The sequence below is a fragment of the Ctenocephalides felis genome, unplaced genomic scaffold (assembly GCF_003426905.1).
Source record: "Ctenocephalides felis isolate EL2017-DRISC unplaced genomic scaffold, ASM342690v1 CF-g0.4_SCAFFOLD_01886, whole genome shotgun sequence".
Taxonomy (NCBI): domain Eukaryota; kingdom Metazoa; phylum Arthropoda; class Insecta; order Siphonaptera; family Pulicidae; genus Ctenocephalides; species Ctenocephalides felis.
The window spans coordinates 127,603,422-127,728,593 of NW_020538040.1; the positions used below are offsets into that span (position 1 = coordinate 127,603,422).

The window sequence follows — 125,172 nt, forward strand, 5'->3', positions numbered from 1 at the left end:
AGGGGGTATTCTACTGTAGAGTCAAGAATTTCGCCCGGTTTTTGAAGCGCTGTATAAAGGAAACAAATAATATTTTTACTATCGATTTTTTCATCATTTGTTAATTGATATTTTATCATTACATCAAAAAATTATTAGAAAAAAAAAATTAAAATTCACAAAGTTATGAGCAGTCAAAGTGAAAGTTCCCAAAAAAAGAGGGTGTCCTGGCGTACATGATTCCAACCCTCCTGGTGATTTGAAACATAAAAAATAGATGGATTCTTAATTATAATAGATGCCGCTATCGTATGAACCTTGGATAAGTTAAAAAAATTGTTTTTGTTTGAATGGCGGCAGTTTGAAAAAAAAAAAAATTTTTTTCATGTTTTTTTACCAATTCCGTATTTTTTAAAACTACTAAATGAGAAGTTATAGTTTTGGGCAAGGTCCATACGATAAAGCGATGTATAGAGAAGATCCTCTCCAAATTTGAAGTAAATCAGTTCATTAGAACTCGCGATATCCTTACCGCCAGCTCGAAAAAAGTAGTTCCGAGAAAAACGTGTTCAAAGTTTTGAGACAAGTCGGACCCGAACCGAGGCCACGTCTCTAAAACGGCTATAACTCAGGAAATAATAGTAATTTTGAAAAATCCTTTCAATGACATATTTTTGAATAACTAAACTTTAAAAATATAAAAAAAAAAATTTTCGATTTTTTCAAAATTCTACAGTAGAATACCCCCTTAAGGCACGATGTCATATACCACTAGTTTATTAGATTGAGTTATTTTTCTTAAATCTGTAACGTTTTGCGTTAAAATGTTGTATTATTTAGAAGTTTTAACCATTGAAGCATCGTGCCTTAAGGCAAATTGCTGGAACTCCCCGTACCGTAATGAAATATTCAAGGAAACTTAAATGTATATATGCTTACAGAAAACTCAATCAATCAAATTTAAAATAAAAAACATTGTTTAATATTTATAAGAATTACATAAACTGAATAGCAAAGTTAAAATTATTCATTTGACGTATAAGTGATTTTTACAACTTTAGCCAGAGTTAAAATTAAAATCCAATTATTTTCGGTAAATAAAAAATATTTTTTGAAAAATTAAAAAAAAAAATTTTTTTAAAGCAATCGTTTCGTTAACACAAGCAGGAAGTTTTTTGAATCATTCTTGCTTAGTTCTCTCGAAAACTGCCATTTTTTGCACATTTCGCTCAGTATCTTCAAAACGAATGAACCTGCTTTTGTCAAAAACGAATCACCACTTATCCTCGTCATTATAAATTGAATGTTTTTTGGATCATTCAAATCAGATGTTTCGTTCTCTCAAAAACTTAATTTCTATTTTTTGCACTCTTTGCTCCGTATCTCCGCAACCGCTGGACCTGCCTCTTCCAAAAACTAATCAGCACATCTCCCTATCAATAGGAATCGAATTTTTTTTTTAACCATTCAAATCGGTTGATCCGTGCGCCCGAAAACGTGAACGAAAAAATGCGAACATACAACACACACATCCATTTTTTCTGAAGTATGCCAAAATGTTCAGAAACCTTCAAAACATGGATAAATGCAAAAATTTTCATTTTCGATTTTCGGCCCATTACTATAACTACCCTACGGGAAGTTAATAACGCAATTTTCAGCGTTTTCAAACTTTAACAAAGTAAAAGACGTAAAAAATGTGTATAGTTTGAAATAAAAAACAATTCATAATATTCTATTATATAAATTCTGAAGTTTTATACATTAAATTAAAATTGTTTGTTTAGATTTAGTTTAATTAAATATAAAGTAAAATATAAATCCTTGTATACAGATGTAAAACCAAAAACAACATGTTTAACATTAAAATAATTAAAAAAGTTTCGTAACTTGACTATATCTTTTAACTAAACTTTTATATCAGGTAAAGAAAAATTGCTTATTCTGTTAAGCTAAATTCTGATAAGTCTATTCTTATTTGTAACATTTTATATGTATATTAATGACCATAAATACAAATATTGACATTTATTTGAGCAACTAATAAATAATAAAATTTTAATGAAAAAAATATAAAATGTCTCTTCCTATTAATCAACTTTCAGAATTTTTAAATACTTTTGTTGAACACTAATTAATTTTAACGCTTACCAATATTCTCCTAAGCAAAGCCATCGCCACAGGATGTCCGGTTATCCACAACATGATGAGATGTCTAGAGAGTTGTCTCAATGTGAGCAGACGTCCATCCGTCGGTCTGGTGTACAATGCGGACAGCAAGTGACGTGGCAAAGCACCTTCTGCCAATGCTAGATTCTGCATTCGCATAGCCACTTCCATAGTTCCTTCTTCAATTAGAGCACGCATTACTAAACCAGCACCTTTAATCACAGCCATTGAAGGATGCTAGGAAATCAATAATAATTAAAAACAATATACAAGATACAAATAAGATATAAATAAGAAACAATGTAAATACCTGAAATAGTTTAAATAATGATCGACCTCTGCTAGCCACCATTTCGAGTAAAATATCAAAGTGTTTTCCATCAGTTGTTTCACAATAAGGTACACAAAGAGCAAAAGTCAATAAATCCAACATAGCAGTCACAACTAGAGCACCAGTACCTAAAGTCTGCCATATAAAATCATAACTAAACAAATTGATAAAAATAATACTTAAGTAGGCAGTAAATGTTTAAGCTAGTTTAATGAATAGAATAGAATTACATACAACATGATTTGTCCACATATCTAACAGACTTTCCAAAAACTGTTTAGTTTGTAACAATGATGATTTGTTGAGTTGTTCCTGTCTAAGGTCATAATTATCATGCATGGGATGCATTAAAGCGCAAATCATATCGATTGCAGCATGGGTCACTCCTGCATCGTTCCGTCTCAGAGCACCCACAACACACGAGCCAATAGCTTCACGGAAACTAAAAAAAATCGGTGAAAGAAATCTTCATAGAAAAGAATAATATATATATATATATATATATATATATATATATGTATATATAAAATAATAATAATAATAATAATTATTATTATTATTATGAAACAACTGAGTTAAACTCCAGCTGAGTTAAGAGATTTCAGTTGCTAATTAATACTTCTTAATATGTGTCTACATTTAATTATGACACACAATAAAACACACACACACACACACACACACACACATACACATACTGGAACAAGTAATCTTGCTAAAATATAACTAAAAAAATGCAATAATGTGCTACATGACACTACAAACTGATTTAGAAAAGATCAGTAATTAATTTTAATTTATTTTTACTGCTTATTACAGAAATTTCTACTATTCTCATTATTATAACACATGTAATAATTAATAATAAGGTCGTTAATAATAGTTTTTACTAGAAATTTAAACTCAAAGTAATCATAAATAGGTCTTGAGAATATACGTAAATTAATAAATTTTCCTTATATATATAATATAGTTTTATAAATTTTATGAATGTTAATAAAACTTTATACCATCCATATATAAAACACATTCATAAAACACAACATTCATATTACAAGACAGTTACAAGATTTTTACATCAATATCAAAGACAAAACAGACAACAAAAAAAACATTGTTTACAAAATCAATAGCTCAGACTGTGACTTCTTGCGTGTTGGATAGACTTGTCAAAAACTATAAAAAAAAATTTCAACAATCTTTTGCGTTTCTATCAAACATGTAAGTATGTTTGTAAACCAAGCCATCTCAAATAATTAGTTTTTGATTTCAAAAACAGGGCATAGGTAAAACGATACTAGTTCTTATAGTAATTACAGTAAATTTAAGCACAAACACAAATACTAAATTTTGTGTGACTCATACTTAAAACTCATAAATACGTTATAGTCAAATAAAATCTGGCTGTTAAAACTAAATAAGTTTTCAATTTTTATACATGTGCTAAAAATTATTTAAAGTTTTGACTTACTAAAAACATAAATTTCTACTTTCATAATAGTGAAATCTTGTTCTTTCAAGACAATCAACAATTGAAAAACAAATTTTCTCTACTAGTATGTGCCACATATTAGGGTTATATAATCTAAACAAAACAATGCTTAAAGAATTCATGACCATACGTAATTAATTTTATTTATATATATTTCCATTATGATCGGATAAATCATAGTCTCATAACATTTAATTCCTCAGTATTCATATTTTCGAAGAAGATTTCAAGAAAGTTTACTGAAGATATGATAGCTCAGAAGTGAATTTAAGGCTAGCAAAGTTTACAATAAACTTTTCTCCCCATATATTTTATATATCCACTTACAAGAAAATGAGGTTTACTCGTCTGAAAACTTGATAAAACTTTGCATGGGTCGAAACAAACCCCTCAACATTGTACAAGTTGTACCATTGTAACAGAAATATAATAAAATATATAATTAAAAAAGCATATATAAATATTAATATAAAGGAATATTTAAGTAGTATTACCTTGCAATTGAAGTAAATGCAGCAAATCCAACTTTACTTGCCACTAAGCGTCGCAAAGCGTGAAATAGAGCTTCTAATTCATAAGAACTAATAGAGTTTATCTCAGAATCATTCAGCACTAGTGACTGAAGAGCTGTTGTAATTAAATGTTCCTTATTTTCAGAAAACATGCCCTAAAAATCAAATTAAATAAAATTCAAAAGTCAGATGTGACGAGAATAAGAAAATATACTTACAGCTTGATTAACAGAATACACTAAACCACTGTAGGGTACATTAGCATTCAACCTTTCCAATGCTTCAGCTTTTTTATTACTATTTGCTGCTATGAGAAAACGTAAATGAATAGCTTCGACGTCTTCTTCTAAATGCACATGCAAAGGACCTAATCGTTTACCCCTTGGTGTATTTGTCATACGAACATGAACATCACGATTTCCTGAACCACGAACCCCATCCAATATCGATGCTAACAAAGCATCTCTAAAATATAATTAATAATCGTGATAACCCAAAATATACAAATTTTCTTTCCTACTTACCTATCAGTTGCCGTGTAAGTCCTTATAGCCCCATTGACATATTCAATAGAAAATAATTGTAAGTTGGTCTGATCTCTCACAAGAGCAAAAACATCAGACAATGGACGTAAAGTGACAACGTTATACGTTTGAGGATCTCGTTCCAATAAACATGTTTCTGTTAAGCATAGGTGTCGCCTTGGTTTTTCAATGTGCCTGGGACTGTGTTTTTGCACATTAAATTCAGACACGGAAGTTTGATGGTCATCACCACTAAAAAATAATAGAGAAAAAAGTACAAATTATGTAAAATTATAAAAATTGGAATGAATAAATAAATGGTACAGCATTATCAAACAGCAGTGAGTAGCATTCTGCCTTAAAGCAATTTGCATGAATTACCTGATATGTGTTAATAACCAACTTAATAAGAATTCCGATTCTGTTATTTAATAAAATGAAAATAAAATGTTCATTTTCAACAAAAACATTCCAAACATGCTCATAATATCTGTAATTGTATAAATAAAAATAATTTAACTTATTTAATTTCATTCTACTTCGTATTGCAAAATGTTTTTTAAGAGTGGACGTGAGCGGAATAAGTTCGGCTTAGATTCTAATTAGAATCTATTGCTTGCGGAAATATTCCAATCTTGGATGAATTTTTAAAATTCAACCATTTACCATAGGCTTATTAATATTTTAGCATGTTGGTTTTGTGTCTAAACTTTAGACCATGACTTCTATCTTCGAACAAACTTTTACCAAAATCGTCAAACAAATCTTTAACAATTAATTAATGAAAAAAAGAAATGGCCCAGCCAATATTTATCAAAATCTAATCAGCATCTTTCGATTGCTTTTAAAATTTTTAAAACAAGTAGAAGACTTTTTTGCAAAAACGTTGACGAAATTTTTTTCACTTCTGCAAATTTTAAAGAAACGGCTTGGCCGATCGTCTTACAAAACTAATCAATTTTTTTAAATTTTGAAATCGGTTCGGCCTTTGCTGAGAAAAAGTCGGCGAAAGGTCACATACGCACACACACATATCCTTTTTTTTTAAATTTGGGGTCAAACAATTCAGAATCACTTGAAACGCCGAGAAAATAAATTGAAAAAATCAAATTTTCTGCCAAAAACATAAATCTTTGGCTCCATACACATGTACACATATTTGATACGCAATGTTTGTGTCAAAGAATCGAGCATGACGTAAAACGTAATTTTTCCGATGCAGGAAAAATTGTTTCTTAAATACACAATAACAATACAAGCATAGCTGGGCATTAACTCGTTAATCCGTTAATCGTTAATTAACGAAGTTAACATTTTGATTAACGGATTAACTTTTAAGTTAACTTTTAAAAATGTTAACGGACACGTTAACTTCCGTTAAAATGCGAGAAGTCCGTTAATCGTTAATCCAATGCCTACTATTTACCGCACGGCACAGCTTTAGCCAATACCTTATTAAACGGCATAGAGAAAAGATTTGGACTACTCCTGAATGATGAACAGTGCCAACTTGCCGCGGAATCTCACCCAAAGTTTCGGTTAATGTGGCTGGAAACGTATGACAGCAGTAGAGAGGAATGCAGTAAGAAAATGCACGGAAAAAAGGTAGAAGATGCCTTATGGCAAGAAGCAGCGAAAAATTCGAAGGACAGAGATAGTTTAAGTGGCGGAGGGAGCAATGCGAGTAACAACGATGATGACGAGAAGGAAGACTTTTTCCATTCTGTCACTCAGTCTATAGAAAAACCAAAGAGCTTCAAACTCTTTAAAGAATAAAGCGCAAATTCTCGTTAAAATGTGGCTGGATATGAAATCAAAAGACTCGTTCAACGATGCTGCATTCCTCGGGATATTCATAAATCTATTTATTAAATACAATACTGCTATACCCTCAAGCGCTGCAGTTGAACGTTTGTTTTCCACGGGTAAAGACATTTTGACACCAAAACGAGCCTCGCTTTCAGACGAGAACTTCAACATGTTAATGTTCATGAAGGGGAATATGCACCTTATGCCCGACGCTTAACCCGTCGCGCGTTTCCTATTTTTCGCAAAAACTAGCTGTAAATGGAATTCTGTCTTAAGGCAATTAAGGCATCGTTCCTTAAGGCAAATTGCTGTTACTTTCCGTACCTAAAATTATTATTTTTTTAAAAACGATTAACATTTTTGAAAAAAATTTACTTCGAAAAAATAAGATTTTTGAGAAACTATAAACAAAAAAAATGTTTTCTTTATTTTGACATATTTTGACATATTTTGGAAGATCTGAATTTTTTTTCAAAGCAATTTTACTGCTTTAGGACTGCATAGAGACAAAATATAAAGCGCGTAAGCGCCGCGTCGCTGTCTAAAGGATAAACATTGGTACGGAACCCATAGGAATGTAAATAAAATTTATACTTATTGTTAAAATCTCTATAAAATATCTGATAATTTGATGTGCATATGTCTAATGATCATTTTGACCGCCAAATGGCATTTTTTTTTTACTTTTTTCATTAGATCTCCGAAACCGCTAGACCTGCCTTCATGAAAAATTGATCAGTTCTTAATAATTGTCAATACAAGTAAAATGTTTTTTGAATTATTAAAATCGGACGCTCCGTTCTCTTAAAAACTGAGTTACCGTTTTTGGCTCAATTTTGCCCCATATCTTCGGAACGGCTAGACTTGCCTTTGCCAAAAACTAATCAGCACATGTTATTATCAATACGAATCGAATGTTTTTTGAATTATTCAAATCGGTTGATCCGTGTTCCCGAAATCGTCGACAAAAATTTGTATCCGAATACACTACATACACACACACACACACATACATCCATTTTTTCTAAGGTATGCCAAAATATTCAGAAACCTTTGAAACGTCGAGAAATGCAAAAATTTTCATTTTCGATTTTTTTGCGATTACTATAACTTGCCCTACGGGAAGTTAAAAAAACTCTTTCTCTTTATTTAGAAAAAAATTCTTGTAAAAACAATATGCAATCATAAAAACGGAAAGTTGACCAATAGCGTTATCACGGTATGTGATAATTGTGCCATTTTCCTTATACACACGGAAGTGTGCATAAAACGCGCGAGGGGTTAAATTACACATTTGAATTATACAAGTATTTTGTTTTATTCATAACCTGTTAACTTCCAGAACCTAAACTAATAAGTTTTTCAAGTTCACTAACGCAACGATATAAAAATGTAATTTTACACATATTAACGGATTAACGATTAACGTTAACTTGCGTTAATTCTTCCGAAATGTAACGCTTTAACGTTTAACGAAGTTAACTTTTTTGTAGCGGATTAACGATTAACGAAGTTAACTATTTGATTAACGGTGCCCAGCTATGAATACAAGCAATAAGAGCAAATTTGGTGACCAGTTTATCCAAATATTCAAAATCTAAAAATTTCAGTATTTTATTAGCAAACCTTATATACATATTTTCTTTGTTAATATATTCAGTCAATTAAATTTTATTCTATTCAAATGAGATTTAAATATAAAACATAGTATTAATTTAAATAAAAAAAATGAATACCTATAATTTAAAATTATTTTATTCTCACCTAAATTTTCCAAATCTTTGTGCCTGCACTGTTTCCAATGTAATTGTATCTGATAAAACTTTAATGTTGATACCTACAAATTGTGCAGCATAATCCACTATTTTTTGTTTAATTTCATTAAAATTTGGTGCAGCAAATAAATGTAACCGACTAAAACCACCACAGGCAATAACAAAACCACCAGGATAATCACGGACACCTAAAAATGAAGAGTGGTAATTTTTCTTCTGTATCTAAGAAATATGCCTGCATTTGATATTTATAGAAATAAAAGCTAAATGTGTTACCTATTATTCCTTCTATTTCACGATAGTTGTAGCTAGCTAATATAATATTTGTTGCAGGGTCCAATTGATCCAGTGAACTATATGTAACTTCTAGTACGACAGGAAGTCTTGTATCAGACCAGTGATGTTTGTAAGCTTGATGTCTCTAAAATTACAAAAATATTAATTTAGTGAAATGAAAACAGAAAGTTACAGCTCCTTTGTTCAATTAAATAGAAATTGCTTATATATTTTCGTGAATGACCAACTAACTTAAAATTTTATTTGAAGTTTACATAAATAGTAAAATCAAATGTAATTATTCACTGGATTCTCATTTAGATATCTTTTTCTAACTTAATTAATAATTACACTCCTGTTGGCTCTCACTGTGTTCGTAGTCTCAAAACTATGAAAAAGGTATATCTATGAGATTCATACAAGCATTTATTAAAAATTTCTATACAAAGCGGCTCAAAAGTAATCTTCAAATAGCTATTTGCATGTATTATGATGTGAAAAATGTTCAAGTTATATACATGTTGTAATTGATTATAAAAATGCCACTGAGAATTCCTATCACATTTAAAACATTTTGAACAAGAATAAACTCACAAGTATCATAAAATACTCACTATAATTTCTTGGGGTTTTTCAGCAAATTGTGATCTAAACTTTAAAGCATCTGTCAGAATGTGTGCTCGATATTCCGATGAAAATCTCATAGTATCTACTTTTTTTTCCTTCCTAATAGTAAGAGTAAATTCCATACCAATATCCATGTGTTTGGTAGTTGGCTGTATGCATATGACATCGCTGTACAGCCATCTATTTGTTATCTCTAATTTATCAGGATTATATGTGGTGATTCCAGATGTACCCACTGCAAATATCCTTTTGTATTTTCCTTTCCACGAAGAATGCTTTGTTACTAAATAACTAGCAACATCAATATTATCTTTGATTGGCATCATATTAACATTTCCTGCAAAAATCAAAATTAAACTATTTAATAGATATAATTGAATAATGACACATAAACACAATAGATGCAATTGAATGCTATCATAATCAACAAGAATTGAATTTCAGCTAAATAGGTAAATGTTTCAACTGATATTTTAAAAATTAAATTTTCGTTTTCACTAATGAATCATCAATACGATTTCCAATTGTTGTCTTTCAAACATACTTATAATATCTGTAATTGCGTAAATTAAATTAATTTGTTTAACACATTATTCTATCACATCACAGGATTCTAAAAACGTTCTGATTAGAATCGCTTAAGCGAGCAATGAAATCCTGAACTTTGATGAATTTTTATAATTCATCAACATCAACTATTTTTTTTCTTTATAATTAATAGTCGGATAATTAGTATTAAAAGTGCGACTGAAGAAAGAAATATGTTCATAGAACATGGTTTTAAATTGTTTACGGTTGTTGCAATTATAAATACATATGTTGATTTATTCACATAGAGATATATTGAGAACTTTCCCCAATATAGCAACAATCACACTTTAATTCTCTAAAATTGTATCATTTGGCTTTGACTATTAATGAGATTATAACCAAAATTTTAATAGAACGAGAGTGGAACAAATGAAAATTGATATATCAATAATTGATGTATGAATAATTTTCATTCTACATAATAAAAACTAGTAATAATTCATGTCATCAATTTTTTGTCAAAAGCATTTATAATTCAATTAATATACCACCACTTAAACTGTTGTTCTGATGTGTTTGTTGCACAGGTGTAGACAATATATAGCAAGGATAAAACCAAATTGTTTTGTAACATAGAAATATAAGAAAAGAGGCATGTTTTAGCTTTGACAAAATTAGACATCATACAAAAAAAAAAAGATATAAATATATACATGGAGTGGGTGAGTTTGAGGAGATATCCGCTTTCTGAGAGAGTTTAGGTTACTAATTGGTTAAGGGTTTGAAGGTGGATATAGGAAATTAATTGGTTAATGTGTTTGAAGGTGAATATAGAAAATTAATTGGTTAATGTGTTTGAAGGTAGATGTAGAAAAGTCAGTATAGTAACAAATTGTAGGCCAGCGTTTTTAATAGGATTGACAATTTTCACTTTGGATCTTCCTTTATATTGGTCTATGTCTGCTCGACAAACATTTAGATATGAATATGATAAAAACAATTACTAAGTAAAATAAAGTCCAATTATAAAATATTCTTAAATATTTCTTTTTATAAGTGCTTTTGAAAAAAAAACATAGTGGTATACATTCATAAATTAATATTGCAGGTAAATATTTTTTTAGAAAAAAAAGATTAATGTTCTTTTTTAAAAATTCCATTCTTATGTAATCTTCTGTAAATTCTGTAATCATCAAATTATAAAATGATTTTATATTATATTTTTTTAAATTTGTTTGACAGAAAAACTGATAATTTAGTTCAGAAATGCAGTAATTACAGATCTACAAATTAAAGTTAAAGTGAGAGTATTGTTTTTTATTTATTACATTTTTTGCTCTCAAAAGAAACAAATCGATTTATTGATATATATATATATATATATATATATATATATATATATATATATATATATATGGTTAGTTTATCTGTATACTATAACTATTATTCAACTGATATGATATTCCGGACAAAAATATAGACGCGGCTCAAAAACTCAATTTTACACATATGCCGCTTTGATTTAACAGTGATGAAATATATATATATATATATAAAGTTTTTTAAAAATATTATTTATTACTTCTTTATTGTCAACATTTTAGAACAAGTATTCATATAGTAATTAATAGGATTCATACACACATGCTTTCCAAGTCAAGTGCTTTTCGGTTTATATTCAACTAGTTAGATTGGTTTCTAATCTTATCTCGCTAACATCCAAGAGAAAAAAATACTACTTCATAAAACAAACTTAAAAACAAATATTTCCAATAACATTCAGTAACAAGATTGTTTTATAAAAGTTAAAAGTTTTTTTTCAGTAATTTACGAAGTGTTAATGCATAATTAATCATGCTGGTAAATAATTTTATTTTCTCAATTCACACCCTTTCGACCAACTTTAGTTTAAAAAAATGTTTTTTCATTTTTACTGTAATATTTCTTTATAATTCTTTCATTTATAACTTTTATCATATATCATACTATACTCCTTTCATTTAACTGTTATAATATTTTTATTATTTATATTATGACCAGTTATTTACATATTTGCAACATATAAGTATTGTTTATTTATCTTCTAATCAAGATTATGTTTTCACAGATGTTCTGAAGATAGAATGTATATGATTCTGAAACGTTGACAAGAAATAATTTGTTAATAAACTTTTTAGTTTGTTATTACTATTAGGTTCCTTGTTCGAAGCTCAACACAACATACACAAATCCAAGACTTATGTTATATATATATATATATATATATATATATATATATATAATTGTTAATCGTAATAATTATCACAATCTATTATTACCATTTAGTAAATATTGTCAAATCTTTGAAGTTACACAAATTGTGTGAATGAAGGTTAGGTTAAAGTGGGAGTATTGAAACACCCATTTTAGTTTTAAAGAAATTTAATTATGGGTGGACTTACGTGTGAACTATCTTCTCAAAATTATCAAGTAGAATATTCAAATATTTATTTATCAATCTGATATTTTATATTATCGCACACAAGAATAAAACATTTATTCATTTTTATTTGCAAACACATTTGACCGTCAATTGACAGCTCTGCTTATTATCATCAAGCATTCCTTGGGCAAGATAAGATAGGATTAAAACCTTACTTAAACAAAGATGGCTCTACTAGTAGATAGGTTGTAGCGTACGCTTGACAGCGGACAGCTGACTGTTCAAGATGGAGAATAAATAGCGCATAGCGCAACACACAGGCAAAGCAGCACTGGCAACACTTATAATACGCAAGTGAAGTTAGGATATAACGGTCGCGATTAACATTGCACGAGGTCCTTGTATCTTGTTTGCTAATTTAAAACATATTGAATATAAATCTTATTAATATAAAATATATCCAATAAATTTAATCACGCATAATGTATTGGTATTTTTTTGAATAGCATATTGAATAGCTTATAGATCAGCCGTATCAAAATCAGACACATTCAAACTTATTTAGTCACCAATTACCGTTAAGAGTCACCACTTTTTTGAAAATTAACTAGATTGTAATATTTTATTAAATCAATAAATAATTATAAATATATAAATACATAACCAAACTAGTGGTGTATGGCAGTGTGCCTTAAGGCAAATTGCTGGAACTTCCCGTACCGTAACGAAATGATCGAGGAATATTAAATGTTTTCAAATAGATTATTCTAAATATTGTACATAGATAAACAAGTATAAAGCTTGATATTGTAACATTGTCTAATATTTATAAGTATTATATAAAATTGCAAAGTTGAAATTATTTGTTTAAAGTATATTAGAATTTTAGTCAGAATTAAAATTAAAATCCGAATTATTTTCGACATACAAAAAAAAATCTTTTTTTGAAATAAAAAGTTTTTGAAAAAAAATTGATACTTTTTTTTTTCTAAAAGTAATTATTTTGTTAAAACAATCAGAAAGTTCTTTGAATCATTCAAATCGGACGCTTAGTTTTCTCAAAAACTGCCATTTTTTGCACATTTAGCTATGTATCTTTGAAACGGCTGGACCTGCCTTTGCCAAAACTAATCACCTCATCTCCCAATCATTACAAATCGAATGTTTTTTAGATCATTCAAATCGGATACTCCGTTCTCTCAAAAATTTAATTTGTATTTTCCGCACTGTTTGTTCCGTATCTCCGTAAACGGCTGGACCTGCCCTTGCCAAATACTAATTAGCACATCTCCCTATCAATAGGAATCGAATGTTTTTTGAACCATTCGAATCAGTTGAATCGTGCGCTCGAAAACGTGGACGAAAAAATGCGGACATACAAAATACACACACACACACATCCATTTTTTCAGAGGTATGCCAAAATGTTCAGAAACCTTCAAAACGTAAAGATATGCAGAAACTTTTAAATTTTATAAACAAATATTGATTTTTGTAGATTCTCAACACAAGTCTGAAATCAAACAATCATCAATTGTAAATGTTCATATACAATGTAATTATTGAATAAATATATTTACTATTAATTTATACAGATGATACTTACAAACTATTTTCAAATAATATATTTTAACATTAGGTTTTAATATGCCCAATACAATTGTATTAATAATTGTATAATATAGTATACAGTTATTATTCCCATTTGTTTTTGTATACATATTTTTAACTTGATATTCTATACACTGAGTTTTATAATCAATGCATTCACAGTATTTTTCACAATATACATTTTAATATTACGCATTATTACCTATATTTAACATTACATACTATTAACTATATTTGGACCAGATTTTTTTTATTTTCATAAATATCTAGGTAATTGATATAATATGAACAATTGAATTTGCACAAGGTACATTGAGACATTTAAATTATCTACAAACATGGTTTTGAAAAATTTTTGCAAATTCGCATTGTATATAAGGGTGAGCAAAAATCTTTGGCACAGACATTTATATATTTGAAATATTTTTCGACACCATCTTTAAACATTGTATTTAGTATTAACAATAAAAATAATGAGGTAACATAGGATACGATCTTTAGATTCTTTAAGAACATCACTTGACGAACAACAATTTCTCGCAACGTATAAAAAAACATTTTAATTGATAAATTAAATTTTAATTAAAATACTTAAGTAAAATATTATAAAATTATTATATAATTAGAGAACAAAAAATTTAGCGTGTTAGTACATGTATAATATAACTTTCTTTTATACTATAGAAAAATCCATCCATATGATAAATATTGTCTCACGACACGTCGTATGTTTAAAATTATTATTTAACACATAGATTTTCATGTCTGTGTATATGTGTTTGATTGTTGTGATTTAGAAAATTCAATAAACATATTTAAATAAATTAAAGACCAAAACTATTAAAATAAACCTAAATGTATTAACAAATATAAAATTGGCCAATTACGAGGTGTGTTCAAAAAGTACCCGGAATTACTAATAATTAAATTTCGCGGGTCTGGAGTGTCTGATTGTCAAAATTTTTTTTTATAGTGTTGGTATACATGCCCCTAAAGTATGATGAAATTTTCAGCTATATTCACTGTTTACTTTGTCTGTGGTAGTCGCTAAGGTTCGACGTGTTTTTCTGAGCTCGGCGATTTTTACAATGGAAGAATTGAAAAGTCAAAGAATTTGTATTAAATTTTGCGTAAAAAATGAAATAAAGTGTTGCAAAGTGCAAAAATTCACCAGATATGGCTCCGTGTGACTTTTTCCTATTCCCAAAGTTGAAGAGACCCATGAAAAGACGGCGGTTTTCCTCGATTGAAGAAATAAAGGCCGAATCGCTGAGAGTGCTCAAGGACATATCAAAAAGTGAATATCAAGGGTGCTTCGAAAATTGGAAAAAACGCTGGCATAAGTGTATTATATCTGGGGGGGACTACTTTGAAGGGGACCACATTAATGTAGACGAATAAATAAATATTTTTTTGAAAAAACGAAAATTCCGGGTACTTTTTGAACAGACCTCGTATGTAAGAAAGGTTCCAATTTAAATCTTAATGTATATTCCGTGAATAATATTTATGCTATTCGATATAATAATAAATATATTTTGAGCATAAGATTTCAAAAATCATGCTCAGGTAACGCATTCACCAATGCCATCATTAGATTTTTAAACTATGTACTTAATAACATCTTTTAAATAAGCTCAAAAAGTTTTTAATGAAACATATGTATGTTTTGTATATATCCATATCTATAGGTACTACTCCAAAAATACTTATATACAGTGTTGAATTAAATTCTTTTTAAATTCTAATAAATAAACTGTATTTACTAAGTTTTTTTAGTGATATTTTGCCATGATTTTTTATGCTTCATAACATTAATTTTTATTTCAAATTAAAAACATTAACTTTTATTTTAAATCAAACATTAAGCATGATATCTTCAAGATGATACAAAACAGTTTTTTTTTTCAGATAATTTCTAACAGAAGCGTATAAATAACAAACTTAATAAGTATACATTTATATATTATTTCTTATATATCTTTATATATCTTTTACATTCATTTATCTGATAGATATCTAATGTAGTCATCCTAATAACTTTTATATTATATATAGAAAGTTTTTTTTATAAATTTTTAGAGAGGAGTGCATTACGCAATATTTTTGGACCTCTCATCTTACAAGCATCTTATTTCTAATAAATATTTATAATATTTTAACATATTTATATGCATCTGCCCTGCCTCAACGTGATTTTAATTTCTGTTTTAATTTTATTACTAAATAATCATGCCAGAGCAAAAAAATATTATAAGAATTAAATCATTTCTTGATTTTCGTGGCACGTTAAATACTACCCTAATATTTTAATAGTTGCACTTTTTATTTATGGCAACATACCTACTAGAAATTTTATTCAAATATATTTTAGCTTGGCACGTAAAATATTTATTCTGAACTATAAACATAAATATATATTTAATTTGCTTCAAATCTTCGATTTTTAAACAATTTCCAACACAAAGGCAAACTTTCGGAATCATTGTATGACCCAAAGCAACAAATTAAAAATTTGCTATTTTTTATCATTATGCTCTATAGTAATTTTATTTAATTCGTCCAGTTTTTCTATCTAATGAAAAATAATCTAATTACCTTCATAAGATATTATTAACAATTTTTATAAATCTTTTAAATACAATTAATAACGTTTTTGCTTGAAATTATTTTTCTCAGTTTCATTTTAGTAAAGAAGCAATTTAGCACTATGCTGATTATTCAAGGAAACAAAACCTATATTAAAAAATCAAAACCTGATATCGTATTTTTTATTATTTGGCAATTACGTCGAGTTATCTCGCTTTATGAAATATATTCATGGCGGTAACCTACGAGTAAAGTTCTTAGCTAGTTTTGAAAACACAATAAAGTAAACTAAAATCCTTTTTTGACAAAAAAAAATAAATTTGCTATATGACATATTTTCATAATAAAAATATTTCCTGTTAGAAAATAAATTATATGCTCTTGTACGCAATCATAATCATATGCTCTTAGTACGCAATCAAACAAAATTTTTCCTCTTGATCAACTTGGCAAGTTAACAAAGATAAAACATTAAGAACAATAATTAAATACAAGAGATAATCTAAAAAAACAGCACACCACAGCATTAATTATTAAATTACAAATAGTAACGATTTAGAACGATACGATTGTTTCGTCGTTCTGGCATAGTAGTCGACATAGTAGATAGTACATCAACTACATATGAAATAGAAGCTCAATTTTAATTAGAATATTTTAAAAAATCTAATAATTTCTATTGCTACTCATTTATTGCAGTACCGCGAATAACGCAAATATCAATTTCTTCGAACTTCAAAATAATCACTTATTTCAAGAACATCTCAAATTATTTTAAATATAAAGCAGAAATGAAATTGATATTTGCATTTAACTTTCTAAACCTTATTTACTGATATATCACAATTATGTAAAACAATTAATTTACAATTTGGTCCCCGCTTGCATGAAATGGCGTCTTTCAAAAACAAATTTTACGTGTACAAAATTTCACATTTCCCAACGAAAGTGCATGTAAAATAAATTACCAATCAAGAATTATCAACTCGATCACAATATTTTTCAGAGCTGCGTTCGCTAGTTCAATTTATAAATCGATTGAAAAAGCATGCTTGTAAAGTAAAATTATATTCGAAACGTTCAAAATTTATACTGTTTTCGTTATTTTCTGAAAATAATTTGCGTATCTTGCAAAATTAACGTAAAATTTAAAAATGGTCAGTATATTAAAACATAATATGTTCTATTTATCTCTATAAGTAAAAGAAAATGTATAATATTTGAAATAACGATTCCAACTTTTTTTCGTTTTCAGTTAAGTAGATATTTACGAAGCCAAGTAACCTATATGTTACGACACCTACAACACACAAGTTAAGTATTGCTTTCATACAATACGATCAATTTAATTTTAAACAGTCGTTCAGAATGAAATTATTACTAAAATATCGCAATGATGTTATTTTATTTTACGGATTGATCTTAGAAGATTGATTGTATTGTATAAAACTTTCCTTCTACTTCATAGATTTTACTAGAAATTCAAGTCATTTTCTAAAACTAGAAATATATAGTTTACTAATTATTTAAGAGTAAAATACAGCTTGAGTCTGTATGTTTATTTTTCGAATTTTTGAAAGCGATTTTGTACAAAAAAGCACAATGATCTCTTGTGTGTCAAAAAATTACAGAGCTATTTTGAAATAGGTTATGAATTGAAAAGTTTTGGAACAAGTTAACAATTATTTAAAAGGTTGTAGATAAACGTAATGCCAAAATGAATTTTTACAATCTTGAGGTAGCGTGTATGTCGCTAAAAGCGATTGGTCATTCTAAACTGAATCTAAATGTATTATATGTACATATATAATTTTTAATTCTTATTGACGATGAAAAGTTTTTAACATATATTAAATCTGCCGAAAATTGTTGATCGATAACTGAATGCTAGGTTATATATATATATATATATATATATATATATATACAATATATATATATATATATATATATACTTATACATATATATGTATATATATATATATATATATATATATATATATATTAGAGATGGGATTATCATATCCGACCGGATCGGTTAGAATTTGGCTCCGCTTCAGGGAGGAGTTATGTCAGCCTAACAACTCCACGACGACAACTTTGAATTATCAATAAAATAATTTTTCTAAAAAATTCACAAATAAATAATGGGTTGTAAAATTTTTCGGTGACTCGTAATATTATCAGTATTGACCAAAGTAAAAAAGCAAAACTTGAGAATCAAATTCAATTTAATTATGTTCTTTTGATAAGAAAATAATTGATTTTTTGGATTCATTTTATATAAAAAATAATGTAGTAAACTTTGTAATAAAAGCAAAACCTTTATCATAAACTATTTTCACCAAATAATAATATTTCTGCTTTTTAAATTTTTCTTCTGCTAATTATACATTTGAGCTATTCACACTTGAACACAATTTCATTGTTCTGTATCTTTAAAGTAATATTTTTGTATTTTCTGGAAAATACACTATGGCATTATTTTGACTCGTATACCTAAAAGGTCATAAAACTGCCTGTGAGACAAGAAAGCGACCGCTTCCTTCCCAAAGCAAAAACGCAGTAACAGATTTAATACCAGTTTAGGAAAGTCGAATATGACAACATCTCCGACAGAACTCCGCTCAGATTCACTTGTTTCGGAGTGATAACTCCGGAGTGAGAGACCCATCTCTAATATATATATATATATATATATATATATATATATATATATATATATATTATTGATACACATATTTGGGGTATGTAAGTAGGTATGTATGTATGTATGTACATATATATATATATATATATATATATATATATATATATATATATATACATACATACATACATTCTTTTGCAAAGATTTACAATTTCGACTTTCGATATTCGATTTAAGTAGTTCAGAATTAACAGCAAAATAACCAGAATAGGTATTCGACCTGAAAAAGGTCGAAAATTGCACGAAAAAAATTACGCAACTTATCTAAGCTTCGGCAATTTCTTTAATAATTATAAAATTAATGTTTTCAAATGAATTAATAATAATTAGGTTCTTGTATTTAATTTTGTAAAATTTGAATTGAATGAAACTATTAGGTATTTATATTGTAAATGAGAGTTTGACAGGAAATTTAATTTGAAATTTTTGAGTTATATGCAAGAACCTAAATATAAAAAAACTGAAAAGTAATTTCACATCCTCACACCAATTATATTATTGATACACTATATAATATAATTCTGTATAAATCCTTTTTTATCATACCCTACCTGTTAAAAGTACTATTAAGCAAATATCACAGAGGAAAACATTTGCTTTTCTTAGGAGCATTCAAAATATCATCAGATTTTCCCTTTTGCAGCCGGAAAAATGATTTTTTTACATCTTTTGATTTTGGTTTTGGATTTTGATCTGATATTTCAGCATCTACCTTATCCATTGAATTGATTGGACAATTTTGATCCGTGATAGAAATTTTGCTGTTTTCGTTTGTCATTGCTATACTTTCTATATTTATTAATCGCAATTTCTGCATTGAATGTCGTAGAGGAATTTTGGTAATCACCGGAGATAGTTCTGATTCTATACCTTCAGATTTGGTTTTGATATCTCGTGTATTTGATTCCATACTTTCAGATTTGGCTTCCATATTTTGAGTATCTGATTCCGCACTAAATTTATTTTCATTTTCATTCTGTTCTTGTGACGAACAAAGTGAATTATTAGGGTCTTTCATCTGTTCTCTTAACTGTTGAGCTCTTGCTGCACATTTCTCAATTTTCTCAAAAGCATTTATCGCCATCCATATACTACGCGATGCTTCGCACTCCTTTTTGTCCATGCTTTCTTCATTGATATCACAAAATCCGGAAATTTCTTCAGTTTCAGAAGAATAATCAATGAGTGACTGCATGTCTTGCTCTGTTGCATCTTTAATGCAATTTTTATCACTTTCAAAAAGCATTTCATTTATGAGTGTTGAATGGGATCCTGAATAACTTTGCTTACCACTTATATCAGAAGCTAGAATTTTATCTGTGTTATCTTCATCCTCAGGGTCAAAATTATGCATAACCTCAACATTTACATCAAGTAAATTATTTCTTTCTGTAATTTTCGTTAACGTATTATTTTCCACAAATTCGTCTTCTTGTTTTACGAATTGATAGATATTTGACGGTTTATTAGTCCCATCAACAAAATTATGAGAAACTTTCTCGCCATCTGGTAGCCGCTTAGGATTTTCATCATACAGCTCTATTCTCTCAGTAACACTATAGGTATCTGCTGGAGATCTATCCGATGACAAACTTTCCTCTTCGATTGTTGTAGAATTACTTTTTAACGAAGAAGTCATTTCTTCTTTATCAATCCCTCTTTGATGCACTAAACGGCCTCTACTGATTTTATTACTGTTACCATTATCTTGATGCAAAGAAACATCTTCATTTGAAGCAAAAACATCTGATAAAAAACTTGTGCTGTCATCTTGCGGGATTTCTTCAAGAGCAGCATCAGCTATCAATTTCCCGACAGTGGGACTGTCTTCATCATCTATTGGACGAAATTCTGAATTGCACCATTCAAATAAAGGTCGATCTTTAAGGCTTGGAATAATATCTCTTTTGAACGAATGCTTCTTTTTCTGTGTCGCCCCAACACATAATTCATACTGATCAGTGACATTGTAGTTCTGTATGGACAATGACAATTGAGTTGGTTTACGCATAATATCATGAGCTGATAATGAAAGAGTATTTGGTGTACCAAAATTATTGAACTCTTCTATTATTTCTATTGCTGAATTATTGTCAGCCGTTGATTTCGATCGTTCAATATTTTTGTCAGATTTATGAAGAGGCTTTGTGCGAATATGCGGTGAACTTCTGCTTTCTCGTCTGTAATCTTTTGTTGGAACGTCTTCTTTGAATACATCATCGTAATGAGAACCTGGTCCATACAATGAAGAAAAGTCTTCAGAACAAAACTTTTCGAATAGTTCCGTGGCACTCAATCGCATTGAGCCAGTTTTGTTATAAAATGCCTCCGTAGGTGATCTATCATACAAAGCACTAGTACTTAACCGTTTTGATTTTTCTAATTTATGTTGTTTTTTATTACGGCCAAAATGTTTTTCAAACAAACCGCCCCCACTGCTATGCATAGAATTCGAGTCTTGCAACGAGGACGCACTTTCACAGTCCGTTCTTGATTTTTTCCGCTCGGCAAAAGTGTGGACGGATCTTTTAGAGGGTACCGGAGAACTTTCTTCTGCGGAGAGATTTTTAGAACGCAGCTTAGAATCGGACAAGCGCGACGAGATTCCATCGCACTTTGCTTTGTTTTCTTCATCAAAAGTGTGGCCACAATGTCTGTTGTACATTTCTCGACGCCTGATTGGGTCGCGATCCAAAGACATGCCCGATTCAAATCTGGACATATCTTTCAAACTGTCACGACTGCGATCCAGAGAGGCGCCGTCCGATTTGTATCCACGCTGAACAATCTCCACGTCATCCGGTGATCCTATAGCGATGCCCATAAGCCCCGCACAGAGTTGTGGCGGACGTCGAGATATTTCGTTCGGCGCAATTTCTTTCGAGTCAACGGACAAGCCGTGATTTAAAGTCAGTTGCGAAGGCCGGTCTAATGACATTACTGCGCGGCTGCGACGCATTTTTTCTGCCACGCTGGGTTTTGTGTCTTGAGATACGACGCGTCCGCCACAACGAGGCAAAGTTACATCGGTCGCCAATGAACCAGCGACGGCGCCAGCAGCACCATCTTCGGGTGTACGAGGCAGTGCGGCGCCGCGGCCGCTCTCAATAAACCATAGGCCGTCCTGTAACTCGCACTCTCACTTCTTTTCATTCATGTCCTTGTTTAAATAGTGCAACACGTAATGCAACACCAAGTCATAGCAGTACTTATATTCTGTCATGTTTTCTACCAACTGTGGTCGATGTCGTCGGACTGTCTTCACTGCCTGGAAAATGTCCACCTCGCCGTGCTGAATCACTTGCTCGATACAAGCATTCGCGGCACAATAAACACCGACCCGAGATCTCCCGTCCCTGCAAAATAGAAAAACGATTGTTTAGCATTGTTTTAAAGTTAATTAAAACCATATTATAGCTAAATATAAATAAATTGTTATATCAATTATAATATTATATTTACGGTGAGACTACACAAACGGGTCCATAGTCCGTACGCTGTCTCCAACGCTCCACCATGTTCATTAGTTCCACTAGACTATTCGTAGACGTCGGTACTTTGTGTCCCATAGGCCAACACGTCAATTGGAATAATTGTACAGTCCTTGGTGGTGCTTTCACACCTGCCATAAGTTCAGTCAGAGACACGATCTAAAATAAATAAATTAATAAATAATATATTTTGAAGTACAAAATATATTTTGAACATTTACCTTTTTGTTGATGCGAAATACCCAAGATTTTATGTTACTGTAGTGGTTATGAGAAATATGATCTATAGTGAACACAGGACCGTATTTCTTTGAATGTCGTCCATCTGGCCAAAACGATGGATATTGTTGCTAAAAATAAATAAATTTATATATCTATTATCAAATGTATAGATATAGACATTAAAATTTACCGAATTTTTGGGGGGTAGGCAAAGTATTACAACGGCAGCGCATTCATAGTCGTAAACAAGGGACCAGAATTCTCCGCAAGTTCCTTTCAAAGGCCATTCCGTAACTATATATTCCCGAGGCTTAGTATAGCCCTATAATTATTTTTTCATTATTATATGCAATAATCACTATTACAAAATGCACTTACGTCAACAAACACAGCATTTATGTAATCCGTAAAGGCGTTTCCTTGAAACGATGTTAAATACGGTCTAAAGTTATCAGCTGCAAAAATAAAAATATATAAATAAAATGATACATATCGTGTTTTTTTAAATCGAATCAATACATTGTTTTATATTTAAAAAAGTATTAAGCAGTATTATATAGATTTTTATTAATTGTCCTGAACATGAAAAAGTCTATAGACAATCAGTAATTTTTATTTTAAATTAAAATTATAGTATTTTGTAGTTTAGCAAAAAATCAGCTTTCAGCTTTTACAAAAAATCAGTCATATTTTATTTTAAATTAGTAAAATTTAAACTAATCTACTTATTATTTTTTATAATATTCTCTCTATAAACTTACGAGGAACAACCAAAACATCTCGATTTTTTTCCCTGTTATCTCCACGATGTCCACCGGCGCAGTCACCAATGGTAAATCGTGGAGTCTGTTTGCAAATTTGCGCATATTCACGTTGATATTCGTTCATCTTCGTAGTTGGATGTCGCAAAGATTTTTGCTTAAGACGTGCGGACAAATCGCGAACCGGAAACCAAGAGTTTCCACATACAATGTACTCTTCCAGAGTATCGTACACAAATTTATATTGTTCCTGAAAAAATAAGTTAAAGACTGAAAAAAATCATTTACATAAATTTGAAAAGCATAAATTCTTATCAAGATATTTATTGTCATAAAGATGGTTATTTTCACTTTATTATAATAATATTTTAACATCAATAGAGATTGCAAGCAATCAATGTGCAACAGGCAGCAAACAAATTTTTGATTTTAAAAAATATGATGACAAAATTAATAAAAATTAAGTACTCACAAGATTTTCTATAAGTCCTTTTCTACTTTGGCGTAATTTTTTAAGATAACCAAAAACATCAAAGGCGTCTTCCTCTTCTCCTAATTCCATATTTGCATCAATTGCTAGATAAACACCAGATCGACCACCTCCATCACTGTATATAATACGAAAGTCGTATAGTAAAACGCTTAACCATATGAAATTCATATTAATTTTAATTTTTAGTCTGGGAGTCATTACAAATAATTAAATCTAAGTAATTTTGGAGAACATAATCAATTCTAAAGTCATGTCTGACTATGGGCCATTTGTTCATGATTCAATCATGCCCTATTGCTAATTTTGTTGACAATCTCAGATTTTTTAAATTTTTTATTTAAAAAGTTACGAAATAAAAACAATGAGTAAAACGCGTAGCATTATTTTCTATAACTTTTGATTATCAAATTTAATTTAGGGGAAAAAGGAATTTATTCGATTTTCTGTTTTTGCTATATAATAATAAGTTATTTTAAATATCAGCGAAATATTAATTTTTGTTTACCTAACAGTAATAAAATTAGATTAGTTTTTTATAAAGCCGTCAAGAATACTTTCACTTTTATCGTTGTTTCTTTACAAATGATATAATTTGAGTGTTTATTAATTACAATTGCTAAAGCTTGCCAAAAACATGTTCGAGTTTATGATTTGTATTAGATCGGTAATAAAATAAAAATAGCTTTTAATCTTGCTATTTGTTACATAATTTATTAGATTGATTATTTTAACTAATAAATGCTACAAATGCAAGGCTATAAGGTTCTTACTTGCAGTGGACAACCATGGGACCGCTGTCCGTACTGGAAACAATTCGGTGACCAACAACTGCCCGAACTCTCCTCCTGAACTCCAAAATAGCGTTGCCAAAGGGGCAACTGTGAGAATGCCATTCTGTATAATGAAACTGAAGAAGCGTTCTCTCTTCCGTCACTTCCTATAAAAAAGTACAAAAATATAATCAAAATGTGTCCCTAAAACTCAATATGAGTTAAAGACATTTGAATAGCTACATAGATTGCTAATTGTATGTTAATCTATAAAAAAATAATTGTGATAATTACAAATTTACTTATTATTGGCACTTTATATATCTAACTGTTTTCCTTTAATTACTGTTATTCTATAAATAATGAATATTAAATCCAACGATTATAATCTATTTAATATTTAACAAAAAATATAAATAATTTTTTATTAATTGTTAATTAATTAATTTACAAATATAATAAATTCAATAATCAAAAATACGAAAAAGTAAAATAAATTGTATTATTTGCTAATTTTTTAAATTTGATTTAAATTCCACAAAAGTTTTCGAAATGTAATAATATATTTTTGTAGATCATACAAATAAATATTATAAGTACTATAGTCATATATATATATATATATATATATATATATATATATATATATATATATATATATATATATATATATATGAGTAAGTTCTTCAAGGGCATACATCAAATAAAAGGCAAAGATTTAGAAGTTAATATTTAATTTTTCCAAACGTTTCGACATAGTATTTTATGTCATCATCAGTTTATATTCACATAAATTTATATTTATATTTTATTCACATTACATTTATATTTTATTCACATAAAATACTATGTCGAAACGTTTGGAAAAATTGAAGATTAACTTCTAAATTTTTGCCTTTTATTTGATGTATGCCCTTACTCATTTTCTCAACATCAAAACTAACTTCTTTAACACACACACACATATATATATATATATATATATATATATATATATAGCAGTAATAAAAAAAAATATCATTAATTAGTATTTATTATTATTCTGAATATCTAAAAAATGTACAATAAAAAGTATTTTAAATACCCACGCTAGTATTAAAATATAAACTTTTTTCTATAAAAGTGTAATCAATGATACTGTATTAATTGAGTTCTACATCGCTCGTTGAAGTTTAGTACGTCTTTTTCGAATTTAGCCATTTTTCTTGACTGCAAGTCTTCCACATAAACACTCAATCCAGTATGTGGACACAGACAACCTCGCATTGCTTCCAAATAGTAATTGGAAAAATCTTTGAACTCTACGACCCACATTAGACGTAACTGTAACCTTTTGGATAAAACTGAGTAAAGGGAATTCGTGCAATCGACTCTTCCGTAGCGATGACCTCGTTCCTTGCCCATGACAAAAGTCTGCTTCATCAGCATCTGTGCGATCCCGTGGCCTCTGGCCGTGGTATCCGTCGAAAGCATATTCAACTCCCAAACACGATGATCAGGGTTCTGGGAAATCTCGTGCAGATACTTAAAATGCGCAAGATACTCTAAGTACCGTTGCAGAGAACTGTCCGTAGTCGCTTTGGCTAGTTTTGTCAAAACATCTTTTTCTATTGTGGTGGCACTCGATCCAATGGCAATCCCCAGAACAGTTTGTTCCGGGCATGCTGACACTGCCATCACGCACATGCTGTTGTGCAACTTTTCAATTAATATTCGTTCTATGCTTTGGTGGAAACCTGATAAACTGTAGGTACGAATCAAAGGATCACTCTGGAAATAGTTGTTTCGGAAGTATTGCAACACCACATTGTAATATTCTGGTCCGATTACCCTGAGCTGGTAGTACGGGTAAGTTACCTGCATCAGTAAATAGAATACAAAAAAAAGTAAATATGCATTATGTGTAGAATTAAATCTAATAATTTAATTACAGAAATAAAAAAATACTTTGGGACAGTTAGAGTAAGCTTGTGTATTGAAGGTTTAAAAATTTGCTGGGTTGACAACGGATTCAAATATCTCATCGAAATATTTTTCAAAAAAATAGATAAATTTAATATAAATTATACGTTGAATTTAGAAAAATTGAATGTAATTACATACATATTATAAAAACAATATCTTTATTATCAAATAGACATTTCAAAAATTTTTTGTAATACTTACCCCATTGACAAGGTTTTCAGCGATCGGATAATTGGACACGGCACTTTCTTTTTTAATCGAGTCATGTGTATACCTCGCAAATAATTGCAATGTGTTTCGGGTTGCTCCTTTGAATTTGTACATTTTAAAGAATTTAGATGTTCGTTACAAAGAATTTTGATATTTTTCTTGATTTTTTTGTTTTGAAATATTACAAGATATCAAATGTTTTACGGTTACATGCTAGTCAGATTAACAAAATTAAGTGTCAAAGTCGGTATTCATTTGTTGTTCTGTCAACAAAAATTATCAAAATTTAATTGTTGAAATACATAATTAAACTAGTTGGTATTGGTATTTTGCCTTGAGGCAAATTACATGAACTTCCCGAAATGTATAAATAATCGACTAAATCAATAAAAAATAAATTAACTTATGAGTGATTAAAAGTATTCCGAGTGGATTTATTACACATAATTGAAAACCTTGAACAAAAACGTTAACTCGGAGTATTTTTTAAAAGCAAATTTTCAAAAATCAACAATTTTTAAACTTGAACCAGTTGCCGTAGGACTTTAATGATTTAGTGTGTGCATTGAGACCAAGTAAATCGTGTAATTTTAATTTTAACAAACGTCAAAAAAAACTACTTCTTTTCTCAAACTTTGATAAATTTTAAAAATTAAACTGCTTGTCGTAAGGCCGTATTATTTCCGTAAGATTTATAAGACCATGATATATATCGCCAAAAAAAGTTTCATAAAAATCGGTTTAAATTTTTTTTCAACAGTTAATTTTCACCTAAAACTAATCAGTATTATTCCCAACTAATATCATTAAAATAGTTTTTGATTTTTTAAAATCGATTCGGTAGAATGAGCTTTAATGTGAACGAAAAGTTTAACACTTTTTTTTTCAAATTACAAAGAAACGGCTTGGCAGATTGTCTCACAAAACTGACAAACTATAGTGCTCATTGAGATATATCGAATGGCTTTTAAATTTCTGAAATCGGTTCAGTCGTTTTTGAGCAAACGTCGATGAAATATACATCAAATCGCTTTTAAATTTTTGAAATCGATCCAGCCGTTTTTGAGAAAACGGCGATTTACGGCAAAAAATCTGTTGATGCACACGCACACACACACACACACATTCTTTTTCCAAATTTCATCTCATTCAGAATCGCTTGAAACGTCGAGAAAACATAAAATTAGCGAATCGGATTTTTTGATGAAAACAAACTTCTCCTTCGGGAAGTTAAAAATATCCTTTCATTTTTTGCTACTTTATAGATTTATAATCCGAATATTGAAATAATAACATCATGAGTATATATATATATATATATATATATATATATATATATATATTGTTATTTGGCTATATGATTTATTTGATAAAGAAGTTGACAGGGCCACGTGATCTAGAATATCAAATAGTGCTAGAATGTTCTAGAATGTTCCAAAAATTATAGGCAGAACCAAGAGCTCTAGAATGTTTTAGAATATTCAATAGTATAGTATAGTGCTAAAATGTTCTAGAATGTTCGAAAACAAAATGTATATATTGTGAACTTTTCGGACTTCTTTTACTCCTCGACCGAAAGCCTTCACCAAGTGTAGCCATAAAACAAATTAAAATGAATCAAGATCCATTTTGATCACCAAGAACCAAAAAAATATGAATTTTTACGACGTTTCTGTATTTAATGAAACTAGTAAATTCAGCAGTGATAATTAATTTTCCAATAAAATAAGTATTTTAAAATTATAGAATTATAGAATTTGTCTGATGAAACATACATACAAATAGATAATGGCTTAAGAAATAGGAGAGCTAGGGGCTTATTGTAGCAGGGAACTGTTACAACAATCCCTAAACTTTCCTACTAATAGAAAACATAAATACGTGAAATCACGTTAAGACAACTCCACTTGTCATTTTCTCGTGATAATCGCCATCACGATTATTTGACCGATTTATTATTGCTTATTATTATTATAGCTTGTTACTAAGCTCTCGCCCTCTACCTTAAGAGAGTATAAAAATATTTTATTTGTTTTTAAGATAAAGGAAGTTATTATGTTTTTACCCGGAAAACTTTAAGCCCCGTTCTATCCTACTTAATATTTTGAATAGTCTATTATCAATGAAAACTTACGTCAAAGTTTTTTTTATACAGTCGAAATGTCCTTATGTGAAAATTGGCTAGTTCTTCTTCTTGTAAAACTCCTATATGTATACCACCATAACATTCATCTTTTTCTTTTGAAGCTGGCCAGTATTGTACACACATGACCTGTAATAAAATTAATGAAAAACGATATAAAAATATAGAACCGTTACTGGTAACTGATTAAATTGAATAAAAATAACATTTCATTATCCATACTGACTAAAGATGAGATAAGATTTCTATCCAACATACTCTGTGTAAGAATAGTTATATATCTAAATAATTTGAATCAGCTATATAAAACTAGATAATTTATGTTTCAGGATTTTCAGGAGAGTATAACAATTAACCTACTCTAGCTAGATAAACTAAATACCGTACTTCAATAGAAAAAATAAGAATGAACCAAGAATCAAGTTGTAGTATTGCATCAAGACAGCGCGCGACTTCACATATAAGGTTTGGTCAATCGCGAAAAGCTTTTACAGCTTGAATGGGACACAATGCCATACCCAACCCACCCGCCAAATTCTCCATAGTATCATCGGATTACTAGTATTAGCGGCGTTAAAAAATGAGAAGTTTACTGGCGAGTTAGTTAGTCTCAACTTGTGCATAGTCCTTTACGGATCAGAGACATGGGCTCTAGGATACGCCGACAAGAACAAACAGAAGTTTTGTAATGTGGTGTAGGGGAAGAATAGAGAGAATAAAGTAAACATATAAAATAACAAATAACAAATGACTAAACATGATCCTGAAAAGGAAAGAAAAGTGAATTGAAACCAGTCTGCAAAAAGAGTGCATCTTACATGATGCCATTGAATGTAAAATATAAAAGCTAAAAGGATTGGGAAGAAAAAGAATGTAGATGGTTGATAAATTACGCGAGAAAAAAATACAGAAAACTGAAAGCCTAGGACAGGACTAGAAAACATGGAAACAGAAGTTTGAAAACGAGAATACTTAAAAGCGAATAAAAAGACATTAATGGTATTAAATTAGTAATGGAAATAATAAACAACCGATTGAAAAGAAATTATGAATTTGTGTTGCTCTCACATCATGGACCTGCCTCCGGGCTTACTACAATTCATTATTATTGTATATTTGTATATATATATATATATATATATATATATATATAAGCAATAATTACCTTGATAAAATCGAATGTTTTGGTCAACATAACGATGGCGCTGGCTCGTTCCTGCCACACCATCCGCCAGAATTGTGTAACGGTTTCTTCTGTCGGCCCTTGGGTTACTATGTACGCATTTGGTTTTAACAAACTCTAGAATTTAAAATTATTTATTCATGAATAGAGTCTTGAAAATAGTTGAAACAATTCATCTAGTGTTAAATTAGGGTAAGAAAACACTGATTTCATATTTATGATAATTAATAAGTTTAAAATAACAAATGCTATTTAAAGATACACTAAAACATCAGTATGAATAAATTTTTTTAATCGCAAATTGCGTAATACAAAATTTATCCATGTTTTTCTGGCTTTTGAACCTTGTATAAAATTCTATTCAATTTTATTCATGATTATCATAATTTTTGTAAATTTACCTATTAGTTTTCGAAAAACCGGGACAATCCGGGACAAAAGATTTAAATTCGGGACGAATATTGCTTTTAGAAGAACCCGGGACAAAAGGTGAAAATCCGGGACTGTCCCGACCAAACCAGGACGTCATCTTACCATTTTTATCCGTCAAATAACTTTTTTCTTCTTTTTTATTGGATCTTCGAAACCGCTAAATCTGCCTTCCCAAAAATTTCACGAGTTCCTCATTATAAATAAAATGTTTTTTGAATCATTCAAGTCGGACGCTCGGTTCTCTCAGAAATTGAATTACCATTTTTGACACTTTTTGCCCCGTAGCTTCAAAACTGCTAAACCTGCCTTTGCCAAAAACTAATCAGCACGCCTCCTTATTAAAAGGTATCGAGAATGTTTTTTGAATCATGCAAATTGCTTGATTCCTGTTCTCAAAATCGTCTACAAGAAATTGTATCCGTACCTTGATACACACACATCCATTTTTTCTAAAGTATACCAAAATATTCAGAAACGTTTGAAACGTAACGATATATAATTTATTAAAGTTTTTTTGCGATTACTATAACTTACCAAACGAAAAGTAATAAATGCATCTGAAATATTATCAAAACGACTTTGATCAACTAATTTTTATTTTCAAATAATTACAAAAATTTCTTTCAGATTAAATCATATATCTTATATATAAAAATGAAGCTCTCGATCAAATGATCTGCTAAAACTCGAAAATGGCTAAACCGATTTGGCCTGCCTTAGTCTTTAAAAAATCGTGCTAATCAGTAGGTTGTCGGAAAGGTGTAGAAACTTTACATTTTTAATTTAAAAATTTTTGTAGAAGCGTCATTTGAATAAAACAATGGATGGTGGCTAATACGTCAAATGTCAAACGTTTTTGACAGATGATGTTCAATTACATTGAATAGAATGTTTTGCATGAATATTATTTAATTATGATTAAATTGTAGTAAGTAGTTTTGTTTGTAGTTTTATTTATACACAAAAACGTTATTAAACGCGTCGCAAGTGTTACTAGAAACTCAAAATATCAACTTTTTTGAAATGTTAATATGAAAATGCATTTTTTGGCGTTGTAGCAATCTTTTTTTGCAAATCATATTTTTCTCAAACACGGTGCTCTGAAAAATCTCATTTGTATAATTATATACTCATTGGTATTTATAAAACATTTTCAAGGTTATATTATTCTTTATTTATGTTATTTAAATTCAGAACCTAAATTTGGTATCGATCAAAGAGACATTTTGTCTAATAACATTTTCCCAGTTATAATTGCTCAGAATTTATCTAAAAATAGATAGTAATATATGAAGGTCCGGAGTTAAAAAGGTCCACGACCAATGTGTCAAAAAACGGTAAAGTTAAGCATTGTTTAACAAAGATATTTGAATTCTGTCTTAAGGCAATTACGGCATCGTGCCTTAAGGCAAATTGCTGGAACTTCCCGTGCCAAAAATTATTATTTTTTTAAAAACGATTAACATTTTTGAAAAAATTTTACTTCGAAAAAATAAGATTTTTTAGAAATTTTAAATTGGACAAAAAATTACTTTTTTTGAAAAAAAAAATTTTTAAACAATTTTTTTTATAAAATTTTTTTTTGGAAAAAATGTTATCTTCATTTTGACATATTTTGCAAGATCTGAACTTTTTTTCAAAGCAATCGTACTTCTTTAACTGCATAGAGACAAAATATAAAGCGCGTAAGCGCCGCGTCGCTGTCTAACGGAAAAACATTGGTACGGAACCCATAGGAATGTAAACAAAACTTATACTTATTGTTAAAATCTCAATAAAATATCTGATAATTTGATATGCATATGTCTAATGTCTAATGATTATTGTTGACCGCCAAATGTTATTTTTTTTTGTTTTTTTTTACTAGATCTCCGAAACCGCTAGACCTATCTTCATGAAAATTTGATCAAATCTTCATCTTGTTAATACAAGTAAAATGTTTTTTGAACTATACAAATCGGACGCTCCGTTCTCTTAAAAACTGAGTTACCGTTTTTGGCCCTTTTTGCCCCATATCTTCGGAACGGCTAGACCTGCCTTTGACAAAAACTAATCAGCACGTCTCCTTATCAATACGAATCGAATGTTTTTTGAATTATTCAAATTGCTTCATCCGTGTTCCCGAAATCGTCGACGAAAATTTGTATCCGAACACACACACATGCACGCACACACACACATACATCAATTTTCTCCAAAGTATGCCAACATATTCAGAAACCTCTGAAACGTGAAGATATATAAAAATTTTCATTTTCGATTTTTTTGCGATTACTTACCCTATGGAAAGTTAATTATAAATAAATTAATTTATCATCTCCAGAACATTAACAATCGTCATTTCATTTCGAATCAAATTCCAAAAAAAAATAGTTGCCAAATTTACACAAAATTGAAAAAGTGCTCCCGCATAGTCACAGTCTAAACGCATTTGCAAATAATTCTTTGCGACATTTTCACTTATACTGTGCTCAGCTTGGCGGCATTTTCACATTTTTCAATAATTTTCACAAAATTGGAAAAGTGCTCCAGTACACAAACAGTCTAAACGCACTTGGGTGAACATTTGTACCAGAGTGGCGCTTAGACTGTGCTTAGCTTGGGTGATTTTTTGAATTTTTAATCCAAAATTACAAAAAAAATTTTTTGAAAAAAAAATTATAAACAAAAATTTTTTTTTCCAAAATCAAAAACTCGATTTCTATTTTCTACATTTTTTGCTCCGTATTTCCGTAACGACTAGACGTACCTTTAACAAAAACTAATCAGCACATCTCCCTATCAATAGGAATCGAACCATTCAAATCGGTTGATCCGTGCGCCCGAAAACGTGAACAAAAAAATGTGGACACACAAAACACTCACAAAATATGTATGTGGATTGGAAGATTTATACACTTTCTATAGGAAACATAGTATAATCCATCCAAGTCTTTTTTGGTCTTTCGACTTATTGATTACGTTTCAAGTTTTTCACATTCTTTTTGGATTCTGGATTTTGTGTATAATTGTAAATAATACTACTGAGCTTATACAAAATTTTCAAATTTTTGCGAGGAGAGATAGAAAATAAATTAAGTATTTTTTTTGACCTGCTTTTTGAAAAGTTTCAAGTAACATTTGATGAATTAAAGTAAATTTAATAAACAGTATATATGTAATGCAGGGCGAGGCACGAAGGTTCAATTTGACTTTGAGCAAATATAAATTATATTGTGAAAACCATTGCAATTATATCACTACAAATAACACATATCAAACGAACAATTATCTGAGTTCAGTAAACTGCCTTCTACTTCATCATTGTAGAAATGTGCTTTTTTGATGTCTTTCAAAAATTTGTTATCTAGACCTTTTCACCCTATTGGCAGGGGCAGGTGGCAAAAAGGTTTAAAGCCTTATTATAGTTTTAAAGATATTTTACAAAATAATTACATTTTTAACTAATGCTAAAAAACTACCAAGGGAAGAAAATACTTTTATTATGGATTTTCAAAGATTATCGTTTATCTCACTCATTTCAAAAATTACCATTTTCAAATCAAGGTTGTAGCTGGTTATACATCTTTTTTTCTCTACTTTCAAATATTGTTGTTAAACAATGCTTAACTTTACTGATTTTTGACACATCGGTGGTGGACCTTATTAACCCCGGACCTTCATATATTACTATCTATTCTTCGATAAATTGTGGGGAATTATTACTGGGAAAATGTTATTTGACAAAATGTCCATTTGATCGATACCAAATTTAGGTTCTGAATTTAAATAACATAATAAAAAATAATATAACCTAGAAAATGAGTATATAATTATACAAATGAGATCTTTCAGAGCACCGTGTTTGAGAAAAATATGCCAAAAAGTGCATTTTCATATTAACATTTCAAAAAAGTTGATACTTTGAGTCTTAAGTAACACTTGTTGCCCGTTTACTAACGTTTTTGTATATAAATAAAACTACAAGCAAAACTACTCACTACAATTTAATCATAATTAAATAATATTTACGTAAAACATCTCATTAAACGTAATTGAACATCATCTGTCAAAAACGTTTGAAATTTCACGTAATAGCCATCGTCCATTGTTTTATTTAAATTACGCTTCTACAAAAATTTTCAAATGTGTAAAGTTTCTACGCGATTTTGAAATAATATCTCACCTTTCCGACCATCTCTGGATTGACATGAATTTTTCAAGACTAAGACTGGCCAAATCGGTTTAGCCGTTTTCGAATTTTACCGAATCATTTGATCGAGAGCTCCATTTTTATATATAAGATTAGCTCACCCGGCAAACGTTGTTTTGCTAAATAAGGTATATTCTAAACAATTTCTAGAGAATCAAAAATATTAATACTTCAAGTGTTTAAGGATGAGTTGTTTGAATGCTATATACATACAATGAGGTATTATAAAAACAATAAACCCCATTAGTTTGTCTATATTTTGTCAATACAATCAAATCAAAAATATAAACTATATTGTGAAAACCAAACCAATTATATCACAACAAATAACACATTTCAAACGAACAATTATCTGACTACGTTCAGTAAAACTGCCAGCTACTTCATCATTGTAGAAATGTGCTTTTTTGCTGTCTTTCAATTTTTTTTTACCTAGACCTTTATACCCTATAGGCGGAGTAACTTGGATTGGCCAGGTGGCAAACAGGTCTTGTCAATGTCTTATTTTAATTTCAAAGGTATTTTACAAAATAATTACATTTTTAACTAATGCTAAAAAACTACTAACAGAAGAATATACTTTTATTATGAATTTTCAAATATTACCGTTTATCTCCCGATAGCAAGGTCATGAGAATCTTTTTCCCTCTAATTTCAAATATTGTTGTTAAACAATGCTTAACTTCACTGGTTTTTGACACATCGGTGGTGGACCTTTTTAACCCCGAACCTTCATATATTACTAAATAAATAAATAAATTCTGGGAAATTATAACTGGGAAAATGTTATTCGACAAATTGTCCCTTTACCGATCGATACCAAATATAGGTTTTGTATTGAAATAACATAAATAAAAAATAATATAACCTAGAAAATGTTTTATAAATACCAATAATTATATTATTATACAAATGACATCTTTCAAAACATCGTATTTGAGAAAAATATGATTTGCAAAAAAAAGTGCTACAACGCCAAAAAGTGCATTTTCATATTAAATTTTAAAAAAGTTGATATTTTGAGTTTCTAGTAACACTTGCTATCCGTTTAATAACGTTTTTGTGTAAAACGCGAACGAAAAAATGCAGACACACAAAACACACACACAACCATTTATCCTAGTCTTGCTTTGCCAGCTTATAACTGGGGTTATAAACTCAAAAGAATCTCAGGAAGAAGGAAGAGTAATGCGTGAAGAGTAGTTTTACTAATAAGCCAACCTTTGTCAAGGGCAATGCAAGCTCAATAATAGACCTTACTTTTGTTAGCAATAGCCCCGTCAGAGAAAATTGCAATTGGAAGGTATTAGATATCTATACCACTAGCGACCACAATGCAATCATCTGGGAAATAACAACGAATAGAAACATTAGGAGACATGTAAATATATCTAAAGCCATTGGGTGAAAAATAATTTTTTTCGATGAAAGCGCCATAAGAGTAGCCCTAAATTGCAAACCTATTACTTCAGAATACGCTGAGGAGCATACTAAAGAGCTGATGTCAGTATATTTTGTAAACATGGCAAAGATCAAAGACAGTCTGTGCACTGGTAGAATAAACAAATCAGCTCTCATCGTAAAGAATGTGAAAAGGAAGATCTCTTAGCGGGGTTATATTCTCACAAATTCTGCAGAACTGGTAGTGGAATACAAACAGGCACGTCGGCAACTAAATAAAACTATCAAAGATAGTAAAGTTAGGTGTTGGAAAGAACTTCTGGATGAAGCCGAGAAAAACCCACAATGAAGGCCTTATAAGATTATAATGTCTAGCTTAAAAAGCCAGCCAATGCCTTCGCCAACTTGCCCACCACTATTGAATAAAACAGTAACTACCTTTTTTTAGATGCAGTAGTTGATGCTCCTAGCAGACATTCAGTACAGTTTTCGCAAAGAGCGATCAACTATCGATGCTATAAACTTGAAAGTTAATACCGCCAAGGAAGCAATTGCTGGAATCAGATAGAAAGGTGATGCGAAGAAGTACTGTCTAGTAGCCACATTAGGTATCAAAAATGCATTCAATTCTGCAAACTGGGATTGCATTATGAATGCACTCCGCGACAAGGACGTGCCAGTATACCTCTGCAATATAGTCGCAAGCTACTTTACAGACATAATTCTAATGTACAAGTTACGCGATGGTACAGAAAAATATAATATAACATAGGGTGTGCCGCAAGGCTCTGCTCTAGCTGTGGAATATTATGCAATCCAGCATGTGTGAAACTGGTAGCATATGCAGACGATGTAGCCATAGTAGTTGTTTCCAAACAAATTGATGAGATCGTAAGTCTATTTGATATAACCTTGAGAAAAATTAATCGCTGAATGGGAACAATAAACAATGAACAATGGAAAAAGTTGTGATGCTGTTCTCATCACGAGTAGAGACCATCAAACCAAAGATAGGAAAACTAGAGATCATGTCAAAACCTCACATCTGTTACCTTGACTTAATGCTCGGATGTTCGATTGAATTTGAATCAGCAGGTGGAACACGTTAGTGATAAGGCGTCAGTAGTTAGGACAAGTCTTGCTCGACTGATACCCAAAACAAACCAGAAGGATATTACTATCATCAGTGGTTACTTCAGTGCTTACATATGGTATCTCCATATGGACTGATGCTCTCAAAACTCAAAAACTGAAGAGAATGGCAGGGCCTATATATGGTCTGACTGCTTTAGGAGTTGCTTGTGCATTTCGGACAATATCGGAGGAAGCAGCGTGCGTCATTACAGGAACTCTGTCTCTCTTAGTTTTAGCACAGGAAGCAGAGAACAACTGAGTCCTGAAAAGTTGAGAATAGAAGAACGGCCGAACAGCATTGACCGATGGCAGCTACTATGGAAGGTCGCAGTAAAGGGCAGATGAACGCATTGCCTCATTCCAAACATCAAAGTTAAATCGCAAACATAGAGAAGTAAATTATTACACTAAGCAAATGCCTTGGGCACGGCTGTTTCGAGCCTACCTACACCACTTCAAGCACGATAACTCGCCGGATTGCTTATAATGTTTGGAAGAAATCGAAAATGCTGAGAATGTGTTCTTCGCGTGCCCGCGATTTAATGCTCTACGGAAGATGTAGAACAGATATTGAGCCAAAGAATTACTCTAGAAGTGATGCTGACAACTGAAGCTGCTTAAAACGCCGTAGACAGATTTTAAATGTGCTAATTGACCTGCGTTCTATGGAAAGAGAAAGGGTGAATGGGACTTCGCTCATTTAAAAGACAAGTATAAAATCAAGGTAAGAATGATAACATTCCCCCACGAAGTAATGACAGTGGGAACCAGAGGCAAGGAAAAAGCAGTGGTTTTAGTCGGTATTATATCCAGGCGGTATTGAGTCCGGCATACCCAAACAAAAGACCAGCCTCAGATGCATAAAGGCATACCTTCGCTATAAAAAAAAAAACACATCGACTTTTTCTGAAGTACGCCAAAATGTTCAGAAACCACTGAAATTTTTGGCCGATTACTATAACTTACCCTACGGAAAGTTAACAAATTGTTATTTTAGATAAAAGTTTAAAATTTTCCATAAACTCAAAAGAATCTGAACTTATATTAGCCAAGAACTAAAAAGAAATATTAAAAGTAGCCCACCCTTACCGCTTAGGGTTATGGCAAGTATAGTAGATGTTCAGCGATTCTCAGTCACACTGATTATAAAGAAAAAATCGGTCAAACCGTTCCAAAGAATTATTGTTGTTATTAAAATTAGAGGCCAATTCTGGCGTAGAATTCATGTAAACTTCACTTATTTGGCGTTAATTTTACATTATATATTTGGATTTCTAAAATTTATACTTACGTCGACATACGAGGCGTTAATATAATCAGAATCTGGCTCTCCTTCTAACGGATCTAGAACTACCCTATTATAGTCATCTGGAAAAGAAAACACATACATATAAATATCTTTATATATAAAAATGAATTATGATATTAAGTTAGTCTAGCTAAAACTTTAGCTTTCAATCAGTCGTCGTAGTCCAAAGAAAAGGTGAAAAAGTATTTAAAAATTTCTTAAAAACTGTACATGTTGAATATAATTTCACAATCGAAATGACTTGAAACAATGAATGCAAGATGATCGGTTTATTTGTCAATTGTCAAAAGCATGTGATATAAGTTATGTTTATTAAGTGATGTATCTTTTAATTTTAAAATTTACATCTAGTTAAATTTTGCACTTTGTCCGGAGGCAAGTTGAGTGAACTTTCCGATGTGTGTAAATAGTCGATAATAATGTGATTTATATATGATCTACCTGTCTACCTGTTTACCCGTCCACCTGTCTAATTGTCGAAGTGTCTACCTGTCAAAATGTTTACCTGTCGATGTGCCTACCTGTTTACATTTTTAGCCGTCTATTTATTCGCCTGTCTACTTCTCTACCAGTCAACAAATCTACCAGCCTATATGTTCGCTATCTACATATTCACCTGTCTACCTGCCTGACTGTTCACCTGCCTACCTTTTCACCTGTTTGTCTATTTACTTATCTACCTCTTCACTTATATATTATACCTGCATACCTGTCTAACTTGTCACCAGACTGTCTGTTCACTGGCCTGTTTACCTGTCCACCTGCTCATCTGTCTACATGTTAAAATATCTACATAGTTACCCGTCCATATTATTAGCTGTCGAAGAGTATATCTCTCTACATTTAACGACAGTTTATCTGCCAACATATATACTTTTCAGCCTGTCTATCTGTCGAACGATCCAACCGTTTACCTGTGTACCTGTGTGCTTGTCTACTTTTGTACTTCTACCTATATGATCACTCGCCTATCTATTCATCTGTTCAAATATTTAGCTGTCTAACTACCAACCCATTCTTCATTCAGCGCTCGAAGCGAACACATCGATTATACAATACCTGAGTACAATCAACAAGCATAATAAACAGCATTTATTTAGTCACAGTTTAGTGTAGTGTTTGATCTAGTAAGTGACTTTACTTGTGAATTCAGTGCTTTTTAATTAAATATAGTGCTCCCGTCAGGGAGTACTATAAATTATCACTCCACAATACCAATTGTGGAATCATTTAACATCATTCACGAAGACCAAAATAATTCTACTCAACTAGTTCTGAACCAGATGACTACAAAAAGAAATAACGATGATGCAGTAAACAGATCAACATCGTCGGATCCAACTCCCATTCCATCAACAAGTAATTTGTCTTCAATAGCAACAATGGATCCAGAGTCCACTGCACGCGATGTGATTGATTACACGAATAAAAACCCATGGCAAGAGGTAACTTCCGCTAAAAGACGTCGCCCGAACAACGCAGTAAGTAATGAAAGCGTTCCCATAAAATTAGCCAACAAATTCAGCGCTCTAGAAAACAAAGTTTCTAAACCATCAGACGAGGCAACAGATAATAAAAAATCTACTCCTCCGCCTTTATTTGTCTACGGGGTTCGAGATTACAATCTTATGATAGCGGATATTAATTCAATTATTAATAAAAACAAATACATCACTAAATACCTACCCAATAAAACTATTAAATTCAACATTTTTGAAATAGAAGACTACCGCAATTTTGTTAAATTTCTGCGTGAAAGAGACGTCGTTTTTCATACCTACCAGATAAAAGCGGAACGCTCATACAGGGTTGTACTCAAATATCTGCACTACGCCACAGATAAAAATGATATCAAAGCCGCAATTGAAAAAGAAGGTCATCCTGTCAGAAATATTACTAATATCATGCATCCGAAAACTAAACAATTGCTGAACATGTTTTACATAGACTTAGAACCCAAAGAAAACAATTCGTCAATTTTTAAAATGAATAAAATGTTAAACCAAATAATTCATTTTGAGCCCCCAATAAGATCATCTAATATTCCGCAGTGTGTAAGGTGCCAAATGTACGGCCATACCCAGCGTTATTGCAACCGCAGATTTATATGTGTAAAATGCGGCTCTGATCATGAGTCTAAAAAGTGTACAAAAGCAGCTGAAGCCCCGCCCCTTTGTTATCATTGCGGCGATAATCATACCGCAAACTACAAAGGGTGTTCTTACTACCTTCACCTTGTCGGTGCAGATAACGATCAAGCAACAATAGGCAGAAGTAACGGGACTTATTTACACACAAATGCAAACCGGTACAAATCCAACCTTCACAACAATAGAATTTCTCAGTACGCAAATCCTCAGCATATGTCTTATGGTCAGGTAATAAAATCGCAATCAAACCTATTTAACAACAATCAAAATCACATTAACAACAGTAATTCTCCATCGATGTCTGATTTCCTGACTGAATTTAAAAATATGTTTAGCCAGTTAATGGAACAAAACACCATGATTGTCAAAATGTTATCAACATTAATCAACATTAATAAAGCTAAATAATGGCTAATATTTTAAACTTAGGATTATGGAATGCTAACGGCTTGTATCAACACAAAGCCGAAGTAGAATTATTTTTGAGACACAACAATATCGACATCTTTTTAATTAGTGAAACACACTTCACCAAGTATTCAAACTTTTATATACCAAATTACAAGACATACTTCACTAACCATCCCGATGGCACCGCACATGGTGGGACTGCCATTATTGTAAAATCTAATCTTCTTCATTACGAACTGGATAAATACGAATCTGAAATTTTGCAAGCCACATCAATTTCATTAAAAATGAATTCATTCAACTTATGTGTTTCTGCAGTCTATTGTCCGCCGAGGCACAATATAACCAGTTTACAATTTCAAGATTTTTTCTCTACACTAGGTAGTCATTTCATCGCCGGCGGAGACTACAACAGCAAACACGTCAATTGGGGCTCAAGATTAAATAATCCCAAAGGAAAACAGCTATATGATACAATACATAAACTCAATTATAGTGTTCTTTCTTCAGGTTCCCCCACCTACTGGCCGAGCGATCCTGCCAAAAAACCAGATCTATTGGACTTTTTTGTATCATCGGGTATAAGCTCAATTCACAAGGAAGTACGAGCAAGCTACGACTTATCATCTGACCATAGTCCAGTAATAGCCAGCATAAGCACTTCGGCAAGTATTTTTAAACCCTCCTCTAGGATCTGCAACCATAAAACAAACTGGGACATCTACCGGAAGTTCGTAGAAGACAAAGTTAACCTCAAAGTTAAACTTAAAAATTCCGCTGATATCGAAAACACCATCGATTCCTTTAATACTCTTCTATACGATGCTGCAAAGTTTGCTACTCCTACTCCTGTTACGACAGAAAACTCCTGCCAGACAACAACATATGAAATAAAAAGGCTCATAGCAGAAAAAAGAAAAGCTAGGCGTAGGTGGCAACATAGTCATTTGCCCACAGACAAAAACATTTTCAATAATCTGAGCAACAAGTTGAAAGCAAGGTTAAAGGAACTCAATCAAGTGAGATTTAATAACTATGTATCCAGTTTGAATCGTTTTGACAATTCTATCTGGAAACCCGTCAAAAATAAACTTAAACCTAACTTTCAAAATCCTCCAGTTCGTATGGATACCCAGACCTCTGCATGGGCAAGAAGTGACAAAGACAAAGCAGATATATTTGCGGAATACTTAGCTACAGTTTTTCGGCCTAACAATTTATCAAATTATAATGTCAACATTAGTCCTGCTTTAGACCATAATAGCAGTCACGAAAGCGAGAAACGTTTCTTGTCTCTCAAATTAGTAGTTAGTGAAATAAAGAAAGTTAAAGCAAAAAAATCGCCTGGAATAGACCAAATATCTCCCAGAATGCTCAAAGAATTGCCTGTAAAAGGATTCATTATAATCACCTATATCTTCAACGCTATTGTGAGACTTGACTACTGGCCAAATCAATTCAAGACCTCTTTAATAAAGATGATTCCAAAAACTGGCAAGGATCAACACTTAGTCACATCTTATAGGCCAATCAGCCTTCTTCCTATATTGTCAAAAATTTTAGAAAAACTGTTACTACAAGATATTCTGAAGGAATCCAATATCTTCCCTGATCACCAGTTTGGATTTCGTAAAGAGCACTCAACCATACAGCAGTGTCACAGGATTGCCAGTCATATCTATAACTCATTCGAATCCAAACAATATTGCACCGCCGTCTTTTTGGACGTCAAACAAGCATTCGACAAAGTGTGCCACGACAGACTCGTCACAAAAATTAGACTCTACTTACCAGTAAAGTATCATAATATCTTAACATCATATATTGTCAACAGAAAGTTTATAATCAAGGTTAATTCCTCGTCGTCTGACGTATTTCCTATCAAGTCAGGGGTACCGCAGGGAAGTGTGTTGGGTCCATTCCTATACACCCTGTTTACGCGCGATATTCCTACAACATCTATTACCACAATCGCCACTTTTGCAGACGACATATCAATCTTATCCACTGATGACAACCCTAGTACTGCTTGTTTAAAACTGCAGTATCATCTTAATTTGATTGAAGATTGGACCAAACTGTGGAACATAGGCATCAATGAGTCTAAGTCTAGCCACATTACTTTTACTCTTAACAAACAATCGTGTCCTGCAGTGTTCTTAAATGGCAATCAAATTCCAACAGTCAGCACCATCAAATATCTTGGAATTCACTTTGACGAAAAACTCACCTGGCGACATCACATTTGCACTAAAGTTAAGCAAATGAAAACGCGAGTTAAAGAACTCGGCTGGCTCATTGGACATAGATCCAAATTATCTCTTGAAAACAAGGTCCTTATTTATAATATGATAATTAAACCGTTGTGGACTTATGGTCTTCAGATTTGGGGCTGCTCAAGCAAATCAAATATTGCTCTTATACAACGGATGCAATCAAAAATTACTCGTTTGATCACAGGAGCACCCTGGTACGTAACTAATCAGATGATCCATAACGATCTAAATATACAGTTCGTTAATGATGTCATTAAATCAATCAGTGAAAAACATCACCGGAAGCTCAAAAACCATCCAAACACACTAATGGCGCCACTGTTAGCAACTCCAAACAGCAGAAGATTGAAGAAGAAATGGCCGAGTGATTTGATTTAAGCAGAACATTACTTGATGAAGTGACCTCTATTAAATATTTATAAATCTTTTATTGAGAGAGTGTGTGTGTGAATGTCTGTGCGTATGTATGTACGTATGTTAGTGTATATGATAATTTCATAACATTAGATCTTAAAATACGTAGTTTTCCCAGTAAACGGCCGAAGGACCTGAGCCAACTAGTATACCACTTGCTGAAGTGGTTACTATTATATAATTTCTTTTTTTGTTAACGTGCGTGTGAGTATGTTTGTGTGCATGTACGTATGCATGTGTGTGTATTTGTTAAATTTATCACAATAGCTTATAGGATACCTTGTATTCTGATTGCTGTAAATAAAGAAATAATAAAAAAAAAAAAAAACTACCAACCTGCTTACATGTTTACCTTTTTACACTTCTACTTTGCTTTCTGTTTATCTGTCTACGTTCCTACATATTCTATCGTCTATCTGTCTATGAATAACTTCATTTGTATCTGAATCAATAATAATAATTTGTATTGATCATTTTTGTTCATTTCAATAAATGTCAAGTTTTTTAAACTTTTTTTTCCTGCAGCTCCAAAACCGTTAGATCAGCCGGTGCAAAAATCCATTTGCTCAATACAAGTAAAATAATAAATAATTCAAATTGCATGCTCCGTTCTTTTAAAAACTTAATTGCACTCTTTGCTTTGTATCTCCAAAACGGTTGGATCTACCTTACCCGCCTATCAGCACGTCTCCTTGTCAATAGAAATCGAACGTTTTTTGAATAAATCTAATTGGTTGATTCGTGCTCGTTGATGAAAAATTATATCCTCACATACATACACACACACATACATCCATCTTTTCTAAGACATGTCAAAATGTTCGGAAAGCATTGAAACAAAAACATAAAAAAAAATCAATTTTTTGTTAATACTATAACTCACCCTACGGGAAGTTGTAATTAATTTTAGATAATTAATATTTGTGCATAAAAACTTTATTAAACAGACCGCAATTGTTATTATAAACTTAAAACGTTGTGCACTGACAGTATTGGTATTTTTAGAACATTTTCTAGATAATATTGTTATTTTCTTTAGATTATTCAATATTAAGATCTTCAATTTGAAATCAATCAAAGGGGACATTTTTGTTATGGCAACGCTACGTTATGCTTGTCTCTTGGTTTCACAGTTTTTACTAAAAAAGCGAGCATAACATATTATTGCCACAACATCGCTATCTTATTCTCCATATCTTAACGCTATGTTATGGCAGAATTGGTCCATAAATCTTTATAATTATCCCACAAAATCTTTGGGTAGCCAATACTATAGCGAATAGTAGACGAATTTGCATTGATGTACAATTCAATGTATACATTCGCACTGGTAATCATCTGTAAGTGCGAGTCATGCATCTTCATATGTTGGATACTGTTTTCTGTTCACTTCACGTATTATTTTAAATGACAGTGGGCCGATAACATCAATCAATAACAGTCGAAAATTAAAGTATTCAGTCATGCTTGGATTATTTGCAAATACTTCCAAAGTAGGGTATTGCGGGGCCAATTTGACTTTCAGGTATTATACTGGCTAAACCAAATGAACTACATCAAAACACATAACGCGTATCAAATAAACGATTATAAAACTATGTTCAGTAAAATACCCAGTTGAATCCTAATATGTGTTCATATTATTGGACTCGGTGATAGGTGACTTCTTTCTTATGCGCACGATGCAGATTTCTAGAAATCGTTGTGTAAATGAGAAAAAGCTTTTTCGGCGGGTTGTTATATTTGTTACTACTAAAATTCGGTTCTTGCTGGAAGATGAAAATAAAAACAATTGATTGTTTGTATTTTCTAAGAGCATATTTTAATAAACAAAATATAAGTTATTAATTGAACTTTTTGTTTCCTTGAATATATGATTCTATACGAGCCTATCATATGTAAAATGTAGCATAGAAGTTACTATATATCTTTTACTTGCACGTTTTTTTGTATCTATGTACTTCATTCCCCATGTAATAAAATAAACTAGTTGTTAAGTTAATTATTATAAAAATTGTAACATTGTCATATATTTATAAGAGTTATATAAACTGAATTACAAAGTTAAACAAATTATTTATTTAAAGTATATAAGTGAGCTTTAGAACTTTAACCAGAATTAAAATTAAAATTTTAATTATTTTTGATATACAAAAAATTTTTTTTGAGAAAAAAAAAATTGGAAAAAAAATTGAAATAATTTTTTTCCCCAAAAGCAATTATTCTGTCAAAACAAACATAAAGTTTTTCAAATCATTCAAATCGGATGCTTAGTTCTCTCAAAAACTGTCAGTTTTTGCACATTTAGCTTGGTATTTCCGAAACTGTAGACCTGCCTTTATCAAAATCTCATCACCACTTCTCCTGGTCATTACAAATGAAATGTTTTTAGATCATTCAAATCGGATGCTCCGTTCTTTCAAAAACTCGATTTCTATTTTTTGCACTCTTTGCTCCGTATCTCCGAAACGGATGGACTGCCTTTGCCAAAAATGTATCAGCACATCTCCTTATCAATAGAAATCGAATGTTTTTGAAATCATTGAAATCGGTTGATTCGTGCGTCCAAAAACGTGGTCGAAAACCAACATAAATGCATGAAATAAATATCATTATTATCACTCAACTGAATACATCCAGCAACGTGTGGGCTGCAATTTAGTAAAAAATCTTATTAAAGTTTAATTGTTGTCTAAACACACGCGCTGGAAGATCATGACGATGTATTGCATTTTGGTCAAGCGAGGAGCTAAGATGTGTGTTCTGATCATTTGAACTTTTCACAAGATAAATAAACTCAACCGTTCATATGCGCGCTGGTAAGTCAAAGCAGCGTGCACATATGGTACGATTTATACATATGATGATCGTTGAACGTCAAAGGTTCCAGTTTCGACGGCATAGGCACTATTGACTACAGTGATTGATTATATCGCAAAAGTCGTAGTCTTTCGTTCTCTATCTTCTCGTACATATCGACCATGTTGTTGGTAAATTTCATGTTATAGTAATATAACGCACAAATCTTTCTCCGGGTTTGGTATTATTATAACTTGTGCAGATTTGAAGCAACGCGGCCACTATCCTGTTCTGGTGATGGCGTTGAATATGAATGCTATGAGCAATGTTATTTTACCTGATAATTCTTTAATAATTCTACCAGTATCAAGTCATATAATGCGGACTTTTTAGGGTTGAGGATTTGGATTTGATGATAAACTCCTTCTGATTGGATACATTTTATTGGTTGCAAAGATCCTATTTGTCTTAATCTTTTCAATTTCTTGACTTGGAGCATTATCAAATGGCTGGAAGACGCACTCAAAACATTTTGCAAATAGTTGGGCTTTCTCTGAATCGCTTTTAGCCCATGGATCATATATACTCTCTCTAATTGGCGACGCAGGAAATTCAGGTTTCTTTGAGTTTTTAATAAGTTTCCATATTAAATGATCTGTTCTTGATAGTTGTCTTATATATTTTTCAAATTCTTCATTTCTCATTCTGCTCTAATTATATTTAAGCTCTCTGCGTAACTTATTATATTTGTTTTTATCCTCAGGTCTATGGTAACGCTGCCATATTGCTCTCGCATGTTTTTTATCCTGTATTAGGACTTTGACTTTGGATGATACCTCACACTTTACATATATTTGTGGTATATCTGGAGTAGCTTTTTGTGCTGATGTTTGGATATTCTTTATTAATGTTTCAGTTGCTGCTTCAACTTCGGCTTCATCCTTGTGTGAAATTTTAAGATTTGTTTTTTCAATTAGGTCTTCCCGAAAATTATCCCATTTTGTGAATTTGCTATGTAGTTGAATAGGTTTACTTCTGGAAATAGTTGAGACACCAACTGTTAACACAATAGGGGAGTGATCCAATGATAAGTCGTTGTATGATTTGATATCTGTAAATTTGTCATTAATTTGATTGTATATGACAAAGTCTAAAAGATCCGGTATTTTATGGGGGTCACTTGGCCAATATGCCGAAGATCCTGATGATAAAATGCTAAAGTTGTTGCTGTCTATTGCTTTCAAAAGTTCTTTACCTTTTGCTGTAATAAGTCTTGAGCCCCGTCTAGTATGCTCGCAATTATAATCACCATCGACTACAAATCTATCACCTACATTATTAAAGAACTCTTCCAATTCATTTTGTTTTATAATATATAATATATCATGGAAGGCAATAAACCGCTGAAAGTGATAAATCATATGACTTGATTTTTAACTTCCCGTAGGGTAGTTATAGTAATGAGCAACAAATCAAAAATGAAAATTTTTGCATTTTTCGACGTTTTGAAGGTTTCTGAACATTTTGACATACCTCAGAAAAAATTGATGTGTGTGTATGTGTGTTTTGTGTGTCCGCATTTTTTCGTTCACGTTTTCGGGCGCATAAATATTTTTGACTTTGTGATTCAATTTATATAATTATTATAAATATTAGACAATGTTACAGTATTTATAACAATTTATTTGAAAACATTTAATAATCCTCGAACATTTTGTTACGGTGCGGGAAGTTTCAGCAATTTGCCTTAAGGCACGATGCCATACACCACTAGTTATTTTTATTATTGTGGCTTGAAGATAGTTGAATTTAAAATCTGTAAGAGCATAAGGTTCTAATGAATCCTTAAGTATAATGGCTGAACCTCCGCGTGCCATATTATCAGGGTGATTACATTGGTACGTTGTGTAATTTGGTATTTAGAGGTATGAAAAATTTGTAAAATGTGTTTCGCTAATTAATATTACATAGTGGTTTAGTTTTAGGAATGTTATCAGTTCTAGTTTATGTTACGTTAGACCATTGGTAAAAAGTGCGATTCTAATAAACTTTGCCATCAGTAATTTTCTTCATTTATTAATGTTGTAACCATATATTTAGTGCCATTCCATTTTGCTGAATTAGCTGATTGAACATGATTTTGAACTCATTTAAGAACTGCGTAAGATAAGTCATCATGTTTGATTCCGTATTATTACCTTCATTGTTTACTACCTGTGTAAAAGTTCTATTTTGATTTCGATTTGGGTAGAGATCATTATATTTATTCGGATTAGCTTATCGTTATTCATAGGTTGACCAGGAGTTGGTGTAGGTGCAATGAATAGTATTGGAAATCGCCTCTTATATAATTTTTTGTACGTTGAACATCCACGATAATTTGCAGCATCGGGCTGTTCACAATTGTGGCAGAAATATGGAATATTATCTGATTTTTGGCAATCTGCCATTTTATGCGAATCACCGCATCTTGAACACACATATGGTCTGAAACAATAACCGTTTGTGTGTCCGTATAATTGACATCTTTTACATTGAACGATAGTTTCGTTATTTTTTGGAGGTCTGATTCTAAGTATGTTATTCATTATTTTTGTTACACTGTACACATCCTTATTATCCTTGGTCGGCTCTAAATCCAGATGGAATAAATATAGTGGTTTGTTTGTATTACGATCACGGATGTTAGTAATACTTCTAGCTTTATGCCCTAAAGTCTCAAATGAAGTCTTGATGTCATTAACTTTCGTTGTAAAATGAATATGTCTAATTAACACTCTATGTACTCTTTCCTCATTTAGCTGATACGTGTGATAAACTACTTTTGTACCCCGTAAATATTTTGATAGTTTTCGAAAAATATCCGAACTTGAGCACAATATTTTAACTACTTTATTGGCAAATGTACGATAAAAATAATTATTTGTAGTGACTATTTTGTTAATTTTTGTAAACATATTTTTTAAATCTTTAATGTAGTAGATAAATATAGGTGGTGGACGTTGAACGAATGTTTGTGAAATATTGACTGTATTCGTATTATTTTGCAATTTATTTATTTAAAGATTCGAATCTATTTTGAACATTAATTCCATTAGTGTCTAAAAACGAAGACAACTTTTGTCTCTTGCTACACGGCACTTCTTGCCAGGAGTGTTGTGTATTTAAGTCACTAGTATCTTCTATTACTTGAGATTGAGGCTCACATGCATGTTGTACTGTTGCTGTCAAACTTTGTAAAGGTTGACTTTTTTAGAAATTACTGTCAGACATCAATGTATCTAGTAACGCATTCATCATCTCCGCTATAAGTAGAACTTCAGTATTCATATCCCCAAAGAAAATAATTTTTTCTTTTACGAATTATTCGTTGGAGCACTATATTAACTATTTTTTTCTCTTTTTTAGTTTCTGAACAAAAGAATACTCAAATCACATATACTGATTTAACTTAATTTAAATTTTAAACACTCCGTTCGCGTCGAAGGTTTGACGTGAAGTAAAAAATCGAAAATGAAAATGTTTTCATATCTTCACGTTTTAGAGGTTTCTGAACATTTTGGCATACCTTAGAAAAAATGAATGTATATGTGTGTTTTGTATGTGCGCAATTCTTCGTCCACGTTTTCGGATGTACGGATTAACCGATTTAGTTGGTTCTTGTAAATTAAATGTTTTATATGATGCACTATTAATTTTTATTTAGATTCAACAGATGTTTTTATATAACCACTATGAAAGCTTACACGTTGGTGTAAAGTTAAAATAATCATGTTACAAGACATAAATTAAAATAATAGTTATTCCAACTCTGCTGATGAATATTTCTGACAAAATACCTGATCAAAGTTATATTCAGTGCTATCTTTGTAAAAAATGTGTCCATAAAATTTATATTTTGCATTTTAATTATTGTAACTATTATTTTGTAAAATCAGTAAATTCAGTGATAAATTAGCTAGGAGTTTTACTGAACATAAACAGATTGTTGTTTGTTTGATGTATGGTATTTGCTGTAACGTCATTGGTTTGGTTTTCAAAATATAATTGCTCAAAGTCAAATTGAACCTTTGTGCATCGCCCTACCCTACTACAGTCATCCAATATAGGTTATATCCGTATGCAGGATTATTAAATTATTAAATCTTATAACTTACATGGTATACATTTTTGATTTTGATTTTTGTCCAAATTTGTTTTTTTTGTTGCATGTCTGCAGGAATGAGTTTCTACTTTTACTGCAGTCTGAAATAAGAAAAAAATATTATAATAAATATATAAATATTACTTTGAATTTGTTCTAAATTTTAATTAATTGTGAAATTCTTATTATATTTATTACTAAATCAACCTTTTAGAATAACTAAATGAATAATTAGACAGACCTAATATAATTATCTTATATTAGGTTGTCAAATATCTCCCTTCCGCTTTTTTGCTCTTGGTTTATAATACAAAAAGGCGGAAATGAGATATTTGACAACCTTATATATATATATATATATATACACACACCCATATATATATATATATATATATATATATATATATTATATATGTATATTATATTATTCCACTTGCCTGAAATTCTACTTTGTACAAAACAGGAAATTTTCTTCGTTGCTCGCATAGCTTTACATAATTTTTTAAATCTATTGGTTTATCCGGTATTGTTGCTGCCATGGAACCATTTTCATCAGCTGAAATATAAAAAATTAAATAACTATATTGAAGAAAATTAATTGAAAATAATTTAATATTCATTTTCAAAGTTAACGAATTATATATATACGAGTATATATATATATATATATATATATATATATATATATATACATATATATATATATATATTATATATATATACATATATATATATATATATATATATATATATATATATATACAGTAGCGGCGCTAGGCGTCGGCGGCCATGCAAGAGGCCCCGGAAAAATTTTAGTTGTTTAAAATTTAGTTAATTTTCATACTGATGTGCGAGTAAAAAATGTGATTAGTGGTTTATGGGCACTATCATTTTACTTTCTTATCTCTTATGGACACTATCTGATATCGTCTGATTAATAAATCTAAATCTAACAACTTCGCACGAGCTAATTATCTGGTTGTTTATATTTGTGTATTTCTTATATGAGCACAATATAAATCATTGTTATTTTTGGGAATACATATGAGTGGGAATCTTAACGTATCCAAACATTAATTAAATATTCGAGGAATAAATGTAATTAATGATCAATAAAAATTGCTCAAAAAGAAATAACAATGAGATAATAACAAAAATTGTTAATTTGATACTAATCATTGTTTCACACCGTCAACACAAGTAATATATTTTTTGAATCATTCTATTGGGGCGATAAGTTCTTTCAAAAACTGCATCGCCAAATTGATAACCCTTTAAACGACAATTTATCAACACGAATCGAATAAAGAAGAATGTTTTTTAAATCATTTAAATTTGTTGATCCGCTCTGATGTCGTCGACAAAAAATTAAAGATTCTTAAAAAACGACAATTCGACATTTCTGAACCAATTTTGAAAATTCAAAACCTGATGGAAAGTTTTCAGTTAGCGATCGTGCTGAATAGTTTTTCGTAAAGATCGACCGCACCGTTTCTTCGTAATTTATTGTAAAAACTTTTTTCTAAAAAAAACTTTGTATTTTATGGAACTACGATAAATGATTAATTACAAAAAATCATTAAATTTTAGAATAATGAAACGAGCTTTTAGACTATGTGTACCTACTATGTAATGTGCGGATTTGTGCACTCAAATTAGTATAATTATAGATTTTTTAAATTCAATTAATCACTTGCAGATTACAAAATTTTGTCTAATTAGTTATTATGTTGGTGATTTCCAACCATTTTTCATTCAGAATGACTTTAATGATAAAAAAACATGAAATTTGCTAATGGACTGGTTTGGCAAAAAAGAAACTTCTTCAAGATAATTATTTAATTTTAGTGTTTTTCTAATAGCTGGAGAACAAATCCTTTCTGCCGAAGAGTTCGCTTATTTTAACTTGTATAATTTTTGTCTATTTCAATTAGTGTATTTATCTGATTAAAAATAAATCTGATATACAGTTATAGTTACCCCAAAAAAATCGAAAACGAAAATTTTTATATATCTTTACGTTTCAAAGATTTCTGAACATTTTGGCAAATTTCCGACGACGATTTCGCGAACAGGGATCAACCAATTTGAAAAATTCAGAAAACATTCGACAAGTATTGAAGGTAAGAAGACGTGCAGATTAGTTTCTGGCAAATACAGGATAAGCCGTTTCGAAGCCGCTTAGATATTTTGTCTCTATAAGCAGCTAACGCAACGTGATTGATTGCTTTGGAAAAAAGTTCGAAATCTCAAGAAAATTTTTCAAAAAAAGTCAATTTCTTTCAGTTTTCAAACTTTTCATAGCTTTTAAAAAAATTAAATTACGGCACGGAAAGTTTCAGCAATTTGCCTTAAGGCACGATGCCCTGCAGCACTAGTCAACTTGCAACTGGTAAAAAAGGGGGGCCTCGCAACGAATTTCGCCGACGCCCACGCATGGTCTAGCGCAGCCACTGTATATATATATATATATATATATATATATATATATATAATATCAAATATAATAAAAATCGATCACGTTTAAAAACTACCATATATCCATCACTATGTAATTTAGTTATGTTTTATAATCCCTAAATTAGAGCTTGAAACAAAAATATATGTAGAGGTTAATTTGGACAATATTATTAAATAACGTTAAAAACTTAACTTTAAAACAACAGTCTGATACACAATGGGAAAGATGAATACATACACACAATTCGGGCCTTACAATATCAATTAGGAAAAGTTTACGATGCAAATATCCAAATATTTTAAATAATGAAAAATTAAATTGAAAAAATCCAACATGAAGTACGAGTTATGTTTGACAATGAAAAACTAGGTCTTTTTTTTGCTTTCTTGGCATGATTTGCTCAATTGAATGAAAATGGCATAAATTGCCCAAAATAAGTGAGCAAAATGTTTTAAAACTTTAAAAATATTCTTGCAAACAATAATGAACTTACTGGAAATTTTTGGTGTCCTAAAAAGTTTGGATTGAAAATGAAATTTTAAAAATAGTTTGTTAGTGCGACAACGATAGAAGACAAAACAATTTGATTATGAGCACCCGCGAATCTCCTCAATCTTCAAAATAATTGTTTTTTATGCGCATTTAGATTATCTCTAATTAACTTCCTACGGTTAGTTATAGTAAAGGGCCGATAATCGAAAATGAAAATTTTTGCACATCTTTACACTTTGAAGGTTTCAGAACATTTTGGCATACCTCAGAAAAAAATGGATGGGTGTGTGTATGTTTTTAAAAGATTTATTTATTTCATTTATATTAGATTATACATACACATTTCTATACAATTTATATAATCATGTATAACTATCCTAAGATATAAATACATAAACTTATATTTAATAATAACTAATAAAAATAAATTAACTTATAAATAAATTTTTAATCATGGTAAAAATAATCACTAAAAACCATATTTACAATAATAATAACAAAATGATACATATTACATATACGATTGGAAAATAGTCAAAAGACTAATAACATATGCTGTAGGGTAGGAATAGTTTAAGAGTAATTTGATCTTTGCCATATTTTATACTTGATTATCTTTTTATTGATGATGGTAGCTTGTACTTATTGTACCAATATGTATTGTCATTCTATCCAATATTACATATATTAGGATTTAAGTTAAATAAACAATTAGTATAAAATCTTTCAGAGACAATTGTTATAACATCTCTCACTAATGGTACATTAGTGGAATCATGTAGGTGTGTGTATGTTGTATATCCGATTTTTTTTCACGTTTTCGGACGCACGGATCAACCGATATAAATGGTTCAAAAACATTCGATTTCTATTGATAGGGAGATATGCTGATTAGCTTTTGGCAAAGGCAGGCCCAGCCGTTTCAAAGATTCGGAGCTAAATGTACAAAAAAAAGGTGTGTGTATGTTGTATATCTGCATTTTTTTGTTCACGTTTTCGGGCGCACGGATCAACCGATATAAATGGTTCAAAAAACATTCGATTTCTATTAATAGGAAAATATGCTGATTAGCTTTTGGCAAAGGCAGGTCCAGCCGTTTCAAAAAATGGTAGTTTTTGAGAGAACTAAGTATCCGATTTCAATGATTCAAAAAACTTTCTGCGTTGTCAACAACTTGTGTTGACGAAATAATTGCTTTTGAAAATAAAAACTAGCTGTAAGTGGAATTCTGTCTTAAGGCAATTAGGGCATCGTGCCTTGAGGCAAATTGCTGAAACTTCCCGTACCAAAAATTATTATTTTTTTAAAAACGATTAACATTTTTGAAAAAAAATTAATTAAAAAAAATAAGATTTCTGAGAAACTATAAATTTGACAAAAAATTACTTTTTTTTGAAAAAAAAAATTTATATGAAAAAATATTGGATACAAAAAATTTTTTTGAAAAAAATGTTTTCTTCATTTTGACATATTTTGGAAATTCTGAACTTTTTTTCAAAGCAATCGCACTGCTTGAACTGCATAGAGACTAAATGTCAAAGCGCGCATGTGCCACGCCGCCGTCTAACGCAAAAGCATTGGTACGGAACCCATAAAAATGTAAAAAAAAATATACTTATTGTTAAAATCTCTATAAAATATCTGATAATTTGATGTGCATATGTCTAATGATAATTTTTAACCGCCGAATGGCATTATTTTTTACTTTTTTCATTAGATCTCCAAAACCGCTAGACCTGCCTCCATGAAAATTTGATCAATTCTACATCTTGTCAATACAAGTAAAATGTTTTTTGAATTATTCAAATCGGACGCTCCGTTCTCTTAAAAACGGAGGTACCGTTCTTGGCACTTTTTGCCCCGTATCTTCGGAACGGCTAGACCTGCCTTTGCCAAAAACTAATCAGCACGTCTCCTTATCAATACGAATCGAATGTTTTTTGAATTATTCAAATCGGTTGATCCGTGTTCCCAAATTCGTCGACGAAAATTTGTATCCGCACATACATACACACACATACATACATACATACATACATACATACATACACACACACACACACACATACATCCATTTTTTCTAAGGTATGCCAAAATGTTCAGAAGGTTTTGAATCGTCGAGAAATGCAAAAATTTTCATTTTCGATTTTTTTGCGATTACTATAACTTACCCTACGGGAAGTTAAAAAATGTATATCGAAAATAATTCAGATTTTAATTTTAATTATTGCTAAAGTTTTAAAGCTCACTTATATACTTTAAATAAATAATTTTACTATAACTTTTCAATTCAGTTTATATAATTCTTATAAATATGAGACAATGTTATTGTATTTATTTATAATAATCTATTTGAAAACAGTTAATGTTCCTCGAAAAATTCGTTACGGTACAGGAAGTTCCAGCAATTAGCCTTAAGACTCGATACCCATACACCTCTAGTTTTTTGTGTTGTGGATCTAGAGTTATTAAAAAGTATTAAAAAAATTAACGTGATTGTTCATATAATTTCAATGAGAAACTGTTAAAACAGTTAAAAGGGAGGAGTACAACTTATAGGTCTTAAATGTGTTTGATTTATAATCATTTGAGTTTATTAATCAGATATGTACTAGCATAAATAATTAAATGAATTTGATTTTTTACTGTTTATTTTTTTGGTTAACCTAGCAGTCTCCTATCCTGACACCAACTTTATAGAAGCCAAAACTGCTCATTCTATCTTCAACAGGGAAGCGTGGGTAAACAGGGGTGAGTAGTTTTTAATAGCCCTATTCAAATATTTCTTTGTCGCAATTTGACATGTAAACCACCATAAAGCAATAAACAGAAATGTGCAGGAGTATCATATTTCACTGTTACTATAATATTGTGCTGTCGCAAAATTTCGGTGTGCGTTATTATTATTGACTAATTTTAAATTTGATATATCTTATTAACTTTTCGCAGGGTAAGTTATTGTAATCGTCCAAGATTTGAAAATGAAAATTTTTGCATGTTTTCACGTTTTAGAGGTTTCTGAAAATTTTAGCACACCTTAGAGAAAATGGATGTATGCATGTGTGAATTTTTCGTTCCCGTTTTCAAGCGCACGAATCAACCGATTTGAAAGATTAAAAAAACATTCGATTCCCATTAATAGGGAGATGTGCTGATTAGTTTTAGGCAAAGACATGTCCAGTCGTTTCGGAGATACGGAGCAAAGAGTGCAGAAAATAAAAATCGAGCTTTTGAGAGAACGGAGCATCCGACTTGAATGATCCAAAAAACATTCAATTCGTAATGATGGGGAGAAGTAGTATTTAGATTTTGACAAAGGCAAGTTAAGCCTTTTTGGAGATACAAAGCTAAATGTACAAAAATTGGCAGCTCTTAAGAGAACGAAGCATTCGGTTTCAATGATTCAAAAAACTTTCTGCTTCTGTTGACAAAACGATCGTTTTTGGGGAAAGAAAAAAAAATTCATTTCGAAATTAATTTTTTTTGAATTTCGAATATAATTCGGATTTTAATTCTAGATAATGTTCTATACATTACTTATATACTTCAAATAAATAATTTTAACTTTGCAACATAATTCCCAGTTATAATAATTATTCAGTTTATATAATTCTTATAAATATTAGACCATATCCTTTATTTAAAATCCGCTTGATCCAGTTTTGTTTATTTACTTTTTGTGTAAACATTGTCGTACAATTGATAACGTCTTATATTTTACTTATAAAATGTGAATAATGAAAGTTACAGTGTTTATAATAATCTATTTGAAAACATTTACTATTCCTTGAATATTTCATTACGTTTCATTACGTAAAGCACAATGCCATGCACCACTAGTTTCATTTCAAACCTCTGATAATGTGTAGCAATTTCTATAATTGCGATATTGTTTAAATAGTTATATTGATTATTGTAAAAAAACAACAACAGACTCGTTCGTTGTAATACAAGTTGTAAATTACTGATATGTTACAAGGGGCCCAAAATTATAATGGAAATACCAAATACCTACTCTTCTCCTGTGTTCTAGAATAAGGTTGTATAGAAGAAAGTCAGAGAAAGCAACAGAGATCCAAGGAGTATTCTTAAGTAATACTCTATACTTATTATTAGTACTTTGAGGCAATTGAAATTTTAGAACTAGCTGTAAGTGGAATTCTGTCTTAAGGCAATTAAGGCATCGTGCCTTAAGGCAAATTGCTGGAACTTCCCGTACCAAAAATTATTATTTTTTTAAAAACGATTGACATTTTTAAAAAAAATTTACTTCGAAAAAATAAGATGTTTAAGAAACTATAAATTGGACAAAAAATTACTTTTTTTTGAAAAAAATTTTTTTTAAAAAAAATTTTTTTTTTATTTTTTTTTTGTTTTTTTTTTTTGAAAAAAAATTTTTTTTTATTTTGACATATTGTGGAAGATCTGAACTTTCTTTTCAAAGCAATCGTACTGCTTTAACTGCATAGGGACAAAATATAAAGCGCGTAAGCGCCGCGTCGCTGTCTAACGCATAAGCATTGGTACGGAACCCATAGGAATGTTAACAAAATGTATACTTATTGTTAAAATCTCTATAAAATATCTGATAATTTGATGTGCATATGTCTAATGATCATTTTTGACCGCCAAATGGCTAATTTTTTTACTTTTTCCTCCATATCTCCGAAACCGCTAGAGCTACCTTCATGAAAATTTTATCGATTCTTAATCTTGTCAATACAAGTGAAATGTTTTTTGAATTATTCAAATCGGACGCTCCGTTCTCTCAAAAACTGAGTTACCGTTTTCGGCACTTTTTGCCCCGTATCTTCGGAACGGCTAGACCTGCCTTCGCCAAAAACTAATAAGCACGTCTCCTTATCAATACGAATCGAATGTTTTTTGAATTATTCAAATCGGTTGATCCGTGTTCCCGAAATCGTCGACGAAAATTTGTATCCGCACATACATACACACACGTACATACATACATACATACACACACACACACATACACACACACACACACACACATACATCAATTTTTTCTAAGGTATGCCAAAATGTTCAGAAACCTCTGAAACGTAAAGATATATAAAAATTTTCATTTTCGATTTTTTTGCGATTACTATAACTTACCCTACGGGAAGTTAAAAAAAGCTGTATTCGGAATGCTAGTCCGACTATATCATATTTTCTCTTTATAAATATGTATATAAAGAATAATACTCATAATGAAACATTAGGAATTGTATATGTTTTGACATGTACTCAATGCAGTAGAAAAAAATAAGCTGGCTCCCTACCTACTCAATGCACCCATATACATTTTGACTACTTCTTATAGAAGCGGTGTGCCGCTTAAACATTATTCCTTCTTGGAATCAGAAGGATACTGACAGATTCCAAAACTTTATACGCGGAAGTTAACTTTTATCTTTAAAAATATCAGAGGCGACGTTCTAACAGGAATAACGTTAATGGGTTTTTCAAAATTTATCAATGACTTTTTTAGCTAATGGTGTATGGCATCGTGCCTTAATACAAATTGCTGGAACTTTACGCACCGTAATTAAAAATTCGAGTAATAACATTAGTGAGAATTATCAGAATTATGCTTGGTTAAGTCAACGAGCAATTCCTGCCGCAAAGAATAATGACGTACACGCACTGAATTTCACCATTCAATCAAAAATTGCTGACAATTTGGTGACATACCAATGATTCCGACTGGTCTTCCGTTTGACTTCAAACGATTGCAATTTCTAGTTCGCCTTGTGTTTGCAATGACAATTAACAAGTCGCAAGGACAATCGCTTAGTGTTAGCGGGATGAATTTCAAATAGATTATTTAGAAAATCATTGTTTTTCACATGGGCAGTTATGCGTTGCCTGTTCACGAGTTGGGAAACCACCTGTTTTGTTTGTGTTAACGTCAGACCAAAAAATAAAAAATGTGGTTTACCAAAGAGCACTTCAATGAAACGGATAATTGGCGGATTCACTTTCATTTACTTAGAGAAGTTCAACTAAAAAACACTTTATTTTTGTAATCTAAATAAATTCATTACTGTTGTGTAAAAAAATCACCAAAAATCAAATCAATTTTTCTTTTTCAAATATAAAACAAACAAAAACTTTCTTCATCTTTCTCACGAAACCATCTGGTGGCGAAACGAAGTTCGTCGGGTTTGCTAGTTTATTATAAATACATACTGTAAATCAAGGGCGAGCAACCTTTTTAGCCCACGGGCCAATTTACATTTTCAAATTTTTTGGCGGGCCGCACGTAATTTATATATATATATATACCAGCTGACCCGGCAAACGTTTAGCCACAGGAAATATTTTTAGAAAATCATTAGTATTAGAAATGACTTCTTCAAATATTTATATATTCAGAATACCAATTCTGAATGTATAAATATCATTACATTGATAATTTACCCACAGCAACGCTAAAATACTAACATTCATATTGTAATTATGTTGTATTCTGAAAAAAAAAATCCAGTTTCCTCTCAAAAACAGTTTTATCTCCTGATTTTAAAATTAAATTTCTAATTTTTTTGCTGAAATAGCTCCTTTTGTGAGACATTCAAAAACTATGTACTTCTTATGTACATCGGGAAATATTTGTACAATAGGATAAGCTTGCAAATCAGTTAGTTTTATCGGAGGTAACCATTTCGTTGCCATTTTTAAAATGTTGCAGCGGATGATGTGGATAAGTTTAAGCTTTTATATAAGCTCAGAAAAATCTTGATCGAATTTCAATTAAAAACGTTCACAAAAAAGGCGATAATAGTTAGTTGATCAATTACCGAGCTATACAAAAAATGTTCATTATAAAATAATAAAAATTTAGAGTTGTATGTAGTTTTCCATTTCGCATAAAAAAATTAAAAAAATTGTTACGGCCGTACAAGCCATGATGAAAATAAATTGTTTTTTTTAAATAAAATTGAAGCTTTTTCATAAACTCTGATAAAAGTCTGATCTAAAATTAAGTCAAAAGATTTATTGACTGAGTGCGGAAATAATGTATTTGCAACAAAATTACAAAATTGCCACAAGAAAAGAACAAAAATATAAAATTGAACAAAGTATATATTTTATATAATAAGTGTTTATAAATATTAATATAAAATGAAAACAAATAATATTTAAAAGAAAAACAATTTAACTTGATACCTTTAATAAAAAAATGGCACTGCATTTTTTACATAAGTTGGTCAATATCAGCCGTTTTTTTTAGATTTTGTTCTTTATTTTAATTTTTTTAATGCGGAACGTAGCAACGCGTATGCAGCTTTGACATGTTTTACTCAGTTTTGATAGGTACTAATTTTCTATGAATTTTATGGTTGAAATTAACACAGGTCCACAAAAAAGAGTTGTCTGAATTGGGTGTGTGACATATATATGTCTTCCAATGTACCTTTTACCGCTGAAGATAAATCTATAGTCAAAATTGGGGCACAAAAAATTGAAAAACATTTAAAAACTGGCACAATCTTTGTTCTAGATTTTTTTCTGAATGAATTAATTATTTTCCAGCGACTTTTCTTTTGTGGACTTGTGTAATTGTTCGCGCACATATGTACTTCCAAAAAAGAATTTGAATCGTAATTTGATTTACCTTTTTTTCAACAGCGAAAATTTCTCAGGGCTGACATAAGATTTATAAAAAAAATTCGATGTTTACTGAAAAAATGAATTTTTTAAATCTGTATTATTTTGCATGTTAAATGGCAAAGAAAACATTTACATGAAAACAGCTGTCTTGTTAGCTTTGAACATTTAGAATCACAATTAAAATTTGTTCATATTTTCTTTTTTTCAATATGAAAAGTGAAACACAAGATTCTGCAAAAGATATTCTGTATTACCAAAATGACGAAAGAACTATAATTATTATTTCATATCCAAAAACAATTGTAATTCGCTATTTGAGTCGTCTTCTCCTTAAAGCATTGCATCACTATGGAGATAACGTACTTTATTGAAAATCGACATGTTCACGAACTAAATTGCCAGAAAGTCTTTAAATTTACGATAATCTAACTCTTGCGACTTTATAAGATTTACTTATTTAAATATTTTAAATTTAGAAATGCGTTGTTGCTATGTTCTCGGACAAGTTCTCATTTTTTTTGCAATATTGAAGCTGGTTAAACAATATGTAAATAAATTAATATATATTTTATAAGGAAATTCTATTTCCTAGAACAACAGTTTTTACCAGAATTTGACTGATGAAAAAATTAGCTTTTACAGCCGTATTTGATAAAATATCTAGAAAAATAATCTGTTGTTGAGAAATGCTTGGCGGGCCGCAGAAAAACACTCGGCGGGCCGCGGGTTGCTCATCCTTGCTGTAAATGCTTATTAAATTGGGCGCCAAGCGCAATTTACAAACAACTTATGTGTATGTTCATAAGAAATTTATTCTTTGTTTTGAAATTTGATATTTTTGATAAATTTGAAATTTTCAAATTTTGAATTTTATAAAAATTCGAAATTTTTTGGAATTTTTGAAAAAAATCGATTTTTTTGAATTTTTTGAGAAATTGGAAATTTTTGGAAATATACGTTTTTTTGAAAATCTCGAAATATTCTCAAATTATTGGTAAAAATTGTTTTTTTCTTAAAATCTTGATATTTTTTAAATTTTTCAAAATTTAGATTTTTTTTGAAGACGAACACCCCCAAAAAAATGTTCGTCAACGGATTTTTTTCTACATAGTGAATAATGCAGCAGTACTTTATTATATTCCTACTTTTTTCTTATTTTTTTATTCAGTCACAAACATGCGCTTCAAGCTACGTGTTTCGCTTATTGTTCTTGATTTTTTTTCTAATTGTTTGAATTTTTTAATATAATTATAATTAATAATTTTTTGTGCATTTCTATTTAGTTATAGGGTAGAGCGGGGCTAGTTGAGCATAGGGGCAAGTTGAGCAATCGAAATATCTCGAAAACTTTTCACCGTCCGTCTAGGCATTATATGGCGGAAAGATAGAGGTTTGGGAGAAATAAACATCCCGCAATCGCTAGTAGCCGCTGGACAAATGAGTGAGGCTCACGGACGTTTTGTTTATTTTGATACCAAAAAGTAAAAACGTAATTTATCACGAGTTTTCGTCTGGTTTAGTCAAATGTTATTTATTTTTAATCAGGTAAATGTTATTCTTTCATATAATTATAGTACTTTTAAGATGCACAGAGATTCTGGGTATAATTCTCACGGTTTTTTTATAAACTCACTTTTATTTTGGTATTCCGAGTTGGGGTTAGTTGAGCATAGTTGCTAAACTTGTACTGTCACTAAGACAATTACCATTAACTAAGGATTTAAGCTAAGTCTATGAGTAATAATATAAAGAATGATTGCTTTTAAACAAAAATACTGAATATAATGGTAAAATAATTCCTAAGATACGATATTGTTTTGTGGATTCTACTTTTCGTTAATTATTCAAAGTAAATTACTATAAGTTTTGTTTTCTCTGTCAATAAAGACTATAAATATAAAACTGGTTATTAAAAACTTATTTTATTTCATCACTAATCGACATTGAACCTATGATTTCATTGTACTTTCTTAGTGCTTAACTTGCCCCACCTATGGGGTACATTGGGCATACTTGACTTTTTGCATTTAAACAGCTGTAGCTTTTAAATTTTACTTTTTACCAAAAAATAGTATTAACACTTTTGTTAAGCGGTAAACAACAAATCCATTAAGCCGTATAGCAATTTATTGAGATTTTTCATTGAGGAGCTACATCCGTTTAAGTAAAAATTTGCTCAACTAGCCCCGCCCTACCCTATATATGTTTGCCATTAATACAAAGCAATTCTCAAATTTAAAATTGTACATTCAAATACTATTTATTCTGCCTTCATTATTAGGTCATATGTAATTTTGTAATAAAATTTTTATAATCTTCTAAATAAATATAAACTTTTTCATAAACCAATAAATTTTTATTCAATAGGATTTAGGCATATATCTCGTTTCACATCTTACTGCTCGATTGTTACGCGACAAGAATTAAAAACATGCAGCGTGTCATTTGTTCGAAGATTACCCACATTAGGGCTTACAATACCGGGATTCCGTAATCCTGAATACCAGGATCCCGGATGATTTTTGTCCGGTATTCAATACCGGTATTGATATAACTAGTGGGGCGCACAAAGCAAATTGCTGGAACTTCCCGTACCGCAATTAAACATTCGAGGAATGAGGAATGAAAATAATAATAATTTAAATTGGGCGATGAGCGTATTTTATAAACAACTTATATGTACGTTTACGAGAGTCCATTTTTTAAATTAGATTTTTTTGATAATTTAGAAATTTTTTCAAAATTTTGAAATTTTTTTCGAAGTTTAAATTTTTTTGGAATTTAAAAAACGTTTTTTTAAATATTTTGAGAATTTTGAAATTTTTGAAAACATTCGATATTTTTTTTTTGAATTTTCGAAATATTCTCAATTTTTTGTAAGAAATCAATTCTTTTAATTTGCCAAATTTAGTTTTTTTTTGAAAATTTATTTACTTTTTATTGGCCTCGCTTACTCGAGCATTTAGCCACCTACAACTTATTTTAATTTCATTACAATATTTCAATTCCAATACAATCTTTCAGGTTCATACTATTTTTTTCTTATATAAATCCTATTCTTCTTCCTATTTTATATATTCTATCCTATTCTATGTACTCTTCAACGCAACTTCATTCTTCTTTTTTCTTCTTCATTATCTATCATTATATCTTCTATTTTCTTACGTCTTTATTACTTCTATTCTTACTTCTATTACTTCTATTCAATTTTAATTTTTTTTTATTCTCAAACCTTTTTTATACATGATTAAACTGTTTTTAATACTAATTCAAACTATTTTTTACGTTATTTCAAACTATTTACAACATTATTTCAAACTATTTTTTTAATAGTATTTTTACATTATGCCGGGGATTCGAACTCCGAATCTTCGGCGTGTGAGTCGGAAACGCTACACATGAGCTAATTCCGCCACTTTTTGAAAATGAAGAAAACTTTCGAAAATATCAATTTTTTGACAATTTTGATTTTTTTTAACTTTTCAAAATTACTAACAAACATTTTTGACCGCCAAAAGACATTTTTTTAAATTTATTTTTCTGAGAGTCTATAAGCGATAGACCTGCCCTCCCAAAAATTTTACCAGTTGTTCCTTTCGTCAATACAAGTAAATTGTTTTTTGAATTATTCAAATCGGACGCTCCGCTCTCTTAAAAACTGAGAGACCGTTTTTGGCACTTTTTGCCCCGTATCTTTGGAACCACTAGACCTACCATCGCCTAAAACTAATCAGCACGTCTCCTTATCAATACGAATCGAATGCTTTTTGAATTATTAAAATCGGTTGATCGGTGTTCCCGAAATCGTCGACGAAAATTTGTATCCGCACACACACGCACACACACATGCACACACACACGCACACACACACGCACACACGCTCACACACACATACATACACACACATATATCCATTTTTTCTAAGGTATGCCAAAATATTCAGAAACCTTTGAAACGTAAAGATATATAAAAATTTTCATTTTCGATTTTTTTGCGATTACTATAACTTGCCCTAAGTTAAAAATACTGGTATTTCGCTATTACCAATATTATGTTATAAAATTAACTCATGCAAAATGTTTTACACATACCGAGGCGAGTACGACGGCATCGGCGTTTGTTTATATTGAACGTCTTGAGACTAGATATTGTTTATAAAAATTATTATGCGTCCACGTCATGTCAAATGAATTATCAATGATTTTTAAAAATAATATACAAATGAGACGATATAATTCATTATATTGTAGATCTTCCTATAAATCATTCATATTTATTTACTATTTTATTATAATAAAAATTCACTATGTCAAATCATCGAGTGATAGATAATCCATGATAAGATTGGCCTCGGTGGATGAATTCTTTCTCATGCGTCTGTTTGCAAATTCCTTGAAATCGATAATATCTAATTATGATTTAATTAGAACCTAAATATTCTGTCTATACCAAGTACTAATCCATACTGAATAATAATGTATTATATCTTAATGACAATTGTGCCGGCAAGTGTAGAATGAGAAAGAATGAATTGTTTATGTTTTTAAGGGGATATTTCAATAAATAAAATATGAGTTATTAATTTTATTTTTAGTTTCCTTGAATATCAATTATTGATACCAGTATGCCGGTAGTTAAATTTGAAATATCAAATACCGATTTTAGTATGGCATTAAAAGTCCTACTTAAGGCAAAATGTCACTTACGCCAAATTTGGGTTCTACCAATTCAGAATGACTTGATGAGAAACTTTAACTACCTGGTTCAAATAAGTTAATTAATTTTTAAACAAAATTAGACTTTGAAGTGCTGCTTACAACTATGAAACCGTTGCCGGTTCCCCGAATTTGGCAACCGACACCAGCACAGTTCACAGTTCTAATACACACACACTCATACATCCATTTTTTTCTAAGGAATGCCAAAATGTTCGGAAACCTTTGAAACGTTAAGATATATAAAAAATTCTATTTTTGTTTTTTTTAGATTTCTAAAACTTACCCCACTGGAAGTTAAAAATATCAGTTTAATGCTCCTCGAATATGAAATATTGATGAAACAGGCTCACAACGGGTCAAAAATCTAGAAAAATAGTAACTGCTTGTAGCCAAAACCAAATTTAGGGCAAAATTTCGACCTATAAAATAATTCTTGTATCACTACTTGCATTTTCATTTTTCCCAGGCTTGAATATTCTAAAATGTTTGTTTCTGGTGGACCGCCAGATTGCATCAAAGCTGGTAAATCCTCCGGATGGATGACAGCTATTTATGGATCATTTTATCAAACACGAAATGTTGCAAGCCTCAATCACGGAGTAAGTTGTAATACCGCACTTTTGGAAAATATAAAATTTTTAATTGTAAAATAATGAACAATAGTTCTGAATTTTTTTTATTGATATTGATATAATATTTTCATATCTCAGTCAGGCAGGGGTGCCTGGTATCATCATAAACATATCATTTATGTTTATTTCATTCTACATTTATAAGATTTATATTTAAATATCTTTAAATATTTCTTCAATCTCTTTTGTCTTCAATTTGTTTTTAATATTTCTTTTTTTCTTTTTAAGTTACCCCACTGGACACCAAAAATAATAATTCTTGACATTATAATATTAATGTGTAAATGAACAATAAATTTCATATCGAAACACATTAATAAATTTCAATGACATTTACTTTTGTTCAAATTTTATTTCAAAAATCTGCGTTCCTATTGGCTCGAATCCGAAACAAATGAGAGCAAAATCTGTCATGTCCCATTTACACAGACCTGGTTCTCCATACAACTTTTTGCAATAGTTCAAAATTTCCATTAACAATACAAAATTAAAAGTAAAAATGTTTCAAACTAGAAGATTATTCCTACTTCTCCCTCAATTCCATCATAGAAGATCAATGCATGTTAGACCCCAAAACTTTTGGAGAACGAAAGAGGCTCAAGGTGCTTGTGAGAAGTGTGTCATCCATGAGGTAAATATATTTTTAACTTCACATTGAAATATTTACAATTTCTTTTTTTCAAAACCTCCTGAGTCTTCTAGCGTTATTTAAAATTGCAGAATATTAAGATATCTACATTTTAGAAAACCGTCCGAACCGACTTGAGTGAATTAATAAGTATTTGATACGTAATGACAGTGCTTATCGGAATTACGATGATAAATGTGATAAAATCGGACATTTTGAGACTAAAAATATAGGAATATAAAACAATAAAATATTTAATAGATATTTTTGATAATATATATGAACTTTTTAAAAATATTTGTCCAGTAAATTAAAATGTCTACTATTTATATGTTAAAGATTAAACTTTTATACGAAAATTTCTTGTCTATGAAGTAAAGCATAGAAATTTTTGGATATTGTTTATTAATTCTTTCTATTGAAATAACTAATTAAATAGAAAAAATATCGTTGCAGGCAGATGCGGATAAGGCTCCTTTCTACGAAGTCGTGCCTGTAACAAACGACCGAGCAACTGCGGTAGTAGCATATTTAAGAAACAACTATTTCCAAGATGATCCAATAGCTAGGGTAGTAGGTCTCTCAAAAATCAATGACACAATTGAAAAAGTTGTCTTGCAAAAAATCGAGGAAGGTGATGGGGTCCTGGCGGTTTCGTCGTGCCCGGATCGTCATATATTAGGGGTCGCTATAGGTAGCCCTTTCGGACCCATGGAAACTGATCTCACTTATCGTTTGGCCAAGGTTACTGAAGATAAGCACCTAAAGAATTACATGGAGTACCTGTCGCACATGAAATACTTGCACGATATTTCTACCAGCCTTGCCACCCAGAAGATTTGGGACGTCTGTGTATTGTCGACAGACCGAGGACCCCGAGGAATCGACGTTGGCAAAATGTTGGCCAAGAACATTCTCGTTCTGGGCAAGGATCATGGGTTCAGATTTGGCAGATTGGATTGCATTAACTCTTTAAGTACGACCATCGCCAAAAGTCTGCAGTTGAGATTGATGTGGTGGTTGGAATTTAAAGATTTTTCCAACTATTACCACGATGCTATGTATGGTGTCTTATGTCCACACAGTGGCCTTAGTGTCTTTATTACTGATCTTAAGTCTAAGAAGATCAAACGTTTCGAGAGAGAAATATTGAATTCGAAGGAAAGCAACAGTTAATGAAACTACGTCCAAAACAGAAGTAATTTTGTAAATCTTTTTTGTAAATCATGACAATTCTAATAAAGTTTTTCTAATGTAAATCAATAATTGAAATATTTATTCTGTTGTAATTACCAGGTAATAAACTAACTTTGTCAAATTATTAAAAATTTTACAGTAACTTGCACAACATGTAGGGTAGAGAGAAGCGTAAAAATCCCCGAATGATCTTTTTATACCACCATTATTTCAAAAGATAAAGTATGTTATTTTTTAACAATACTGTTTTAAAGTAGATAGTAATGTAAAAATAAAATAGTCGTGTGCGTAAATTATTAATATAGTAAAGAATTTATGATCACTAATACAAATTTAAAAAAAACAATTCTCAAATATGGCAAAAAATAGTAATATAGGGAGAGCTCAAAGTTCCACCACCAAATCAGAAAAACAAATAAATTTAGATTTTTTTAATAACATATTTGAAGGTGTAAGATGTATAACCAAACACCACCTTGATTCTAACGACGTCGCTATCAGAATGTTTAAAAATCCATAAAAAAAGTATTTTCTTTTGTTGTTAGTTTTTCTAGTTTGTGTTGTGAGCACTATTGTTCTATAGTCTATGAGACCTTAATAAAATTCTAAGTATGCGTTATTTAATTGATTCATAAGACGTATTGTTATTTTCAAGATAGATTCAACAGATTTTATTATATAACTTCTCTTTAATAACAATATTTGAAGTGTAAGATGTATAACCAAACACCACCTTGATTCTAACGACGTCGCTATCAGGAGATGTTTAAAAATCCATAAAAAAAGTATTTTCTTTTGTTGTTAGTTTTTCTAGTTGTGTTGTGAGAGCACTATTGTTCAGTCTATGAGACCTTAATAAAAATTCTAAGTATGCGTTATTTAATTGATTCATAAGACGTATTGTTATTTTCAAGATAGATTCAACAGATTTTATTATATAACTTCTCTAAAAGACTTGATCTGAGTGCGGTAAAATGAATCGACAAATCAAGGTTATATACAGTGATGTTGGTTAAACATGTTAAATGTGACTTATATTTTGCATTTTTTGAATAATTGGCGATTATTTCGTAATATATCTTAGAATTTGAAAATAAGACATTGAATCCGTTTGTCACTGGACTAGGATAGATAACAAATTTTAGAAGAACAGTAATAAAAATACATTTCTATAATTAGGAATTAACTGATAATCTTATTGAACATAGTTTGGTAGCTGTTTGTGTGACATATGTTATTTGTTGTGATGTAGTCGTTTGGTTTAGATAGTATAATAACTTAAAGTCAAATTGGACCTTCATGCCCCGTCCTTCTATCGGTTATTTAATTGTTTCGGACATACGGAGCTAAATGTGCAAAAAAATGGCAGTTTTTAAGAAAACTAAGCATCCGATTTCAAAAAACTTTCTGCTTGTGTTGATGGAACAATAGCTTTTGGGATTCTTTTTATTCCAAATTTAAGTTTTTATTTACAAAAAAAAAAAAGGTGTATATCAAAAATAATTCGAATTTTAGTTTTAATTTTGGCTTAAGTTTATAAGTCTACTTATACACTTTAGATAAATAATTTTAGCTTTGCAATTCAATTTATATAATTTTTATGAGTATTAGACAATGCCTTCATTTTAAATCCGATTAATTAAGTTTTGTTTATTTACTTTTCTGAAATACATTTATATAAACGTCATTGTCAAATTCATAAGCTCTTATATTTTGTCTATAAAATAAAAATAATGAAAGTTACGCTACGGTACGGAAATTTCCAGCAATTTACCTTAAGGCTATGCCATACACCACTAGTTGTGAATGTTTTTTTTTACGATAGATATCATGGTGTTTTAGAAATAACTAAAATATTACGGTCCTACAAGTCGATAAATTTTAAAATTCATCAACGTTTGAAAAAATATTCTGGTCAAAATTGTGCTAAAAGTCACTTTTATGATGTGATAAGTAAAAATTTGAAATTCACAAATTTATTAACCATTCGAATACCTTTAGGAGGGGCTGCGATTAGGTTTACGAGAAGATCGCCCAAGCCATATTTTTAACTTCCCGTAGGGCAAGTTATAGTAATCGAAATCGAAAATGAAAATTTTTATATATCTTTACGTTTCAAAGATTTCTGAATATTTTGGCATACCTTAGAGAAAATGGATGTATGTGTGTGTGTGTGTTTGTGCGTGTATGTATGTGTGTGCGGATACAAATTTTTGTCGACGATTTCGGGAACAGCGATCAACCTTTTTGAATTATTCAAAAAACATTCGATTCGTATTGATAAGGAAACGTGCTGATTAGTTTTTGGCAAAGGCAGGTCTAGCCGTTCCGAAGATACAGAGCAAAAAGTGCCAAAAATGGTAACTCAGTTTTTAAGAGAACGGAACGTTCGAATTTAATAATTCAAAAAACATTGTACTTGTATTGACAAGATGAAGAATTGATCAAATTTTCATAAAGGCAGGTCTAGCGGTTTCGGAGATCCAATGAAAAAAGTAAAAAAAAATGCCATTTGGCGGTCAAAAATGATCATAAGACATATGCATCAAATTATCATATTTTATAGAGATTTTAACAATAGATATAATTTTTTTTTTGTGTCTATGGGTTCCGTACCAATGCTTATCCGTTAGACGGCGGCGCGGCACTTAAGCGCTTTGACATTTCGTCTCTATGCAGTTCAAGCAGTACGATTGCTTTGAAAAAAAGTTCAGAATTTCCAAATATGTCAAAATGAAGAAAACATTTTTTTTTTCAAAAAAGGCACGATGCCATGCGCCCCACTAGTTTGGAAAAATAAATCCACAAAACTATTCTACGTGTAGTTGTGTAATAATATATTACAATTAATTTCAATGATAAAATAATATTAAGCTACTTAAGGAATACATGGTATATGTATAATTGAGCCAGTATTTTCTTATAGCAAATGCTCAATATTACACAGAATAATTTCTTAGATTTCGTTAAAAAAATGTTTCGACAAGGCGAAATGCCAGTTCCAAATATTTTATTTCGTATTTATAATAATTATTATATTTAATTACACATATCATATAGAGGTAGCAAAAATATATTTTAATTATATTGCTTATGCATAAAAAAAATCAGAGTATAATCATAAATATTTTTTGTAAAATAATTCGTTATCAAAATAAAAAATATAACTTACATGAGGCGGATCTCGTTACACGTTCTGAAATAAAAAATCAAATTAGTTATTTGATATAAATTATTCAGGTACCTATATATATAACGTACATCAAATATTGTCTATAAATTAAAATGCAATGATTGTGATTCCATTTACATAGGTGAAACTGGACAGAATTTAATAAAACGACTAAAACAACATGATAATAACTCAAAAAATCCTCGACAAAATCAAACCATGATAACAGAATATATAAAAAATTTTAAACATTCTTTTAACTTTTACAACGCTAGTATACTTTATCACGAACGAAACATTATTCAGAGAAGGTTTGCTGAATCTTTTCTAATCAGCATTAAAAATCTTGCATTAATAAAAGGTGTGATGCCTCCTTACTCTGTGAAAATTATCAGGTGATACTCAATAATATTTCCAAATTTGTTTCTTCTTAACTAACGTAATTCCGAACCTGTAAAGCTACCCTTACGCGGTCCAATCCCGAATTTTGAATCTTAACCTCTTCACCCATACTTCGAAACACTGATTGTAAAAAGACTCGCCAACTATCCTTCAAACGGGCTCTTCAAATAATTTTTAAACACATGTTTCATTATTGCCTCGGGAACGTTCGCATAAACTACTTTCTCCGTGCAAAATATATTATATTTCACAATATTTTGCTATACTCTGTTCAACAAAAACAAAAAACAAGTTAGTGTATATATGATAGTGCAAAATTATGTGCCATGCGCTAGTTACTGATGTAAGACCATATTTATGTAAGTTACCTTTGTTGTTTATATATGTGTGTGTTTGTTTATGTATATATATATGTATGTATATATATGTATATGTATATATGTATATATACGTATTGTGTGTATATATGTATATGTATGTATGTGTATATATATATATATCTCTGTGTATATATATATCTATATATATATATGTATACGTGTTTGTACATGTATATTGTATATATATGTAATTTTTATATGCATATTATGTATATGTATTACGCTTTTTTATGTTTGTATATTTTTCATTCCTTATGTTGTCTATCTGTTTAGTTATAATTGTCATTGTTGTTATAATTATAATACTTGTATCTATAGTTTTTTCTCCAATTTCTGTCATTTTTTCCTAGTTTATATTATTTCTCAATGTTCATTCTGTAGATCCACTGATGATGACATAAAATCCTATGTCGAAACGTTTGGAAAAAATTAAAGATTAACTTCTAAATCTTTGCCTTTTATTTGATGTATTGCCCTTGAAGAACCTACTCATATTTCTCAACATCAAAACTAACTTCTTTAACATATATATATATATATATATATATATTGAAGTTTGTAAATTTGACGTTGAAATATATTAAATATATTTTGATGAGATATCTAAAACACATTTTTAAAATTTTTGAATATTTTTCCTTGCACTATCTAAAAGTTAATATTAAGAGCTAAAACTTTTAGAGATTTTTTTTCATCAATTTGGAACCATTTGACCCTCTGGGAGCAAGGAAATTCGAAAATGCCCATATTAAGGACCACCCTTATATATATATATATATATATATATATATGTATGTATGTGTATATGTATATGTATAAATATATACGTAGGTTTATATGTATATGTGTATATGTGTACTTATATATTTATTCATATATTATTTTTCTTTTTTTTTATCCATTTAATATCTAGTTTCTATTACCTTCTCTATCATTTATATTTGTTTGTTGTTAAGTGTTGCTGTTTTGTTAATTCTTCTCTTATTTTATAGTTTCTATACCTATACCATCCACATTTATTATAATTACCTAGTTATACTAGTTTTTTCATACTGTTTTCAGATCCACTGATGATGACATTAAATGAATGTCGAAACGTTTGGAATATAGATATATATATATATATATATATATATATATATATATATAATATTAGAGATAGGCTTATCATATCCGAAGCCGGATCGGTTATGATTTGACTCCGCTTCAAAGTGGAATTATTTCCTCTTAAAACTCCAAACTCCTACAACTTTAAAACATAATACTGACACAAATGCGTTCTCTAGTATGTTGTTAACATATCTAAGGATTTATTAAGACTTTGGAAATAGTTTTCAAGTAGTTCAGACATTTTTGTTCATTTTATTATAATAATTACTATTTTAATACATTTCAATAGGCATACAAATCTCAAATTGACAAAAAACTTGGAAATCAAAATCAATTTTGTAATTAGTTTTGAAGAGAAATATAGAATTCTTCAAATATGTTTATTTTTATATGAAAATAATGCGGTGAACCTTATAATGAAATAAAACAAATATTGTGTATAATATTTTTCACAAAATAATAATACCTCACATTCATTTATTATTTCCTTTTCGAGAATTAATTATACATCAGGTAGTTTGATTAGCATACTATTACTTTTACACAATTAAAACCACAAAATTTTGTATTATTATGTTGATTATGAATGTATCTTCTTGGTATTGTATTTTTCTTGTCTCTTGTCTGAAATGTATCTTCTTCTTGTATTATTATGTATTATGAAATGTATCTTCATGGTACAGAATTTTGGCAGGCGATTTATTCTTATAGTAAAGTATTTTATGGCTGAAAGGTGTGATAACTGCCAGAATAGCCCTTCAATACAGCCAGAAGAAGATAGTGATGATAACAGCAACTCCGACATTGAGTAGTAAATGTTGTTTCAGTTTGAAATAAATTATGATTACCTATGGTTTCATTAAATAATTTTTAACTTCCCGTAGGGTAAGTTATAGTAATCGCAAAAAAATCGAAAATGAAAATTTTTATATATCTTTACGTTTCAGAGGTTTCTTAACATTTTGGCATACCTTAGAAAAAATGGATGTATGTGTTGTGTGTGATGTGTTGTGTGTGTGTATGTATGTATGTATTTATGTATGTGTGTGTATGTATGTGCGGATACAAATTTTCGTCGACGATTTCGGGAACACGGATCAACCGATTTGAATAATTCAAAAACATTCGATTCGTATTGATAAGAGACGTGCTGATTAGTTTTGGCGGAGGCAGGTCTAGCCGTTCCGAAGATACGGGGCAAAAAGTGCCGAAAACGGTAACTTAGTTTTTTAAGAGAACGGAGCGTCCGATTTGAATAATTCAAAAAACATTTCACTTGTATTGACAGATGAAGAATCGATAAAATTTTCATGAAGGTAGGTCTAGCGGTTTCGGAGATATGGAGGAAAAAGTAAAAAAATGAGCCATTTGGCGGTCAAAATGATCATTAGACATATGCACATCAATTATCAGATATTTTATAGAGATTTTAACAATAAGTATACATTTTGTTAACATTCCTATGGGTTCCGTACCAATGCTTATGCGTTAAACAGCGACGCGGGACTTACGTCGCTTTGTCTCTATGCAGTTAAAGCAGTACGATTGCTTTGAAAAGAAAGTTCAGATCTTCCACAATATGTCAAAATAAGAAAAAAAAAATTTTTTCAAAAAAAAAAAATTAAAAAAAAATTATTTTTTAAAAAAAAAATTTTTTTCAAAAAAAGTAATTTTTGTCCAATTTATAGTTTCTCAAAAATCTTATTTTTTCAAAGTAATTTTTTTTCAAAAATGTTGATCGTTTTTAAAAAAATAATAATTTTGGTACGGGAAGTTCCAGCAATTTGCCTTAAGGCACGATGCCCTAATTGCCTTAAGACAGAATTCCACTTACAGCTAGTTCAATTTGTAATCGAATATATTAAGTGTTTTTATTCAAGGGTAGTTTTAAGAGTTGAACAAATTATGGATATGGCAATTATTCTCGAGAAATTGAAATAACATTCATATCATTTTGAATTTCTTAATTTTCTTTCAATTTCCAAATTTTTTTCAATCAATTTTTTATCAAGGGGTTGTTTTTAAGGGTCTAAAAAGAGTTAAATTTGATAATCAAGATAGAAAACATAAAATATTATTTACTTTATACGTAATTCTTATTATATCATACCGAAATTTATGCGGTAGCATAGTAAAAAAATTCTGAGGTTATACCCTTCGTTTACTGCACTAAATCGCTTGAAACGCTGTTATAAAATTTAGAATGCAATAGTTAACAGACAAGCCACATGTAACTGAGTTTTCCTGTTATTCATTAAATTTTTTCATCGGATCACTTTCTGTTTCAAATTTGCGTGGAACTTAGAAATTATTCACCCGAATGATATTAAATGTTTTACGTGTATTCTTAAATATAAGTACATTCAAAAATTGAATTAAAAAAAATCAATTTTTAGAAAATCCTAACTGTGTATAACCCCTTAAAGCACAATGACATGCACCACTGTTATTATTACCAAAATATTTCTTATAGGCACGATTTTCAGCTGATTGCCTTTCGAAGGGTTTCTAAATTTACAAAATCCGATCAGAATTTTTTGTGAAAAAGTGGATGAAAAATACTGCACTTTTCTGCTGATTGTAGAGAGACGGCCTGTCCGATCCTCACGCAAAACTGCGCGAGTCTTTATTAAGTAGCATCCAATGGCTTTTCTGAGAAAATGTTGACAAAACGTCGAATTTTGGCTTACGCACCCACGAACAGGCCTTTTGCCTTTTTTATCACTGGTTCCTATATTATGTATTACTAAATAGCTCGCGTGTGTCGATACTCGATAGACTGTGAGACTGCGAGTCATAATCTCACGGTAGAATGGGCATCAGTCGCTTGATCGCAGACTGAAAATAATTCGATCCCTCTTTGCCGCTTACTTATGCTTCGTAAAACCCGCATTTTGAGCAGTGAACAAACTCTATGTAATTTCATATAATAACATTTGCGGGCATAAAGAAATCTTCATTATGTATCACTGAAAATATTGAAAAAACTGTGGTGCATGGCATCGTGCCTCAAGACAAATTGATGGAACTTAACGTACCAAAAATTAAAATTTGTCGGAAATCTTTAAACAAATTTGAAAAATTCGAAAAAAAGAGATTTTAGAAAATTTCAAGTTTTTGAATCAAAAATGACTTAAAAAATTGAAATATTCATTAGATTTTGAAAATTTTGAACTTTTTTTCAATCGCGCGTTGCATTTTAATGAATAAACATTGGTACGGTACCCACAAAAATGTAAACAATATTTGTACTTATTATTAAAATCTCTTTAAAATGATATTTTGCTGTAAATATGTCTAATGATAATTTACATCCGCCATGTGGCATTTTTTATACATTTTTATGCATTACATCTCCGAAGCCGGCAGGCTTGTCTTCCCAAAAATTCAATTTATTTTTCATTTTGTTAATATAAATAAAATGTTTTTTGAATAATTCAATTCGGTCGCTCCGTTATCACAAAAACTAAATGTTTTGCACATTTTGCCCCGTAATTTCAAAACGGTTACATTTGCCTTTGCCAAAAACTCATAGGGGGAGACGTGCTTCCCATCAATACGAATAGATTTATTAAATTATTCAAATCAGTTGACGTTGTTCACGAAATCGTTCGACAAAAGATTGTATCCGCACATACATAATACACATATCTATTTTTTCTAAGGTATGCCACGCACACACATATATCCATTTTTTGTAAGCTATGCCACAAAATGCTAATATGTTCAGAACCGTTGAAACGTCAAAATATATAAAATCTTCCATTTTCGATTTTTTTGCGATTACTATAACTTACTCTACCAGAAGTTTATCAAACAATTTATATGTAACTGATTTGATTTTGATTGATTCTGTTATATTGAGAATTCAATTGAGTCGTCATGAAACAATTTTTTTATCAACTTTTGTAAAATATAACGAATATCCATTTTTATTAAAGAATGGTAAATATCAGATAACCAAGTTCGAATTCGAACACATCTCGTATATTCTAACGATAAGTAGTTTGACATTTGTATACTATACATGTATGTGTAATTTAGGAGCCAATTCTCGGACAAAATAGAAATGTTATGTTACGAATCTCTTATGTTATATAATAGTTTGAGTTCACCAACTCTAAATCTACTTCGAAAACCTAACCTACAAATGGGACAAATATCAAAATTCGACTTCACGCATATATTAATTTGTTGTCACATATGATAATATATGCTTGAAGTCATACTATAGTTATATAGGGTAGAGCGGAGCACAAATGTTCAATTTGACTTTGAGCCATTATATTATGGAATCAAAACCAATTATATCACAACAAATAACACATATCAAACAAACAACTATATGGCAATGTTCAGAAAAATTCCCAGCTAATTATAGAAATATGTTATTTTTACAAATATGTGTAACTTGGTTCTTTTTAACTTGGATAAATGAGACGGCCACGGGACAAGCAGGTCCAATGTTTATTTTAAATTTTACAGAGATTTTATAAAATAATAGCTACATTATTTAAACCCATGCAAAATATAAATTTCACGGGTACATTCTTTTTCAGAGATAATACTGTATATAACCTCACATCAAATCATCAGCAGAGTTGGAATAAATTTATTAAACTTATCTCTTGTAAAATTGTTTTTTAACTTAATTTACTTTTTTATTTATTATTTATTATAGTTTACGCCCTTGCCAGAGTTGGTCCTTCTTACCACATACATGTGTTAGTTTTTATGAACACTATATAAACTGTTATATCTAACTTAAAATTAGCAATACTTCTTATAAAACAATTAAATATCGTTTACTTAAAACAATATATTAAGATCTCGATAACTAAACAACAATGCTCACAACTCAAAAAACTAACTTCGGAAGAAAATTGTTACGGATTTTCAAACGTCGTAAGAAATAATGCAATACTACTCTTTTTCTCTACTTTGAAATATTGTTGTAAAAAAAACTTAACTTTACTTGTTTTCGACATATCGGTGGTGGAACTTTTCACCCGCGGACCTTTAAACTACGCTATTGATGTTTGTGCCATTTTCGGGTTAGGGTTTAAAAGTAGATATAGACAATATAGAGTAAAACGTTCGATTGCACAGCAAAGTTTTGATAGTTTGTGACTACGAACTTCTATGATTATTTAAAAAGAGACTCAAAACATAACATTTCTATTTTATCAGAGAATTGGCTACACAATTTGTATATATAGATTATTAATTAAATATGTAGATAATATTATAACTAGATATAGACGAAATTTTGATAGCATCTACAATTATAGATTTGGAACGATAGATTTATGTGGATTGGTTTCATACTTTCAAGTTCAAGCTGATTACTTTTATTATTAATTATGATTCTTCACTTTTATAGCATTTAAGTATTTTTACGTACATGTTATTGCAAATATACTTTTTTGCAATAATCGTAAAAGAAACTTAGAATTATCAAAATGTTAATTTGTCCCCATCAGTAAACTCATCAATAAATCGTATTAATCGTTTCGAGCACTATCGAAAAGTTATCTTATACATAACTTATAAAATATGTTAATTTTATACGTTGCACAATTTCTATAATATTTTATACAAACATATATTAACCACGGCGAAGCTTAATATAATGACATCAAATATAATTTCAAATAAAAATCAACAACAACACTATTAGATACTCATATCAAATAGTAGTAGAGATAAGTAACTCACTCCGGAGTTATCACTCCGATACAATTCCTCACTCGAAGTGAATCCGAGCGAAGTCGTATCGGAGATTTGGACATATCCGACTTCCCTAAACTGATACTTGATTTGTTAACACCTACAGATATTTGCGTGAGATTTTTTTACTAAAAAAAGATTCGCATTGAAAAAAGCGGCCGCTTTCTCGTCGTACAGGCAATTTTATAACTTTCTAGGTATAAAATGTCCAAACATAATGCAATGTTGTATTCTATATTCTGTATCCGATAATATTTGTCCGTGAATGACCTAATACAATGGTATACAACCAGCAAAAGATATGTATTATTACTTTTGCACAATTATGATTTTAGTAATAGTATGCTAATCGAACTATACAATTAATTCTCGAAAAAGAAATAAAAGGAGAATGTGAGGTATTATTATTTCACAAAACATATTATAGATATATTAAAAAGATTTTTTTTTATTTCATACAGAAAGTTATATTATTATTTTTATATAAATATAAAAGTTCAAAGAATTCTATTCTTCTCTTCAAAAATAAATATAAAATTATTTTGATTCTCAAGTTTGCCGGTTTTTTTAGTCAATACTGCAAAAAACGTAAGTCATCAATTCGATCGCCTGCCAAAATTTTTACAATCCAAAATTTATTGGTATTTTATCAAAAATCATATTGTTTTATTGACATTTATTTATTCATAAATTGTCTGAACGCCTGATTGCCTAGTTGACCTATTTTATAGGAAAAGAATTACCCTGACATTTAAATATTTTTCTGGTCTCAATTTTGGCATAAGATTTGAGGTTTGTTTGCATATTGCAATGCATAAAATAGTAATTTCTTTTAATAAGATGGAAAAGAATGTTTGTTAACTGTCTGTTGATGATGATGATTGATTTCCAAATATTTAAATAAATCCTTGGATATATGTACAACATATTATAGAACACTATAGTTTATAATATTATAGAACACATTTGTGTCGAGTATTAGACTTCGAAGTTGTCGGAGCCGCGGCGGATATAACTCCTCTCTGAAGCGTAGTCAAATCCTAAACGGTCCGGCTTCGAATATGATTAGCCGATCTCTAGTACGTAATAATATGTAAGCTGAGAAAAGTGGATTACCCTTTCGGAGTAAAGAACAGATTAGGCAAGTAAGTTAGCAACGCATATTCAAGCTCAAAAAAATACGTAGTTCTGATCGCTATGGAAAAATTTTTAACTAGGAGTGAATGGCTTTTTGCCAAAAGTCCTCGATGACTTTAAAAAATCGACAAAATTTGTCAATAACAATTGAAAGTTGCTATTTAAATTTGTAACTGTTTATTTTAAAAAAGAAAGTCATTTAGAAAAGTTTTTACTTTTATTAAAAACTCAATGCGATTTCTCATCTTTTGTACTCTCAAAATTCGTACAATATATATATATATATATATATATATATATATATATATATACAGTTAACCTTCCATTACAGCGGTGAATGCGTACCGTGTAGTATGGAAAACGCGTAGTATAAAAACATCGGATTTAACATACGATCCAAGATAATTCGTAGTGCGTTCTAGGACTTGCTAAAAGACTAAGAGTTAGTACAGAACAGACTGCAGCAATTTTATCGCGTTATATGGAGTCCTAAAGCACTCAGATCGAATCTCGATTTAGTACTGAATACAAATATAAAAATGATATATAATTGAAAAATGATGATGATAATTTGTTAAAAAAGCTGAAAAAGTGGCAAAAGCAATAGCAAAGGCCAATAAAAAATTATAAATGGTTTTATTAAATTGAAGGGTTTATATTGAGAAATGATATAAAATAAAACAAAAACTAAACTAAAGAATTGTTTTCTAATTAAACTAAATAAATTAAATTATTAAAATTTTTCAAACAACATTTTTTAGAAAGATTATAATGTTCTGTGGAAAAGCCATTATACTATTTAATCCGATGACGTACACGGCTATTAAATAAAGTGGCATGTTTATATAAATATATTTATAAAAGATAAAATAGTCGATATTAAATGTTATATTAAGACCTTTTACAGCTATATCTAGTTACTACAGTCATTCATAAGTTGCGCGGAAGGAACTCGTGACTGTTGAGCGAGATTAGTGTTATATGGAGTACCATGTTATCGGAGAGACGTAGCATTTTTGGTTCCGCGTAGTACCGTTTTAACGGAGGGTTGACTATATATACAAGAAAAATAGAATCTATTCGTAACAGGGGTAACTAGTAATAGACATTTTCTAATAGGATAAAAAAAATTTTGTTATAAGCTGAAATAGATCCCTGGGACATTTTCTCTTCTTGTCTTTCTTCTCTTGTCCCAAATCAATTACTCTAAAATTAAAGTATTCTAAACAAAGTGTTAAGAATGATTTCCCTATTTAAATTATATTATATCTACGGATAAACAGAAAAGATTATACTGTCATCTGGAGTCGCTAGAAAATCGACTTGTCAGTAGCATAATAAATGTTTTCCAAATAATATCAATGTTGTCGACGCCACATTTTAGGAATCGATTCTCTGAAATCCGTTAGCAAATAAATGCGCTAATGTATACGAATTTAAATTATTTTTCGCCATTCAGCTTCATCTATTTTAAATTCAATCCGCATGCGTCATTAATTTTACGATGGAAATTTGCATGTGTTTCAGAATTCCGTAATGCTAAAATAAGAACTTTTCTATTTTTTTATAGATATAAATAAGAAATTGGATATATATAAAAATTGAAATATCTGTTTGTAATATTAAAATCGCCGTTTTTTGCTACATACCTATGAATATAAATAGGGTACATATACCAAATTATTAGTTTTTTAAATTTTCATCTGTCCGTCTTCACCGGTTAATTTCTAAAACGACTATACGATTTTGATGAGAATTTTGATATATTAGAGTGTTACAGGCTACTTTTTCACGGGGATGAAGTCGCTGGTACAGCTAGTTTTCAATATAAATTATAAAGACTTGCATTAGACATTTAATAATTAGATTAAAACGTTTGATTATATTGGCCTTTAAAAGGCTGCCAGTAGTAGACCATGTATATATATATATATATATATATATATAAATTCATGATTTTTTTCAAAAAGCCCAGAATGCTAACCTTTATCAGACGCTTTACCTTCTTGTGAAGTAAAATAGCAGATCAGAATATTTTCTGTTGTATGATGAAATTCTATTCTTTAAAATCAAATTGGTTTCTACTGCTTAAGATATATTTGTGGTGTTTTAAAATAAAACTCCAAACAGTCGATTCTTATAATTGACGCCTTCTACTGCTATAAATTTATTATGCAATTTTTTTTTAAGTGTAGAAGTGACTAGTAGATTCTGTATGATCAGGAGGGCAGTATATTGCTGACACGGTTATTTTCCCCCTAATAGTTTGAGAGAAACGTTTGTGGCTCGGGAAAAGTGTTTCAAATATGATTTAATCAAAATGACTGTCTATTTATGCGGTCTTTGTCTTGGATGCTCTGTATTGTATATTTCGTAAACGCATTTTTGTTTTGTTTTTTGTTTTATTGTTTTTTGTACAGCAATCAGAACTCTTATATGTTCTATAACCTGTTCGTTTGTTAAGGACTTATGTCTACTTAATGTAGTTACGTATTTCATGGAGATGAAATCCATCTCTTATGTGTGGGATATTTTTGATATTAGCTCTTTCGTCTAATAGTTAACATACGATTGGATGTTGCAACTATGTCCACGAAGGACGATTTCCACTTGGAATTAGTGATCTATAACCCCATGTGGAAATTTGACATCAAAGATGCCTCATGTTGGGAACGGCGGTAGCGGGAATCGAACCAGCGAACCCGGGACTAGTTGCTACTAGCCCACGCTCTAACCGATATCGCCACCGCTGGCCCGGTAATTTCAATTGTCTGTAAAGTTTACCTCTAGGAACATTATAACGTCAATGCAGTTTACGGTTATTTTTTTTAAATATATATATATATATATATATATATATATATATATTTGGGTGGTCCTTATAATGGTCATTTTCGAATTTCCTTGCTCCCAGGGGCTCAAATGGTTCCAAATAGATAAAAAACAATTCTCTAAAAATTTTAGCTCTTAATATTAACATTTAGTTCGAGCGCAATTCAATCAAAGTTTTGTATGGAAATAGCATGGAAAAAATTTTCAAAAATTTTAAAAATGTTTTTAGATGTAATTTGGCGAACAAATGAATGAATAAAACTCATTCATTTGTTGCTAAGTTATACCTAAAACATTTTTTTTTAATTTTCAAAATTTTTTCCATGCTCTTTCCATACGAAGTTTGATTGAAATGCGCTTTATCTAAACGTTAATATTAAGAGCTAAAACTTTCAGAGAATTGTTTTTTATCAATTTGGAACCATTTGAGCCCCTGGGAGCAAGGAAATTTGAAAATGACCATTTTAAGGACCACCCTAATATATATATATATATATATATATATATATATATATATATATATCTTATATATAAAAATGGAGCTCTCGATCAAATGATTCGGTAAAACTCGAAAACGGCTAAAACGATTTGGCCAGTCTTAGTCTTGAAAAATTCGTGCCAATACAGAGATAGTCGAAAAGGTGAGATAATATCTCAAAATCGCGTAGAAACTTTACATTTTTAATTTAAAAAATTTTGTAGAAGCGTAATTTAAATAAAACAATGGACGGTGGCCAATACGTCAAATGTCAAACGTTTTTGACAGATGATATTCAATTACGTTAAATAGGATGTTTTATGTAAATATTGTTTAATTATGATTAAATTGTAGTAAGTCGTTTTGTTTGTAGTTATATTTATATACAAAAACGTTAGTAAACGGACCGCAAGTGTTACTAGAGACTCAAAATATCAACTTTTTGAAATGTTAATATGAAAATGCACTTTTTGGCATATTTTTCTCAAACACGGTGTTCTGAAAGATCTCATTTGTATAATTATATACTCATTGATATTTATAAAACATTTCCTAGCTTAAATTATTTTTTATTTATGTTATTTAAATTCGGAACCTAAATTTGGTATCAATCAGACATTTTGTCGAATAATATTTTCTCAGTTATAATTTCCCAGAATTTATCGAAAAATAAATAGTAATATATGCAGGTCCGGGGTTAAAAAAGTCCACCACCAATGTGTCAAAAACCAGTAAAGTTAAGCATTGTTTCAATATTTGAATGTAGAGAGAAAAAGATGTAAAACCAGATATAACCTTGATTCTTCCGACTTTGCTATCGGGAGATAAACGGTAATGTTTGAAAAGCCATAATAAAAGTATTTTCTCCCATTGGTAGTTTTTTATCATTAGTTAAAAGTTTATTATTTTGTAAAACACCTTTGAAATTAAAATAAGACAGTAAACCTTTTTGCCACCTAGCCGTTTCAGGTTACCCCGTCTATGAGGTAAAAAGGTCTGAATAACAAATTTTTGAAAGACGTCAAAAAAGTTCATTCCTACAATGATGAAGTAGCTGTCAGTTTTAATGAACGTAGTCAGATAATTGTTCGTCTGAAATGTGTTATTTGTTGTGATAAAATTGTTTTGGTTTTCACAATATAGTTTATATTTTTGATTTGATTGTATTGAGAAAATATAGACAAACTAATGAGGTTTATTGTTTTTATAATACCTCATTGTATGTAGCATTCAAACAACACATCCTTATACACTTGAAGTATTAATATTTTTAATTCTCTAGAAATTGTTTAGAATGTACCTTACTTAGCAGAACAACGTTTGCCGGGTCAGCTAGTATATATATATATATATATATATATGTTACGGTAAATGTGCACTCTTGGTGAATGTGCACATTCACCGGTGAATGTGCACGTTCCCCAAAACGCTAGGTGAATGTGGAGTTCTCAAACAATCAAATAAAATAATGGTGTACGTGCGTACTTGGAGCGGTCTCATGAACATCTTGCGTATTTGGCGCATGCGCACTAAATAGTTAATCAGTTAATAGTTAATAGTAAATAGTTGAATAGTAAAGTAGTAATATAGTGTACAGAGAATAATTAATATTAAATAGTAAATAGTTAATAGTAAAATTTTTAGTAAAATAGTAAATAGTAAATAGTGATAACTGAATAGTTAAATAATTAGTAGTTAAATAGTGAATAGTGAATAGTTATAAAGCAATAGCTATTAGTGAATAGTAAATTTAGAATAGTTATATAGTGAACAGTGATAACGAAATAGTTTAATAGTTAATAGTTAAATAGATGGATAGTTAATAGTAAATAGTGAATAGTTATTAGTAAGTAGTAAATTAAGAATAGTTGAATTGTGAATAGTTCAATAGTGAATAGTTAATAGGTAAATAGTTGAATAGTAAAATAGTGAATAGTAAAGAGTAATAACTGAATAGTTAATAGTAAATAGTGAATAGTGATAACTGAATAGTTAATAGTAAATAGTTAATAGTTAATAGTAAATATTTGAATAGTAAATAGTGATAACTGAATAGTTAATAGTAAATAGTGAGTAGATAATAGCAAATAGTGAATAATTATTAGTAAATAATGAATTAAGAATAGTTAAATAGGTAATAGTTAATGAATGGTTGAATAGTTAATAGTTATTAATTGAATAGTTAATAATTCATAATTAATAGTTAATAAATAAATTGTTAATTGATAAATATTTAATAGTTATTAGTGAAGAAGAAATAATGGAGAGGAAGATGCATATGACGAAAAGAAATGAGAGAAAGAGAAAGAGAAAGAGAAAGAGAAATAGAAAGAGAAAGAGAAAGAGAAAGAGAAAGAGAAAGAGAAAGAGAAATAGAAAAAGAAAGAGAAAGAGAAAGAGAAAGAGAAAGAGAAAGAGAAAGAGAAAGAAGAGAAATAGAAAGAGAAATAGAAATATAAAGAGAAAGAGAAAGAGAAAGAGAAAGATAAAAGAAATAAAATAGAAAATAAATAAATAGAAATATAAAGATAAATATAAAAGATAAATATAATATAAATATAAATATAAATATAAATATAAATATAAATATAAATATAAATATAAATATAAATATAAATATAAATATAAATATAAATATAAATATAAATATAAATATAAATATAAATATAAATATAAATATAAATATAAATATATAAATATAAATATACTAGCAAACCCGACGAACTTCGTTTCGCCACCAGATGGTTTCGTGAGAAAGATGAAGAAATTTTTTGTTTGTTTTATAATTAATAAGAAAAAATTTGATCTTATACAACAGTAATGAATTTATTTCGATTACAAAAATGAAGTGTTTTTTAGTTGAACTTTTCTAAGTAAATGAAAGTGAATCCGCAAATTATCCGTTTCATTGAAGTGCTCTTTGGTAAACCACATTTTTTGTTTTTTGGTCTGACGTTAACACAAACAAAGCGGATGGTTTTCCAACTCGTGAACAGGCAGCGTATAACTGCCCATGTGCAAAACAATGATTTTTTAAATAATCTATTTGAAATTTATCCCGCAAACACTAAGCGATTGGCCTTGCGACTTGTTATTGCGAACGCAAGGCAAACTGGAAATTGCAATCGTTTGAAGTCAAACGGAAGACCAGTCGGAATCATTGGTATGTCACCAAATCTCCAGCAATTTTTGATTGAATGGTGAAATTCAGTGCGTGTACATCATTATTCTTTGCGGCAAGAATTGCTCGTTGACTTAACCAAGCATAATTCTGATAATTCTCACTAATGTCATTACTCAAATTTTTAATTACGGTGCGTGAAGTTCCAGCAATTTGCAGTAGGGCACGATGCCATGCACCACTAATAAGCTTCTTAGCTATAAACCTTGCTGAGCCCGAGACCTTTCCAACGAATGCAAAATTGTCGAAATCGGTTCATGCGTTCTGGAGTTATTTCGTCAGGAAGGAAAACCCGACTTATTTATATATATATAGAAGATAATCTAGTTGAAATTATTTAAAACAATTGTTGATTATTTTTATTACTCGAATTTTTAATTACGGTGCATGAAGTTCCAGCAATTTGCATTAGGGCACGATGCCATGCACGACTAATTTTCTTAACTATAAACCTTGCTGAGCCCGAGACCTTTCCAACGAATGCAAAATTGTCGAAATCGGTTCGTGCGTTCTGGAGTTATTTCGTCAGGAAGGAAAACCCGAGTTATTTTTATGTATATAGAAGATATGTAGATAATCTATTTGAAACTATTTTAAACAATTGTTGATTATTTTCATTACTCGAATTTTTAATTACGGTGCGTGAAGTTCCAGCAATTTGCATTAGGGCACGATGCCGTGCACCACTAATTTTCTTAGATATAAACCTTGCGGAGCCCGAGACCTTTCCAACGAATGCAAAATTGTCGAAATCGGTTCGTGCGTTCTGGAGTTATTTTGTCAGGAAGGAAAACCCGACTTATTTTTATATATATACTAGCAAACCCGACGAACTCCGTTTCGCCACCAGATGGTTTCGTGAGAAAGATGAAGAAATTTTTTGTTTGATTTATATTTGAAAAGGAAAAATTTGATTATATTATACAACAGTAATGAATTTATTACAATTACAAAAATGAAGTGTTTTTTAGTTGAACTTCTCTAAGTAAATGAAATTGAATCCGCAAATTATCCGTTTCATTAAAGTGCTCTTTGGTAAACTACATTTTTTGTTTTTTGGTCTGACGTTAACACAAACAAAGCGGATGGTCTTACAACTCGCGAAAAGGCAACGTATAACTGCCCATGTGAAAACAATGATTTTTTAAATAATATATTTGAAATTTATCCCGCAAGCACTAAGCGATTGGCCTTGCAACTTGTTATTGCGAACTGGAAATTGCAATCGTTTGAAGTCATACGGAAGACCAGTCAGAATTATTGGTATGTCACCAAATTGCCAGCAATTTTTGATTAAATGGTGAAATTCAGGGCGTGTACATCATTATTCTTTGCGGCAAGAATTGCTCGTTGACTTAACCAAGCATAATTCTGATAATTCTCACTAATGTTATTATTCGAATTTTTAATTACGGTGCGTGAAGTTCCAGCAATTTGCATTAGGGCACGATGCCATGCACCACTACTTTTCTTAGCCCTAAACCTTGCGGAGCCCGAGACCTTTCCAACGAATGCAAAATTATCGAAATGGTTCGTGAGTTCTGGAGTTATTTCGTCAGGAAGGAAAACCTGACTTATTTATTTATATATATATATATATATAGAAGATAATCTATTTGAAATTATTTAAAACAGTTATTGATTATTTTTATTATTCGAATTTTTAATTACGGTGCGTGAAGTTCCAGCAATTTGCATTAGGGAACGATGCCATGCACAACTAATTTTCTTAGCTATAAACCTTGCGGAGCCCGAGACCTTTCCAACGTATGCAAAATTGTCGAGATCGGTTTGTGCGTTCTGGAGTTATTTCGTCAGGAAGGAAAACCCGACTTATTTTTATATATATAGAAGATATAGGAGATAAATACATAAATATAAATATATAAATATAAATATAAATATATGAATTAGTATTTCACCCGCACATGCGCGAGTTGAACTCACATTCGCCAAATAAGCCGGCAAATGTGCACATTCACCGAAATATGCACATTTACCGTAACATATATATATATATATATATATATATATATATATATATATATATTAGGGTGGTCTTTAAAATGGTCATTTTCGAATTTCTTTGCTCCCAGGGGCTCAAATGGTTCCAAATAGATAAAAAACAATTCTCTGAAAGTTTTAGCTCTTAATATTAACGTTTAGATAAAGCGCAATTCAATCGAAGTTTTGTATGGAAATAGCATGGAAAAAAATTCAAAAATTTTCAAAAATGTTAAAAATGTTTTTTTAGATGTAATTTAGCGAACAAATGAATGAATAAAACTCATTCATTTGTCACTAAATTATATCTAAAACATTTTTTTTTAATTTTCAAAATGTTTTCCATGCTCTTTCCATACAAACTTTGATTGAATTGCGCTCTATCTAAACTTTAATATTAAGAGCTAAGACTTTCAGAGAATTGTTTTTTATCTATTTGGAACCAGTTGAGCCCCTGGGAGCAAGGAAATTCGAAAATGACCATTTTAAGGACCACCCTAATATATATATATATATATATATATATATATATATTTCAAAAACTTAAAAACCATTCGATGTAACTCGATAAGTTTTTCGTTGATCAGTTTTGCAATACGACCAGCCAAACCGTTCTTTTAAAATTTGCAGAAAACTGTCAAATTTTTTATTCACGCTAACAATCTACAATCGATTTTAAAAATTTAAAACCCGTTCGAAAGATAACAGGTGATCAATGTGCTAATTAGTTTTTTGACCGGCCGAGATGTTTCTTCGTAATTACTTATAGATTTTTATTTACAATTAGAATGAATCTGTCTATGATGATAGAATTTATGACCTGAAAGAACATCCAAAAATATTATGGTTTAATAACAAAAATTGGCAATATGATTCAGATCAGATGCCATTATAATAAATAAATAAATAAAAAAAAAAAAATTCATTAAAGTTTGAAATAATGGGCCGGGTCTAAATGTTATTGCAATATAAAAAATTGACGTACTAACTAGAAATTGTTTTAGCTTCTTTTCTTAAAGCAAAATGCCACTTATGCCTAATTATTCTGTTTTTTTTTTTAATTTTCTATTCGCAAGCCGCCTCTTGCGCGTCCCAGCAGCAAGACGCTATGTTTAGCCAAGATTTACTACATCGACATGTTTCTTCCCAACTTTTCGTAACGTATCCGAACTCGAATACACTGATACAATTAAGCACACTATATTCGAGTACACAAACTAGTATACTGCCTGTTTCGTACGATAGCCTTGCGTTATTTTCGGCAATAACCACACGACCGACAACTATTTTGTGTTCGACCATATTGCATGTCCATCTTTCCGAACATTAAAATCTCAACGACTTTCAATCAACTCAGGTGCTTATGATTAAAAATGTCTCATCGATAGTATTAAAATATGCTTCTAGAACAATAATAGTCTTTTCAAGAAAGCCTAGGGTTCAGGAACTAGTATCGTCAACCTACAAGTTTATACAAATTTACCACTGCTTACAGTGACGAACCTCACAACATATTTTGGTAACATCGGTGTACAACTACCATAACGAATAACAATATATAGTATTTGATTCATCGTTCATGACATAGGGTAGAGCGGGGCACAAACGTCCAATTTGACTTTCAATAATTATACTGTCTAAATCAAATAAACTACATCACAATACATAACACATATCAAACGTAACACGTAACAACTACTGAATTATGCACACAATCAGTAAAATGCCCAGTTAATTCCAGAATATAAAAATATGTGGTTTAGCTATTTTTCCAAAATAAGTCATCTGTCCTTTTCTACCCCACAGGCTGGGCAAACAGATACAATTTTTTATTTTTAGTTTTTGAAGAATTTTATGAAATAATAGCTAAATTTTTTAACCAATCCATAGTAAAAATTTTGTTTGTATAGTTATAACACTGTACTAGTGTTTATTAACACTAGTTACCAATCATACCGCCGCTTTTCGTACACCTGTTCCTAATTCCTACCATAGCGGGTCAAATGACTCGACTTGCTTGCTAAAATATCGAAGTTAAATTGGAAATAAATCTAAAAGTTAATTATAAATAATGAATGTATTTTATTTCATAAACGTGACAAATACGGTTTTTGTCATTGCACATCGCATTTTTATATCTTTTTTTTTTTTTTTTTTTTTTTAACTCGTTTTATTTAGCAATCAGAAATACATAAAGATTTCTATGAGCTAAAATGACAATGTAAGAGCGATGCCTAAGAAGAGCTCCAATGAGATCTTCTCAGTTTAACAATTAATATAATGATATTATATTAGACCTAATCTAAGACCAAGTCTAAAGGCCATTGTCGTTTCAATCTTCTTGTACCATAAGGTTTAGTAATTTCAACTATAGAGGGGTTCGAATGTGAGTCCAGTTTGCGTTTGTATTTTTCTTTGAATTCTTGGAAAGTTAAATGCACCGTTTTCATCTTGAGGTCGCTGTGAATGGTTTCATTTGTTACGTACCATGGAGAATTAAGAATTGTTCATAAAATTTTTGACTGAGTTCTCTGCATTATAGCTATATTAGATTTGTAAGCACATCCCCAGAGCTCAATTCCGTAGGTCCAGATTGGTTTGATAATTGATTTATATAGCAGCAACTTATTTTTAACAGTGAGCTTAGACTTTTTACGCAAAAGCCAATCAAATTCTTTCATTTTGATCATTATTTGCTGCTTTTTTGTTTTTATGTGGCTTTTCCAAGTAAGTCTGCTATCTAAATGAAGACCAAGATATTTCACTATGTTCTGTTTCGGAATCTGGACGTTGTTTAAATAAATTGGAGGACAAGTACCCTCTCTCAGGGTAAATGTGATATGAGCTGATTTGGTTTCATTTATGCAAATCTTCCATTTGGCAAGCCACATTTGTAGTTTATTTTATATCTAAGCGAGTTCAATATATAAACGGATTGTGGCTGGATTAGCTCATGAGTAGCGTTCCTGACTCACACGCCGGAGGTTCGGAGTTCGGCAAAAAAAACAATCCCCGGCAAAAAAACAATGTTAAAAATAGTTTGAAATATTGTTAAAAATAGTTTGAAATAATATAAAAAAAGTTCAAACGTATATAAAAGATTAGTGAATTCCAATGTGCATAATCCGCACGCATATTTTCTGCATTTTGACTATTTAGAGCAATGATGATGGCTTTATTGTTTCTACAGTATTCAATTTCAAACCTCTTATGGAAACAAACATCTGTATTAGACTTAGGCAAAAAAAGTTTTTTATTTGCATTTTATTCTTCTGATTGTTCACAGTTTTCTCGAAAACAGGCGCCCAGTGCTATTGCAAAAAAAGCAATTCATTAAAAATTTGAGACTTTTAGCTTTGATTGCACAATTTCGAGACATTTGTGTGAGCTAAAACAATAATATTGAAAAAAACTTGCAAAGGCCATCTGCAACACTTAGAATCTGTAGCAACTTTTCTGGCCACTTGACCTGCGAAGTTTACATTGTGAGATGATTTTTTTTTTATAATTGCTTATCATAGCTTTATATTGTAAGACAACAATTTTTTCCCATAGTAAAATTAACGATGGGAATCATCAAACCATATTATCATCTTATTGCTTCTTAATTAGTTGTAATTTCTTTTTATTCGACCGAATAATTCCAACTTTCATCACACTTTGGTCAAAAATAGCTGGTCATCAATAGTAATATAACCACAAGGGAAGTAACTATTTAGACAAATTTCTATAAAAATGGCAAAATCGTAACAAATTAGCCTGTTTTCAAAACACATAAAACTAGGAATATCGTTGAATTTGTTTTTATTTATAGTTTTATAAAAAAAATAGGACGGCAAATGTGATTTTATAGCTAATTAGACTCATATAAGATTGCAAGGAATGGATTTACTTTTTCTCGAAATAAACTCTAATGTTATTCTAGTACTCTCTTTGAATCCTAACAGTCACTTTTTATTGCGCATGATCTTAAATGGTATATAATACGATTATCAAGTATCACTGAAAGTGCAGTCGGCACTAACTTTACTTTTATAATATTATTTATATCTTCAAAAAGCATGTACTGACTTGTTTTGTGAGAGATTTTTTGCATAAATAGTTACTTTCCAAAGAAAACAATTCTTCATACGTTTCCCAATAAAATTTTACTGGAAGCTTTATCCTGCCTAAAATTTTGAGATTTTTTTGTAAATTATTCTCAACTATTTTGATTAAACTACTAAGAACTACTTTTCACAACGGTCTTTGCTGAAATAAAGCAGAAAGAAACTTATAAAACTAGTGGGGTGCATGGCATCGTACCTTAAGGCAAATTTCTGAAACTTCCCGTACCGTAATTAAAAATTCGAGGAATGAAAATAATCAATTATTGTTTTAAGTAAATTCAAATAGATTATTTATTATAAATATATACAGTAAATTTATAAGTGCTTATTATATTGAGCGACGAGCGTATTCCACAAATAAAATAACTTATGTGTATGTTTACAAAATTGAATTTTCGTTCAATTTTTTTTTAAATTTGATTTTTTTAAATACTAGAAATTTAGATTATTTTGAAAATAAGAAAAAACTTCGAAAATTTGAGTTTTTAAAACTTTAAGTTTTTTTTGAAAATTTTGATTTTTTTTTTTTTTTGAAAATCGAAATTGAAAATTATTGCATATCTCCGGCCACGTTTTCGGAGCATGAATAGAATTTTTCGTCCACGTTTTCGGGAGCACGGATCAACCGATTTAAAATATTTAATAAGCATTGGATTCCTATTGATAAGAAGAAGTATTGATTAGTTTTTGGCAAAAGTCGATCTAGCCGTTTCGGAGTTATAAAGCAAAAAGTGCAAGAAAGGAAATTAAGTTTTTGAGAAAACAGAACGTCCGATTTTGATGATTCAAAAACATTCAATTCGTAATGATGGGAAAAATTGGTGATTAGTTTTTGGCAGAAGCAGATCCAGCGGCTTCGGAGATAAGGAGCTGAATGTGCAAAAATTAGTTTTAAGTGGTGATTTTTGAGAGAACAAAGCATCCGATTTGAATAATTCAAAAAAACATTTTGCTTGTGTTGGCAGTGTGGAGAAACGATTACTTTTTCGGAAAGACAAAAAAGGTTTTATTTAGAAATTTCATTTTTTTTAATTTCTAAAGAATAATTTTTTTGAATGTCTACTATACTATAATAAAATAATTTTTATTCGATATTGAATTTTAAAGCTCACTTATATATTTCAAATAAATAATTTTAACTTTGCAAATTAGTTATAAGCTCTTACAATTTATCTATAAAATACAGATAATGAAAGTTACAGGATTTATAATAATCTATATCCAAACTTTTAATACTCCTCGAATTTCATTACGGTGCAGGAAGTTTCAGCAATTTGCCTTAAGGGGGGCGATACATGTAATCGCCTTAATTTTTACCATTTTTTGAGGACTTTTTAAACTGGGAAGGAATAACTGAATCTTTTTGAATTTTTTTATGGTTATTTATTATATATTAAAATACACAAAAACATTTTTTTTTTATTTTTTTTTTTTTAAATGGCTGCCGTAAAAATAGATCTGCCGAGACCCTCTCGGAAAACGCCATCAATCTGCGGGCGTTCTCACTTTTCGTACGGTGATCTGAATTCAAAAAAATTAGTTTGTACGTATTCATAAAACATATATCTTCTAGTTAAACCAAAAAAAAAATTAAAAAAGTCACAAAATCGTAAATTGGCAGACCTCAGAAAAAAAAAGTTCGATTTTTCACCATTTTTTCACTGTTTTTTTTGGTAAAAAGGTTAATTTTTGAAATTTTTTTTGGAATGTTTGAGGTTTAACTAGAAGCTATTACTGTAAAGTAGATGTGTGCAAAATTTCATTGGAATCGGTTGAGAACTTTTTGAGTTATCACGCCCGCAGTATTCAAAAATGTCGTTTTGAGAAAAACGCGTTTAAAGTTTTGACACATAGAACAGATAAGAGTTGAGGCGTGGCACTTAAATGAGTTTTTAATGTATAAATAATGATAATTTTGTTTTGAATTTTTGCAGGCATATTTTTGAGATGTTATTGTAACGATTTATGAAAAAAAAAAAAAATCGTTTTTTTTTTCTTGTTACATGTATCGCCCCCCTTAAGACACGATGCCATAGACCACTAGTTTAATTTATCTTTTATAAAATTCATTTTTTAACTTAATTTATTATTTTAATTTCTATTTTTTTATTGTTTACATCTTTGCCAATGTAAACTTTGAAATGTAAACTCGGATCAGCTACATCTCGTTTATTCATTTTATTTATTAGGGTTTATTATCCCTGAAATTTAGTGCTTGGTTCCAACTATTAATTATTTACAAGTTATGGGTTTGTTAATATGTATAAGTGTTAATTTAACAATAAGAATTTTAAATCATCTGATGATGACGTAGAATTTTACTTCGAAACGTATGCATTGGAAAAATTGAAACTGAAAATTATTTTTTTTTGTGTGTGTATGAATTAATATCCGAAAAAATAGTTAAAAAAATTTTTTTGCTGACAACTTTTGTATAGTTGACCTCTAAGGGGAGATCCCAGGGGGTGAACGATGAACACGGGTTGATTGGAAACGGAATATTTCAAAATTCAATCGTCTATCGAAAGTACTAAAAACATGTGACACTTTTAGTACTGAGTCAAGCATTGCAATGGATAGTTGGTGTTTTTTGTATATCAAAAATTAAATGTAATTTAAATAAAATATTAGAGAATGTGTAGTATATAAGTAACTGAAACTTTTTGATATTACACTAAAGATGAGACATACCATGGTCTTGAAACGTCTGTAATTACCAAATAAAGTGTGTGTTAAAAATCTGAGTGTTGTATTGTTCATATTTAACATTTAATATTCGTTCCACTCATATCATAAAATTCTATAATGTATATGTATATATATATATATATATATATATATATATATATACTAGATGACCCGACAGACGTTGCTCTGTATCCATGTCTACAAATTTTTAATATAATAAACTAATATTTACCGTTTACCTAAAAATAATAATTATTGTTTTTTAAATTACTCTTCACGCCGAAATGAATATACATTTATAATATGAGCGATGTTAAATGTAGAACTGCTTTAAATAAAATGATGAGTCTCAATTCCCACACTATATTGGAAATTGAAGTCTTTTAAACGGTATAACATAACCATAACCATAACATAACACTGGTACTTCATGTTGGATTAAATTAATTTAATTTTTTATTATTTACGATGTCCAAAATTGCATCTTAAACTTCTCCTAATCGATATCGTGAGAGCCGAATTTGTATGTATTCATCTTTACTTCCCCATTTGTTGTAATAAAGTGAAATTTTTGAAAGGTAGGACCGGCCCTGATTAATACTTAATTTCATATTTTAAGTAAATTAATTTGTTGTATCCTATTCATATGTGTATTATTCAATCTGCCATACATATACTGTACTTTATATTATTTTAATTTCTGGCACATCTCAGCTGCTTTTTGGCAATAATAATGTAGACATTTCATTTTTCTTATTCATAATCATAAATTTATTATACATATTCTAATATTGTCTAGGTTCATAAATAATTTAAAATTTTTGGCAGATGATATTTTTCATTTGTTTTGAATGCAAACAATGACATGTCGTTTTTTTGCATTTTTTTCATTTATTTCTACAATATTTTGCACATACATCCCAGTAACAAACTTCAAAAAGATTTATCAAAATCCGAATAATCATTTAAAAGGAGTATACAGTGAATGCTTATAATTTAATATGAACTTTATATAATAGCAATAAAGCTCAAATTTATTCTACGTTTTAGTTAGAAAACGTTTGTATGAGAAAAAGGAAAAAACTGTTTTTAGGGTTTTCCCGGAACTTATTCGATTTTTTCTCGCCGTAAGAACCATCCTTGAACTTCAACGAACATTTTAAAAAAAGAATTGGTCAAATTGGTCCGGGCGTTGTTGAGTTACGCTTACCAACACATTTTGCGAAACATTTTTATATATAAGATATATATATATATATATATATATATATATATATCCAAATATGTTTCTGGAATTAAAAAAAAATGATGAGAAAGTCGTGATTTGTTTCAAGTTTAGAGACTCGATACGTTCGTGGGTCGTACGTCGACAACGCGGGACGCCGGACAGTCTCGCGTCGTTGCCGTAGCGACGGCGCGCTTTGACTGAGGTGTGGGGCACCCTCTGGACAGCATCCAAGACTTATAATAGACGTGAAGCTGGCAACGAAGGTTTCGAAATCAATTTTTGATACATTTATTTATTCAAAAAATCAAAACTAATAATCCTGAACATAATTTAATATAAATTACCGAAGCTTATACAATTAATAAACAGAAAAACATAAAATGTAAAAAATACAGAAAGATAACGTTGAAATTTTTTGACAGTTTAAAGATTTAAACAAACATTTTAGCGATTCCTTATTATACATAAATATCAGTTGACCGATTGTAAAAATTATTGCACCTTATGTTAGTATAGAATGCAAAATTAAAATATAACTTGTTAAAGTATGAAAAATCGCAAAAACTTAACTTATTTAAATACTCAAGATAATTGTTTAAAGTACCTAGTCATCAATATCTACAAAATAGACGAACATTATATATATTATATATATATATATATATATATATATATATGTGCTTCTTTTAGTACCTATATTGAATTTATCTTATACTCAACTGCACGTAGGGTAAGTAAGAGTAATCGCAAAAAATCGAAAATGATAATTTTAATATATTTTTACGTTTGAGCGGTTTCTGAACATTTTTGCATACCTTAGAAATGTGTGTGTGTGTGTGCTCGGATACAATTTTTTGTCGATTTCGTAAACACAAATCAACCGATTTGAATAATTCCAAATACATTCGATTCATACTGACGGTATTACAACCTGATTAGTTTTTGGCAGAGACAGGTCCAGCCGTTTTTAAGATACGGGCCAAAAAGTGACAAAAATGTTAATTCAGTTTTTGAGATAACGGAGCGTCTAATTTCAACGATTCAAAAAAACATTTTATTTGTATTAACAAAATAATAAACTGATGAAATTTTTGAGGAGGCAGGCCTAGCGGTTTCGGTGATGCAATTAAAAGAAGTGAAAAAAGTGACATTCGGTGGTCAAAAATAATCATTAAACATATGCACATCAAACATTTTATAAAGATTTCAATAATAAGAACATATTTTGTTTACATTTCTATGGGTTTCGTACCAATGTTTATGCATTAGACTGGGTCGCGGCGCTTACGCGCTATGATATTTCGTCTCAACGCAGCGCGAATGCTTTGAAAAAAATTCAAAATTTCCAAAATAATTCCAAATATTAAAAATATATTTTATTTTAATTTCAAAATTTTTAAAAAAACATTTTTTCCAAGTTTTAGAAAAAAAAAAGATTTTTTTTAAATTAATTTTTTGTACGGAAAGTTCCAGCAATTTTTCTTAAGGCACGATAGTTTTTTTAAATTTTATTAATTTTGTAATCTCATATTTTATAAAAATGTAATTTTTCACGCCATATACGATCAGTTTTAAATATAGTAAATATCTAGTACCCTACGCACTGTTACTGTTACATAAGACGCGCGCGCGCTTCATTCTCTTCTCTTGTTGCCTGATGTTGATTTAGAGATCCATCGGGCGCTCTCTCTCCTCGTTTTGTGACCTTGGTGTGGTGTTTTGGCTTTACCCTCACCTAGAACATACACCATGACCGCCTCATACCCGCAAAAAAAAAAAACAAAAAAAAAATTAAAAAAAATTTTTTTAAAAAAATTTTTTTTTTCAAAAAAAGTAATTTTTTGTCCAATTTATAGTTTCTTAAAAATCGTATTTTTTCGAAGTAATTTTTTTTAAAAAATGTCAATCGTTTTTAAAAAAATAATAATTTTTGGTACGGGAAGTTCCAGCAATTTGCCTTAAGGCACGATGCCTTAATTGCCTTAAGACAGAATTCCACTTACAGCTAGTTTTGGTCCAAATTAGTACCGAAGGAGTTATGAAATTTTGTGATATTAAATTTAATCCAGTTGTTTGAAAATTACTACAACTTACACTACGAAATGTTTTAAAACAGATTTCTATAATAAGCCATCATATTTTTTTATTTATGACGTTGCTACGAATGTAAGACGTAACTACTGAGACGACTAGCCGGTAAGTGGCCATCAAGTAACTCAGAGAATATACGCTATCAAGTACTCTGACAATACAGCAATAGAATCTCACAGTAGGTTAAGTTTCAAATCTTTCTGAATATTTTGGAAAACCTTATAAAAATGGATGTATATGTGTGCATGTCAGTGTGTATACAAAATTTCGCCAACGACTTGTGGAGCTCGGATCAACCGATTTGATTGATTCAAAAAAAAATCGTTTCCGATTTATGAAGAGACGTGCTGATTAATTTCTGGCAAAGACAGGTCTAGCTGTTTCAACAATACAAAGCAAAAAGTGTAAACAAACCGCTGGAAATATTGATACACAGATGACAGGTAGACAGGTGTACAGGTAGACAAATGTACTGGTAGATAAGTAAACAGGTAAACAGGTGAACAAGTAGATAAGTAGACAAATAAGAAGAATATCTACATATATATAAAAATAAGTCGGGTTTTCCTTCCTGACAAAATAACTCCAGAACGCACGAGGCAATTTCGACAATTTTGCATTCGTATTCGTCAAAGGTATCGGGCTCCGCAAGGCTTATAGCTAAGAAAATTAGTGGTGCATGGCATCGTGCCTTAATGCAAATTGTTGGAACTTCACGCATTGTAATTAAAAATTCGAGTAATGACATTAGTGAGAGTTATCAGAATTATGCTTGGTTAAGTCAACGAAAAATTGCCGCAAAAAATAATGATGTACACGCACAGAATTTCACAATTCAATAAAAAATTGCTGGCGATTTGGTGACATACCAATGATTCCGACTGGTCTTTCGTTTGACTTCAAACGATTGCAATTTTTAGTTCGCCTTGCGCAAGTCGCAAAGCCAATCGCTTAGTGTTTGCGGGATAAATTTTAAATAGATTATTTAGAAAATCATTGTTTTTCACATGGGCAGTTATACGTTGCCTGTTCAAGAGTTGCCATCGTTGAAATCGTTGAAAGCCATCCGCTTTGTTTGCGTTAACGTCAGACCAAAAAACAAAAAATGTGGTTTACCAAAGAGCACTTCAATGAAACGAATAATTTGCGGATTAACTATCATTTACTTAGAGAAGTTCAATTAAAAAACACTTCATTTTTGTAATCGAAATAAATTCATTACTGTTGTGTAATAAAGTCAAATTTTTCCTTTTCAAATATAAAACATACAAAAATTCCTTCATCTTTCTCACAAAACCATCTGGTGGCGAAACGGAGTTCGTCGGGTATGCTAGTATATATATATATACAGTGGCGTCGGAACCGTGTGGGCTGGGTAGCCCAGCCATGACTTTTGAAAAATGATATGGCCTAATATGTCTAAAAAAAAACGAACTCGCTGCCTGACTATCCAAAAAAAAAAAAACAAGCCCCCCCAATCAAAAAATTGCTTCCGACGCCACTGTATATATATATATATATATACTGTTAATATATATATATATATATATATATATATACTGTTAATATATATATATATATATATATATATAAATATATTAAGAAAGTAATAATCGAGCATAACATTAATAAAAACATGAATTTCTTTCAAAAATTTATTTTAAATCCATACGTTTCGGCTATAATCCTAGCCTTCATTCAGTGGAAACTAAAAATAAAATTAAAAACTGAAAACAACTAAATTGGAGTGAAAAGAAAAACAAAATAGTAAATAGTACTTACAATTAGTTAATCTTAGTTAATGTATTCTGAGTGGATAGATAGATATTAATTTAGAAATATGAATAAACAACACTTTTTTGCACTTATTTATTAAATAATAATTTCACAACCGTTTCGAGACTACGTTTGTCTCATCATCAGTGTGTTATAATTTAATATATAAAATATGGAAACCTAAATTAGCATTATGTGTTATGTGCGGGAATTCTAGCTCAACATGACAACCAATTGCTTGCCTCGGAAATTCTACAAGAACTCCCCTCCCCTTAGAGATCCCCTATACAAAAATTGCATCTGGTACTTCAACGTGACAAAAATCAGCGATTTATTTTTATTATAAAATTTATTTAATCATAAAATATGTTAATAAAACTATGTAAAACTTATAAATTATTGCTTGAAGTTTTTTTTGGTTTCAGTTCTGGAAAATTTCGAGTTACCGTTTTTGGCACTTTTTGCCCCGTATCTTCAAAATGACTAGACACATACACACACATACATACATCCATTTTTTCCATACATGTCATTTTGCCCGTATTTCCACTACGAGTAAAATATATTATGTAAAAATTGAATTTGAATTTGTAAAATTTGAATTCACAACTAATTCAATCCATTACAATAAAACAAACATGTCTTTTTAAATTAGTATACATCATCTGATATGCCACTATATGCAAATCACCGGACTTTGTATAATGTAGTCCGTCAATTCATTCATCCAATTACACACGCAATTTCTAAGTTCATTCATCCAATTACACACGACAGCCTTCTAAGATTTATAAAATATCATATCAAACAATAACCTTTTAATTTCTTTAGTAATGCATTCGATAATTTTCTTTCAACTATACTAAAAAACTATACTAAACTTTAATAATTAATAGATTTTTCAAATACAATTTGTTACAATTAAAACTAATAATATTCGTTCTAAGCGAATATATATCCATGCAAAGCTTTAGCATTTTGCCGAATAGTTTTGAAAAACAAAAATGCTGATAAATTTTTCAAAAATCAAGTCTTTGTTACAAAGACTGTTGCTTTGTTTTGAAGTTCCGCACTCTTCACATGAGTTTCAATTTCTTTTTAAATTGAATTTGCTTATTAAAATTTTCCATTAGCCATACACTACTTGTTTAATATTAAAACCGTTAAAGTAGAAGTAGCTTTTAAAAAACTCTCGAATTTACACGTAGTTTATAAATCGTTATACCGAAGACAAACTTTGTGAGAGAAGTTAAGAAAGCCGTTCATAAAAATAGAAAGCAGTTAAACTTCTGCTTGTGACAAAATATATTTATTAAAGCTTTTAAAATGGAATTACAAACGCCTCATTCCCAAGTTCGTTTAGTACTGGACTGTTTCAATGTGCTTTAATGCACTAAACTTATGTTATTTAAACTAAACTAAACTGAACTTTCCATATTTATTTCAGTTTTTTAAACTAAATAATAGTACTCACAAATATTTATAAATTGGTTAAACAAAATTCTTATTCTGAAAATATTTATTTGTTAAATACTTATTAGTTTGCTAACTGAAAACTTATAATTCAAAAATTGTTAAAAAACAAATATTTTATCTAAAAATTTGTAAAACAAAATACTTATTAATTTGTTAAAGAAGCGAAAGAAAATGTAAAGACACTTATAAATTTGTTGCGAATTAAATTAAATTTAAAATTTCCTAAAATTTCTAAAACAAAATAATGATATTGTAAAAATATTTATTAAATTAATAAAAAAATATTTATAATGTATAAACACTATTTTTTTTTCAAGAAACAACCACGCACACACACACACATACATCCATTTTTTCTAAGGTATGCCAAAATCTTCAGAAACCTTTGAAACATAAAGATATATAAAAAATTTCATTATAGATTTATTTTTTCGATTACTTAACTTAACCTTCGGGAAGTTAATTAATTAAAAATAAATAAGTATATAGTAAATGGATTAAATAAGAAATAAATAAATAATAAAATAATAAATTAAATTATATGAAAAATTGCAAAATATTGACATGAGCTTTATTATAATAATACCATTATTCTGACGACCTGTAAATAATAAATAAACTAGTAGTGGTGTATGGCATTGTGCCTTAAGGCAAATTGCTGGAACTTTCAGTACCTTAATAAAATATTCGAGAAATATTAAATGTTTTCAAATAGATTATTATAAATAATGTAACTTTCATTATTCTTATTTTAGAAAAAGTAAATAAACAAAACTTAATCCATCGGATTTAAAATAAAAAACATGGTCTAATATTTCTCAGTATCATATAAACTGAATTGCAAAGTTAAAATTATTTGTTGTAAATATATTTAATAATAAATGATATTTAGAACTAAAATATTAGAATTAGAATTAAAATCCGAATTATTTTTCTATATTAAATTTTTTTTGTTTGAAAATTAAAAAAGTAAAAAAGAACACGCGTGGCAAGCAGAAAGTTTTTTAAATCATTCAAATCGGATACTTAGTTCTCTCAAAAACTGTCATTTTTAGCACTTTTTGTTCCATATCTCCGAAGCCGCTGGACGTGTCTTCGTCAAAAACTAATCAGCACGCCTTCTCATCAATAGGAATTGATGAGAATCATTCAATCAATTGATATTGATGAACCATCAATAGAATTTGAACCATTCAAATCGGATAATCCGTACGCCCAAAATCGTCGAGGAAAAATTGTCTCCACACATAAACACGCACACGTATCCATTTTTCCTGAGGTATGCCAAAATGTTCAGAAACCTCCGAAACGTGAAGATATGCAATAATTTTCATTTTCGATTTTTGGCCCATTACTTTTAAATTACCCTACACAAAGTTAATAAATATTCTGACTTATTGAATACTAGTAAAGCCATTGATTAAGTTCAAATATAAATTAATGTTAATTGTATAATAATAAATGTAGAACTACAATATGAAACGCAACACTTAAATTTAGTTGTCGATGAAACTGTTTTCTTAGTTCATATTTTGAAACTTAGATGACCCAGCTGAATAGGGCATTATTGACAAAAAATACAAGTTGATTTAGTTGAAACAGAATTTGTTGAGAAAAATAGACATAAATTATAATAGAGGAAAATGGGAAATGGAGAGTCAGAGTCTAAAAAATGGCTGATTCCGAAAAATTTAATTGTAACATTTGTTTTAGTAGACCAGTAGGAGGTTATTACGACAGTGGAAATCTTAGTACATACTAAATACAACTTTGCTATATTATTCAATAATATTGTATTGTACATCTGATTACCCGATGCAACTAAAAAGGATACATATGATAATTATGGTTCCATTTGTTTCTTTTTAAAAATGGAGATGTAAAAATATGAAAAAGCATTTTGTGCAATTTTGATCTAACTGATTCAATGGGAACTGGATTATGCTCAACAATAACGGATCATTTGGAAAATTTGAACATTTCCGTTAAAGACATGTGTGGTTAGAGTTATAGAAATAGAGCAAATACGAAAAATGAATGTAAAATTTACTTTCGAACAAAAATCCTCGAGCTTTATTACATACCTTGTGGTGATCATACTCTAAATTTATTTATTAACTATGCAGAAATAATATAGGCAAATATATAATTAGTTTTGTTAACATGATTTAAGAGATATAATTTCTTCGCATCTTACACTAATCTTTGGGTATTACTTTTAAAATACGTTAAAAAAAACTTTAAAACAACAATAGTACACCGCATCGCACACTGCTTACCGACCGAACGAAACCTATGCAGGGTACTAATAGCGTTACGCGCGGGTGTACTGGCTCTGATTTGTTCAAGTTTTCAATGTGTTCCACAAATTTGGTTTGAACAATATTTGCTGTACTAAAAGAAAAAATAATGGGATTTTGAATAACTCTAATAAGTAAGTAATTAAACAAAATGCACTATCCAAAAACATCAATTGAAAAATTATTTTATCCTTTTTAGCTAATAATAAATAATTATTTGGCATTAATTGTTCTACATTATGTGGTATAAGCCAATGTGAGTGAAATCATGTAATTTGTTTTTCGATATCTTGTATGGTTACGCCAAAAAGTGAGTTTGAACTAGTTAGTATTGGTATTTTGCCTTGAGGCAAGTTACATGAACTTCCCGTAAATGTGTAAATAATCGACTTAATCAATAAAAAATAAATTAATTTTTGAGTGATCAAAAGTATTCCGAGTGGATTTATTACACATCATTAAAAACGAATGAACACTTTAACTCGGAGTATTTTCTAAAAGCAAATTTTCAAAAATCAATAATTTTGATAATTGAACCAGTTTCCGTAGGGCTTTAATGGTTTAGTATGTTCATCAAGACCAAGTACTCTATCGTTATACCAAGTAAATCCTATAATTTTAATTTTATCAAACATCAAAAAAACTACTCATTTTCTCAAACTTTGATGAATTTTCAAAATTAAACTACTTGTCGTAAGGCCGTAATATTTTAGCAAGCTCCATAAGACCATGATATATATCGCCAAAAAAAGTTCCATAAAGATGGGCTTAAGTTTCCTTTCAACAGTTAATTACAAGAAAACGGCTTGGTAGATTTTCATCTAAAACAAATCAGTATCATTCCCAACAAATATCTTTCGAACAGTTTTTAATTTTTAACTTCCCGTAGGGCAAGTTATAGTAATCGCAAAAAAATCGAAAATGAAAATTTTTATATATCTTTACGTTTCAGAGGTTTCTGAACATTTTGGCATACCTTAGAAAAAATGGATGTATGTGTGTGTGTGTGTGTGTGTGTGTGTGTGTGTATGTGTGTGTGTATGTATGTATGTATGTATGTGTGTGTATGTATGTGCGGATACAAATTTTCGTCGACGATTTCGGGAACACGGATCAACCGATTTGAATAATTCAAAAAACATTCGATTCGTATTGATAAGGAGACGTGCTGATTAGTTTTTGGCAAAGGCAGGTCAAGCCGTTCCGAAGATACGGGGCAAAAAGTTCCGAAAACGGTAACTCAGTTTTTAAGAGAACGGAGCGTCCGATTTCAATAATTCAAAAAACATTTTATTTGTATTGACAAGATGAAGAATCGATACAACTTTCATGAAGGTAGGTCCAGCGGTTTCGGAGATATAGAGGAAAAAGTAAAAAAATGAGCCATTTGGCGGTCAAAAATGATCATTAGACATATGCACATCAAATTATCAGACATTTTATAGAGATTTTAACAATAAGTATACATTTTGTTAACATTCCTATGGGTTCCGTACCAATGCTTATGCGTTAGACAGCGACGCGGCGCTTACGCGCTTTATATTTTGTCTCTATGTAGTTAAAGCAGTACGATTGCTTTGAAAAACTAGCTGTAAGTGGAATTCTGTCTTAAGGCAATTAAGGCATCGTGCCTTGAGGCAAATTGCTGGAACTTCCCGTACCAAAAATTATTATTTTTTTAAAAACGATTAACATTTTTGAAAAAAATTTACTTCGAAAAAATAAGATTTTTTAGAAATTTTAAATTGGACAAAAAATTACTTTTTTTGAAAATAAAATTTTTTTTTAAAAAAAAATTTTTAAACAATTTTTTTTATAAAAAATTTTTTTTGGAAAAAATGTTATCTTCATTTTTATATATTTTGGAAGATCTGAACTTTTTTTCAAAGCAATCGTACTGCTTTAACTGCATAGAGACAAAATATAAAGCGCGTAAGCGCCGCGTCGCTGTCTAACAGAAAAACAATGGTACGGAACCCATAGGAATGTAAACAAAACTTATACTTATTGTAAAAATCTCAATAAAATATCTGATAATTTGATATGCATATGTCTAATGTCTAATGATTATTGTTGACCGCCAAATGTTATTTTTTTTAGTTTTTCTTACTAGATCTCAGAAACCGCTAGACCTATCTTCATGAAAATTTGATCAAATCTTCATCTTGTTAATACAAGTAAAATGTTTTTTGAACTATACAAATCGAACGCTCCGTTCTCTTAAAAACTAAGTTACCGTTTTTGGCCCTTTTTGCCCCATATCTTCGGAACGGCTAGAATGTTTTTTAACTTCCCGTAGGGTAAGTTATTGTAATGGGCCGAAAATCGGAATTGAAAATTTTTACATTTCTCGACGTTTTGAAGGTTTCTGAACGTTTTGGCATACCTCAGAAAAAATGGATGTGTGTGTGTGTGTGTGTGTGTGTGTGTGTGTGTGTGTGTGTATGTATGTATGGATACAAATTTCGTCCACGTTTTCGGGCGTACGGATCAACCGATTTGAATGGTTTAAAAAACATTCGATTCCTATTAATAAGGAGAAGAGCTGATTAGTTTTTGGCAAAGACAGGTCCAGCAGTTACGGAGATAAGGAGCAAAGAGTGCAGAAAATAGAAATCGAGTTTTTGAGAGAACGGAGCATCCGATTTGAATTATCTAAAAAACATTCCATTAGTAATGATTGGGAGAAAGGGTTATTAGTTTTTCGCAAAGGCAGGCCCAGCCATTTCGGAGATACAGAGCTAAATGTACAAAAAATGGCAGTTTTTGAGAGAACTAAGCGTCCGATTCAATTGATTCAAAGAACTTTCTGCTTGTCTTAACAAAATAATGATTTTGGAAAAAAAAATTTTGTACCATTTTTTTTTTTTTTTTTTTTTTTTTTTTTTTTTTTTAATTTTTTGTATATCGAAAATAATTCAGATTTTATTTTTAATTCTGACTATAGTTCTAATATACTTTAAACAAATAATTTCAACTCTGCAATTCAGTTTATATAATTCTTATAAATATTAGATAATGTTACAATATTAATTTTTAATAATCTATTTGAAAACATTCATTATTCCTCGAACATTTCGTTACGGTACGGGAAGTTCCAGCAATTTGCCTTAAGGCACGATGCCACCCACCCCACTAGTTGAATTATTCAAATTGCTTTATCCGTGTTCCCGAAATCGTCGACGAAAATTTGTATCCGAACACACACACATGCACGCACACACACACATACATCAATTTTCTCCAAGGTATGCCAACATATTCAGAAACCTCTGAAACGTGAAGATATATAAAAATTTTCATTTTCGATTTTTTTGCGATTACTTACCCTATGGAAAGTTAATTATAAATTAATCAATTTATGATCTCCAGAACATTAACAATCGTCATTTCATTTCGAATCAAATTCCAAAAAAAAATAGTTGCCAAATTTACACAAAATTGAAAAAGTGCTCCCGCATAGTCACAGTCTAAACGCATTTGCAAATAATTCTGTGCGACATTTTTACTTATACTGTGCTCAGTTTGGCGGCATTTTCACATTTTTCAATAATTTTCACAAAATTGGAAAAGTGCTCCAGTACACAAACAGTCTAAACGCACTTGCGTAAACATTTCTTACCAGAGTGGCGCTTAGACTGTGCTTAGCTTGGGTGATTTTTGAATTTTTAGTCCAAAATTACAAAAAAATTTTTTTGAAAAAAAAATTAGAAACAAAAATTTTTTTTCCAAAATCAATTGTTTTGTTGAAAAAAGCAGAAAGTTCTTTGAATCATTTAAATCGGACGCTTAGTTCTCTCAAAAACAGCCATTTTTTTTAAATTTAGCTCTGTAACTCCAAAACCTCTGGGCCTACCTCTGCCAAAAAAACTAATCAGCACATCTCCCTATCAATAGGAAAACGTGGACGAAAAAACGCGGACATACAAAACACACACACACACACACACACACACACATCCATTTTTCTGAGGTATGCCAAAATGTTCAGAAACCTTCGAAACGTCGAGAAATGTAAAAATTTTTGATTCGATTTTTGGACGATTACTATAACTTACCCTACGGGAAGTTAAAAAAAAAATCAAAATTATCAGAAGTCTTAAAACAAATACAAAATATTCAAAAACTTCAAAAAAAATTCTTTTCAAAATTTTCAAGAAATTTTATAGTCCTAAAAATTTTAAATTACGGTACGGAAAGGTACAGCAATTTGTTTTTAGACATTATGCACTAGTGATTTTATTTTATCGTCACGAGAAGTTAATGGAGATTTCTTGTCTAAATATGAACAAACATTAGGAAATTTAATGTTACTATATTATATACTTCGTCACCTGCGATAATAAAATTTCAAAGCAAAAAATTGTCATTATAATTATCCAGTCGATGTTATTATGTTGTCTATTTTCTTCTATATTTCAGTGGTAATGTTATGTTGCTGCGTCCGTTCAGAATACCTCGCACTAAACAGGACATCGAAGCCGATTACCAGAGAAAGAAGTTGGCGCGGAAATTCCGAACACAACTGGCAAGAATACAAAACGCAGAGTTAGATGACATGGATCTACAAGGAGGTTATATTTATATGATAATAGAATTTTTTATTAAATTCATATAAATAATTTTGATTTTTGTATTATAGCTTTAGAAAGAGTTCAAAAAGATTTTACGAGAGAAAACAGCGATGTTGGACAAGGTTCTCTCAGCTCCATACAAACAATAAAGCATAGTAAGTAAATTATATGTCCAATTTTAGGGTTCAATAAAAACAGATAGATAAGATACAGTTCTTTTAAATGTTTTAAACGAAAACTGAAATCTCTTGCCCTCCCTAAAAACACTCTTTGAAACGTCAATGTTCATATATCAGTCATATGTGATGTTAAACATACGATATACGAGTATATGTATCTGACATACGGAATTTGGTAGAAGGCTATGTCAATCACGTTTTATTTGCAGTATGTTTCGAAAGCTTGGCCTACCAAGAACAAAACCTAAAAATTTCTTGGTTTAGATATAAGACTGACACGGCTAGTCAAGAAAAAAAAGTTAACCCTTTCCGGTCCTTTGTTCACTCACTATCTACAGAAATTAAGTCCGAATGGCATGGTATCCATCTCCAAATTTAATTTGAGGACAAAGGGTTAATATAATTATAGAACCACGCCAGTCATATATCTGTAACATAAAAGATGGCGTTTTTGTAGGAATCAGGCAAAAAATTCTTTGATACATTAAGTTTTCTTGATACATTTTTAACGTATTTATCTAATAAAGTTACCAGAGCACATGACCACATGATTTTTTCTGATATTATCGTGGCGATTAACGTGTTAAATGAAAAATAATGGAATTTGTATATCAATATAATATAATCTTAAATGTATATTATTAATTCTATAATATGAATAGTGTTTTATTTAAATATTTTGAGTATAATTATTTTATTTATCAAAAACTTTCTTTGGTTTCAACTTGGCATTTGAACAAGCGACGTTAGAATTCCACAAAGTACGAACAAAATGAAATATAGGGTAAGGACATACTATACTGCAATACTAATTTTTAGGAAAACAGTTCACAAAGAAATCGTATCATTGTCTTTGGGTCATTAGCACTTGAACCATAGACCCAAAGTCTTACATCGTAACCAACATTCGCCAAGCTAAGAACAGAACTAGCTGTAAGTGGAATTCTGTCTTAAGGCAATTAAGGCATCGTGCCTTAAGGCAAATTGCTGGAACTTCCCGTACCAAAAATTATTATTTTTTTAAAAACAATTAACATTTTTGAAAAAAAAATTACTTTGAAAGAATAAGATTTTTGAGAAACTATAAATTGGACAAAAAATAACTTTTCTTTGAAAAAAAAAATTTTTTTTTTTGAAAAAAAATTTTTTTTTCTGTATTTTGACATATTGTAGAAGATCTGAAATTTTTTTGAAAGCAATCGTACTGCTTTAACTGCATAGGGACAAAATATAAAGCGCGTAAGCGCCGCGTCGCTGTCTAACGCATAAGCATTGGTACGGAACCCATAGAAATGTTAACAAAATGTATACTTATTGTTAAAATCTCTATAAAATATCTGATAATTTGATGTGCATATGTCTAATGATCATTTTTGACCGCCAAATGGCTCATTTTTTTACTTTTCCTCCATATCTCCGAAACCGCTAGACCTACCTTCATGAAAATTTTATCGATTCTTCACCTTGTCAATACAAGTGAAATGTTTTTGAATTATTCAAATCGGACGCTCCGTTCTCTTAAAAACTGAGTTACCGTTTTCGGCACTTTTGCCCCGTATCTTCGGAACGGCTAGACCTGCCTTCGCCAAAAAACTAATCAGCACGTCTCCTTATCAATACAAATCGAATGTTTTTTGAATTATTCAAATCGGTTGATCCGTGTTCCCGAAATCGTCGACGAAAATTTGTATCCGCACATACATACACACACGCACATACATACATACATACATACATACATACATACATACATACATACATACACACACACACACACACACACACACATACATCCATTTTTTCTAAGGTATGCCAAAATGTTCAGAAACCTTTGAAACGTAAAGATATATAAAAATTTTCATTTTCGATTTTTTTGCGATTACTATAACTTGCCCTACGGGAAGTTAAAAAGTTCAGATCTTCCACAATATGTCAAAATAAAGAAAAAAAAAATTTTTTTCAAAAAAAAAAATTTTTTTTAAAAAAATTTGTTTTAAAAAAAAATTTTTTTACAAAAATTTTTTTTTTCAAAAAAAACTAATTTTTTGTCCAATTTATAGTTTCTCAAAAATCTTATTTTTTCAAAGTAATTTTTTTTCAAAAATGTTAATCGTTTTAAAAAAAAATAATAATTTTTGGTACGGGAAGTTCCAGCAATTTGCCTTAAGGCACGATGCCCTAATTGCCTCAAGACAGAATTCCACTTACAGCTAGTTTAAAATCGATTCGGTACTATGAACTTAAATGTAGACGAAAAATTTAACACTTTCTCAAATTACAAAAACACACATCAAAAACACATCAAATGGCTTTTAAATTTCTGAAATCGATTCAGGCGTTTTTGAGAAAACGTCGGTCAAAGGTCTAATTTTGACAAATGCCAAAAAACGATACTAATTTTTGCAAACTTTGAAGAATTTTTAAAATTAAACGACTTGTCGTAGGGCCGTAATATTTGAGTATTATCTATAAGACTATGGTATCTACCATAAAAAAAATCATAAAAATCGTCGAATTTTTTTTTTAAAAACTTTACTACAAGAAAACGGCCCGGCCGATCTTTACCAAAAACTAATCAGCACGATTCCCAACCAATATCTCTTCTTTGAATTTTCAAAATCGATTCAGAATTGCGGGCTAAAACGTGCACGAAAAATTTTTCACTTTTCTGCGATTTACAAAGAAACGGCTCCGCCGATCGTAGCCCAAATCGTCCTTATCGAGATATATCGAATGGCTTTTAAATTTTTGAAATCGGTCCAGCCGTTTTGGAGAAAACGTCGATTTACGGCAAAAAATCTGTTCACACACACACACACACATACATACTTTTTCCAAATTTGGTCGTATTTGAGTCAGAATGACTTGAAACGGCGAGAAAACATAAAATTAGCGAGTCGGATTTTTTGATGAAAACATAAACTTCTCCTTCGGGAAGTTAAAAAGGGGCCCCTTCGGCATGTTTTCAATGATATCTCGGCCATAAGGTGAGATACAAAGTTGAAGTTTGGTATTTCGGATGTTTTCAAAAAGACCTTCAAAATGGCGTATAAATTATTTAAATGCAAGTGTGGAGCCGATTATGTATGGCAATGCGCCCACACCCTTGTGCGTCGTGACTATTATGTATTCTTCTGTACTTTTTACAATTTCAAAAATTGAAGGGATGGTGACGGAACCGCGGAATGGCTGCCAAAATGACACTTTCTTAATGAAACGATAATAAAATATTATTAAAAAAAATTCTAGATTTGAGAAAACAGGTTAGTCAAATAGTTCACTGGCTCTTCTAGTATTATGATAAGTAATCACGAGATGAGTGAATTTTAAATCCAAAATCTTATTTTAATGTATACTATTCCTATTTAGATATATTAATTTCACAAACCAAACTAAGATTTCAAAAAATAAGACGTAACTGAAAGCATTTGTCTTTTTGAAATCGAGAATTAATAAACGTTTCCGGAAAACTGTCGACTGAATTACTGTAAAGATATCTCATATGATCATGACCAATTGATGGTTCTAGAAATAAGTTTAAATACAGGAATCTAAGAAATTTATTTCATTAAGCAATAGGCTTTCATCCAATTTTCCCAATGTAATAACAGTATGCATTTTATTCTTGGCCCTTCCAGTTACAATCGCAACTGCTAAAAGAATTTTTTTTAAATTAAAACTAATTAAGATTTACGTAAAACTTTAGAGACAGAAACTTTAAAAAATTTAAAGATCACTTAACAATTCAGTTCTTCAAAAAAAACCAAGGAGAGTGAAAATATATTTAGAATCATTTGTGAAAAATTCAGAAAATTAGAGAAAATTCGATAAATAAATAATTAGGATGATAAATAAATTTTATGCATTTTTATATTTTGTAGAAAAAAATTTCTTTATGAGGGTCCTCTAAACAAATTTTGATTGGCCCCGCCAAGGCACGCTACGCCCCTGATTTGAAGCGATTTTTATATACGAAAAATAATTCCTAAATCGATGAATATATAGAGACAAACGTGTGCGCAAGAGTCTTACACGAGCATCCGGCTTTAAAGTTTATTGGCTCATAAAAGATCAAGGTCAGTCGAAACAGAGAAATTTATGAAATATTACAAAAATCATTTATGCAAAATAAAAAACTATTTCTGAACATGTGATAATTCGTAATTTTAAATTAATGATTTGAAAAAAAAAAATTAAGTATGTACACAGGACGTCGTTGATATAATTAGTTACAAACGGCTTATTGGATCTTCATTGGACCTTTTTGATAACAAATTTAAATTTTAAATAATGTGTAATATATTAAATATAACTGGCAAGGGTATTGTTAAAACAATAACTAGTGGGGCGCATGACATCGTCCCTTAAGGCAAATTGCTAGAACTTCCCGTACCGTAATTAATCATTCCAGAAATGAAAATAATCAATAATTGTTTTGGATAATTTCAAATAGATTATTAACTTCCCGTAGAGTAAGTTATAGTAATCGCAAAAAAATCGAAAATGAAAATTTTTATATATCTTTACGTTTCAGAGGTTTCTGAATATTTTGGCATACCTTAGAAAAAATGGATGTATGTTTATGTGTGTGTGTACGTGTGTGTATGTGTGTGTATGTGTGTGTGTGTGCGTGTGTGTATGTGTGTTCGGATACAAATTTTCGTCGACGCACACACGCACACACATACATTCATTTTTTCTAAGGTATGTCAAAATGTTCAGAAAGTTTTGAAACGTAAAGATATATAAAAATTTTCATTTTCGATTTTTTTTGCGATTACTATAACTTACCCTACGGAAAGTTAAAAAACAAGCCAAATATAAAAACAAAAACGGCGCGACTGATTCTTATTCTTACAAATATATAATAACCAAGTTTTGAAGAGTAAAGATTTTAGACATAAAGGTGAAGATGAAGTTAATATAAACAAGGAAAAATAATGCTATTGAAGAAGATGTACACAATAGTAGGAATAGCCGTTGCTAAAACACGGATCATATCATTTTTATAACACACATAAGTATTAACGCTAAATATCGAAAAATAAAACAAATAGATGTTGATTATTTTATTGTTTTAATATTATCTATAAAAAAATCTGTGACAATTTGTATGATTTACTTAAACGTAAATTTTCGGCAAAAATAACATTTAGCCTGACATATTTACTGACTTTTGTATCTAGGAAAGTTACAAAAACAACTCATAACATTCGCTGTAATGAACCAACCACTAAGTTTTTTCAATAGTATATATTTTGTTTTTTTCATTTATTTTATCCATTAATATTTGTTATAAAACGAGACTTCACAGTAATTATTATCTTAAAGTACAGCGCCATATACGACTAGTTAAATGATTTATTTCGTTTTGTATTTATAAATTCATACAGAACTTATTTAATCCTACTTTTCTGGCTGTCCTTAGGTGTCATTTGAAGCAAATCATTCTATTGTGAGCTGAACAACGAAAATAGCGCTTCTGAGCTGTTGATGTGATCAAAATATTTCAATGCTAATATTCTATTTGAGAATGAAGCTTTATAGATTCATTTTGTTTCATTCCTTCTAATAAAAATCAATATTATTATAACTTACTCTACGAGAAGTTAATTAGACACTCATTAAAAATCAAACTTTACAATCGCTAGAAATTATATTTGAAAATTCGTCACGCTGTAGATGTTTGCATTTTTGCGTATGAATCCTCATTTATCAAAAAAATTTCAATAATAAAAATCTCCAATATTCTTAGGTATTATATTAAAAAAGTGACATAAGAGTGAGCTAGTAGGATAGGTCTGGTTTGATTCTAGGCAATTATATTGTGAAAACCAATCCAACTATATCACAACAAAAAATACATATCAAACGAACAGTTATATGACTATGTTCAAATTCCCAGCTAAATCATTATTGTAGATTTTTTTTTTGTTTTTTAAAAATTTGTAATCTGGTCCTTTTTACCTCATGCCTGTAGTGAATTGGGTCGGCCAAGGGGCAAACAGGTCCAATGTCTTATTTTAACTTTAAAGAAATTTAACAAAATAATAGCTACATTATTCAACCACTTCAAAATATAAATTTTATGGGTGCATTTTCACAGAGATAACACTGTGAATAACCTTAATCTGGTATTTTGTCAGAAATATTCATCAGCTGAGTTGGAATAACTCAGTTATAAATTGTAAAATTGTTTTATTTAATTTAATTTACTTTTTTATTTACTACTTTTTATTTTCTACAAATTTGATTCAGTAAAGTTTTCATTAACCCAGGTGTAAGCCTTTATAGAGGTCAAATAAAAAACGGTTGAATCTGACTTAAAGCTAGTGGTGCATGGCATCGTGCCTTAAGGCAAATTGCTGGAACTTCCCGTACCAAAAATTTTGAAAGAATTTTTAGATTTTTTGAGAACTTAAAAAAAAATTTTTTTCAAAATTTTGTAATTTTTAAGAAAAATACTTTTTTGAAAAAATTTATTTTTTCTATACCTTGAATTTTTCTGAATATTTTGAACTTTTTTCAAAGCAATCGCAGTCTCTCGGATAAACATTGGTACTAAACCCAGAAAAATGTAACCAAATTCATACTTATTATTAAAATCTTTATAAAATATCTGATAATTTGATGTACATATGTCTAATGATCATTTTTGACAGCCAAATGGCGTTTTTTTTATTTTTTTCACTCGATCTGTGAAGCCGCTAGACCTGCCTTCGCAAAAATTTAAACGGTACTTCATTATGCCAATACAAATAAAATAAAAATAAAAGAAAATACTTATGTTATGGATTTTCAAACATTGCCGTTTATCACCCGATAGCAACGTCATAAAAATCAAGACCATGGTTGGTTATATACATTTTGCCTCGACTTTCAAGTATTGATGTTGAAAACTTCTTAGTTTCACTGGTTTTTGAGATATGGGCAGTACTCCTTTTTACCCGAGAGTCTTTAAGCCCTGCTCTACCCTATTATTAACTTCCCGTATGATAGTTATAGTAATGGGCCAAAAATCGAACATGAAAATTTTTGCATTTCTCGACGTTTTGAAGATTCCTGAACATTTTGGCATACCTAAGAAAAAATGGATGTGTGTGTGTGTTTTGTACGTCCGCAATTTTTTTTTTGTATTTCAAAAATAATTCAGATTTTAATTTTAAATCTTTTTTAATAAACTTTAAATAAATAATTTCAACTTTGCAATTCAGTTTATATAATTCTTATAAATATTAGACAAGGATACAATATTTATAAAAATGTATTTGGAAACATTTAATATTCCTCGATCATTTCATTACAACACGGGAAGTTCCAGCAATTTGCCTTAAGGCACGATGCCATGCACTACTAGTTTATAATATAATACTGTATTGTTCTATTAAATAATATACAAAAAAATTATACATTATATAGTATTCTCTTATAATAGCATTCTCGTGAATTAGACCAAAAAGTTGTGTGAAAACCAAAAGTAGCCAAAATAAATTTTTAATGAAACCAGCAGCTATGACAAGTGCCAAAGTGAAAGTAAATTAAAAGAAACATAAATCTGTAAATAATATACACTTTATTGCTACATTCATTGTCAGTGCAAACTTAACGGAAGTAATTTCCCGAAAATATGAATTTTGAAATATTATTAACTTCCCGTACGGTAGTTATAGCAATGAACCGAAAATCGAAAATGAAAATGTTTGCATTTCTCCACGTTTTGAAGATTTGAATAGTTCAAAAAACATTCGATTCCTATTGAAAGGGAGATGTGCTGATTAGTTTTTGGTAAAGACAGGTCAAGCCGTTACGGAGATAAAAAGCAAAAAGTGCAGCAAATAGAAATCACGTTTTTGAGAGAACAAAGCATTCTCACTTCGTGAGGATGCTTCGACATTGGCCGATGGCAGCAACAGTCCAGATTTGCGAAAGATGTGCTAATTGACCTGCGTTCTATAAAAAGAGAAAAGGCAAATGGGACTTTGCACAATTAAAAGCTAAATATAAAATCGAGGTAAGAATTTTGACATTCCAGATCCTCCCCCACGAAGTAACCTAACGGCTGTTTCCGTGGGGACCAGAGGCAAGAGCAAAGCGGAGGTTTTAGTCGGTATTATACCCGGGCGGTATTGAGTCAGACATACCCAGACAAAACACCAGTCTGGAATGCATAAAAAAACAAACATATATTCATTTTTTTAAGGTATGCCAAAATGTTCAGAAACTTTTGAACTATTATTTTTTCTTTTAGTACTGCAAATATTGTTCGAATCTTTGTAGAACACATTGACTCCTTGCAACCATCAGAATGGTCTGGCTGTTTACATATACTTTTTGAACAGTTAAAAGAATACACCCTCAAAATTTGAGCCTTGTGGGAGCAAGTTACAAAACAAATTTTTTGACATTTTTAAAAATTCTCGTTTGGACTTACGGTATCGAGTTATGGGGATGCGCAAGCAAATCCAATATAGTAATGATGCAAAGATGTCAAAACAAAATACTAAGAAATATAGTCAACGCACCGTGGTACATAACTAACCATGCTATTCATAAAGAATTAGATATTCCTTACGTCACAGATGTCATCAAGGACAGAAGCTCGATCTACCTCTCAAAAATTGAGTGTCACTACAACCAGCTCATTGCTTCTTTAATCGGCTCTTCATCACTAAGAAGATTGAAAAGATGTTGGCCAAGCGACCTTAAATGAAACACTAGGCTTCACTCATTGGAGTGAACTCTATTAATTATTATTATTTTTTTTTTTTTCTTTTTCTTTAATATAATTATTAATATTATTTTTTATTTACTTATTTATTTATTCATTATTATTATTATTATTGTTATTATTTTTATTATATTTTTTTTTCTTTCTCCATTGTGTCATAATAGTTTATAAGATAAATTGTATCTTGATTGCTATAAATAAATAAATAAAAAAAAAAAAAAAAAAATTGAAGAGATGACGCAACCGCGAGATGACTGCCAGACTGGTACTTTCTTAATGGATCGATAATAAAATATCATTAAAATACCAGTACGGGAAATTTCAATTGAAATTCAAAATTTCTGTCCACCGACAGAAATCGAGATAAAAAAATATGTAATTACTATAATAATTCTTAAAAATAGGGCTTCAACAAAAAAAGTGGCATTTTGTTTTAGTTGCACGAACTTTCCGAAAATTGTAATTAACTTAATCCATCTTAATTGAGATTCAGATATTTAGATAAAATTCTCAACTGTTTATTCCAAAAACAAAGTTTTCATTTTTAATTAAATCTTAGATTACGATTTCCAATTGAATTTTATGTAACACATGTCATAAATTATTTGTAATTATACGAGTAATATTGATAATGCAAAAACACCTGTTTATACGTCCAAAAATTGTAGTATTTTATTCCATATTTTACTGAATTAACAATTGACTTATCATATCACAAAAGCAACTTTTTTCAAACTATGAAGAATTTTTAAAATTATACTACTTGCCGTATGGCTGTAAAATTTTAGTACGATCTTTGAAATTATGATATCTATATTATCTATCAAAATCAAAAATTTCATCGAAAACATATTTTTCAACAGTTAATTACAAAGAAACGACTCGACTGATCTTAGTCCAAAATTAATCAGCACGACTCCCAAAAAATATCTTTCGAATAGTTATTGAGTTGTTAAAATAGATTCAGAATTTTAGACTAAAAAGTGAGCGAGAAAATTTTTCACTTTTCTGCTAATACAAAGAACGGCTCAGTCGATCGTATCAAAAATCTAACCAAAGCGTATGCTTATCAAGTTTCATCAAGTTTGTTTATTAGACCGAACACCGACAGCAAAATTGTTTATTGAATATTAATTAATACTTAATTTTGATAATAAATATGTGATTTAAAGACTATATGTTAATTCAGTAGATTCAGAACACTCCAATAGTGAGTGGTAGTAGTAGCTGAGTGGACTAGACAAACGAGGAAAAATGAAATCGATCAGATGGCAAGGTTATGACGTGAGTTTTTTTTTTTTGTATACGCAAAAATGATCTTCATCGTTTATCTTGACTAAAACCAGAAATAACAGTGACTATTGTAAGACATTAATCGAAAAACGGCCTTATTTGAAGAAGAAAAAGGTGCTTCTTCATTAGGACAACCCAACATGTCACAAATCAGTGAAAACAGTGGTAAAACTACTTTAATTGAGCTGCGAATAGCTTCGCCACCAACCGTCTTCTCCAGATCTCTTACCCAGCGACAATTTCGTGCTCTCAGATCCGAAAAATATGCACGCTGCGAAGAAATGTTTGTCGAATGAAGAGATAATCAACGATTTTTGGGATAAAGGACAAATTGTACTACAAAAATGGTATTAAAAAGTTGAAAGTTCGCTATAATCAGTATATCGTCTTCGAAAGCAAATATGTTAAAGAAAAGAAATAATTTTGCCAAAAAAATGTGCTTTTCTTTAAAACGGAATGGAATTTTCAGGCGCACTGGTATCATATATTAATAAATAATAGTAATCTTTATCAACAACTTTATGTTCAACATAACAAGAATATAGACAAGAATTCCAAATATTGTTTAACATGCTTTAATCATGCAGAAGCTTTTGGTTCTTTATTATTCAAAGTTATTTGAAAATATATTTCAACCTTCTTTAAAATTAAATCATTTTTAATTATTTTGTACTTTATTATGATAGTAATTTATATTTACAATCTTTACGTTGTCGGGTATATTGGTAAAACTAAAAATTTTTTCATAAAGTTTGATCACATTTACTAAATAAATGCAACGATGAATATTTGTCTTGGGTTTTATTTGTCCATATATATAGACATGATTCGAGTTGAATTGAATCACATTTTTTTCCAAATTCGAATCATTTAGTTTTTGAATTCGTATTTTCGTATCACGTAAAATGTGTTTGTAAATTAATACATGGCGTATTAAGGTCATCAATTTTTCTATTTTTAGGCCTAATTGCTAAAATTTATGATAGTAGATAATTTTTAATATAGAAACGTCAAACAACATAATGATGAAACAAAGGAAGATGGTTACAAAGCACAAATCTCAAAAAACGATAAGTAGATAAAAAAATAAAATTAAAAAAGCATTCTACTCACCGAATGATATAAGTCCACTATTGAGCATCGATAATTTAATAGTGTTTGGTATCGATACTAAACTGGTGGCAGCCGTCAATTGCTTTTTCTTCTTCGGCTTCTCGACGTCCGGACATCGCGTGCTCGACCTCGAGCGGTGTTTGCGCTGAGAGGCAGCGGCACTCGAGCAACCGCCTCCCGTGCCGCGGCTCCGGCCTCCTGCGCCGCTCGTCGCTGTTCGGCTGGACATTTCCGATCACTACTTGCTATTAACTCTTGCAATACCAATGTTTATATAATACGCAAGTTTTCTATTTGCTGTTTACTTTTTTCTTGCTTTAGTCTTAATAGTTTGATCATTTATTAAGCACGAAAACTCTACATGGGTAGGAAAATTCATTACATGAGATGGACACACAGTCAGCACAATTAATCGACTATTTACTTTTGTCTATTTACTCATGCAAGCATATTTGTATTTATAATTACATACATTTTCGAAACAATTTTATACATAGTTAAAATCAATAACAAATTCAAGGAAGTAACAAAGTTAAGTACTCACAAAAAAGACAGGCTAATCTAAAATATTACGCATCTGGTTAATAAAATTTATAAAAAAAAATCACGGTATTTGGACATGAAGGGCTTTTATGTAAGTGCAACCTTTGGTGAAAATGTAAACATTTTTCGGTTATTGTGGTTAGTTTTCAAAAAATGAGAACCTAAAAATAACATGATTTTTCTAATGCATTTTACTCACAATCAGTTCAAATGTTTGTTGAACGCACAAGCTTCAATTTTTGAGAGAGAAATATGTGAGCAGACCTTGAGCGAAATGCGTTAGCCGTTATCGTGTTTTTTTTTAGGTTTTTATATTTATACTCAATTTTTTTATCATAAAATTATCAATTTTGATGAAATTTCTTCACTTTGGTGCATTCTTTAAAGGGCAGTCTCTCAAAGTTGAAACAAAGTTTGAAAATTTTACATTCCTAGTTCAACAAAAAGTTAATTCTTGAAAACTTCAACCAATTGTACCAATATTTTTTACTGTGAACATATCTTAATTTTTGTTTATGATTACAGATCCAAAGCTTAAATCAACAAAATTAATGAAAATTAACCACAATAACCGAAAAATGGCCCGAGTTCCAGGTTGCATTTAAAAGCTATATATATATATATATATATATATATATATATATATATATATATATATATATATTATACATGTTCTGATCAGGTGTGTGAGCGAACTGACTTTAAGGACAGTATTTCTGTATTTCCACGTAGACAAATGTTCAAATTACAATTTAATTTACTTTTCTCCCAGCTAACTGGTAAATTAACAAAATTATGGCAGATCAAAAAACAAGTGGCACAATCATACCCAGTCTCCCCTACTCCATCTTGTAAAAATGAGAGCTTCATTTTATTTGCAAGTTTTCGTTCTTGATCGAATTCATCATCGACACGAATTCTAAAAATAAAGATGTTGCGAACATTGAAACAGTTGTTATTTTTAATTCCTTTAAAACTCGTTGAAGACGACTTGAAGAAAAGTGAATTATTAATAGATACCATGAAACGACGCTCCTGAGGATAAATAATTTTGTCATTAATTGAACTAGATGAGAGCTGAGGGTCGAGGGATGGTCGTGAATAATTTATCAATGTGCTGTGCTGTATAATTACTGTAAATTCATTCTAATTCATGAATAGGTCATTAATGATTTCGTCCGTCATTATTTGTAATCATGGTTGAATAAATATTTAAATTGTCAAACAACTATTAAACGATAATAGTATAAATTCTATGAAATCAACAAATCGATGAAAGTTGAATACCTCACTATTTTGTTTCTTGTTAACTTTGCAATATTGTAAGTGTAAATAATTGGTATAAAACTAGCTATTAAAGTGTATGAAAATGTGTGTCTAAAAATTGTTATATATCCATATAATTACTACAAAGGCCTAATCCGAATCAATATGAACCGAACAGGTTTAACTTAAATTAGTTAAAACGTTATATTATTAGACTAACAACTCCTATGTTTCAATACACTTATCTTTTCCTATGCATTTAGAAAAAGTGTGTTGAAACTATAAAATCCGGTATATATATATATATATATATATATATAGCATTTTTGCTATATGTAAGTAGATTAAAATATGCTTGCAATTGAAATAGCGCTTTCAGACACTGTGCTGAGAAATAGCAATGGAAAATATCTTATATAAAACTTTTTTGAATTGGAACACTTATTAATATTATTAATATTAATATTAACAATAAAAAATAAGTTTTAAGTCTGATATGATGAATGGTTTCATAATATTTTATAGCATTAATGTAACTACAAAAGTGGAAAAATGTACTTATATTTGCATATATATATATATATATATATATATATATATATATATATATATTCAATTCATTTACAATTAATATAATCAAACATCACGTCATTTGTTTACATCAATATGTTCCCATAGATTTAGGTGTAGGTTTTACGTGATTACTGGGGTGTCGCAATAAAAATGTTAAAAATCTTATTTGATTTTGATTTAATGATTTAATAATCAGAAACTTTCATACAATCGATTCCGGCGTGTTTATTTACTGATTTCACGTACACGTCAAAAACACATTGTCACATGTCATCAGAACACTGTTTTTAAACTTCCATTTACATTTACACAATTTTTTATGATTTTATGTTATAGTTTGTTACTCCACCGATTGTTTGTAATTTTATGTTACAGTTAATGCTAATTGCTGACTAATTGGAAAAAATTTATAGATTTTTTTAAAAGAATTTAACTACAACATCCTTGTCAGGCCGCGTCTTTAACTAAACTGAGAGGTAGGTGTGTATTTCGTTGGGAAAACAGGCGAGTCCGAAGGAATTCTAAATCTGTCATACCTACGACTTTCATTTGAGTTCCGAAAATTGAAAAGCGACACTGCTATTTTCCCAACAGATGGCTCCATAGTATTTTCATGACGGAAAATCAGTGTTAGTCGAACATGCACTAAAGATTCCGTACAAATATATATTTTGAGAAAAAAACAATATGTACGTTTAGAATATGAGAATATAAAACACACCTTAGACGAGAACCATATTAGGTATATGCACATGTACTTACTTATATTTTTATGTTTATATTATATTATATTTATGTATATTATATTGAGATAAAATCAGAAAGTGCACTGAAAGTTTCGTGAAATTATTTTGTTATACATAATAATAAATATATTTATATTTATATATGTTTATTATTAATTTTATAGTTTCGTGAAATTATTTTGTTATACATAATAATAAATATATTTATATTTATATTCTTACTAGATGACCCGACAGACATTGTTCTGTACCCATGTCTACAATTTTTTAATATAATGTAATATACTAATATTTACCGTTTACCTAAAAATAATAATTATTGTTTTTTAAATTACTCTTTACGCAAAATACATATACATTTATAATATGATAAATGTAGAACTGCTTTAAATAAAATGATGAATTCCCACACCATATCGGAAATTGAAGTCTTTTAAACGGTATAACATAACCATAACCATAACATAACACTGGTACTTCATGTTGGATTAAATTAATTTAATTTTTTATTGTTTAAGATATCCAAAATTGCATCTTAAACTTCTCCTAATCGATATCGTGAGGGCCGAATTGTATGTATTCATCTTTACTTTCTCATTTATTGTTATGAAGTGAAATTTTTACGAATTTTAAAAATATTGTGGAAAGATTAGTAAAAGATGCAAAAAAATTATATAATGAAAAAAAACTATATTGAAAATTTCATATCCGAATCTTGTGTTGACGCCCCCTAAGGCGTGCACTCGTATTTTTTGCATGCATCGCATTAAAGGTAGGACCGGCCCTGATTAATACTTAATTTCATATTTTAAGTGAATTAATTTGTCGTATTTGTTCATATGTGTATCATTCAATCTGTCATACATATACTGTATTTTATATTATTTTAATTTCTGGCACATCTCAGCTGCTTTTTGGCAATAATAATGTAGACATTTCATTTTTCTTATTCATAATCATAAATTTATTATACATATTGTGAGGTTCATAAATAAATTGAAATTTTTGGCAGATAATAGTTTTCATTTATTTTCAATGCAAACAATGACATGTCGA

General features: G+C 30.0%; 2 protein-coding genes across 3 annotated transcripts in view; both read right to left on the reverse strand.

Annotated features, from left to right (window-relative positions):
- Positions 1-9,820, reverse strand: part of LOC113376807 (dnaJ homolog subfamily C member 13) — a 33,695-nt gene extending 23,875 nt beyond the window's left edge. Inside the window, 9 exon segments of the mRNA XM_026616871.1 lie at positions 2,131-2,385; positions 2,459-2,614; positions 2,714-2,921; positions 4,466-4,638; positions 4,702-4,948; positions 5,008-5,259; positions 8,581-8,779; positions 8,868-9,012; positions 9,482-9,820. Coding sequence (XP_026472656.1) covers positions 2,131-2,385; positions 2,459-2,614; positions 2,714-2,921; positions 4,466-4,638; positions 4,702-4,948; positions 5,008-5,259; positions 8,581-8,779; positions 8,868-9,012; positions 9,482-9,820 — 1,974 coding nt within the window.
- A 12,549-nt stretch (positions 9,821-22,369) lies between these two features.
- LOC113377402 (receptor-type tyrosine-protein phosphatase kappa) lies at positions 22,370-121,072 on the reverse strand. Of its 2 annotated transcripts, none has more exons than XM_026617714.1 (15): positions 120,989-121,072; positions 72,180-72,203; positions 51,695-51,813; positions 51,271-51,358; positions 39,046-39,122; positions 30,578-30,712; positions 29,404-29,541; positions 25,095-25,261; positions 24,304-24,439; positions 23,832-24,081; positions 23,449-23,525; positions 23,261-23,392; positions 23,070-23,198; positions 22,820-23,007; positions 22,370-22,713 (listed from the first exon to the last, which is right to left on the reverse strand). In XM_026617714.1, exons 1-15 carry the CDS (start codon positions 121,014-121,016, stop codon positions 22,497-22,499), a joined length of 1,905 nt encoding a protein of 634 aa, XP_026473499.1. In that variant the 5' UTR covers positions 121,017-121,072; the 3' UTR covers positions 22,370-22,496. The 2 variants fall into 2 exon arrangements, with proteins under 2 accessions (XP_026473499.1, XP_026473500.1); XM_026617715.1 differs by lacking the exon at positions 72,180-72,203 and adding an exon at positions 110,783-110,803 and having other exon boundaries at positions 120,989-121,031.
- Between the last annotated feature and the right edge of the window lie 4,100 nt (positions 121,073-125,172).

What these genes read in the sequence shown, in the direction of transcription:
- LOC113377402 (XM_026617714.1), bottom strand. Translation starts at nt 121,016, where the DNA reads ATGCTCAATAGTGGACTTATATCATTCG. An exon ending in TGTATAAAAAAAACTTTGAC is followed by an intron (nt 25,262 to 29,403) that starts GTAAGTTTTCAT and finishes ACTTTTTTATAG; the next exon opens with GAAGTGACGGAAGAGAGAAC. An exon ending in GCCTACCCCCCAAAAATTCG is followed by an intron (nt 23,199 to 23,260) that starts GTAAATTTTAAT and finishes ATTTATTTTTAG; the next exon opens with CAACAATATCCATCGTTTTG.